The following is a 144,179-nucleotide window of genomic DNA, read 5'->3' on the forward strand; positions in this document are numbered from 1 at the left end:
TGACTCATTCATTCTATGTAAAAACAAACACGTTAATGTAATGTGACGTGTTTGTTGGTGTTTACATATAAATGTGCTTTTGTAAAATGTGCCATTTTTTTCATATGTAAAAAAAAGCCATTTGCAAAAGCCGAAAGTCAAGTTGTGATTAGACAACCGTCTGATATAACCGGGGTCAGAATGCATAGAACACTGCCATCTACTGGCGCCCAGATGCTCAGACCCTAACACATAATCCTTTGCGTGCCAGAGAGTTGCTGCGGTTTAACCAGCACAGAGAAAAAACACATGATGACAGTTGTAAATTAACATTATACAACCAAAATGTACATTTTTACTTCTTTTCATCAGCTGCAGCAAGAGGCTGCAGCAACTCTCTTGCACGCAAAGGATTATGGGATATCTCAATACTTAGGGCAAAACCTGTCATGAACACTGCTGGCCAGTAGATGGCAGTAGAGACCCTGAAAATGTGCTAAAACAAATATTCCAAATAAATAATCCCTGTCTGCTACGTTTAATCTGCGTGGAATTTAATGAACACAAACCAAATTTCAGACATCTTATATATATTACTCTGGAACAAAGAGGACAAACAGTGTAGGACAGTGGTGTCCAAACTATTCCAGAAAGGGCCGAGAGGGTGCAGATTTTCTTTGTAGCCACTGACTTCAGCAGGTGATTTCGCAGATTAACATCCCGTTGAGCAGGCGGGACAAGTTCATCAGTGAAATCACCTGCTGGAGTCAGTGGCTGCAAAGAAAATCTGCACCCTCTCGGCCCCTTCTGGAATAGTTTGGACACCACTGGTGTAGGACATAAGCAGGACGTTAAAGAGCAAACAGGAAGCGACTGCAGCTCAGTGATTCCAATTGAAAATAATGGAGAAGCAACCCGTGTTATGTGTCGACGCGGGTTGAGGAGCGGACCTGCGTCAGACAGAACCCAGCGCTAAAAATAGCCAGAAAGCGGTTCCAACAACAGAAACAATTTATTTTTCACCTGTGCATAATAATGTGTACAAAACTGAAACAACGTCCTTCTGGTGGAGTGACTGTTGGCACGCTCTTAAGCGCCCAAAAGGATAGAAGCCCGGCGTTCCTGGACCCACTACCATCAGACAAACACCCCCCAGGTGGACACGACAAACTGACTCTCTGTGAAGCAAAGAAGAGGTGAGGTAAGTCAGCAGTTACAACAATATCTTTCAAAAGACACACGCTATCAGCAACACATTCAGGTCTGTATTTTTTAACTTTATGCAAATGAGCAGCTTCTCACAACAAGTGGAGGATCACTTATCCTGCACGCCACAGCAGTGAGAAGCAAGCTGCACAATTCTCATCACAATTCCAGTATACTGCGTAACAAAACACCAAGTTACTATCAACAATTAGTCAAACACTTAATCACCTTTAATGTGTGCTGACAGCAAGTGTCCTCACCCTTCCTTGCTTCACGGGCTCGATGTGTCAAACCCAGGCGCGGTTCTCAGCGTCTCACAAACGGACATCACAAGGTCGAGTTCCCGGCAGTTCTGCTTGAATCACACATGACTTAAATGCAGAACGCCATCCAATTATCTGCTTCAGCTGAAAGTCTTTAAGGTTGCATGTGAGCACCATTCACAGGTGCTGCACATGATGTTGATGAGGGTGAGGACTCTTCAGCCAGCACCTTCTCCACAGACAAATCAGTTTCCATGCCACCTGAAGAGCAAAGAAAAGAAAAGAACACCAAAATATCCAGCCACACCCCCCAACACACAACAACCCGAGCTTCTTCTGGCATTTTTACATAAAACAAACACAATAACAACATCTATAGACCCAGAGAATATATTCACAAGAGTTTTAGGCACAATATACAAAGGGTTGTCTGTGTGGACCCAGATCAGAGTCTCTCAAATGCATTTCTCCTGTCATGAACTTTTACCCATAATGCACTGCCGAGACAGCATCTCCACACTAAAACCTTCAAAATTAGTGCAATACTTTAAAACTAAAATATACAGCTGATATTTTCACTTTATAAAACGTCAGACGTGACGTTAATTTAAATAACTTGTCCGAAATTAGTTTGGTTAAAATTTGAACCATAAGTTAAAACTGTATGCCTCTGGATGACTTGGGTGATATTGCCAACAAGTTAGTATGGTGTCAAGAGAAATTATCTTTTTTCTCTCTCACTTTCTTTCTTTTCTGTGACCAGTTCTCCTCTGACTTTAGAGGATAGAGCACTTTCTCCTAAAACCAGCTCTCCTCTGTCTGAAGAGAAAAGAACTGTATGTCTGCTACAAAACATTTAACAGGTAGGCACTAAAATCTTTGATATCAGACTTCACAAATGTTTTTAACTGTTAAAGCTCAATTCACTACACCTGCAAAAATATGTTAGCAGTCTAAAAATTATCGGACCAAAATTTATTGGAAGATAATTGGTCCGCTGATGGTTTTCAAAGCTATCTGAAAAGCTAATCCAATAATGAAAACATTATCTTCAATAATTAGCGGTTACAAGATTAGTGGAACTGTGCCCACCACTATACAGTTTCCCTCCATGAACTGCGGGTCATTTGAGCATGTTTTAGACTTCGTGTGTGAAGTTGGTCATATCTGCGGACTTTTCTACCAAACATATTTGATCCATGAGCGAAATGTAAATGGGGAGCACTGCAAAAACCTTTAAAAGACGGGAGAGGAAGGAGTGAACACGTAACAGTCTCAATCGTTAAAGCAAGTGGATGTAAGGCCCTGGGGAGGGTTTGCAGCCATGCAGAGGGCTGTGATTTAAAGCAGTTTTGTTCACCGCACCCAGGGACATGTGTGAAACCTAACACCATATTACAGTTCAGGCAGCAAGCAGCACTTTCTTAATAATCACCGGCCTTGACTTACGCCCTGCCTCATTTAGGTGCCGGGTCTGAACAGTTTGAAAAAATAAACACCTGTGCTTTTAATCATGGGAATACGGTACCCAATTTTCTCGAATTGGGGAGTGTCAGTGTTGAACTTCATTTCGTGCCTCTGTTACTGGGCACGTCCAGACTGATCAGTTCGGTACATGTGAGGGGTTTTTAATGAAAGTGCATTGCGATCAGACAGGACATTTTGCCCGATGTGAGCGAAAATGCTCTCACTCATCTTCAACCGCTTATCCGGGATCAGGTCATGGGGGCAACAGCTCTAGCACGGGACCCCAGACTTTATCTCTAAGGGAGACACCAGCCACCCTCCTAAGGAAGCCCATTTTGGCTGCTAGTACTCGTGATCTAGTTCTTTCGGTCATGACTCAACCCTCATGACCATAGCTGAGAGTAGGAACGAATATTGACCAGTAGATCGAGAGTTTCGCCTTTTGGCTCAGCTCCCTTTTCGTCACAACAGTACAGTGGAGCAAATGCAACAGCGCCCCTGCTGCACAGATTCTCTGGCCAAACTCATGCTCCATTGTCCTCTCACTCATGAACGAGACCTCGAGGTACTTGAACTCCTTCACTTGGGGCAAGACCTCATTCCCTACCCAGAGTAGGCAATCCATCAGTTTCCTGCTGCGAACCATGGCCTCAGATTTAGAGGTGCTGATCCTCATCCCAGCTGCTTCCCACTTGGCTGTGAACCGATCCAGTGAGTGTTGGAGGTCACAGGCTGATGAAGCCAACAGGACCACATCACAGGACCAACAGAACCAGCCCACCAAACTGGAAACCCTCCTCCCACTGACTACGCCTCGATATCCTGACCATGAATATCACAAACAGGATCAGTGAAATCCTGTTTGTTTGTGAGTAAAAATCCATTATACAAAATCCGGTATATACGTGTTTATTACATGAAAAACCATACAAAAGCATTGGGACTTTTGCTTTTGTCGGTGAGTATAAACAGTTAAGGCGAGTTTTTTTGTATTTTAATTTTCAGATAATTTTTAGATGTTGAAAAGGGCTTCGGACCCAGATCTCCAAATGCCCTGATGAATTGCTGCCTGTCATCAAAACACCAAGGACTGTTTGTCAAAGAGCTGTCAAATGGTTCTTTGACAAACAGACACATTGTGTTGTGTTTGACTCCTCTGATTCACTCCAGTTGGGACGCGAACTCATGATCTTCGGTACAGGAGGCGGGCGCTCTGTCCAAGTTGGCTAAAACCCGGGATCTGTCTGATTAGTCAGAGGATCCGTTGGCTGTTGGGGGAGTGAGGCCTATTGCCTTACCACATGCACAGGGACTCCTGCTTGCATCAATCGTTCGCATGCATGCATGCACATATGTCTGCTGTGGCAATGGCCACAGGAAATCTCTGTAGCCCTGTTACCATTGCAACCAGCAGTTGCTGTCCTGGAGGACAGCTGCCGTCTGCACATGCTGCAGCTGGATGTTGCAATCATCACTGACAGGGACGGGTTTACCGGAACACGTACCAAACACCTTATACTGGTACTTTGATAATACTCTGATTTAGTATAAACCCCTATCGACCTCTGTACATATAACTGATAAACGTTATTGGTCTTTTCCTGTGGTGGTTAGGGTTACTACTGCAAATCCAGTACAGACCCACATTGGGATTTGGCACACCAGATGCCCTTCCTGATGCAACTCCAGTTCTCCAGGGAGAAACGCACACCGTCCCTAGTCTTTACAAGAGGTGTGCCAGCGGAGTATTAATCAAGACAGACTGCTTCACCTCTGAGACCTGACGGGATCACTTGCAGACAGAGCAGAGGAGCTAAAAAAAAAAAAAAAAACGTCCAATTATCTCCCACTTAAGATTTCAGACCAGAATTACTTTGGCACTGAAATCCACCAAATGTTTGGGAGGATCGACGGACAGAGGCACAGACATGGCGATTCCTGTGAACTCCCGTTTTTGTTTGCAGACCTATAAAGAGGAAATCACAAATGTGATCAGTCAGTGACATTTGTCCCACTAAAGTGGGGTACGGTAAAAAAAAACTGCCAATTTTTCACACTCTCAGGACGAGTGTTTGTGCTACAGAGCAACACGACAGAGACCAGGTGATGAGAGTCTCGGCGGCCCACTATTCAGGGGATCTCTGAGCTTGTGGTTGAATCCAGACCAAAACCATGTTGTGCCAAAGAGGATCAGAAAAAGTTCAGTCGTGAGCTGTGAGCAATCATTTATTTCACAGAGTTGCTACTTCTGTTCTGGAACACCTGTTTGCTAAATCCTCACTCCTAGAACATTCCCACTAATCACTTTGAAATCCAAAGGAGAAGCATACATGCACCTCAGGGAAATGTACAGACAGTTTGAGTCGTGATTCTGCACCACCTTTTGAAACAGAAGCACTGAAACAGTTCTTTGGGTCCGTCAGTCCGGATCTTTGGTGTGAACGAAGTAGCTCAGAGATTCCACTAATCGTTCCTGCCGTTATCGACTGCAGAAGTTCAGAACCCAACTGGTTCTGGCAATGAAAACATGGAAGACCTGATCTCCTGACTGAAAAAGGCTCCAAAGTTGAGGTCTCTCGACATCAGCTCTGCCTCCACGTTGACCAGAGCCCACTTGTGATCCAGGATCTCCAGTGCCTCCCACTCACTCTGAAACACACAGGCCACAGAGTCAGGATCGGGTTTGACTTTGTCTGGTCTTCACTCTCTCTGTGAGTGAGTTTGCCCCAGTCAGCTCGCACTGACAATAACTCAACAACAACAAACACTGTCATCTCAAAACCCATTAAACCAAAAAACACCCACAAACTGACTTCAGGTAGGCTGTTTGTAACATCCCACAGACATGCCACCACCTGTTGGACAGTTAGTGGACGCTGGACAAATGACCAAAAATGAACAACAGCTGTGTGTGACCATGTGACCCACACAGATCATTTTTCTTGTCCTTAAACAACCCGATTCACTGTCGCTAATTGGACAGAATGTGCATGTGTCATGGTTTTGGAAGACTGAGGGTGGACAAATCTGGTTCTGACCGGGTGATGTCGCCCCAAGGCTTCTATTTAAGTAAGAGAACATTTTGGACACTTTACTTTTTCTTCTGTGTGTCTGAGACTGTGTGATCAGTAAATGCGTGGACCAAACGTACAGCTGAGGTCAGCGGTTTATCTGCACTCATGGGGGCCATTTTGGTCTTTTAATGATGTCTTTGAACTGTTCTTTTGTCAGGGTGGAATGATTGTACAGAAAACATCATTAATGACTAAAACACAAGAACTGGGTGCAAAGGTCTGAAGTTATTTTGAGTCTTCTATAAGGCACACCGAGTCAAATATATACAAACATTCACTTACAGCTTTTATTGTGTGGTGCTGAAGATTGTAAAATATCTTTCAATGTGAGAAAGCCTATTAACTCCTCATTAATCATCATGATTGACTCCAACTGGTACTTTCTCTTTGTCAGCATAAGAAGGACGTGTTTGACAGCACCTGCTGACTAACCGATACCCAGAACAATGGAAAAGTCCACGGAACTCAATGAAGATCTAAGAAGGAGAGCTGTGGATTTACACAAGTTGGGAAGGTCTTTTGGAGCCATTTCTAAAGAACTGCAGATTCCAAGATCAGTTCAAACAATTCCATGTAAGTACAAGTTAGCCGTATGTGTCACCACTTTGCCAAGGCCTAGAAGAAGACCCAAACTGTCACATTCAGATGAGAGGACATAGGCTGAAGATGTTCAGGAACAACCTTGGAATCATCTAGGCTCAGGCCTACCATGAACGGGACACTGCTGCTGCCCACTGTGAAGCAAGTTTTATATCGCCATGGACTGAGAGGGTGCCAACCAAGAAAGAAGTTCCTGCTCCAAAATCAAGACCTAACACAGACTGAAATTTTCAGCTGCTCACATGGTCAAGGTTTTATGGTCAGACGAGACAAAGCTTGTATGTCATTGAGAGTAAGGTATGTTTGGAGGTGAGGCTTTCAAACCTAAGGGCACTGCACCAGCTGTCAAGCACGGTGGTCGTACCATCATCTTCTGGGCTGGGCTTTAGTGCCAGTGGTCCTGGTGCACAAAGTGGATGAAATAATGAAGGAGGAGGATGACCTCCAAATTCTTCAACATCACCTCAAATCAGCAGGTCAAGTCAAATCGGGGAGTATGCACTGATGCTGCATCCACAACACCACGGAACCGTCTTGGGTCCTGGATAGCAACCACCAAGGCAGATATCCCACATGTCTAAAATGACCATCTGCTTGTCTGTCTGCCACAGCCAGGAGAAATGTGGACATCCCCTTGGCCTTCTCCAGCGACTGGAGTCCTGTAAACGCAGACACCTACGCGCTGAATCACTCATAGAGAAATGGGCAACATGGCCAAAATGTCAGAGCTGACGCTCCCTCACAATGCAAGTCATCGTCTTCATCATTATCTCTCTTAGCAACCGCTTGTTTGATACGAAGTCATTCCAGTGGTGCCCAAGGATCCTCCGAAGGGACCTAATACTAAAGACATTGAGTCGTCACCTCAGGTCACGGGTTAGGGTCCAAGTCTCACAACCATATAGCAAGACCGGCAGCACCAGGACCCTAAAGACTTGGACCATCGTTGGCCTGCAAAGATATGAGCGTCACCTAACACTTCTGTCCTGTGACCTCATGACTCCACAAGCTCTATCAAAGAACCTCTCAATCTCAAAGGCTGAGGGCAACAGCTAGATGGTTGAAACTTGGCCACACTTGGGTGTTCCAACAGGACAATGATCCCAAACACACATCGAAACTGAATGTGGGTTAGATAAAGCCGGCTAACATGAAATCTTCTCGAAGCCCCGAACTCAACCTGACTGAAAACTGGTGGACTACACTTAGAAAGCTGAGTCCGTGCCAACGAAACCAAACAATTTAAATGAACTCTACAAATTCTGCCAAGACGAGTGGACAAATATCAGCCAGAATGATGCTAGAAGTTTGCTGATGGTGACAAAAAGCGCCTGGCTGAGGTGCAGCTCGCTAAGGGACATTTAACCAAAGATTACTGGTTCTGTATGGACATATTTGAGCCTGTATGTGCAACTTTGACCCTGTGTGGATTAGAGAAGATCCAAAATAAATTCAAATGTGTGCAGAAAAGTTCTTGTTTTTTTTAAATGATTAATGATGTTTGCTGTACAATGACTCTACCCTGACAGAAGAACAGTTCAAGGACATCATTAAAAAACACGTTCACAGCTGTGATCTCTCTCAGTTGCTTCTTTGGTCTTTTTGAAGAAGCGAGTTTTATGTGACCAAGTTAGATGAGACATTTAATTTGTTCACTCGCAGGTCTAATGGGAGACGATCTGATGACATCAGATTAAAACATGTTCAACTTTTGGTAAGATTTGTTTCTTTTTAAAATATGACCTTTTTTTTTGCTCTGTAGGAATGAGATGATCATGTGACAAAATGATGAATAATCCTACCTTAAAAGCCTTGTTGGGGTCAGGGGGCATCGCCATGGCAGCACCCGTCAGCTGCTCCTGCATGATCCGCGAGTGGTCCGCTGCTGCATTAATGTTCACCACAAAGAAAACTGAACATTCCCTCTTGATTGTCACGAAAAAAACATCAGGCTTATATAGACAGAATTGAAGACAGAGGTCAAAGGTCAAGCACTTCATGTTGCAGGTTCATGTGGTCTTTGAGTGTGGAACTGACCGTTGTCCTGACCCAGTATGAGGCTGTACATGCTTCTCAGGCCGAACACATTCAGGAAGTACCAGGATGCTGAGCTCACCCTGAAACAGCCAATCAGAGCAGAGCGTGAATGAGACGCCAACCTCTGCAGAAACCATGCTGCCACCATAGACATTATATACGCCTCATGGCCTGCCACTCCCTATTGGAGCTGACGTATCAACCGACCGCCATCTTGGATGGGTCCCTGTTGCGCCTCCAGAGCATTCATTTGTACTGTGGAAGGTGTATCCCCAACTACAGTAATCCGTAACTCACCGAATTCTTACCTGATTTTCCCACGGTTTGGTTTGTTAGAAACAGCAGAGATTCAGTTATGATACAGGATGCTGTCACTCTTTAAAAATCCTCTTTAAATGCTCTTTAACAAAGACATGCTACGGCACATAGATAAATGTGTAAATTAATTTTATAATTTAGTAAAGAAATAAGTTTGGACTGTTCATTTGAATTTATTTCTCTCTCTCTCACACTCACACACACACACACACACACACACACACACACACACACACACACACACACACACACACACACACACACACACACACAGGACATCACTTTAATTTCCTCTGCTTCGCTCACCAGGTTTTGTTACAAGGATAAATCAAAGAGACGCGCACATCCAAGATGTGTAAAATGGTGTGCTGGATCAAGGTGAGAGAAATATTAAAGCAAAAATCAGCACAGCCTAAGCACTCCCATGCAAAAAAAACAAAAAAAAACAAAACAAAACAACAACAACAAAAAAACACTTTTATTAGACACCCCTAATAAAATATTTTCTTTTTTCCCCCATGGGAGCGATTAGGCTGCACAGATTTTTGCTTTAATATTTGTCACAAATATGAACTTTTTTTTTTTCAAGGCCAGGAAAAGAAAGTTCCAGGTCATTCCAGGGTCTTAAACTACCTTGTTGGGCTTTTGACTCGAGCTGGAGAGCTAAAAGCCTTGAAAAAGAACTGTGTTGCACAGCTTCTTGCGTGTGCTGAACTATTTAACTCCAGTGGAGTTAATTTTGTGATATGGTGCAGCCTTACTTTGTGAAATACAGACACCACTCAATTCCAAAGAATTATGAAACAAAAGCGCATAACAAGTGGATAGAAATGCGCATAAATGCACTCTTCCTTTTGCCGCATTAACGAAAATTCGCTTGTTGCGATGCTACTTGGTCGGAAACACAGAGAGAGTACCAGTTCCTGCTGTAACAACATTATGCATAAGTAGTGTTTGTTACCACGACATAATATTACAAATGGTAAAATAACCAAAATTATTGTTCAATTTTACTTGTGAAAGGTAATCCCACGCGATCTGGTTTCTATACTGCACTGGTTATTGCAACTGTAAGCAGCACAAAAAAAACAAAAAAAAAAACAACAAATCTGCTCACTCCATTGACTCTGGTGGACTCTGGTGTGAGCTTATTGTGAAGAGTCCCATCCAATATGGCGGCGACGCTGGATAACGTTGCAGCAAATTATGAGGCGTCTACGTATATAATGTCTACGCTATCACTGTGCGATGATCTTAAAGGTTTAAAACAGTTCTTTCATCATGTTTTTCATCCAGATTTCAATGTTTAGTGAAGAAATTGAACGAAATGGTTTTGGCTTCAATAAGATTATTATTTCAGGGGTTTTTCCTTTCTTTTACATTTTCAAGTGATTGAAATTTAATGTTCAGCATCTTTAACGTTGCACAATTCTGGATTTTACAGGTATCCTGATTTAAGTAGAATTTATGACTGACACAGCTTGTTTAACTCCTCTGTGACATATATAACAGAAACTAGAGTCCCTTTTTTCAGAGAGTAGCGACATGACGATCCAAGAAAATAAAAATTTTAAAAAAAGGTCACGACTCGTGGTGCCATCTTGGGGCCAAAATAGCATTTGCTGTTAACCAATCTGCAAGTTAATCCACCTATTTTATTTATTTATTCACTGAAAATGCCTGGTGGTTGTGCATTTGGAGGCACAAATAGACACAAGGGCTTCAAGATGTACAGATTCAGATCCGAACAGAAGAAAAATTTGGGAAAATAAAAGTCAGCGTGAGATGGAAACGACTTCATTGTCAAATTTAGTGTTCAGTTCCATGTGCAGTAAAACTCACCTAAACCGTCATCAAACAAACCGGATATTCGCAGCCACCAGACAAAAAAAAAGTCCCAAAGTTTTTGTATTGTTTTCCATGTTATAAACACCTAAAAAAGGATTCTGCATAACGGATTTTTCGCTCACATCAGATAAAATGTCCTGTCCGATCACAATGTATTTCCATTAAAAACTCAGAGCAGAGGTAATTTCAGTGCTGACACTCACAGATATGAGTAAAGTGGGACCAGAGTCATTTCCGTGATTAAAAGCCTGACTGTTTTTTTTTTTCAAACTCGTGATTTGACACTTTTCTGCTTTCACTCTTTCCTCTCATATATTAATAGTTTTTGCAGTGAGCACGCTGATTACATTTCGGGATCACATACATTTGGCAGAAAAGTCCACAAATTTCAAACAAGCAGTTAGAAAAAGAGGAAATTGTACAGCTTACCTTTGAATTGGAGGTGATGACTGTAGAAAGAAAAGCTTGTTGAGGATCAAATTAATCCTGAATAGGGATGGGTATCGAGAGCAAGTTCTTTTTGAGAATCGTTACGAAATGATTCGATCCACCGACATCAATTGCCTTTTTGTTAATTTCCTTATCGGCCCTTCAGAGCGGGCGTTGTTTCTGAGGGTGTTTGTCGGGAAAATAATAATTTACACTGACTGCAGACCCTGCAGCAGGTCTGTAATCAACTGCTTCTGTAACGGCTCCGCTTTGAAGCTTGAACCAACGAAGCAGTGCTCTGACCCGCTGGTTCGTTGGTTCATTGCTTCGCTGCTTCGCCACTTTTCAGAAGCGTCAAGTCCACTTCTTAACCCCTTTCAAAGCCATTTAAAGATGTCAATCATGAGTTACTTTTGTGTGGATTAAAGTCACAAACTGGGACTGTTGTCTTGTTGCAGACAAGAAATGAGAATCATCCCCATTCCGTTCGCACAGCTCCAAACACTACATGGCTCTCTGCCGAGTCAAGTTAGAGTCCGGCTGGAATTAATAACTTCAAAGCAAATTGCCATTTTAAGTCAAATGACACCTCTTTCCAAATGTTGTAATACAAACAACAAACTACAATCGACCAAAACCTTTGTTTCCTCCCAAAATGAGAACGTCTTGCGTTCTTTATGAATTACATTGATGCTGACGTGCAGCAAGTGGTGGGCACAGTTCCACTAATCTGCTAAGCGCTTATTGAAGCTAGCATTTTTGTTTGCAGATTGGGTTTTCAGCTAACTCTGAAAACTATCAGCGGACCAATTAGCTTCCGCTAAATTTAGTTCTGATAACTTTCAGTCTGTAAACATTTTTTTTTTTTGCTGGCATAGAGATAAAGCTGAATGGTCAGAAACATCTGTAAAAACTAAAATCCTACATGTTAATTCCTGTTGTGTGCTCTGCAATAAACAGACCACTGTGAGAACCTCAGTCCTCCCCCAGTAGGAGTGGGTGGATCAGCTGCGAGCTGCTATTGCAAAGAAGAAAAAAAAAGTCATTTACTTTCAACATTCAACTTACAGAGTGGGTAGAAGTCATGAAGCGCAAAGCACCATGGTTTCATTTAAAACCAACTCATTCCAGACAGTTTAGCAAAAATAATGGCAACTCTGTCATTTTGACAAAGTGAAACTATCAGCTATATGTTTTAGTTTTAAAGTAATGCATGAATTCTGAAAGCTTGACGTTAAACAGTAATGTGCCAAAAGGCATTATGGGAAAATTCAAATGACCTGCTCTCATCACTTCCTCCTCCCCCCTCTGTAACTTGTGTGTTGGTTTTTACAATGCGTGTGATCGGTGATCCACTTATATTGAGATGTTCTGAATATGTTGGTCTGTTTACACTCCCATCCAATAGATTAGGGGTGGCCAAGTTCGGTCCTCGAGAGCCACATTCCTGACACTCTTAGTTGTCTCCCTGCTCCAACACACCTGAATCCAATCTGCTCCAACACACCTGAATCCAATGAAAGACTCATTAAAAGTCTGCTAATGAGTCTTTCATTGGATTCAGGTGTGTTGGAGCAGGGAGACAACTAAGAGTGTCAGGAATGTGGCTCTCGAGGACCGAACTTGGCCACCCCTAATCTATTGGATGGGAGTGTAAACAGACCAACATATTCAGAACATCTCAATATAAGTGGATCACCGATCACACGCATTGTAAAAACCAACACACAAGTTACAGTAACTTTACTGGGGGTGTCAAAATTGGCACAGTGTATCATTTTAAAGTACCACAATTTGCCCCACTGAGATATCCCATAATTCCTTGTGCACCAGAGAGTTGATGCAGTCAAAATAATGCTGATAAACTACATGACAATTGCAAATGAACATTATACAACCAAAATGTCATTTTTCTGCCTTTCACACCATTTTTAAGAGACTGCTGCATGAGACCCTGAAAATCTGCTAAAACAAATATTCCAAATATTCCGTGTCTGCTACGTTTAACCTGCGTGGAAATTTTTTTAATCAGTCAATTATGACCACAAAACTGGAAAAAAGTTTATCATCTCCTGTACGCCAAAATCGCCTGCATTATTTATTTATTTTATAATCACCAATTATGTGTTCTGAACTCTGCCAAAAAATATTGTCACTGTTGTCAGACTGAAGGTTTTCCTCCAAGGTTTTGTCTCCCTCATTGTGGTCTAAATAAGGCTCAAAACCATCAGTCTGTGTCCCCACAGCGTCTTCAGAAACACCTTCAGACTGGACTTAAAAAAAACAAAAAGAAGCTCCACACTCAAAAAAAAAAAAAAAAAAATCTTCTGAAAACCGCTTGACCTCTGTCGTCTGTACAATTGATTTGGGATTGAATCAGCAGGTCCTGTTCTGGTGATGACATAGCAACAATATGGCCGTGGCTGAGGGCTGAAATAGAGCGCAAGCTTCAGACACCTGTTCTTTATCCTTCACCTGCACACTTATCGACTTTTATTGTTCAGGATGTTTTAAAATATCAACATTTCATTATTTATAGTGATTATGTGTACACACTTTAATGTCTGAAAGGAAATGCTGTTGACATAAACTACAGATTTTGTTTATTTCTATTTCTGTCCAGAGATCAAGGATCCAGTGACCAATTTCATATTTACTTTAAGACTCAATAAAATACTGTAGAAATAGAAAACCTGTAAAGCCTACTTTTAGTACACAGAAAATTCACAAGAGGTATTGATAAGGGAATCGATAAAGAATTGGATTGATAAACGCAATTGATAATGGCATCGATATCGATAAAGTCTTATCACTACCCATCCCTAATCTGGAATAAAGCATAATCCAGTGACGAACTTTAAAACTGTTACGAATGTCACTGCATGACACCGAGTTAAAGAGCAGCAGAAGTATAAATCAGGGTTTAAATGAATTAAATCATCATAAATTGTAAATTCATGTAAATTTGATATCTTAACTATTTTTATATTTGTTTTGATAGCACCTGTACCTGGATGTGTTGCTGTATGTGATTAACTGATTTAAAAAAAAATTGAAAACATAAAAGGTTCATTCAGTAGTTCAGCACAATTGGCCCCAAAATGGTGCCATGTTCTCAGTTGTTGCTACACTCTCAATAAAGGGACTCTAATAGAAACAACCATTCCCCTCAGATGCTCTAATTTTACCTCAGATTATTAAACGCTGTAGTTTCATATCAGAGTTAAGTTTGTTCAGTGTCACAAAACATTTGAGCTGGTTGGATTTAAAGAAGGTTCTTGTATGGTCTCAGTTCAGTTCAGCCCCCCCACCGACTTTAATCTGAATGAAGACATCTATGACACCAGCCAGTCAGGATATAAGTGGGTGTGGTTTTGTGTTTTACCAGGATGCGTCCAGTGACAGCAGGTCCACGCCACGCTGCAGCATTGGTTTGAACCTCAGTGTGAGAGGAAACGGAACCTTTGCTGCAAAAACATCAATGAGCTCCATCATGCTAAAGTCGTACAAACTGGTATTATTAGGGCCCAAGTAGGACAAAGTCCTGCGAGGACCCTATCGTAATCATGCTGTTTATTATTATTTATTATTATTAGGGCTCATAATGTCGTGGTGAAATGTCGACAGGTAATTTTTTACATTTTTGGCCATTTCCACCACTTACATTTGAAGGAACTCATCCTAGGGATTTCATACAATTGTCTTCAAATTTGGTACACATCATCATGACCCCATGCTGATCAAAAGCTATCAAAAGAATTTCTGTAGGTCAAAAGGCGTGACTGCTAGGGTTCGTCAAACTTTGGTGAGCGTTTTGGAGCATGCCGTTTCACTTCTAACAGCTGCCATGCCCACATACTTCATTGTAGATCCTTCAAACCTGCTGGACATGATGAGGGCTCCACCCTGAACATCGCCATATATTTACATCCCACCTAACTCATAGCGCCCCCCGGTGGTAACAGGAAATGTCCTATTTATACTTGAACAGGTACCGATGTCACATAGTTAAACTCGTCAACTTCATTCCACTTCTAAAACATGCAGAACAAGTTGGTGAACATACGTGATGATCACCGTGAAGCCATGAGTAATGGCGTCTGTGTGGCCGCAGGCTGAATATCAATCCTTCGCCATGAAATTACGTTCTTCCTTTTGACGGCTTTAATTTTGTCATATCATCATGAAAATTGATACACAGCTCAAGCACAACAACCTGTTACAATTCATAGGGGTGTCACCCATGGGCGGGCAAAATGCCTCTATAGCACCCCCCTGTAGCTTTCAAAAACCCCTCCCCATAGGGTTTTTTTTTGGAGTAGGGAGATGAAAATTGGTACACATGTATAACTTGCATAGACGTAAATAAACATCTCTTGCACCATTGGTCTATTCCAAACAGGAAGTCGGCCACTTTGAAATTTCATGCCATTTTTGCATGATTTCCACATGTTATATTTGAATGAACTCCTCCTAGGGATTTTGTCCAATGCACTTCAAATTTCTTTCAGATCATCCAGAGACTATACTGATCAAAAGTTATCAGAAGCATTTTTCTATGTCGAAGGGTGTGGCCTCTGTGATGCCGCCATTTTGACCCTTCGCCATGGAACATCAAGTCATGATAACGCCTTCATGCTTTGCCTGATTGACTTGAAACTTCACGTGTGATGAGGGTTGGCCTCTGAACACACCTGGCCCCTCTGTTTGTGCTCTGAGCGCCCCCTAGTGGATGACCAACCAAAATGTCATAACTCCTTGATACCTTGTCTGATTTGCTTGAAACTTGAACTGTGTGATGAGTGTCTGCCTCGTACACAGCTGCCCCCTCTGGTTGTGCTCTGAGCGCCCCCTAGTGGATGACCCATCAACATGTCATAACTCCTTCATGCATTGTCTGATTTGCTTCAAACTTGAACTGGGTGATGGATGAGGTCTGGCCCTTGAACAGAAATCGTGCTGGCCCAGGGAGGCGGTGGCACAGACACGAGGGCCCATATATGACTGGTTGCAGTCCTAGTTATTATTATTATTATGATGATGATGATTATTGTATGGTCCTGTATATTATCCATCCGATGCTAATACAACAATGATTTGATGTGCCTTCAAAAACAGATGATTTCTACACATGGACGATGATGCAAATACTGGTTCTGTTGGGTCTGGGTTGGTGCCCTCTACCTGTCTGCTGGAGGAACTGAAGGTTTTTAAGAAAGAAAGCAGTTGGTCATGTTTTCTTATTTACTAATGTGTGAGAAAGTTGAGTCTGACTTGGATAGAGTTTAATGTGCTTAGGAGTCTTAGAGAAAGAAGACAACAAGAAAAAAAAAACAACTCACTGATGACAAATCCAGAGAATGCCCAGTTAATCCATCCACCAATCAGAATCATAGGCAGCACATTGGTCAGGTTTCCTTTCATCATGTCCATCACCATGCTCGTGTCTGAACATAAACACAGTCATTCATTCATTCATCCAACATGTTCACATTGATCTTATCAAAGGTGCAGAATGTTTTCAAAGGACTAGAAATGCCCAAAATCCAAGTCTCAGCCAGGACCCAGATGATTTAAAATCTATTTAAATTGGACCTGGACACCTCAGTCAGCTCAGGATTGCCATATTTGTGTCCCAACAGTGCTGTGAGTGAATCACAGAGAAAACTGGAACATCAGAGTGTGGAAATCCCATCTGGAGACAAAGGACAGGAAGGAGGAATGGCCAGAAAACCATTCGCAGCAGGGAGCATGCAGACAAAAAGACACACAATGCTGTAGAACGCAACATCACAGTACCGTGTGGAAGCACAGAGCATCCAGAAAGTTTTCACATCACTTCACTTTTTACACTTTTTTTTTAAGTTACAGCCTTATTCCAAAATGTATGAAATTCATTTTTCCTGGTTTCCTCCATACATGACACCAAAGAGTTCAATCTTTGTCTCATCAGACAAAAGAATTTTGTTTCTCCTGGTCTGAGAGTCCTTCAGGTGCCTTCTGTCAAACTCCAGGCGGGCTGCCATGCGTGTTTTACTAAGGAGTAGCTTCTGTATGGCCACTCTACCATAAAGGCCTGATTGGTAGATTGCTGCAGAGATGGTTGTCCTTATGGAAGGTTCTCCTCTCTCCACAGAGGAATGCAGGAACTCTGACAATTTACCAGGGGTAAATTCAGCTGCTCTGACATGCACTGTCAACTGTGGGACCTTATATGTAGACAGGTGTATGTCTTACCAAATCATGTCCAATCAACTGAATTTACCCCAGGTGGATTCCAATTAAGCTGTAGAAACATCTCAAGGATGATCAGTGGAAACAGGAGGCACCTGAGCTCAATTTTGAGCTTCAGGTAACAGGCTGTGAATACTTATGTACATGTGATTTCTTAGTTTTGTTTATATATATATATATATATATATATATATATATATATATATATATACACGAGGTCTGTGAGAAAAGTATCAGACCTTTTTATTTTTTTCAAAAACAATATGGATTTGATTCATATGTTTTTACGTCAGCCAAGCTTGAACCTTCGTGCGCATGCGTGAGTTTTTCCACGCCTGTCGGTTGCGTCAATCGCCTGTGGGCAGGCTTTGAGTGAGCAATGCTCCACCCCTCTCGTCGTCGTTTCATTGCGAGGAAATGGCGGAATGATTTGGGCTTTTTTCCCCATCAGAATTTTTTCAGAAACGGTTAGAGACAGGCAGCTGGAAACCATTCGAAAAATTTATCTGGCTTTCGGTGAAAATCTTACGGGCTTACATATATATATATATATATATATATATATATATATATATATATATATATATATATATACATACATACATACATATATACATACATATATATATATATATACACACACACACACAGTAGTGTTCAGAATAATAGTTGTGCTATGTGACTAAAAAGATTAATCCAGGTTTTGAGTATATTTCTTATTGTTACATGGGAAACAAGGTATCAGTAGATTCAGTAGATTCTCACAAATCCAACAAGACCAAGCATTCATGATATGCACACTCTTAAGGCTATGAAATTGGGCTATTGCTAAAAAAAAGTAGAAAAGGGGGTGTTCACAATAATAGTAGCATCTACTGTTGACGCTATAAACTCAAAACTATTATATTCAAACTGCTTTTTTAGCAATCCTGTGAATCACTAAACTAGTATTTCATTGTATAACCAGTTTTTCATGATTTCTTCACATCTGCAAGGCATTAATTTTGTTGGTTTGGAACCAAGATTTTGCTTGTTTACTAGTGTGCTTGGGGTCATTGTCTTGTTGTTACACCCATTTCAAGGGCATGTCCTCTTCAGCATACGAGGTCTGTTAGAAAAGTATCCGACCTTTTTATTTTTTGCAAAAACTATATGGATTTGAATCATGTGCACTTGCATCAGCCAAGCTTGAACCTTTGTGCGCATGCGTGAGTTTTTTCACGCCTGTCAGTTACGTCATTCGCCTGTGAGCACGCCTTGTGGGAGGAGTGGTCCAGCCTCCTCGTCAGATTTTCATTGTCAGGAAAATGACAGAGTGACTGCCGCTTTGCTGCATGAAAATTTTTTCAGAAACTGTGTGAGACAGTCAGGTGGAAACCATTCGGAAAATTCAGATGGCTTTCGGTGAAGATTCAATAGGCATCACACAGACAGCATAAGGCAACATGACCTCTTCACGTATTTTGACATATCCAAACTGATCCATAATACCTGGTATGCGATATACAGGCCCAACACCATAGTAGGAGAAACATGCCCATATCATGATGCTTGCACCACCATGCTTCACTGTCTTCACTGTGAACTGTGGCTTGAATTCAGAGTTTGGGGGTCGTCTCACAAACTGTCTGCGGCCCTTGGACCCAAAAATAACAATTTTACTCTCATCAGTCCACAAAATATTCCTCCATTTCTCTTTAGGCCAGTTGATGTGTTCTTTGGCAAACTGTAACCTCTTCTGCACGTCTTTTATTTAACAGAGAGACTTTGCGGGGGATTCTTGCAAATAAATTAGCTTCACACAGGCGTCTTCTAACTGTCACAGCACTTACAGGTAACTCCAGACTGTCTTTGATCATCCTGGAGCTGATCAATGGGTGAGCCTTTGCCATTCTGGTTATTCTTCTATCCATTTTGATGGTTGTTTTCCGTTTTCTTCCACGTGTCTCTGTTTTTTTGTCCATTTTAAAGCATTGGAGATCATTGTAGAAGGACAGCCTATACTTTTTTGCACCTGCATATAAGTTTTCCCCTCTCCAATCAACTTTTTAATCAAACTACGCTGTTCTTCTGAACAATGTCTTGAACGTCCCATTTTCCTCAAGCTTTCAAAGACAAAAGCATGTTCAACATGTGCTGGCTTCATCCTTAAATAGGGGACACCTGATTCACACCTGTTTGTTCCACAAAACTGACGAACTCACTGACTGAATGCCACACTACTATTATTGTGAACACCCCTTTCTACTTTTTTTTTTTTTACTAATAGCCCAATTTCATAGCCTTAAGAGTGTGCATATCATGAATGCTTGGTCTTGTTGGATTTGTGGGAATCTACTGGTACCTTGTTTCCCATGTAACAATAAGAAATATACTCAAAACCTGGATTAATCTCTTTAGTCACATTGCACTACTATTATTCTGAACACTACTGTGTGTGTGTATATATATATATATATATGCAAAAATAAAAAAAAAGCTTTTCACATAGTCATTATGGGGTGTTGTGTGTAGAATAGAATGTAGAAAAAAAAATCCATTTTGGAATAAATCCCCTTGCACACCAGGCCAATGTAGAGTGGCGTAATGCGGCGTACAGACTGCAAAGAGCTTATGCAGCCCTATGTGGCAATACACTCTTAGATATATCTATGTTTATTTGTTATAATTTATGCTTTACTATGTCAAGTATTTGGTATGCTCTTCTAAGCCTGTATATCCCACTGATGGGAAATTTCACTTTTTATTTGTGAGATACTGACAAGCCAAAATGAGGCGGGTGGTAGGGGGTTAAATGGTTATATATATACATATTTTGAGTTGTAGTTATCTGTTTGAGTATGTATGTCCAATGGTCTGAACTGGTTTTATCTGATCAGCACGTCCAAACAAAGGCGTTAGGTTCCACCAGCTATCGAATAACTGTGGGCTGAAGACAAGGGATGGGGTTTTTCCTCTGTCTACGCGTGCCAATAAGGTTAGGTGTAGGAATAGGTGGCTTTGTTCAGGGTCCCCAGAGATGGAAACCCTGGGTGGGTTCCATCTCTGGTGACCCAGGCCTGTTTTCAACATGACTCTGAATCAATTCAAACTGAGAAATAGTTTGACTTTGTACGGGACAGGATTACAATAAGAACTGGGTAGAATTAACAATGCTGAGCGACACAAAGGGGGCCGCGAAATGGTAGCAAAAAATTAAACACGTTTAATTTTTTTGCAAGAAATGGTCTATGCTACACTCCGCTACTGTACACCATGCTCCCACAATTGTATGCTACCCTACGCCGAGTCTGGTGAAAAATTCTTTTAGGTTTTTTATCAGTACGCACCTGCATTGCTAGATTTTATTCATCCTGCTGAACTTTGCTGGTAGTTAAGTTTCAAAACCACAGAAGAGGCAGGCCAAAGCTTCCCTCCCTGCGCGCAACATACGTAGTCATTCCTGCATAATAAATATACAGCGCAATGCAATGCTACGCAGGCACGGTGTGAAAGGGGCTTAAAGCTGTAACATAAAATGTGGAAAAAATTAAGCAATGTGAATACTTTCTGGATGCACTGTAACATTTACACTGCATCACTGGAAGAATAAGTTCATAGTTCTGCTTCCTACATGATTATTTCAATAACAAGCAAGATACTTATATCTGCTTAATGCCCAGAATGTTCTCCATCAAGCAGTATCCTTCCCTTTCCGTACACTGACACCAACACCAGACAAGGTTTTATGTCCCCTCTGTGAAGAAATCTGGCGTCTCCTCTTGGCACCAACAACGCACAGTGACTTGCACCTCTGCATCATCAAACACCATCCCTTGAGGGTTCTTTTAGTGTGGGCCAAATGAAAAAGTCGGAGGGCTCGAGATCTGGACTCTACAGTGGGTGTGGTTAAGATCTGAACCGCTGCAACACATCCTCTTAACTCGTGTGGACGAGCGTCATCAGGCTGAACGAACCTCCATCAAGTGTGTGCATCTTTTGTAAAGTGTCCTGTACACAGGTGTCTCAGTGTTCACCACCCTATAGTTGGTTGGTTGTCTCCCTGGGTGGTTGCTATCCAGTGTAGTGGATATGGTGACATGCTACAGACCTAAACTCTGGATACTTACAGAGTGGAACTGATGATGCTGCAACTTCAAGTCACCTCTAATTTCTCAGTGTAAGTTAGTCCCTTCGGGTGCTCCCTTGCTTGCACTCGGGGTCGCCACAGCAGATCTGAGGTGGATCTGCTGGATCACTGGATGCCCTTGCTGAAGCAACTCCACATTACATGGAGAAATTTGGCAGGAGTGGGATTTGAACCGGGAACCTTCCGCACTCAAACTAAACACACTATCCACTTGGCCACCACCAAGTGTAGTCACATGATATTCCTACAGTCTTTGACACTGGATTGAATTCAGATGTTCAACAGGACCCTTTCTGTCTCCTTCCTTAGTTTTCATGTGTAGCTCCTGAATGCCTTTTGTTGAGCTTTCGTCACGTCTCTCACCACCTCACGCCATATCTCCTCCTATTCCAAATGTTTTTCCACCAACCTCTTTCTCCTTATACTGTCCTGTACTTCCTCATTCCACTACCAAGTCTCCTCGTCCTCCTTCCTCTGTCCATATGTCACACTCGGCACCTTCCTGGCTGCCTCCATCACTTCTGCATTTACTTCAACAATCGACATCATTTAAACTTCATCAAGTCCCTTTCTAACATTCACACTGTCCCACCTGTTATTGGGTTCTTGGGGGTGACCTTCCTCTTGACCTTCTTGAAGAATCCATTCTCTACATTGTTGAAATAGTGTTTCCTCACTGCGAAGGACTGAAACAGTGAAAACAATAAGACACCACAACAGAAACCTTAAAAAGTGGTGTGACCGTCTTCTCACATAGATGTGGTGGTGATAGATTTTCTGTTGGAGCTTTTTGCTTCATTATCAAATAGTTCTGCATGTTCCTTAAGAATACTATCAATTTAAAAGCTGCTACCTGTTTTCCGTCAGACCTCTTTCTCGAACAAACCGACTTTCACTAGGATGGGCATCGAAAACCAGTTCCTATTTAGAATCGATAAGAAATTATTTGATCTACTGACATCAATAGCCTTTTTGCTTAATGATTCCCTTATCGGTCCTTCAGGATGTGCATCAGGAAAATGATTATTTCTCTACGTTAACTGCAGACCCACAGGTTCTGCAGCTTAAAGTAACGAAGCAGCGCTATGACCCGCTGCTTCACTGATTCTCTGCTTCGCTGATTTTCAAAGCGGCAGGTCCACAGTTTCTTTATTAACCCCCCTCAAAGCCGTTAAAGATGTCAATCGTGAGTCACCTTTGTGCTGATTAAAGCCACTAACTGGGACTCTTGTCTTGTTGCAGGCAAGAAATGAGAATCGTCCTCCGTTCCGTTCCTGTTTTGTGGGACTGCCTGCACAGCTCCAAACACTGCGTGGCTCTCTGCCAAGTATATTTCCATCTAAATAAATAACTTCAAAGCAAATTGCAGTTTTAAATCAAATGACACCTCTTTCCAAACATTGTCACACAGACAACAAACTACAACTGACCAAAACGGTTTTTTTTTTTGTCTCCCAAAATGAGACATCCTCTATTCTTTAAGAATTAAAGCCCAGTCACATGGCACTTACAAAGGGCAATGAAGCCCTGACGAAACAAGAAATCTGGACTTTCGTTGGCATCGTTTAACCTTCACGCACCTTCGTTCCTGCAGCTGGTGCTTCGTCAGGATTTTTAAACTGTTGAAAAATTTGAACGAAGGACAACGAAAACCTCAATTCGTCCGTGTTTCGTTTTGCTGTCGTTTTTGACTTTTTTAATCGTTTGTTTAGTTTTTGTAACGTATTGTTTAATTTGACTTCGATCGACCGGCTGAATGTTTTCACACAGTGCAGAAGCCGGTTTGTGAGTGCTGAGGCTACTGCTGCATTCATGGACCGTTGGAAATTACAGAACAAACTCAGCCTGCTTGCTTGGATTTTTTTTTTTTTATCTGGGTGGGGAGTCAGGTTCAATGGGCTCAGGCACCTTATATATGGAAGAATTAATCTTTTGTGTGGATACATTAATTATTTTGCCACAAGCAACTGCTGAATTTGAAACAACAAAAAAGTTGTGTATTTTCTGACGGTACCTGAATGCAGTGGTAGCGAGAGGAGCAGCTCCTGTGTGCACTTATTATTTTTATTAAAAATAACAATATGAATGTAGGAATGATAATCTAGCCCTCATGTACATGTGGCAACAGGTAGATAATTAAAATGATTATAAAAAGAGCTGTTCTGGAAAGAAGAATTCACGTTGTGGGTCAGCTGCAGCTGGTGGAATAACAGCACATGTGAGTCAATGCGCGCGTTCACACGGACTGATCAATTTACTGCTCTGATATATTCAATCATCTTTACACTTATATTTATTCCTGGTTTGACAGTTTTCTGTTATAATCATATATATGGCTTAGTAACGTAATACAGTGATACAGCAGTGACCACGGCACACCAGAGGTTTTTTTTTTTTAAATTGGAGCTACATGCAGCAGACAGTGTGGGTTCTGATGATGAAAGAAATGATCCCTCTTTTGTTCTGGACGAGGAACCAGAGCAGGTGGTCCACCGACGTGCGCACATATCTCCACAGCTTCTGTTTGCAGTTTCTCCAGACCTCAGGCGCTATGAGCTCTGTCCCAGCACTGACTCCTGGAACTAAGAGATGCAGACCACCACTGCTCCAGCTGTGGCTCCAGGCGTGTTTCATTTAAAAGCGTCGAGATCGGTAGCTTCGGTTTTGTAATTTTCTATTTCGGCCCTTTACGCTCCGTTTCGCAGGCTATTCTGTGATAAAGCTCCTTCGTCCACCTTTTCTCAACGAATTGTGATTTTTTTTTTACTTTTTCCCCTTCATTCAGGAATCGTCGTGTGCCGTGTGACTGGGCCATTACATTGATGGTGATGTGCAGCACGGCCGGCTGCAAGAGTCAGATACATTTGTCTCATTAATGTCTGAAAGGAAATGCTTTTGACAAAAACTATAGATTTTGTTTATTTCTATTTATTTCTAGAGATGAAGGATCCAGTGACCAATTTCATATGTATTTACTTTAAGACTCAATAAATGTTGACATAGAAAACATCACAAACATCATTTAAAAGCAGAATAAAATGAAATAAGATTAGAACACAATAAAAAATTTAAAACATAAATACACTCAACAAAAATATAAACGCAACACTTTTGGTTTTGCTCCCATTTTGTATGAGATGAACTCAAAGATCTAAACCTTTTTCCACATACACAATATCACCATTTCCCTCAAATATTGTTCACAAACCAGTCGAAATCTATGATAGTGAGCACTTCACCTTTGCTGAGATAATCCATCCCACCTCACAGGTGTGCCATACCAAGATGCTGATTAGACACCATGATTAGTGCACAGGTGTGCCTTAGACTGCCCACAATAAAAGGCCACTCTGAAAGGTGCAGTTTTGTTTTATTGGGGGGGGATACCAGTCAGTATCTGGTGTGACCACCATCTGCCTCATGCAGTGCAACACATCTCCTTCGCATCATCCGTGAAGAGAACACCTCTCCAACGTGCCAAACGCCAGCAATGTGAGCATTTGCCACTCAAGTCGGTTATGACGACGAACTGGAGCCAGGTCGAGACCCCGATGAGGACGACGAGCATGCAGATGAGCTTCCCTGAGATGGTTTCTGACAGTTTGTGCAGAAATTCTTTGGTTATGCAAACCGATTGTTTCAGCAGCTGTCCGAGTGGCTGGTCTCAGATGATCTTGGAGATGAACATGCTGGATGTGGAGGTCCTGGGCTGGTGTGGTTACACGTGGTCTGTGGTTGTGAGGCTGGTTGGATGTACTGCCAAATTCTCTGAAAACCCTTTGGAGACGGCTTATGGTAGAGAAATGAACATTCAATACACGAGCAACAGCTCTGGTTGACATTCCTGCTGTCAGCATGCCAACTGCATGCTCCCTCAAATCTTGCGACATCTGTGGCATTGTGCTGTGTGATAAAACTGCACCTTTCAGAGTGGCCTTTTATTGTGGGCAGTCCTAAGGCACACCTGTGCCACTAATCATGGTGTCTAATCAGCATCTTGATATGGCACACTTGTGAAGTGGGATGGATTATCTCAGCAAAGGAGAAGTGCTCACTATACAGATTTCGACTGGTTTGTGAACAATATTTGAGGGAAATGTAATATTGGTGTATGGTGGAAAAAGTTTTAGATCTTGAGTTCTTTCATACAAAATGGGAGCAAAACCCAAAAGTGTTGCGTTTATATTTTTGTTGAGTGAAATAGGGAATCGATAAAGAATCAGCTTGATAATGGCATGAATAAAATCTTATTAATACCCATCCCTACTCCTCAGCGATCGGACTGATCCGCACTCTTCTATTTAATACAAGGTTGTATCATCTCTTTTCTTTTTAGTTACCTGTGCATTACTTCTGTTAGTCTTAAGTGCAAGAGTGACAGATTTTAACTCAATTTACTGCTGTGAAAAATCCTAGGAGTGGCCAGATTCTCCTTAGCGCTTAGCAGCACTAGCTGTTGCTACTTGTTTAATTCTTTTCTTAGTGCACTACACTTTAAAATAACTTGTGCAATGTTGTCAGAAAGGGTGGCCCTCTTAGAGAGCCATGTCCATAAGCAAGAGCAGATTCTAGTTCAGTGAAGTTAGACATCACAGGCACTTCAAATGAGCTTAGTGTTGGGGTGGGTAGGGCGCTGTTAGCATTAGCTTAGCTCCACCAGCTAAAGACATGGCTTTCAGACTGTTTTTAGGCTGAAGAAATCCCATAAGGCTTGGTGCCACAACCGTCTATCAGCCTTAGCTATGCCAATTTATAGCCCTCTGAGGCCACAGATAACTTCTACCACATATCTCCAGGCCAGAATACCGTGCGTTCGTGATAGGGATTCTATTACCTGCAAGTTAGATTACAGATGCCAGCCAATATTAAATGTATTCCTGGGGGCCAGGGCACACCGACATTGCCTCTCACCTTAGGGTGCTGACTATGCACAAGGACAGACAGACAAGGAACACATCACTAGTTATGCCCACAGTTATCCATGTCAGTTCCTTCGATTTTAGGATGAGACAATCAGTTATCACCAAAAATGGACAGAGAGAGGACTTGGACCTTGCCAGAAAGACATGTCAGCAACAATTAATAGTCTCTGGTTCCCACCACTCTCTGGGAAATGACGAGGGAGTAACAGGCTGAATAGTGACCGGGACAGTTTTTACAGACAGCAAGGTTTTAGTTTAATTGATAACTGACCCTTTTCCTGGGGTTGCATAGTTTGCTGAGGCCAGATGGCCTTCACCCTACTGGGAAGGCACAGCCATTCTTATCTGTGAACACAGATAGAAACTCTGCAGGGAGGGTAACATTAGGACTCTACAGCAGGCCATGGAGCATGTGATTAAAGAACCTGCAGGGCCTATGATTAATGTGGCTGTGGGGTCCATTAGCTTAGCATGGAAATTAGCGTAGAAAATCCATTATAGTGACAATGTAGTCTATGTGCCAGGGAAATAATTTTTCAAGATGAGACTGTGGCCTGTTTCCACAGATGTACATATAAAAAGCATAAAGGGATGTGTTTTGCAAATTGAGCTCCTGTTACTACACTGGATACCACTAAACTTGAGGGTGCCCTACTGGCTGTTTCCTGCAATGTAAAATATTCAGTGTCTGCTAATTCAGCCCGTGTGGCACTTCAGAAACCCAAACCTAATCTAAGGCATTTTACATATATTACAGTGGAAACCGTTCCAGAATAAAAACAGTCAAAATGGCAACCTTAGTGAGGTCCATAGTTTGGGTCCTCATTAACTCATTGAGTGCCAGCCATTTTCAAAGTTCAGCACATCCCAGTGCCAGGATTTTTCAGCATTTGAGTGTTTTTTTCAAGACCCATAGAAAATTGAGTTCTATGTCCATGTCAACAACAAACATACCAAAGAAACTTCAGACTTTCCTTTATCATCAAAAAAAAACGTTTGTTTGTACCTCTTTCCATTCTTTAGTAATTGTCTGCAGAACATGGGTGGGTATCACTAAAAATGCTGATTTCTGACAAAAAACTGAGAAAATTGGCTTTTTGAGACGAGCAACATTTCAAGCAGAAAATGTCTGATTATTATTGTTTTTGCATCAGTGACATCTTAAACTTTATGAAATGTGATCCTATTGTATAATGCACCAAAAAAAAAAAAAAAAAAAACACTTTTATTAGACACCCCTAATAAAATATTTTCTTTTTTCCCCCATGGGAGCGATTAGGCTGCACAGATTTTGCTTTAATATTTGTCACAAATATGAACTTTTTTTTTTCAAGGCCAGGAAAAGAAAGTTCCAGGTCATTCCAGGGTCTTAAACTACCTTGTTGGGCTTTTGACTCGAGCTGGAGAGCTAAAAGCCTTGAAAAGAACTGTGTTGCACAGCTTCTTGCGTGTGCTGAACTATTTAACTCCAGTGGAGTTAATTTTGTGATATGGTGCAGCCTTACTTTGTGAAATACAGACACCACTCAATTCCAAAGAATTATGAAACAAAAGCGCATAACAAGTGGATAGAAATGCGCATAAATGCACTCTTCCTTTTGCCGCATTAACGAAAATTCGCTTGTTGCGATGCTACTTGGTCGGAAACACAGAGAGAGTACCAGTTCCTGCTGTAACAACATTATGCATAAGTAGTGTTTGTTACCACGATAATATTACAAATGGTAAAATAACCAAAACTATTGTTCAAATTTACTTGTGAAAGGTAATCCTACGCGATCTGGTTTCTATACTGCACTGGTTATTGCAACTGTAAGCAGCACAAAAAAAACAAAAAAAAAAACAACAAATCTGCTCACTCCATTGACTCTGGTGGACTCTGGTGTGAGCTTATTGTGAAGAGTCCCATCCAATATGGCGGCGACGCTGGATAACGTTGCAGCAAATTATGAGGCGTCTACGTATATAATGTCTACGCTATCACTGTGCGATGATCTTAAAGGTTTAAAACAGTTCTTTCATCATGTTTTTCATCCAGATTTCAATGTTTAGTGAAGAAATTGAACGAAATGGTTTTGGCTTCAATAAGATTATTATTTCAGGGGTTTTTCCTTTCTTTTACATTTTCAAGTGATTGAAATTTAATGTTCAGCATCTTTAACGTTGCACAATTCTGGATTTTACAGGTATCCTGATTTAAGTAGAATTTATGACTGACACAGCTTGTTTAACTCCTCTGTGACATATAACAGAAACTAGAGTCCCTTTTTTCAGAGAGTAGCGACATGACGATCCAAGAAAATAAAATTTTAAAAAAAGGTCACGACTCGTGGTGCCATCTTGGGGCCAAAATAGCATTTGCTGTTAACCAATCTGCAAGTTAATCCACCTATTTTATTTATTTATTCACTGAAAATGCCTGGTGGTTGTGCATTTGGAGGCACAAATAGACACAAGGGCTTCAAGATGTACAGATTCAGATCCGAACAGAAGAAAAATTTGGGAAAATAAAAGTCAGCGTGAGATGGAAACGACTTCATTGTCAAATTTAGTGTTCAGTTCCATGTGCAGTAAAACTCACCTAAACCGTCATCAAACAAACCGGATATTCGCAGCCACCAGACAAAAAAAAAGTCCCAAAGTTTTTGTATTGTTTTCCATGTTATAAACACCTAAAAAAGGATTCTGCATAACGGATTTTTCGCTCACATCAGATAAAATGTCCTGTCCGATCACAATGTATTTCCATTAAAAACTCAGAGCAGAGGTAATTTCAGTGCTGACACTCACAGATATGAGTAAAGTGGGACCAGAGTCATTTCCGTGATTAAAAGCCTGACTGTTTTTTTTTTTCAAACTCGTGATTTGACACTTTTCTGCTTTCACTCTTTCCTCTCATATATTAATAGTTTTTGCAGTGAGCACGCTGATTACATTTCGGGATCACATACATTTGGCAGAAAAGTCCACAAATTTCAAACAAGCAGTTAGAAAAAAGGAAATTGTACAGCTTACCTTTGAATTGGAGGTGATGACTGTAGAAAGAAAAGCTTGTTGAGGATCAAATTAATCCTGAATAGGGATGGGTATCGAGAGCAAGTTCTTTTTGAGAATCGTTACGAAATGATTCGATCCACCGACATCAATTGCCTTTTTGTTAATTTCCTTATCGGCCCTTCAGAGCGGGCGTTGTTTCTGAGGGTGTTTGTCGGGAATAATAATTTACACTGACTGCAGACCCTGCAGCAGGTCTGTAATCAACTGCTTCTGTAACGGCTCCGCTTTGAAGCTTGAACCAACGAAGCAGTGCTCTGACCCTGGTTCGTTGGTTCATTGCTTCGCTGCTTCGCCACTTTTCAGAAGCGTCAAGTCCACTTCTTAACCCCTTTCAAAGCCATTTAAAGATGTCAATCATGAGTTACTTTTGTGTGGATTAAAGTCACAAACTGGGACTGTTGTCTTGTTGCAGACAAGAAATGAGAATCATCCCCATTCCGTTCGCACAGCTCCAAACACTACATGGCTCTCTGCCGAGTCAAGTTAGAGTCCGGCTGGAATTAATAACTTCAAAGCAAATTGCCATTTTAAGTCAAATGACACCTCTTTCCAAATGTTGTAATACAAACAACAACTACAATCGACCAAAACCTTTGTTTCCTCCCAAAATGAGAACGTCTTGCGTTCTTTATGAATTACATTGATGCTGACGTGCAGCAAGTGGTGGGCACAGTTCCACTAATCTGCTAAGCGCTTATTGAAGCTAGCATTTTTGTTTGCAGATTGGGTTTTCAGCTAACTCTGAAAACTATCAGCGGACCAATTAGCTTCCGCTAAATTTAGTTCTGATAACTTTCAGTCTGTAAACATTTTTTTTTTTTGCTGGCATAGAGATAAAGCTGAATGGTCAGAAACATCTGTAAAAACTAAAATCCTACATGTTAATTCCTGTTGTGTGCTCTGCAATAAACAGACCACTGTGAGAACCTCAGTCCTCCCCCAGTAGGAGTGGGTGGATCAGCTGCGAGCTGCTATTGCAAAGAAGAAAAAAAAGTCATTTACTTTCAACATTCAACTTACAGAGTGGGTAGAAGTCATGAAGCGCAAAGCACCATGGTTTCATTTAAAACCAACTCATTCCAGACAGTTTAGCAAAAATAATGGCAACTCTGTCATTTTGACAAAGTGAAACTATCAGCTATATGTTTTAGTTTTAAAGTAATGCATGAATTCTGAAAGCTTGACGTTAAACAGTAATGTGCCAAAAGGCATTATGGGAAAATTCAAATGACCTGCTCTCATCACTTCCTCCTCCCCCCTCTGTAACTTGTGTGTTGGTTTTTACAATGCGTGTGATCGGTGATCCACTTATATTGAGATGTTCTGAATATGTTGGTCTGTTTACACTCCCATCCAATAGATTAGGGGTGGCCAAGTTCGGTCCTCGAGAGCCACATTCCTGACACTCTTAGTTGTCTCCCTGCTCCAACACACCTGAATCCAATCTGCTCCAACACACCTGAATCCAATGAAAGACTCATTAAAAGTCTGCTAATGAGTCTTTCATTGGATTCAGGTGTGTTGGAGCAGGGAGACAACTAAGAGTGTCAGGAATGTGGCTCTCGAGGACCGAACTTGGCCACCCCTAATCTATTGGATGGGAGTGTAAACAGACCAACATATTCAGAACATCTCAATATAAGTGGATCACCGATCACACGCATTGTAAAAACCACACACAAGTTACAGTAACTTTACTGGGGGTGTCAAAATTGGCACAGTGTATCATTTTAAAGTACCACAATTTGCCCCACTGAGATATCCCATAATTCCTTGTGCACCAGAGAGTTGATGCAGTCAAAAATAATGCTGATAAACTACATGACAATTGCAAATGAACATTATAACAACCAAAAATGTCCTTTTTTCTGCCTTTCACACCATTTTAAGAGACTGCTGCATGAGACCCTGAAAATCTGCTAAAACAAATATTCCAAATATTCCGTGTCTGCTACGTTTAACCTGCGTGGAAATTTTTTAATCAGTCATTATGACCACAAAACTGGAAAAAAGGTTATCATCTCCTGTACCCAAAATCGCCTGCATTATTTATTTATTTATAATCACCAATTATGTGTTCTGAACTCGGCCAAAAAATATTGTCACTGTTGTCAGACTGAAGGGTTTCCTCCAAGTTTTGTCTCCCTCATTGTGGTCTAAATAAGGGCTCAAACACCATCAGTCTGTGTCCCCACAGCGCTTCAAAACACCTTCAGACTGGACTTAAAAAAAACAAAAAGAAGCTCACACTCAAAAAAAAAAAAAAAAAAAAAATCTTCTGAAAAACCGCTTGACCTCTGTCGTCCTGTACATTGATTTGGGATTGAATCAGCAGGTCCTGTTTCTGGGTGATGAATAGCAACAATATGGCCGTGGCTGAGGGCTGAAAATAGAGCGCAAGCTTCAGACACCTGTTCTTATCCTTCACCCTGCACACTTATCGACTTTTATTGTTCCGTGATGTTTTAAAATATCAACATTTCATTATTTATAGTGATTATGTGTACACACTTAATGTCTGAAAGAATGCTGGTTGACATAAACGACAGATTTTGTTTATTTCTATTTCTGTCCAGAGGATCAAGGATCCAGTGACCAATTTCATATTTACTTTAGACTCAATAAAATACTGTAGAAATAGAAAACCTGTAAAGCCTACTTTAGTACACAGAAAATTCACAAGAGGTATTGATAAGTGGATCGATAAGAATTGGATTGATAAACGCATTGATAATGGCATCGATATCGATATAAGTCCTTATCACTACCCATCCTAATCTGGAATAAAGCATAATCCAGTGACGAACTTTAAAACTGTTACAGAATGTCACTTGCGCATGACACCGAGTTAAAGAGCACAGAAGTATAAATCAGGGTTTAAATGAATTAAATCATCATAAATTGTAAATTCATGAAATTTGATATCTTAACTATTTTATATTTGTTTTGATAGCACCTGTACCTGGATGTGTGCTGTATGTGATTAACTGATTTAAAAAAAAAATTGAAAACATAAAGGTTCATTCAGTAGTTCAGCACAATTGGCCCCAAAATGGTGCCATGTTCTCAGTTGTTGCTACACTCTCAATAAAGGGACTCTAATAGAAACAACCATTCCCTCAGATGCTCTAATTTTACCTCAGATTATTAAACGCTGTAGTTTCATATCAGAGTTAAGTTTGTTCAGGTCACAAAACATTTGAGCTGGTTGGATTTAAAGAAGGTTCTTGTATGGTCTCAGTTCAGTTCAGCCCCCCCACCGCTTTAATCTGAATGAAGACATCTATGACACCACCAGTCAGGATATAATGGGGTTGGTTTTGTGTTTTAACCAGATGCGTCCATGACAGCAGGTCCACGCCCCGCTGCAGCATTGGTTTGAACCTCAGTGTGAGAGGAAACGGAACCTTTGCTGCAAAAACATCAATGAGCTCCATCATGCTAAAGTCGTACAAACTGGTATTATTAGGGCCCAAGTAGGACAAAGTCCTGCGAGGACCCTATCGTATCATGCTGTTATTATTAGTTATTATTATTAGGGCTCATAATGTCGTGGTGAAATGTCGACAGGTAATTTTTTACATTTTGGGCCATTTCCACCACTTACATTTGAAGGAACTCATCCTAGGGATTTCATACAATTGTCTTCAAATTTGGTACACATCATCATGACCCCATGCTGATCAAAGCTATCAAAAGAATTTCTGTAGGTCAAAGGCGTGACTGCTAGGGTTCGTCAAACTTTGGTGAGCGTTTTGGGAGCATGCCGTTTCACTTCTAACAGCTGCCATGCCCACATACTTCATTGTAGATCCTTCAAACCTGCTGGACATGATGAGGGCTCCACCCTGAACATCGCCATATATTTACATCCCACCTACTCATAGCGCCCCCCGGTGGTAACAGGAAATGTCCTATTTATACTTGAACAGGTACCGATGTCACATAGTTAAACTCGTCACACTTCATTCCACTTCTAAAACATGCAGAACAAGTTGGTGAACATACGTGATGATCACCGTGAAGCCATGAGTAATGGCGTCTGTGTGGCCGCAGGCTGAATATCAATCCTTCGCCATGAAATTACGTTCTTCCTTTTGACGGCTTTAATTTTGTCATATCATCATGAAAATTGATACACAGCTCAAGCACAACAACCTGTTACAATTCATAGGGGTGTCACCCATGGGCGGGCAAAATGCCTCTATAGCACCCCCCTGTAGCTTTCAAAAACCCCTCCCCATAGGGTTTTTTTTTTGGAGTAGGGAGATGAAAATTGGTACACATGTATAACTTGCATAGACGTAAATAAACATCTCTTGCACCATTGGTCTATTCCAAACAGGAAGTCGGCCACTTTGAAATTTCATGCCATTTTTGCATGATTTCCACATGTTATATGTGAATGAACTCCTCCTAGGGATTTTGTCCAATGCACTTCAAATTTCTTTCAGATCATCCAGAGACTATACTGATCAAAAGTTATCAGAAGCATTTTTCTATGTCGAAGGGTGTGGCCTCTGTGATGCCGCCATTTTGACCCTTCGCCATGGAACATCAAGTCATGATAACGCCTTCATGCTTTGCCTGATTGACTTGAAACTTCACGTGTGATGAGGGTTGGCCTCTGAACACACCTGGCCCCTCTGTTTGTCCTCTGAGCGCCCCCTAGTGGATGACCAACCAAAATGTCATAACTCCTTGATACCTTGTCTGATTTGCTTGAAACTTGAACTGTGTGATGAGTGTCTGCCTCGTACACAGCTGCCCCCTCTGGTTGTGCTCTGAGCGCCCCCTAGTGGATGACCCATCAACATGTCATAACTCCTTCATGCATTGTCTGATTTGCTTCAAACTTGAACTGGGTGATGGATGAGGTCTGGCCCTTGAACAGAAATCGTGCTGGCCCAGGGAGGCGGTGGCACAGACACGAGGGCCCATATATGACTGGTTGCAGTCCTAGTTATTATTATTATTATGATGATGATGATTATTGTATGGTCCTGTATATTATCCATCCGATGCTAATACAACAATGATTTGATGTGCCTTCAAAACAGATGATTTCTACACATGGACGATGATGCAAATACTGGTTCTGTTGGGTCTGGGTTGGTGCCCTCTACCTGTCTGCTGGAGGAACTGAAGGTTTTTAAGAAAGAAAGCAGTTGGTCATGTTTTCTTATTTACTAATGTGTGAGAAAGTTGAGTCTGACTTGGATAGAGTTTAATGTGCTTAGGAGTCTTAGAGAAAGAAGACAACAAGAAAAAAAAAACAACTCACTGATGACAAATCCAGAGAATGCCCAGTTAATCCATCCACCAATCAGAATCATAGGCAGCACATTGGTCAGGTTTCCTTTCATCATGTCCATCACCATGCTCGTGTCTGAACATAAACACAGTCATTCATTCATTCATCCAACATGTTCACATTGATCTTATCAAAGGTGCAGAATGTTTTCAAAGGACTAGAAATGCCCAAATCCAAGTCTCAGCCAGGACCCAGATGATTTAAAATCTATTTAAATTGGACCTGGACACCTCAGTCAGCTCAGGATTGCCATATTTGTGTCCCAACAGTGCTGTGAGTGAATCACAGAGAAAACTGGAACATCAGAGTGTGGAAATCCCATCTGGAGACAAAGGACAGGAAGGAGGAATGGCCAGAAAACCATTCGCAGCAGGGAGCATGCAGACAAAAGACACACAATGCTGTAGAACGCAACATCACAGTACCGTGTGGAAGCACAGAGCATCCAGAAAGTTTTCACATCACTTCACTTTTTACACTTTTTTTTAAGTTACAGCCTTATTCCAAAATGTATGAAATTCATTTTTCCTGGTTTCCTCCATACATGACACCAAAGAGTTCAATCTTTGTCTCATCAGACAAAAGAATTTTGTTTCTCCTGGTCTGAGAGTCCTTCAGGTGCCTTCTGTCAAACTCCAGGCGGGCTGCCATGCGTGTTTTACTAAGGAGTAGCTTCTGTATGGCCACTCTACCATAAAGGCCTGATTGGTAGATTGCTGCAGAGATGGTTGTCCTTATGGAAGGTTCTCCTCTCTCCACAGAGGAATGCAGGAACTCTGACAATTTACCAGGGGTAAATTCAGCTGCTCTGACATGCACTGTCAACTGTGGGACCTTATATGTAGACAGGTGTATGTCTTACCAAATCATGTCCAATCAACTGAATTTACCCCAGGTGGATTCCAATTAAGCTGTAGAAACATCTCAAGGATGATCAGTGGAAACAGGAGGCACCTGAGCTCAATTTTGAGCTTCAGGTAACAGGCTGTGAATACTTATGTACATGTGATTTCTTAGTTTTGTTTATATATATATATATATATATATATATATATATATATATATATATATATACACGAGGTCTGTGAGAAAAGTATCAGACCTTTTTATTTTTTTCAAAAACAATATGGATTTGATTCATATGTTTTACGTCAGCCAAGCTTGAACCTTCGTGCGCATGCGTGAGTTTTTCCACGCCTGTCGGTTGCGTCAATCGCCTGTGGGCAGGCTTTGAGTGAGCAATGCTCCACCCCTCTCGTCGTCGTTTCATTGCGAGGAAATGGCGGAATGATTTGGGCTTTTTTCCCCATCAGAATTTTTTCAGAAACGGTTAGAGACAGGCAGCTGGAAACCATTCGAAAAATTTATCTGGCTTTCGGTGAAAATTTTACGGGCTTACATATATATATATATATATATATATATATATATATATATACATACATATATACATACATATATATATATATACACACACACACACAGTAGTGTTCAGAATAATAGTTGTGCTATGTGACTAAAAAGATTAATCCAGGTTTTGAGTATATTTCTTATTGTTACATGGGAAACAAGGTATCAGTAGATTCAGTAGATTCTCACAAATCCAACAAGACCAAGCATTCATGATATGCACACTCTTAAGGCTATGAAATTGGGCTATTGCTAAAAAAAAAGTAGAAAAGGGGGTGTTCACAATAATAGTAGCATCTACTGTTGACGCTATAAACTCAAAACTATTATATTCAAACTGCTTTTTTAGCAATCCTGTGAATCACTAAACTAGTATTTCATTGTATAACCAGTTTTTCATGATTTCTTCACATCTGCAAGGCATTAATTTTGTTGGTTTGGAACCAAGATTTTGCTTGTTTACTAGTGTGCTTGGGGTCATTGTCTTGTTGTTACACCCATTTCAAGGGCATGTCCTCTTCAGCATACGAGGTCTGTTAGAAAAGTATCCGACCTTTTTATTTTTTGCAAAAACTATATGGATTTGAATCATGTGCACTTGCATCAGCCAAGCTTGAACCTTTGTGCGCATGCGTGAGTTTTTTCACGCCTGTCAGTTACGTCATTCGCCTGTGAGCACGCCTTGTGGGAGGAGTGGTCCAGCCTCCTCGTCAGATTTTCATTGTCAGGAAAATGACAGAGTGACTGCCGCTTTGCTGCATGAAAATTTTTTCAGAAACTGTGTGAGACAGTCAGGTGGAAACCATTCGGAAAATTCAGATGGCTTTCGGTGAAGATTCAATAGGCATCACACAGACAGCATAAGGCAACATGACCTCTTCACGTATTTTGACATATCCAAACTGATCCATAATACCTGGTATGCGATATACAGGCCCAACACCATAGTAGGAGAAACATGCCCATATCATGATGCTTGCACCACCATGCTTCACTGTCTTCACTGTGAACTGTGGCTTGAATTCAGAGTTTGGGGGTCGTCTCACAAACTGTCTGCGGCCCTTGGACCCAAAAATAACAATTTTACTCTCATCAGTCCACAAAATATTCCTCCATTTCTCTTTAGGCCAGTTGATGTGTTCTTTGGCAAACTGTAACCTCTTCTGCACGTCTTTTATTTAACAGAGAGACTTTGCGGGGGATTCTTGCAAATAAATTAGCTTCACACAGGCGTCTTCTAACTGTCACAGCACTTACAGGTAACTCCAGACTGTCTTTGATCATCCTGGAGCTGATCAATGGGTGAGCCTTTGCCATTCTGGTTATTCTTCTATCCATTTTGATGGTTGTTTTCCGTTTTCTTCCACGTGTCTCTGTTTTTTTGTCCATTTTAAAGCATTGGAGATCATTGTAGAAGGACAGCCTATACTTTTTTGCACCTGCATATAAGTTTTCCCCTCTCCAATCAACTTTTTAATCAAACTACGCTGTTCTTCTGAACAATGTCTTGAACGTCCCATTTTCCTCAAGCTTTCAAAGACAAAAGCATGTTCAACATGTGCTGGCTTCATCCTTAAATAGGGGACACCTGATTCACACCTGTTTGTTCCACAAAACTGACAAACTCACTGACTGAATGCCACACTACTATTATTGTGAACACCCCTTTCTACTTTTTTTTTTTTACTAATAGCCCAATTTCATAGCCTTAAGAGTGTGCATATCATGAATGCTTGGTCTTGTTGGATTTGTGGGAATCTACTGGTACCTTGTTTCCCATGTAACAATAAGAAATATACTCAAAACCTGGATTAATCTCTTTAGTCACATTGCACTACTATTATTCTGAACACTACTGTGTGTGTGTATATATATATATATATATATGCAAAAATAAAAAAAAAGCTTTTCACATAGTCATTATGGGGTGTTGTGTGTAGAATAGAATGTAGAAAAAAAAAATCCATTTTGGAATAAATCCCCTTGCACACCAGGCCAATGTAGAGTGGCGTAATGCGGCGTACAGACTGCAAAGAGCTTATGCAGCCCTATGTGGCAATACACTCTTAGATATATCTATGTTTATTTGTTATAATTTATGCTTTACTATGTCAAGTATTTGGTATGCTCTTCTAAGCCTGTATATCCCACTGATGGGAAATTTCACTTTTTATTTGTGAGATACTGACAAGCCAAAATGAGGCGGGTGGTAGGGGGTTAAATGGTTATATATATACATATTTTGAGTTGTAGTTATCTGTTTGAGTATGTATGTCCAATGGTCTGAACTGGTTTTATCTGATCAGCACGTCCAAACAAAGGCGTTAGGTTCCACCAGCTATCGAATAACTGTGGGCTGAAGACAAGGGATGGGGTTTTTCCTCTGTCTACGCGTGCCAATAAGGTTAGGTGTAGGAATAGGTGGCTTTGTTCAGGGTCCCCAGAGATGGAAACCCTGGGTGGGTTCCATCTCTGGTGACCCAGGCCTGTTTTCAACATGACTCTGAATCAATTCAAACTGAGAAATAGTTTGACTTTGTACGGGACAGGATTACAATAAGAACTGGGTAGAATTAACAATGCTGAGCGACACAAAGGGGGCCGCGAAATGGTAGCAAAAAATTAAACACGTTTAATTTTTTTGCAAGAAATGGTCTATGCTACACTCCGCTACTGTACACCATGCTCCCACAATTGTATGCTACCCTACGCCGAGTCTGGTGAAAAATTCTTTTAGGTTTTTTATCAGTACGCACCTGCATTGCTAGATTTTATTCATCCTGCTGAACTTTGCTGGTAGTTAAGTTTCAAAACCACAGAAGAGGCAGGCCAAAGCTTCCCTCCCTGCGCGCAACATACGTAGTCATTCCTGCATAATAAATATACAGCGCAATGCAATGCTACGCAGGCACGGTGTGAAAGGGGCTTAAAGCTGTAACATAAAATGTGGAAAAAATTAAGCAATGTGAATACTTTCTGGATGCACTGTAACATTTACACTGCATCACTGGAAGAATAAGTTCATAGTTCTGCTTCCTACATGATTATTTCAATAACAAGCAAGATACTTATATCTGCTTAATGCCCAGAATGTTCTCCATCAAGCAGTATCCTTCCCTTTCCGTACACTGACACCAACACCAGACAAGGTTTTATGTCCCCTCTGTGAAGAAATCTGGCGTCTCCTCTTGGCACCAACAACGCACAGTGACTTGCACCTCTGCATCATCAAACACCATCCCTTGAGGGTTCTTTAGTGTGGGCCAAATGAAAAAGTCGGAGGGCTCGAGATCTGGACTCTACAGTGGGTGTGGTTAAGATCTGAACCGCTGCAACACATCCTCTTAACTCGTGTGGACGAGCGTCATCAGGCTGAACGAACCTCCATCAAGTGTGTGCATCTTTTGTAAAGTGTCCTGTACACAGGTGTCTCAGTGTTCACCACCCTATAGTTGGTTGGTTGTCTCCCTGGGTGGTTGCTATCCAGTGTAGTGGATATGGTGACATGCTACAGACCTAAACTCTGGATACTTTACAGAGTGGAACTGATGATGCTGCAACTTCAAGTCACCTCTAATTTCTCAGTGTAAGTTAGTCCCTTCGGGTGCTCCCTTGCTTGCACTCGGGGTCGCCACAGCAGATCTGAGGTGGATCTGCTGGATCACTGGATGCCCTTGCTGAAGCAACTCCACATTACATGGAGAAATTTGGCAGGAGTGGGATTTGAACCGGGAACCTTCCGCACTCAAACTAAACACACTATCCACTTGGCCACCACCAAGTGTAGTCACATGATATTCCTACAGTCTTTGACACTAGATTGAATTCAGATGTTCAACAGGACCCTTTCTGTCTCCTTCCTTAGTTTTCATGTGTAGCTCCTGAATGCCTTTTGTTGAGCTTTCGTCACGTCTCTCACCACCTCACGCCATATCTCCTCCTATTCCAAATGTTTTTCCACCAACCTCTTTCTCCTTATACTGTCCTGTACTTCCTCATTCCACTACCAAGTCTCCTCGTCCTCCTTCCTCTGTCCATATGTCACACTCGGCACCTTCCTGGCTGCCTCCATCACTTCTGCATTTACTTCAACAATCGACATCATTTAAACTTCATCAAGTCCCTTTCTAACATTCACACTGTCCCACCTGTTATTGGGTTCTTGGGGGTGACCTTCCTCTTGACCTTCTTGAAGAATCCATTCTCTACATTGTTGAAATAGTGTTTCCTCACTGCGAAGGACTGAAACAGTGAAAACAATAAGACACCACAACAGAAACCTTAAAAAGTGGTGTGACCGTCTTCTCACATAGATGTGGTGGTGATAGATTTTCTGTTGGAGCTTTTTGCTTCATTATCAAATAGTTCTGCATGTTCCTTAAGAATACTATCAATTTAAAAGCTGCTACCTGTTTTCCGTCAGACCTCTTTCTCGAACAAACCGACTTTTCACTAGGGATGGGCATCGAAAACCAGTTCCTATTTAGAATCGATAAGAAATTATTTGATCTACTGACATCAATAGCCTTTTTGCTTAATGATTCCCTTATCGGTCCTTCAGGATGTGCATCAGGAAAATGATTATTTCTCTACGTTAACTGCAGACCCACAGGTTCTGCAGCTTAAAGTAACGAAGCAGCGCTATGACCCGCTGCTTCACTGATTCTCTGCTTCGCTGATTTTCAAAGCGGCAGGTCCACAGTTTCTTTATTAACCCCCCTCAAAGCCGTTTAAAGATGTCAATCGTGAGTCACCTTTGTGCTGATTAAAGCCACTAACTGGGACTCTTGTCTTGTTGCAGGCAAGAAATGAGAATCGTCCTCCGTTCCGTTCCTGTTTTGTGGGACTGCCTGCACAGCTCCAAACACTACGTGGCTCTCTGCCAAGTATATTTCCATCTAAATAAATAACTTCAAAGCAAATTGCAGTTTTAAATCAAATGACACCTCTTTCCAAACATTGTCACACAGACAACAAACTACAACTGACCAAAACGGTTTTTTTTTTTGTCTCCCAAAATGAGACATCCTCTATTCTTTAAGAATTAAAGCCCAGTCACATGGCACTTAACAAAGGGCAATGAAGCCCTGACGAAACAAGAAATCTGGACTTTCGTTGGCATCGTTTAACCTTCACGCACCTTCGTTCCTGCAGCTGGTGCTTCGTCAGGATTTTTAAACTGTTGAAAAATTTGAACGAAGGACAACGAAAACCTCAATTCGTCCGTGTTTCGTTTTGCTGTCGTTTTTGACTTTTTTAATCGTTTGTTTAGTTTTTGTAACGTTATTGTTTAATTTGACTTCGATCGACCGGCTGAATGTTTTCACACAGTGCAGAAGCCGGTTTGTGAGTGCTGAGGCTACTGCTGCATTCATGTACCGTTGGAAATTACAGAACAAACTCAGCCTGCTTGCTTGGATTTTTTTTTTTTTATCTGGGTGGGGAGTCAGGTTCAATGGGCTCAGGCACCTTATATATGGAAGAATTAATCTTTTGTGTGGATACAATTAATTATTTTGCCACAAGCAACTGCTGAATTTGAAACAACAAAAAAGTTGTGTATTTTCTGACGGTACCTGAATGCAGTGGTAGCGAGAGGAGCAGCTCCTGTGTGCACTTATTATTTTTATTAAAAATAACAATATGAATGTAGGAATGATAATCTAGCCCTCATGTACATGTGGCAACAGGTAGATAATTAAAATGATTATAAAAAGAGCTGTTCTGGAAAGAAGAATTCACGTTGTGGGTCAGCTGCAGCTGGTGGAATAACAGCACATGTGAGTCAATGCGCGCGTTCACACGGACTGATCAATTTACTGCTCTGATATATTCAATCATCTTTACACTTATATTTATTCCCTGGTTTGACAGTTTTCTGTTATAAATCAATATATATGGCTTAGTAACGTAATACAGTGATACAGCAGTGACCACGGCACACCAGAGGTTTTTTTTTTTTTAAATTGGAGCTACATGCAGCAGACAGTGTGGGTTCTGATGATGAAAGAAATGATCCCTCTTTTGTTCTGGACGAGGAACCAGAGCAGGTGGTCCACCGACGTGCGCACATATCTCCACAGCTTCTGTTTGCAGTTTCTCCAGGACTCAGGCGCTATGAGCTCTGTCCCAGCACTGAGTCCTGGAACTAAGAGATGCAGACACACACTGCTCCAGCTGTGGCTCCAGGCGTGTTTCATTTAAAGCGTCGAGATCGTTAGCTTCGGTTTTGTTAATTTTCTATTTCGGCCCTTTTACGCTCCTGTTTCGCAGGCTATTCTGTGATAAAGCTCTTTCGTCCACCTTTTCTCAACGAATTGTGATTTTTTTTTACTTTTTCCCTTCATTCAGGAATCGTCGTGTGCCGTGTGACTGGGCCATTACATTGATGGTGATGTGCAGCACGGCCGGCTGCAAGAGTCAGATACATTTGTCTCATTAATGTCTGAAAGGAAATGCTTTTGACAAAAACTATAGATTTTGTTTATTTCTATTTATTTCTAGAGATGAAGGATCCAGTGACCAATTTCATATGTATTTACTTTAAGACTCAATAAAATGTTGACATAGAAAACATCACAAACATCATTTAAAAGCAGAATAAAATGAAATAAGATTAGAACACAATAAAAAATTTAAAACATAAATACACTCAACAAAAATATAAACGCAACACTTTTGGTTTTGCTCCCATTTTGTATGAGATGAACTCAAAGATCTAAACCTTTTTCCACATACACAATATCACCATATCCCTCAAATATTGTTCACAAACCAGTCGAAATCTGTGATAGTGAGCACTTCACCTTTGCTGAGATAATCCATCCCACCTCACAGGTGTGCCATACCAAGATGCTGATTAGACACCATGATTAGTGCACAGGTGTGCCTTAGACTGCCCACAATAAAAGGCCACTCTGAAAGGTGCAGTTTTGTTTTATTGGGGGGGATACCAGTCAGTATCTGGTGTGACCACCATCTGCCTCATGCAGTGCAACACATCTCCTTCGCATCATCCGTGAAGAGAACACCTCTCCAACGTGCCAAACGCCAGCAAATGTGAGCATTTGCCCACTCAAGTCGGTTATGACGACGAACTGGAGCCAGGTCGAGACCCCGATGAGGACGACGAGCATGCAGATGAGCTTCCCTGAGATGGTTTCTGACAGTTTGTGCAGAAATTCTTTGGTTATGCAAACCGATTGTTTCAGCAGCTGTCCGAGTGGCTGGTCTCAGATGATCTTGGAGATGAACATGCTGGATGTGGAGGTCCTGGGCTGGTGTGGTTACACGTGGTCTGTGGTTGTGAGGCTGGTTGGATGTACTGCCAAATTCTCTGAAAACCCTTTGGAGACGGCTTATGGTAGAGAAATGAACATTCAATACACGAGCAACAGCTCTGGTTGACATTCCTGCTGTCAGCATGCCAACTGCATGCTCCCTCAAATCTTGCGACATCTGTGGCATTGTGCTGTGTGATAAAACTGCACCTTTCAGAGTGGCCTTTTATTGTGGGCAGTCTAAGGCACACCTGTGCACTAATCATGGTGTCTAATCAGCATCTTGATATGGCACACTTGTGAAGTGGGATGGATTATCTCAGCAAAGGAGAAGTGCTCACTATCACAGATTTCGACTGGTTTGTGAACAATATTTGAGGGAAATGGTAATATTGTGTATGTGGAAAAAGTTTTAGATCTTTGAGTTCATTTCATACAAAATGGGAGCAAAACCAAAAGTGTTGCGTTTATATTTTTGTTGAGTGTAATAAGGGAATCGATAAAGAATCAGCTTGATAATGGCATGAATAAAATCTTATTAATACCCATCCCTACTCCTCAGCGATCGGACTGATCCGCACTCTTCTATTTAATACAAGGTTGTAATCATCTCTTTTCTTTTAGTTACCTGTGCATTACTTCTGTTAGTCTTAAGTGCAAGAGTGACAGATTTTAACTCAATTTACTGCTGTGAAAATCCTAGGAGTGGCCAGATTCTCCTTAGCGCTTAGCATGCACTAGCTGTTGCTACTTGTTTATTCTTTTCTTAGTGCACTACACTTTAAAATAACTTGTGCAATGTTGTCAGAAAGGGTGGCCCTCTTAGAGAGCCATGTCCATAAGCAAGAGCAGATTCTTAGTTCAGTGAAGTTAGACATCACAGGCACTTCAAATGAGCTTAGTGTTGGGGTGGGTAGGGCGCTCGTTAGCATTAGCTTAGCTCCACCAGCTAAAGACATGGCTTTCAGACTGTTTTTAGGCTGAAGAAATCCCATAAGGCTTGGTGCCACAACCGTCTATCAGCCTTAGCTATGCCAATTTATAGCCCTCTGAGGCCACAGATAACTTCTACCACTATCTCCAGGCCAGAATACCGTGCGTTCGTGATAGGGGATTCTATTACCTGCAAAGTTAGATTACAGATGCCAGCCAATATTAAATGTATTCCTGGGGCCAGGGCACCCGACATTGCCTCTCACCTTAGGGTGCTGACTATGCACAAGGACAGACAGACAAAGGAACACATCACTAGTTATGCCCACAGTTATCCATGTCAGTTCCTTCGATTTTAGGATGAGACAATCAGTTATCACAAAAATGGACAGAGAGAGGACTTGTGACCTTGCCAGAAAGACATGTCAGCATCAATTAATAGTCTCTGGTTCCCACCACTCTCTGGGAAATGACGAGGAGTTAACAGGCTGAATAGGTGACCGGGACAGTTTTACAGACAGCAAGGTTTTAGTTTAATTGATAACTGACCCTTTTTCTGGGGTTGCCATAGTTTGCTGATGCCAGATGGCCTTCACCCTACTGGGGAAGGCACAGCCATTCTTATCTGTGAACACAGATAGAACTCTGCAGGGAGGGTAACATTAGGACTCTACAGCAGGCCATGGAGCAGGTGATTAAAGAACCTGCAGGGCCTATGATTAATGTGGCTGTGGGGTCCATTAGCTTAGCATGGAAATTAGCGTAGAAAATCCATTATAGTGACAATGTAGTCTATGTGCCAGGGAAATAAATTTTTCAAGATGAGACTGTGGCCTGTTTCCACAGATGTACATATAAAAAGCATAAAGGGATGTGTTTTGCAAATTTAGCTCCTGTTACTACACTGGATAACACTAAAATTGAGGGTGCCCTACTGGCTGTTCCTGCAATGTAAAATATTCAGTGTCTGCTAATTCAGCCCGTGTGGCACTTCAGAAACCCAAACCTAATCTAAGGCATTTTACATATATTACAGTGGAACCGTTCCAGAATAAAAACAGTCAAAATGGCAACCTTAGTGAGGTCCATAGTTTGGGTCTCATTAACTCATTGAGTGCCAGCCATTTTCAAAGTTCAGCACATCCCAGTGCCAGGATTTTTCAGCATTTGAGTGTTTTTTCAAGACCCATAGAAAATTGAGTTCTATGTCCATGTCAACAACAAACATACCAAAAGAAACTTCAGACTTTCCTTTATCATCAGAAAAAAAATGTTTGTTTGTACCTCTTTCCATTCTTTAGTAATTGTCTGCAGAACATGGGTGGGTATCACTAAAAATGCTGATTTCTGACAAAAAACTGAGAAAATTGGCTTTTTGAGACGAGCAACATTTCAAGCAGAAAATGTCTGATTATAATTGTTTTTGCATCAGTGACATCTTAAACTTTATGAAATGTGATCCTATTGTATAATGCACCAAAAAAAAAAAAAAAAAAACGCCAGGGCGGACTCCGTTTGTCTCGTCTCTCGGCGGCGCGTCTTTTCCCTCTGGCTCGCGCGTATCGGACCTTTTTATTTTTTTTCAAAAACCTGATGGATTTGAATCACGTGTGCTTGCATGAGCCTGTCGATTGCGTCATTTAGGGCTGCAACAAACGATTATTTGGGTAATCGATTAATTTGATGGGGTTTCGATATGATTAATCGGATTAGCGGGGAATTTTAAAAAAAATGTGCCAGGGAAACAATTTTTCTCTCCTTCCATCACTTTATTTAACAGTAAGTCTCTTCGGCTGCTCCCTTGTTTGCACTCGGGGTCACCACAGCAAATCCAAGGTGGATCTGCATGTTGAATTGGCACAGGTTTTACGCCGGATGCCCTTCCTGACGCAACTCCACATTACATGGAGAAATGTGGTGGGGGTGGGATTTGAAGCCGGAACCTTCTGCACTGAAACCAAGCGCATTAACCACTTGGCCACCACCCCCTTCATCACTTTATTTAACAACAGAACATTATTTGAAAACTTAAAATACTTGAAAATCAACAAATTGTCAAATGTCCCTTGGGTGTTGAAATATAAAATAATAAAGAATAAAACAGTTTATAATAAAGAACAAAAATAATTATTTCAAATGGCATTGCTTTATGAAAGTGCTGAGTTGCCATAAAACAACATTGAAACATATAAATGTTATAAAATACGTATGTTGAAAAAAGAGGTATTTTATTGCTGCAAATGAGCAATTAGCATAACCAGTTAACCATAAAACCTAAATCAAAAACTGTAGCCTGACTCATTATATGTGCAACATTCTCTGTATAACTTGTAAACTACAACCCCTGGCAATAATTATGGAATCACTGGCCTCGGAGGATGTTCATTCAGTTTAATTTTGTAGAAAAAAAGCAGATCACAGGCATGACACAAAACTAAAGTAATTTCAAATGGCAACTTTCTGGCTTTAAGAAACACTATAAGAAATCAAGAAAAAAAAATTGTGGCAGTCAGTAAGTTACTTTTTTAGACCAAGCAGAGGGAAAAAAATATCTCTCCCTCTCTCTCCCTCTCTTTCTCTCTCTCCCTCTCCTCTCTCTTTTTCTCTTTCTCCCTCTCTCCCTCTCCTCTCTCTCTTTTTCTCTTTCTCCCTCTCTCCCTCTCTTTTTCTCTTTCTCCCTCTCTCCCTCTCTTTTTCTCTTTCTCCCTCTCCTCCCTCTCTTTTTCTTTCTCCCTCTCTCCCTCTCCTCTCTCTCTTTTTCTCTTTCTCCCTCTCTCTCCCTCTCCTCTCTCTCTTTCTCCCTCTCTCCCTCTCTTTTCTCTTTCTCCCTCTCTCTCCCTCTCTTTTTCTCTTTCTCCCTCTCTCCCTCTCTTTTTCCTCTCTCTCCCTCTCCTCCCTCTCTTTTTCTCTCTCTCCCTCTCCTCTCTCTCCCTCTCCTCTCTCTCTCTCTCTCTCCTCTCCCTCTCCTCTCTCTCCCTCCTCTCTCTCTTTTTCCTCTCTCTCCCTCTCCCTTTCTCTCCCTCTCCTCTCTCTCTTTTCTCTCTCTCTCTCTCCCTCTCCTCTCTCTTTTTTCTCTTTCTCCCTCTCTCTTTTTCCCTCTCTCCCTCTCTTTCTCTCTCTCCCTCTCCTCTCTCTCTTTTTCTCTTTCTCCCTCTCTTTCTCTCTCTCCCTCTCCCTCTCTGTCTTTCTCTCACACACACCGTATTTGAGCAAACTTTGGAAACATGAAGACTTTCAACAGTAAAATAAAGCCTATAAATGAATTTCTGGAGCTATACATCTAGAAGGAGCTCGTTTTATGTGAAGACTTTGACGGAGTTTTTTTCCGCTGCAGCGTCTGCGGGTGGGGCACTTCTGCACAAACAGTCTGGCTGAATTTTTAAAAACTACCTGAGAGCACGGCAGAGTGTGACGGCGCTGTCAGAACACTGATGGCGCGGCGTCGTTGTTCCACTGTCTGGGAAGAACTTGGTGTTATCATGTTTTCCAACTGTCCGCTGCGTGGAGTGTGGCAGGAAAAACTGAAGACGCTTTCTCGTGAGGTGCGAGAAGGATTTGAACGTTTTAAACCAAGAAAAAAAAAAAAAAACGCCACTTGTCCGGTCGGACAACGATTTAGAGCTATTACCTGTCCGATCACATTTTACACTTGTCCCGGACAATCGGACAGGCGTTAATGTCGATGGTAGGACTTTGACAGCATTAATAAAAAACTGTCGGTGCTGTTACTGTTCTTTTTCTTTTTCTCTCCCTCTCTGCCCCTCACCTTGCTGCTCTGGGAGACGCGCAGACAGCCTGAGCCTCCCGTGCCATGCGAGGTCCGACTTGCAAATGTTCCAGTTAACAAACGTCTTTGCGTTGTTTAACGTAAAGTGCTCCCGCACTTTTAAAGTCTTAACTTTCTTTCGTCTACTTGCATCTGCCATATTCTAACTGTGTAGTTCTACGAAACAGCGTCTGATCTGCTCTGTGCACTGGTCGCTACTGGCGCCATAATCGCTCGACACAACGCATTGATGACGCAATGTGTTGCCAACGCCTGTTGAAATCGATTTTATCGATTCGTTGTTGCAGCCCTAGCGTCATTTGCTTGTAAGCAGCCTTTGTGTGAGGTGTGTGTTGTACGCTCTGCGTTTTTTCATTCCAAGGAAAAAGACGGAACGACTGCAGCAGCGCGAAACTGGGCGACAGCGAGGTGGAAACCATTCGGATTAGGAGCGGTACAACCGTAAAACGTCCGCACAACGGTAGAGAGTGAGCCACGCTCCGGTCCACACTCACACTGCGACCACCCACAGAATGGGTTCCCTTGTGATTACAACTCTAATTTTTTTACACAATCTAGATCAGCTGATTACCCGACTCCCCCATAAAAAAAACGTAATTGGCGCGATAACGCGTCTTTGGCACTGAGCGTTACTATCTGAAAAGACGCGTTTCAGCGTCAATGACACTCAATGAGTTAATGTAAGACACCATGACAAAACGAGGCAGAGAAAATATCACCGGGCCCAGGGGAAGCCCGAGGCCCCCATCTGGAGCCAGGCCTGAATAGAGGACATGGCAATGGGCGCTTGGTGGCTGGGCTTGCCACAGAGCCTGGTTGGGCAAAGCCTGAAAAGGCAACCTCGACCTTCCATCTCCACTCTGTGGACTCAATCACCCGTAGGGGCAACCGCTGGTGTCAGGTGTGCTGTCCCATGGGTGGCAGTGAAAGTTGAGGGCCTCGCAGGACCAGACCCGGGCAACAGGGGCTGGGGGTGTGGACCATCACCTTGCTGTCGGGAAGGAGCCGGAGCTTGTGCAAGAGGTGGAGCGATACCAGTTAGATCTGGTGGACCTCGCCTCCACGCATAGCCTCGGCTCTGGAACCACTCTCCTTGATAGGAGTTGGACCTTATTCTTCTCTGGAGTTGCCAGGGTGTGAGGCACCAGGTAGGTATGGGGATACTCACAAGTCCCCGGCTGAGTGCCACTATGTTGGAGTTTACCCCGGTAGATGACAGGGTCGCCTCCCTGCGTCTTGGGGGGGGGGGGGGGGGGAGAAGCTGTGGCCTGAAGGTCTTAGGTGCTTAAAGGGGTTGCAACCGTTGAACACTGGTGAACACCGGTGGTTGGGGAAGCCGTCTGAATGAAGGAGGAGTCGTTCCGGGATATGTTATCATGGAGGACTCCAGAGGAAGTTGCAAGGTACTGACAAGCCCAAAGAGTGGCAGCCTCTGCTGTGGGGGAGGCAAAGCAGTGGGTGTGGGAGGAGTTCTGAGTAACCATGGAGAAGGACCTTCGGTTGGCACCAAGGTGCTTCTGGCGGACTGTGAGGTACCTCAGGAGGGGAAATGGAGAGCCATCCAAGCTGTCCAGAGATTGTGTGCCAATTACAGGGATATCACACTACTCAGCCTTCCTGGTAAAGTCTACTCCAGGGTGCTGGAAAGGAGGGTTCGGTCGATAGTTGAACATCTGATTGAAGAGGAACAATGTGGGGTCCGTCCTGGTCGTGGAACAACCGACCAGCTCTTCCCTCACACAGGGATCCTGGAGGGTGCCTGGGAGTATGCCCATCCAGGCTAGTCAGTTTTGTGTACTTGGAGAAGGCGTATGATCGGGTACCCCGGGAGATATATATATATATAGCCTGGCAGAAGTTTAGTTTTTTTTGGCCATTTTTCAGAGAATATGAATGATAACACAAAACTTTTTTCACTCATGGTTAGTGGTTGGGTGAAACCATTTATTGTCAAACAACTGTGTTTACTCTTTTGAAATCATAATGACAACACAAACTAGTCTTTTGTGGTGGCTGTGGATGGGGTTCTCTGATGGTAAAGCTGCCACTGAATATGTCTTGGACTTTACTAACATTAATTACAAAGAAATACAAACAATATGGCACTTTATGGTAAATCTGAATGGAGTAGACAGTTCTCAAAAACCAAGTGACTGTGCAAGAAGGACAAGAGTGAGGAAAGCCACCAAGACACCCAGACAACCCAGGAGAAGTTATGGGCTTATGTGGCTGTGATTGGAGCAATTGTGCACAGTGCAAGCTTTGCATTTTGCATCACTGTACTTGCAGAACTATCTACTCCATGCAGATTTGCCATAGAGTGCCATACTGTTTGTATTTCTTTGTAATTGATGAAAGTCCGAAACATATTGAGTGGCAGCTTTACCATCAGAGAGCCTCGTCCACAACTACCACAAAAGACTCCAAGCTGTCACTGATGTTAAAGGGGGCAATACATAGTGTTAAGAAAAGGAGTATGTAAACTTTTGATCAGGGTCATTTGGGTAGTTTGTGTTGTCATTATGATTTCAAAAGAGTAAACAGTTGTCTGCCAATAAATGGCATCAACCAACCACTAACCATGAGTGAAAAAAAGATTTTTGTGTTGTCATTCATATTCTCTTTAAAATGGCCAAAAAAAAAAACCAAAAACAAAAAAAACCCCTAAACTTCTGCCAGGGTATGTCCAAAAAGTAACGGACCTTTTTATTTTTTTTCAAAAACTATATGGATTTGAATCACGTGCGCTTGCATCAGCCAAGCTTGAACCTTCATGCGCATACGTGAGTTTTTCACGCCTGTCGGTTGCGTCATTCGCCTGTGGGCAGGCTTTGAGTGAGCACTGGTCCACCCCCCTCTTCGGATTTTTATTGTCATGGAAATGGCTGAGCAACTGCCGCTTTGCTCCATGAAATTTTTTTCAGAAACTGTTAGAGACAGCCAGTTGGAAACCATTCGAAAGATTCAGATGGATTTCGGTGAAGATTCTGTCGGCGTCACATGGATTAAGGAGTGTTAAAACCTTTTTAAAGACGGCCCACAGCGGCGGGGGGCGCGCGCGGCGCACCGAGCGGCCATCGACAGGCTGGAACGACCAGATCATTTCTAAACTGAACGCTGCGTTGATCCGGGACATCGTGTCACTACCATAGAAATGGCAAGAGAGCTGAACATAGCACTTTTGCGGCACATTCCACTGTTACAGGAGATTTTGTAATGAAAGACGTGCGGAGGATTTCGCATGTCGGCACAGAGCCACTCATTGCCCGCAACAAAAAAAAACATCTCCGTGTTGGAAACCATTCAGAAGATTCAGACGGCTTTCGATGGCTTTTCAGTCGAGTGAGTATCCGAGAAATTATGTAACAGCTGGACATGCCACAACATGTCCTGTGGTGTTCCAGCCTGTCGATGGCTGCTCGGTGCGCCGCGCGCCCTCCGCCGCTGTGGGCCATCTTTAAAGAGGTTTTAACACTCCTTAATCCATGTGACGCCGACAGAATCTTCACCGAAATCCATCTGAATCTTTCGAATGGTTTCCAACTGGCTGTCTCTTTAGAGTGTCTGAAAAAAATTTCATGGAGCAAAGCGGCAGTCGCTCTGCCATTTCCCTGACAATAAAAATCAGACGAGGGGGTGGACCAGTGCTCACTCAAAGTCTGCCCACAGGCGAATGACGCAACCGACAGGTGTGAAAAAAACTCACGCATGCGCACGAAGGTTCAAGCTTGGCTGATGCAATCACACGTGATTCAAATCCACATAGTTTTTGAAAAAAATAAAAAGGTCCGTTACTTTTTGGACAGACCTTGTATATATATATATATATATACACACACACACAAAAAACCCCAATTCCAATGAAGTTGGGACGTTGTGTGAAATCTAAATAAAAACAGAATACAATGATTTGCAAATCCTCTTCAACCTAATTGAATACACCACAAAGACAAGATATTTAATGTTCAAACTGATAAACTTTTTTGTTTTTGTGCAAATATTTTCTCATTTTGAAATCAATGCCTGCAACATGTTTCAAAAAAGTTGGGAAAGCCATCAAACTACTGAAGAATGGCAAGGCAGCAGGGCGAGACAACATCCCTGCAGAAGCATTCAAGGTAGACCTGGAAACAACCATTGAGATGCTTTACCCACTTTTCGTGAAGATCTGGTAAGAAGAAGAACCAACAGACTGGAAGGAGGGCTACCTCATCAAACTACCTAAGAAAGGAAACCTCAGCAACTGCGCAAACTACAGAGGAATAATGCTGTCAGTGCCAGGAAAGGTCTTCAACAGGATCCTGCTGGAGAGAATGAAAGGTACAGTTGACCTCTTCTCCAAGACCAGCAGGCCGGCTTCCGCCAAAACAGATTATGCATTGACCAGATTGCCATCTTGCGCATCATCGTTGAGCAGTCTTTAGAGTGGAATTCATCACTGCACATCAACTTCATAGACTATGAGAAGGCATTTGACAGCATTGACCGCAAAACCGTCTGGAAGCTCCTACGCCATTATGCAGTGCTAACGAAACTGGTCACCTTGATCAAAAACTCCTATGAAGGAATGACTTGGTCCATGGTGGGCAGCTCACAGACAGCTTTGGGGAGACTGACTAGACTGCCTCCTGTTGCCTTTTCTCTGCCTCCTCGTGATCGATTACACCATGAAGAGGTCAATGGCACAAAGAAGAAATGGAATAAATGGACACTATGGGATCAGCTTGAAGACCTGGACTTCTCTGATGACCTAGCCATGCTTTCCCACAGCCACCAACAGATGCAGGACAAGATAACAGAGCTATCTCTTCACAAGGGCAAGCCCAAGATCCTCAAGATCAACACAAAAAGTGAGGACCCAGTCACACCGCATGGAAGCGAGCTGGAGGAAGTGGAGGCCTTTACATATCTGGGTAGCTGATATTGACTGGAATCCATGTGACCGTCAACTTTAACAAGATTCCCAGTACCTGCACTGGCCACACAGCACCACAGCATCATGGAGCCACCTCCAAATTTTATTGTAGGTAGCAAGTGTTTTTCTTGGAATGCTGTGTTCTTTTTCAGTCATGCATACCGCCCCTTGTTATGTCCAAATAACTCAATTGTATTTCATCATACCACAGCACCTTAGTCCAAAATGAAGCTGGCTTGTCCAAATGTGTTTTAGCATACATCAAGTGAATCTGTTTGTGGCATGTACACAGACAAGGCTTCCTCTGCATTACAGCATCATAAAGCATGGAAAGTGCAAAGTGCTCTGTATAGTTGAACGATGAACAGAGACACTATCTGCAGCAAGATCATGTTGTAGGTCTTTGGAGCAGGTCTGTGGGTTGACTGTGACTGTTCTCACCATCCTTCGCTTCAGCTTATCTGAGATTTTTCTTGGCCTGCCACTTTGGGCCTTAACTAGTACTGTGCCTGCAGTCTTCCATTTCCTCACTATGTTCCTCACAGTGGAAACTAACATCTGAAATCTGAGATAGCTTTTTGTATCCTTCCCCTAAACCATGATGTTGAACAATCTTTGTTTTCAGATCATTTGAGAGTTGTTTCAAGGCTCCCATGTTGCCACTCATTAGAAGAGATGCAAAGAGAGGAAACATTTGCAAATGGCCACCTTAAATACCCTTTCTCATGATTGGATTCACCTGTGTAAGGAGGTCAAGGGTCAATAAGCTTACCAAACCAATTTTGTGTTCCAATAATTAGTGCTAAATGTATTCAAATCAATAAAATGACAAGGGTGCCCAAATTTATGCACCTGCCTAATTTTGTTTAAATAATTATTGCACACTTTCTGTAAATAGTAGAAAATTCATTTCACTTCTCAAATATCTGTGTTCGTCTGCTATATGAAATCATGAAGATTATCAGGGGTGCCCAAATGTTTGCATACAACTGTATGAGGAAAAGTTTAACTCGCACGGATGACCCCGCTGCACCATCCCTCCAAATGTTTTCTCAACAGATTCACACTGATCTCAGAAATGACCCAGAAACCCCCAAAAAAGTCAGACATATGCGGATCCACGGAAAATTCTCATCCCTGATCTAATCACCGTGTCACATCGATTGCTAAACTTGAAGATTGGCCGTCTGTTATGTTCAATGGTTTTCATGGGCATAACGGCCTTGTGCGTGCCATTACCAAGAGATGGCTCTGATGTGCGAGTTTTGTTTACTTCTGGGTTGGTCATTATCATGAACTATCCAGGCTTTGTTTCGTTAACTGGCTTTATTAACATTTACTGACACATACAAACTGCAGAATGATGTGCTTAGCACTTAGCCTAGCAGTTTCACTCTTCAGTTTCTTCTTCTACACTTCTGTCAAGACTTCTTGTGCACACAATGCTGCTCTGCATAACAGCAATGCCCGGTGGCTACTGTGAGAACTGTCACAAACACATCATGACAATTGTCGTCTACTTCAACCATGGCCAAAAGCGGAGGCAGCTCTCATTTTGGAGGAATAAAAGTGACGTGGTGGTGCTCTTGAGTATTCCATCAAGTGGTGGTAAATGATAGCCATTTTGTCAACTAAAATAAAATTGGCCTCCTCTCTACCAGGCTAAAAACTTTAGTCGGGTAACCCAAAACTTTAGCTGATTAAGTGCTTTATGCGACTACTAACATCAACAAAAATTAGCCAACTAAGTGAGTTTATTCAACAAAACAAGATCAGAGTGCTTTATGAAACTACTGCTTTATGCTCTACAATGAGTCCTCAGATTCACCCAGTCACACATCGGCTCACACACCTTAGCAAGTGGCCGACTTCTGGACTGTTCAAGGGAACTAGCTTATTGACCTCCAGACCTCCGACCTCCAGAGTGTGACATCTGAATTTGGTGCTCAAGGCAGTCCATCAGTAGCCATGTCTGGAAGTTGTGGCTGTCAGCACACAGCTGGTGAGCGTGTGTTAGGATGCCATGCTGCAGCCTGAATTTGATGAGAGGTCTCTCTCTCTCTGTGCTCTCAGTGGGAGTGGCTCAATATCTGTAGCAGATCTACCTTAGTGTCTCAGCCCACCTTGGCCACACTGTCCCATCTTACTGTGCAGCACTCACTAGCTCCATAACATTAGTCCCTGTGCCTCAGCAAAAAAACAACTCTACTTTATAGATGGCACATTCCATAACCAGTTCTCACATCAAACCCTGGTTCCTCGTTTCCCACGGCTGAGTGCTTTTGAGTTCTGACCTTGGTTTCGACTTGGTTACATCATAACATTAAGCTCTAGAGGAGGCGATCTTTAGGTACCTCTCCATTTGAATACAATTCAGAGGGCTGCAATTCGATTATAAAATGATTATCAATGCATCTTATTTTCAATCCATTCTTTAACAGTTCAGCCGTTTTTCAATGATTATGAATTCTAAAACCCAGGGTGGCTGTTGACCCTTTAGCCCACCTGCTAAAACCACCACTGTAAGTGTGGGCTCATGTAGACTGACTCTTGTTTGAATTGTTACCACTCAAACAAAAAGAGGTCAGACTCACATCTGCAGCTTCCTCCTGCCTTTATGTACACCTTGTCGTGATGCACATGTACACTGGCTGTGCTGCACTCGTCCAACTTGTGTCAGATAAACTCCAACAGGAACGTGCACTGTGATAATGGTGACACTTTGTGTCGATTTGCTGACATTCTGACATCCAGAAATCAGGACACATGACAGCTCATTCTGTGGGTGCATATTTTCCTTTAAATTACACTTCAGTTTCAGCTGCTCAAACGCGCGCTCCACTAAATGAAACAAGCAGTGGAGACCATTTTTGCTTTTCATCAGAGATACTCAGCACATATTCTCTTTGGAGTCTTTCAGTGGCCTTCATGAAACATAATGAGTCTGTTTTCAGACGAGCTGCTAACGTGCTGATGGAGGGTGAAGATAAAAGCGGATAGCAAACCAGTGTTCAGTCATGTAAATGTTTATTTATGAAGAAGCTGTAACAAAGCCGTATGGCAAATGTGCTGACATAAAAATTACATCACCATTTCAGTAAAGTGAGAAACAGGTTTACATGAGGAACATGAAACATTCCAATTAGCTGCAGCCAGCAGCTACGTCCCACCCCCCACAATTAATTTTGGAAAACCGATTTGTGACATTTGTCAACAACTTCAGAATTGTCCACTTTGTGATGCAATGAAAAATCGATTTTTCCACCCACACCTCTATTCAGCACGGCCACATAAAAGGACAACTGGAAGAGCAACAACACACAAACACAATCCAAAAGCAATGTGACACACTGAAGGTGAAGGTGAGAGTGTTACCTGTCGGGGGAGATACTTCCCGTTCTCTCGAAGGACACGGCTTCGCATGAGCACCTGGCTGAACACAAGACAGTATGGACAGTCAGTGAGAAATCAGGGCGCATACAGCCGATTACATAAGGGCAAAATGAACCTTTATCAGTTTGCTGATGGACATTCTACACGTCTGACAGATCAGTGATCATGTTAACACCAGTTACTGACACAAACTATCCATATGCAAAGAACCCGCCTCCTATCGCTTTAGCTCGTTGACAGCAGGAACCCATACTTGTTTATGTAGGCACGGCCAGCTGGGAGGAGACCCGGGGAAGACCCAGGACTAGGTGGAGAGATTATATCTCCACACTGGCCTGGAAACGCCTCGGGATCCCCCAGTCAGAGGTGATTAATGTGGCCTGAGAAAGGGAAGTTTGGGGTCCCCTGCTGGAGCTGTTGCCCCCGTGACCCGGTTTCAGATAAGCGGTTGAAGATGAGTGAGTGAGAGAGTTATTTAGGTTTTTACAGGATGGACTCAGATGAAGCCCACCCCAAAGAAGAAGAAGCTACAGATCCTGGCTCCAAAATTGAGCCCAAAATCAAGTCCATGTTAAAACCATAGACTGTATCTGTTCTGGACAAAGCCCACGTGACATCACTTGTCGATTTTCTGACCAGACCCAGAACAGCTGATATGAAGCCTGTATTTGGGTGTTGCCATTTCAAATGAACCTGTATTTAACCAGATTAGTCCCATTGATCTTGAGATTAGGGTTGTCACGATTAGGAATTTCTGGAGACGATTAATTGTCAGGCAAATAATTGCGATTGACGGTTATATTGTCTATTTTTTCTTTTTTTCCCTTCTTTATATTCTACTATCATAGTATGATTACACAACTCTGGAAGAACGTTTGGCTTTTGTGAGTGGAGAAACTGGGAATAGTGCAACATTTTTATTTTTATCTTCATTTTACATACAGTCCCAACTTTTTATGATTTGTGGTTATTTCTGTTGAATTTCTGAAATTACAGAACTGCTATAAAGAACAGTGTGAACATTTTATTGTGTTTTAAAAATTTGTGGAGCAAACACCAAACTCTTATAAAGAAGGAAAAACACCTGGACATGTTCAGGAAAACTGATATAAACTTAACAGAACAATGCAGGCTGATTACACTACCCATGTTTTTTTGTATAAATAAATCAGAATACAATAAGAGGCAACTCACTTTGAAATAATTAAAACATATAGCTGCAGCTTAATAACTTTGAAAAACAACAGAAATCAACAGCTTGTATTTTTATTTTGACTCCAGTTCATTTTAGTGTGATGAAGTCATCCTTTTTTCCCTCATCAGTCACGTTTTGTGCTTGAACACTACATTAAGCTCAAGATTGAACAAATACATACCTTTGGAAAATAAACAGCTGTTAAAGTTCAGCTTTTTGTGATCTGTGCCTCTGCACAGCTTCTCACAGCAGGGTTTTTTCTTTTAAACCCGTATGTGTAATTTTTGCTCAGTTCATTTATATATTCTCATTTTTAAGGATGTTTTAGGATATTTGACTGTTTATTTCATCTGGTGATCTCATAAATTCAGTATACGACGCGCACATGGTGTGAACAGGTCGGTGCCATCACAACCACACGTGTAGACAAAGTACAGAGAGTAAAGGCAGCCCCAAGGTTTGTTTGTTTTTTTTTACATGTTCACTCGGGTTAAAATCCTCTCTCTCTGCTCCGCACTCGCTGTCTTAAGTGTCTTAACTGTCTTAAATGGTTCACAGCAGAACGTAACGTCTCGTGCCTCCGTTCAGGAATCTCACTCCCTCCCTCACAGTCCGTAGCGAGTTGACTCCGCGCACGCAGGCACATACACACAGTTCCTTCAGTAAACTACCCATTTTAAAGGACTTTGAATAAGACGGCCACTGTTTTAATCGGCCGTCTTATTTAAAATTTGAACCTCCAAATGACGGCAGGACGGCTGCCTAAAACTATGAATTGAGAGGAGGACTTAAATAAAATAAATGGCTCGTCAACTACTAAATTAGTTGTTAATGATTTCAATCGTCAACGTAGTTGTGAATAGTCGACTAGTCCTGGCAGCCCTACTTAAAACCGAAATGCATCCACAGCGGTGCCGTGCTACGTGGCTTTGGAACCAGAACCTCCTCACGCTCCGTGTTATTATCCAAGCCTCGCTAACCATCCGACCAAGACGAGAGGAAACAGAGTGAGTCAGGCAGCGAGGCTGCGTGTGGCTGCTGCTGCACGATGACGTCAGATTCGGAGTCGTTTTATGCAACTTTGTGGATAAAATAAGTAATTCACGGTAATCGCGATTATGGAAAATATTCGCGAATATGAAAAATAATCGCAATTGGCGAATATTGTAATAATTGTGACTGCCCTACTTGAGATCTCTTTTGCAGGGGAGATCTGGACAATTCTAAAGTTTCCAAATAACCTAACTTGCCTGTCTTTAAATGTGGGAGGAAACCGGAGTACCCGGAGGAAACCCACAAAAACACGGGAGAACATTCAAACACAGAAAGGCCACAGGTGGGAATCGAGCCCATGACCTTCTTGCTGTGAGACAACAGCACTAACCACTAATCCACCGTGCTTTCTAAGACACTGTGCTGCCATGTTGGCAGCAGTGGCAGCACTGACTTTGGCTACGTTACGACAAACCCATAAATGGACAAAGGGGTGCTGAGCCATCTAAGTTAACAGCCTAACCTAGGTTTGGGTGTTTATTACACTTATATTTTTGGGGACTGTGCAGAGGTCCTAAGGCTGTCATTTGGTGTGGACATTAGAAGTTTTGAGCCTCTTCAGTAAAATTAACAATAGTAAAAAATAGCTTTAGTTTTACAATGATAAGTACTAGAAGGAAATCTGATGTACAGACAGTTGAGAATTTAGTGATTTTTAAGGTGATGTGGTCCACATCACCATACATGTGTGTTGAGTTTACATTCACTGTTCAACACTAAGTAATGGCAGCAATGCGCGCACACCACTTTCTTTATGACTGATTAGACAGTGTCCCTCCCAGTGACACGGTTCAATGGTAAAAGCAAGTGTGACTGCAAAAACTTCTATTGTGAAAGTCACAGCATCACTGCTTCTACCTTGACAGCATTTGCTGACATTTGGCTACAATCTACAGTTTGTGGAAAAATGATCAGGAATGAACCACTGATCATGTTTCAGTAAGGACCTAAGCCCAATAAAAACTTTTCTTCTTTGACCCATTACCCCATCCCATCCATGAGAAAGTGTGTCTCACCTGTCTGACAACTGCTGTAGATCAACCTTTTTGTCACTGTGGACCAGTTGGCTGACATAGTGACGGATGATCCCAACAAAGAAGGTGACAAAGACAATGGGCAGCACCACCCACATCCGGATACTGGAGTCCAACAGGAGCTCTGGGCTGGCCATCGCTCTGTCTTTACAGGCACTGACCACAGCAGAGGCCGCTCTGAAATGAGAATTCACATTTTATCTTGACCAAGTTCCTGAGTTAAAAAAAAAGGACTTTGGCAGATTGTCCAGACAGAGGGTGGAGCTGGAAAGGATGTACAGCAGGTTAGTGATAAAGGATGCTGATGACAATGTGCTGACAAACAAGGACAGTGTGTTCAGGCTCCAAATGCTTTGCAAAAGTCAACAGTCTGTGAAGAAGCACTGCTGTTATTTAGGGGTGCGTTATATGAGTGCGCACAGCAGTAGAATGTGGGCGTGAAGCCAGACTGTTCCAGCCACTGGACAGCATGCAGCTGGTTCTGAATCCTATGAAGAATAAGGTGATTAAGCATTTGGGTTTGAGATCAGAGGATCATCAGTTCAAACCCCAGCCAGACAGGAAAAAAAAAAAAAAAAAAAAATCACTAAGGCTCCTTGCGCGAGGCTCTTAATGCCCAAGTTGGTCCCAGTGTGTCATGAGCGCCTTGCGGGGCAATGGAGTGTGTGTGTGTACAAATGGGTGAATGTGAGGCATTAGTGTAAAGTGCTTTGAGCTTCTGATTCAGATGGAAAAGCATAATATTAATGCAGTCCATTCACCATTTTTAAGCCTTGTAAGGGCCTTCCATGGCACGGAGAGCTGTGTGACACCCCAACAGCGGTGACTGATTTGAAGTGGATGTGCACTTACAACTGGCTTGGAAAACCTGTGACCAATTCTCGATGTATGGGGTGATCAGTGGATTTCCTCTATGTTCTGGGTTTAAAAGCTGGCTACTGCCAAGTCAAAGTATTTTTCTGATAACTTTACTTACATATCAGGGCTCCAGGTCCTCTGCTTGGTGTTAAAAAGTAAGTCCAGAATCAAATTCTATACCTAAAACTGAAATAAAAACAGCAGTACAGTGGCTTAGTCATGGGATCGCTTCCAGGCTGGTCCTTTCTGTGTGAAGTTTGCATGGTCTCCCCGTGTTTCCATGGGTTCCCTCCGTGGGCTACAGCTTCCTCCCACATCCAAAGACATGCAGGTTAGATGAACTAGTGACTCTGAATTAAGTGATTTTGTGAATGTGTCTGTCTATTTGTGGCCCTGGAAGTCATGGTGGCCTTCAGGACCAACATGAACCCAGCACCTTCCATCGTCCTGGGTACACAACTGTGTTGGGCAGGTCATATGGTCCATATGACAGATGGAGGCCTGCCAAAGGATGTCCTGTACGGGCAACTGTCTGCAGGTCAGCACAGAAATGGGGGCAGAGAATGTGGTCCAAGGATGTGCTACACATCAACGTAAAGAAGACTGCCTTAACAACTAACATCTGAGAAAATATGGCACAAAACCAGAACGTACAGAAAAATGCAGCTGACAGGGGTGTGGTCTGAGCAGAGGCTGACTGGGACTCAGTGGTGGGCACAGTTACGCTAATCAGCTAACTGCTAATTAGCGAACCTAACTTTTTCATTGGGGGATTAGCTTTTCAGCTAACTTTGAAAACCATCAGCGGACCAATTAGCTTCTGCTAAATTTAGTTCCGCTAACTTTAAGTCCAATAACATTTTATTTTTTGCTGGCATAGTGAGTAAAGTTTAATGGTCAAAAACATCTGTAAACCCCAAAATCAAACATTAGTTCCTGTCATCTGTTTCGCAACGGTCAGGCCACTGTGAGGAGCTCAGCCCTCCCCCACCAGAAGTGGGCGGGGCAGCTGCCACCTGCTGCTGATGCAAAAAGTGTAATTTCCTTTTAACATACTACAACACTGACAGTGGCACAAGAGATCAAACGCAAAGCACTTTTCACTCATGGTCACAACTAGGGCTGCGGCTATCGATTATTTTAGTAATCGAGTATTCTGATTATTCTGGCGATTATTCAAGTTAATCAGATAAAAAGTACTTTTGCATTTTTAAACATCAATAGTCCAGGGCTCTCCTTAAGTAATGTCTTGACATTTTGCTGAAATGGTGATGGGATGTGGCTTTCTGTCCCCCCAAATTTAACCATTTTTGAGATTTTTTTTTTAAGGTTGATGGACTGGGTCCCTGTGTGATTTTTTTTAAAATCCCTCTTTCTCTGCGATTCAGCAGATGCATTTCAGCTGGAGGTTGAATCCAGGTTGTCAATTTTCCCATGATGAGGAGGATTCAGAGAATGAGTTTGCCGGTGTCCCTTCATCAGATGAAAACCAAGAAATGCAACAATCGTCATTCACACAGGGGACATGGACATCTAAAGACGGTAAAATAAAATGGTCAACATCACCACACCAAAGTCGAGGCACATTGTCATCTTCTAATGTCATCAAAATGACTCCTGGTCCGACAAGATTTGCTGGAGCAAGAATTGATGATATTGAATCAGCATTTCAGCTCTTCATATCCCCACCCATAGAGAAGATAATCCTTGACATGATGAACTTGGAGGGGAGGCATGTTTTTCAAGAGAAATGGAAGCCATTGGATCCAACTGACTTGCATGCTTACATTGGAATTCTGCTGTTAGCTGGAGTATACAGGTCAAAAGGTGAAGCAACTGCAAGGTTATGGAATGAAGAGAATGGAAGATCCATCTTCCGAGCAACAATATCTTTGGAGACATTTCACATGATCTCTTGTGTGATCCGATTTGACAACCGTGACACCAGAGCTGGTCAACGAGAGAGAGAGACAAGCTTGCACTGATCAGAGATGTCTGGGATAAATGGGTCAAAATCTTGCCTTTATTGTATCATCCTGGCCCCAATGTCACTGTCGATGAGCACCTCGTTCCGATCAGAGGATGCTGTCCTTTCCGATAGTATATGCCAAAGAAGCCTGCAAAATATGGCATCAAAATATGGGCAGCCTGTGATGCAAAATCCAGTTATGATGGAACCTGCAAATATATACTGGAAAGCCACCTGGAGGAGCACCTGAGAAAAATCAGGGAATGCGTGTGGTATTAGAGATGACTGAAGGGCTACAAGGTCATAACATAACATGTGACAACTTCTTTACCTCCTACTGTCTTGGAGATGAACTTCAGAACAGAAAGCTGACTATGTTGGGAACAGTCAGAAAAAATAAGCCAGAACTTCCTTGTGAGATTGTGAAGATGCAAGGAAGACCTCTGTATTCCTCAAAAGAAATAGGCAAAGCACTAGTCACTCCCAAGATCCAGAACTGGCCTAGGCCAGCTCGGTCCCCAGCAGCTGCAGCTTTCATCGCAAAAGTCCAGGGAAAGGCATCTGACCAACCCACAATGGATCCTTTGGATACAGGTGCAAAGAAACGCAAAAGATGCCAAGTCTGTTCCTATCAAGATGACAATAAAACTCAGAAGCCCCTGCAGTGCTTAAACTCAAAACTAGCTTATCAGTAGCTGACAGTATGCCGAACCAATACTAAAAGCTAGTGGTTAGCGGTAACTTCCGTTAAATTTTTAAGGGTTTATTGGTTTAGTTTTATAAAAGTTAACTTTTTAGTTAGCGGACTTGCGATTATCGAAGCTAACTTTTCGGTTAGCTTTGCCCACCACTGCTGGGACTGAAAGCTTTACCCATCAAGTCCAATCCAGGGTGAACCCACAGAGCCCTGTATGAGAACGAGAGAGTGCAGTCCCAGTGCTGCCTACTAAACGTGAATGTCCCTTCATGGAGAGCGGCAGGACACCTCCTAACCAGGTAAAAAAAAACTGACAATGTGCCCGGATGTGAAATGTTTCATGTGCATTTTCAATGCAGATAGATGAATTATTATTGGTTCAAATAAAAATCAGCAGTGTTTTGTGGCATACTGACAAAAATAAACTGCATCTAATGCCCCAGACATTTTTTGTAGTTTATTTCTTTATACATTAGCATTTTATTTTAATTTGTCTACTGTACCTGGCATCCAGGTGTCCATTTATACCGACACCCAGTATGCATTCTCTATAATTTTTTTTCACTAAACAGCGGGAACGCCATGTGTTTCTAATGGCAACCATTTAGCTGATTCTGTCGCCAAAACAGCTCCTTTCATTGACCTTGATGTACTCAAATCACGTCAACATGACGCCTCACACAATGAAAAACATTCACGGTTGACAAAAGGTGCTCTCCTTCGTGATGATTTGTACACTTACCAGGACAAACCTATCCTGCCAAAATCCTTGTTTGATACCGCTGCTATGGTTACGCATGGACAGTGCCATGTGTCAACAGGAGGGATGGTATCACAAGTAAATCGTGTTTTTTCAACTTTTGGATTCAGTATTTATGCACAAACATACTGCAAGAAATGTTTGATCTGCATAAAAAACAACCCACAAGGCAACCTGAGACCAAAACGGGGCCGTTTTCCTACGCCTCAATACCCATTCCAGGTAGTACACATGGACTTCATTGAGCTGAATCAGAGTGGTCCATACAAATACTGCCTGGTTTTGATTGATGCATTCTCCAAATGGGTTGAAATTGTTCCTGCAAAACATGTAGATGCCCTGACAGTTGCAAAGGCACTAAAGTGATTATTCCTGCAGGAATACCTGAAAAAATTTACAGCGACAATGGAGCACACTTTGTCAACACCATGATACAACAACTGACACAAACATTGGGCATTCAGTTAAAACATCATTGTGCATATCACCCACAAAGTGCAGGACTCGTGGAACGAACTAATGGGACTATCAAGTTCAGGGTCAGGAAAACCATGGCCGAAACAAGATGACCCTGGCCTGAATGCCTGGACCTGGTAAAATTATATATGCACATCACACCCACACCACAAGGGCTGTCACCTTTTGAGATTTTGCATGGTAGACCTTATCGCCTCCCACTGTTTGGATCAGATTTACAAAAGGCAGATGACGAACTGACCTTAGCAGATTTTATGAAAAAGATACTTCAGGAAAAAGATGTGTTAAAAGCACAGTTACTGCCGACTGATTCTCTGTCTCCACAGGATGCCAAAACAGTGAAGCCAGGAGACTACGTGTTTATCAAGGTCATAAGAAGGAAAAACTGGTCCAACCCACGGTGGGAAGGCCCGTTCCAAGTGTTGCTGACCACACCAACAGCCGTGAAGATCACTGATCACTGAAAGACCGTCATGGATACATCTAAGTCACTGTAAGCTGCAGCGTGTGCCTATAACCAGAAACAAGTAAAGGGGAAGTCTGCCTACAAAGGGGATTCACCGTATAGTGGTGTCTCGTCTCAACGTCAGTGAAGCAGGGAGATCCTTACTTAGAGTGGCTTATAGGTGACGCTGTGGCCTAGCACCAATGGCTGATCCGCAGAATACGCTTAACCCACGTGCCAGGCGCCGTGGTTGTGGGCGACTCTGGCAGACAGTCTGGTGTGTTGTGATCTTAGCATGTTTTTGTCTGTGGGACACCTACTGTGGCAGATGTGGCAACGACCTCCCCCATCTGAAACTGATCTTGATGAATCAACCCCTGTTCAACCTGTCACCCGAAGAGAAAAACGATACATCAACCACCCTGACAAACCACAACACCCTTACCATACCAACATGTGGTGGCGCTACCTGATTTACACTTCACATCTAGTGAACCATACCAACTGTTATGTCTGTACACATATGCGTGTTTCCACCACACATAATGGTCTACATGCTACTCCAACGTCTCGAGTTAATACTGATTGTTTGATGGGCCTGTCAACCTACCCACGAAATTATTCTGTACCTCTGAACAAAACCACTGCGTCTCCCTTGGAGGGAAAGAACTGTACCGGTTCCGGTTTACCTCCTATGTTATCATGGCCCCAGGTGCAGTACCCCCTACTGATAACTGATTTAATGCCTTATCATAGGTTTGATTATTGCGTAACTGGGAATGGCTCAAACCTACTTCCACCTCACTAAGCAGATTTAACCTACACCTTCTGCGACTATATAAATCAAACAGCAAAAAACGAATGCAACAGAAATAAAACCTGTAAACAGGATAAGACCCAATGGAACAAGGCTCACCTCGTCAGGGACGCAGACTGTTTCTGGTGTAACACCACCCAGGCCCCTTATGTTAAAAGCTCTGTTACTGTGCAGCCATAGCGCCAACCCAGAAGGGCACTAGAGTCCTCACTGATTACTATTGGCTATGCGGGACCAACCTTTACGCTCACCTTCCTCTCAATTGGGGTGGAAGATGTGGAATGATTCATTTACATGAACCAGTACTACATATTCCTAAAGACCAATGGTCCAAAGCCACTGTCAAGTTCCGTGAACCACATAATGTTCGCGTTAAACGAGAACTGTCTGATACCAGCCATATTCCTAGTGATAAAAGAATATTAAATCAGGGATGGAGGTCACTATTTGGCATGCTTCCACATGTTGGGCTCAACCTCGTAGCTCTAGAAGTTGAGTTCACCTGCTGGAAGTTTTTGCAATTCATGAACTCCAGACTTGAGATGGCCAACGCAACCGCCGAGGAAATTAGGGCCCTGCGACTGATGGTACTACAAAACCATATGGTTCTTGATCAGCTGACCGCACCCTCCGGTGGAGTGTGTGCTTTGGTGGGCACAGCGTGCTGCACCTTTATCCCGGACAACACAGCTGATGGAGGTGCCATCACCCGAGCCCTACAAGAGATGACAGAGGTCTGTGACTCTGTCCAAGCACAATTTCATCACCTAGCTGGAGCTTCTGGTCATGGTTTACATCAGGAAGTTGGTGGTAACTTCTACTACGAGCGTTGACCCCTCTATTGATCATTGTTGCAGTTTTTGCACTCTTATTTTGCTGCATAGTGCCTTGCCTCCGTTCCATGATTGTAAAATTAGTCTCCAACGCCTTTGTCCAATGTAATGTCATACAGCGAGACCTCCATCGAGAAACTACCCATTTCCAATCATTGTCAACCGATGATTTTGAGCAGGAACCAGAATATAATGTCCGCCAATCGCCATATGCTGATGCCCAGCCGTATCAACCACCTGATTACGAGGTCAATATTCCTGAGGTTCTGACACCGCCCTGTAAACAATAAAAGACACCATATAATGATTTTAAATCTTTATCATTGGTTCACTGTCATTTTGTCTTTCTGTTTTTGGTTACTATATTTCCTCTCCGCATTCGTCTATGACAGGGGTGGGAAATCATGTGCCATGAAGGGCCAAAGCACTGCAGGTTTTCCTTGCTACCAGTCACCTCAGCAGGTGATTTCATTAATGATCAGGTGTTTCAGCAGGTAATTTCAAGACGACCAGGTGTTTATGTTCAAGGTAGAAGCTCATCAGCAACCCACCTGCTGAGGTGATTGGTTGCAAGGAAAACCTGCAGTGTCTCGGCCCTCGTTGCCCACCCCTGGTCTATGATGTTACAACTGAAAATGTTCTTAACAAGTGGTTGTGATTAATGTATTGGATGTGGTTGAGATGTAATAAACGATAAACAGGAGGGATAAATATGTTAGATAAAATGTACTGTACAAACAGGATTCATTTATTATCTTATTATTACATCTGCTCTTTTAAATTCTGCAAGCTGTTTCTCTCAGATATTCCCAGATAGATAGCACAGCCAAGTCAGCCTGTTTACAGTTTGACATTTAGCAAGATTCAGCAAAATCGCTCACTCTGTACCTAAGATTAGAATGATTCAGTTGTCACTCTGTACCTAAGATTGGAATGATTCAGTTGTTTGCAAACATATCTGCACATGACTAATAGCACATGTTGGACTCATGTAGCCACTCTTATCTTTGTTTTCTTTACACAATAAAAGGGCCTCGCGAGGATGACAGTTAGAGAACTGCACGAAGCTGCCAGCCTCTGCTGTGTCTCTCCTTTGCAAAGCTCACTAAAGACATCTCAACTCTCTGTCTGAGTTCTTTCTGGTATGTCTAGGCGAGGTCAAACCTGACAGAACACACAAGGAAAAAAGCAAGCGCTTCAGGTTTTTTTTTGTTTTTTTTTTTAAATTGGAGCAAGACGGAGCACGCAGCGCATCATCAGAGACTGAACCAGACAGTGAGGATTCTGATGATGAAGGAGATGATCCCTCTGTTGTTCTGGACGAGCATCCAGAGCAGATGGATCCACCGATGTGCACACAGATTTCCACAGTGGGTCGGATTACGCACTTCTGTTTGCAGTTTCTCCAGGACTCAGGCGCTACAGAGCTCCATCCCAGTGCCGAGTCCTGGAATGCAGAGCAGGATGCAGACACACACTGCTCCAGCAGTAGCTCCAGCCACGTTTTGTTTAAAGCGTCGAGACAACGTTACCTTCAGTTTCATTTTGTTCCTCATTCGTTCCTTTTACGCTCTTGATTCACAGGCAGTTCGGTGATGAGAAAACTCAAAAGCTCATTCGTCCACCTTTTCTCAATGATTTGTGTCTTTTTTACTTTTTCCCTTCGTTCAGGAATCGTCATAAGTCGTGTGACTGGCCCTTTACACTGACACCCACACATTCTGAAATATTAGCGCTGAAAGTTACACAGATCCGATCGGTTCCAGCTGCAATAAATCACCAGTTCAGCTCACTGCTGAGACATTCAGCTGCAGCTGCTGTGTTCAGTGCAGTGCAGCCTATCAATTCATTACAATATATTTATTATAAATAATTAACTTTGACAGGATTCCAAATGAGTTCTCCACTGTGCGATGCAGAGGAGACAACTGCAGCTGTAATTTCTGACTGTATGAGCAAATGGCTTCATCAGCCAATAGTTCTGAGAGCAAATGTGAAACTATGTTAAACTGTTAAAAGAAAATATTTTTTGTTAATGGCATGATACGTTAGTTTCAATAACTTTGTGTTTTCATAGTGTTTTTTATGGAGTGATACATATTTTAAACTAATGTATCACTCCATAAAAAAAGTTTTACTTTCTTTTATGGAGTGACACGTTAATTTAAAGACTGAAGCACAAACAAGTCAGAATCCAGACAAAAGCTTCAATTGTTAAATTATCTGCACTTTGTAAGCAAGCTGGAGAAATTTCTGAGATTGTTCCAACATCTCTCCAATAGCGCAAAGCTTGGCATTTTGAAACACATAAAACAACCCAACCACTCACTTATGGTGTCAAGTTGTTTCATAATTTAGACATCAAAAGCACCTATGGACATAATTTTAACAAGCTCTAAGAAACTTCAACATGCTCAACACAGCAGTAGCATAAAGCATCGCAATCTGCAGAATAAGGACACATTTATTTATCGGTACATTTTACCCAGAATGCATAGCATTGGCGCAACTTGAAGTGGTGACCAGTGATGGTTCACCTTTGGTGCATGCGCATTGGTATGTTAATCGTATGCTAATCGTGTGAATGACGTAGTGGATACTGACTTTCTGATTGGCAGATAATTTACATACCACCAGAAGTATGAATAATATTCTGGCTGCCGGTGTCACAGACCGAACGGCTCCCCCTAAAACTCGGCCCCCCTGCCTTCACTGTGCATGCGTCATCAGCAGCGGTTCACCGATTATCACCTCGTTTCTGCTTCAAACTGCCTCCAGTCATCATCTGTCTCAGTGATAGATATCTGAAGCTTTTGTACAACAATAATTTCCACATAAATTCAGCATTATTTCATAATGACAGACGGAGGACGCGATCAGAGCACAGCAGCAGCACGAGCTACTAGCTGCTGCGTTCACTGCGCCTCTGTCTTTTTAAAACGTCAGTAGTGACTCACCGAATATCACCTCGTTTCTGCTTAACACTGACTTTAGAATGATTTAAGAGGTTTTACTTTGTCATCTTATGGCTAATAATCCCATTATTCCCTTTGATCGCTTTGGGTGAAGAGACTCAGACTCAAAGACTCAGACTCAGAGAGTCCATCAGAGGAGCTGCTGTGGTCCCAAATGATGCATGCGCAGTGAAGGCAGGGTGGACAAACTTTTTTGGGGGGGAGAGGGGGAGCATTCGGTCTGTGACACCAGGACACGTCTCGAGTTGTCATATGGGTTGCCACGAACTTTACACCGAGCACCCTCTGGTGGCCATTTTTGGCCAATGAAACATCGCTGAGCTCACTACAAATACATGTAATTTGGTCACTTTTCAAAGGGGTCAGACTCGTCAATAAAGTCGATTTAATGTATAATGGTTCATTTCAGGTCAGCTTGGTGTATAAATGTCATCGTTCCAGGCAGTGAGAGCTGTCAACTGGCTGTTAGAGGCAAAACAAAACCATCTGATTTCAAGAGACAATCAATGCAGCCCCGAGCTTGTTTTCATTGGGCGGCCAGTCGCAGAGGTACAAATTCTCACCTTCGAATTGGCCACTTAGCCAGAAGTGACGTGACTCCGCGGCAACCCATAGGGCCACAAATTTACTAGATATGGTCGAGCTGTACAAAAGGCCTGCCCCTAGCGGAACGCAGCCCCACCATGTTGAAATTATGTGCGGAAGAGGCAAAACAGGCGGTAAAGCCAGAACCAAGGCGAAGACTCGCTCCTCCCATGCTGGACTGCAGTTTCCAGTCAGCCACGTGTCCACTGTCTTCTGGGGGGGCTGTGTGGCCACTGAGATCTACAAGCTGGCCGGCGGCGCTGCTCAGGACAGTGGGAAGACTCGTATCATTCCCCGTCACCTGCAGCTGGCTGTCTGCAATGATGAGGAGCTCATGAGCGGCGTTGCCGGCCAGTTCGGGGATCTCAGTGGTCGGGTGCTTGAGCGTGGCCGCCGTGTAGGCTCCGGCACCCACGCGCTCCGCATGGTTGTCCTTCCTCAGCAGGCGGTGGCCATGATCGGCTGGGGGCTGCAGTCCAGCACGGGATGATTTTGTTCTAATCCTTCGCTGTCAAAGCACAGAGAGAGAAAAAAAGAGAATTCAGCCAGAGAGTTGACTGATGACATGACTTTTCTGTTGACAGCAGCCCCACTGTATGTTCCATTCGCAGCCTTATAGGGAGAAAGGATCAACAGTTATGATAAATCTGACTTCAGAAATCGAATCTACATATCTGAATTGGCCTAAGCACAACTTTTCACATCTTAAATGTAAATAACGGAGGAGGAATTGGCCAGCGAATCGGCAGTGATTACAAGCACAGAGCATGCATTTTCCACTGACAGCGCGAGACCGCTGCAGCGCTTCAACCTTTCAAGATGGGCAGCTCAGTGCTCCAGGTCACGTGACCAAAATACCTGTCTATAAGCCTTTTCACACACATGCTCACTTCTGGGTGTAACGCGCGAGGTCAAAGAGCAAGAGGTGTAAACTGCAGTCTCGAGCCATCATGACTGACTGACGAGAATGACAGCGACTTTGATTATTTTTCCCGCTGGAGTGTTGATTCCTTGAAAGACTTTTGTGAAAACGTGGTATTGGGTGTTCAAGGAAGAAAAACTGAAGCTTATGCTGCACACAAACAAAGAATCAGCTGATCAATGTTTCACCTTGCAAACCTCTATAAATCTTGTGCACTACATTCGTATTTCCGAGTGTGTGAAATAAATTATTCGTAAAGAAAATAATAAAATTAATCATGGATCTGGTTGGTGAATGGCAACTGAATGGTGTCTTCAGTAAATAATCATGAAGTAGCTAACTGGTCCACTTCCTTGCATGTTCTGTGTCATTTATTAGGCTTATAAGCACATGTGCCTGTGATTTGGATCAATGAATAATGAACACAGGTGGGATAAAACGCACTGATTTGTATCACAACAGAGCAAGGTGACAGATTACGCTGCCCTTTGAAAAGATGCAGATGGCAAATCATTCTCCGACCCGATATCCGAACTCAAGTCTGGCTGGCTGGATGATAAGAGCGGCATGACTCGGTGGCACTGCCGCACAATTCGTTGGGCCAATGGGACCTGCTGGAGGCTGCACTATGTGCTGCTGGACGCTGCGTTATATAAAATTATTATTTCGTAGTGGACTAATCATTTGTGCTCAGAGATTGGCTAATAAAACCATCTCTAATAAATAAACCGGAAGCACAGAGGAATTTTCGCCAGCAGCTTTTCTTGTGCGCTTCTTGGGGCAGAGAAAGCATTTGGGATAATCTCAAAGGTAATTATTTTGAATATTTATATTGTAATGGCTTTGATAAAGCAGTTGCATTTTCACTCCTTCTTATAAGCATCTGTAAAATTATGTTTATTATGGATTTAGACAGTTGTTTGACTGACGCTGCACTGACCGACTGAGTGGCCGTTTACGTTTTTGCACCTCTCGACCTTTGAACCAACCTGGACATGCATGCGCATTCCCAGAGTGTGAAAAGGCTTATTATGGGATGTCTATGCATAGGGCTCTGTGGGTGAACCCCACCTCTCGTCCTCTGACAGCTGGGATAGGCTCCAGCCCCATGAAATGAAAAAGAAGAAGAAAAACACTTCCGCAGCCATGGCGTCATGTTCTATTTTTAGGTCAACGCGTCAACTTGCAATAAAAACAAATCAATCAGCTGCTTACTTGGATACATATTTCAATATTTATAATAATCAGACACGCGCACTTTGATCACTGTTACGTTATGCTGCGTTTACACATAACGACAACAAGTCACGAATGCCACAAAGTACACATTCTTGGCCGCTGATCACGAATGTGATGATTCGGGGCGGAGGCGTCAAGTGTCCTGAGGAACTGCTGCAACCTGTTACCACACGTTACGATTAATGGCACGTGTTGCTGGAGAATTATCAGGAACCATTACGCATGGTCAAGAATAGTGTTCCGCGTGGTTGCGCGCTATTTCGCTTAACAGCGCATCGTTAAGTTCTGTCACGTTGTGAACGAGGTGAATTGTCTCCCCATATTTATCCAATCGAATTCAGATCGCTCCAGTTTTTCAGAAGAACTTTGAGACTGCATGCATATTTGGGCTCTGTGCCATGGAGTGGCACAGAGAGGAGGAGGAGGAGGAGGACAGAGCCAGATGTGTGGCTTCATGCGGCTCTTGTCTCCAGCATTTTCCCAAACATCACGCACATGCAGCAGGTGGAACACCTGCAGGAGCGCGCTGAAGACCACTGAAATTAGACTTTTAGCCGACTTGGTGTCAGCAATCAAACTGAATGCGGTGCAGCAGGGTTTAATTGTGCGTGCGCTTCTTCCTCCGCCGGCCTGGAGGAGGTGCAGAGATGTTTGGCTGCACATGAGTCTCCTCTCGCTCCTCTGGCTCAGACTCGTTCTCCCGCTCATCGGTTACAACAGCAGGTGGAACACCTGCAGGAGCGTCCTGAGGACCGACATTTCGAGCCAAGTTTCATTGTGCGCACGTGACAGAAAACTGATCCGTCGTGGCGTGCAGTGAAATGTGACGCCGCGTTACAAGTCGTGTCAAAACTTGACAGTTTCCGTGTCACTTCGTAATAACGCGTGACAGTTTGGGCTCCAAGAACCATCACATGAACCACTACGAACGTTGTCACGTTCTATTAAGGATCACTACTCATCAAGACGGATCAATACGCTCAGTTGCGACCTCCACGTGAGACGAAATGAGGGTGGTGTGTGACATTCGTGGAAATTTTTTTGACAGGCAAAAACATGCTCCACGAATATCAAGAATATCACGCACCAACACGCACTAAACCTATTCAGATGCGTTTAGTCACATTAAGAATGTCAGGAATGTGTCACGAATGACAGAAAAATTACATTCGTAACGCGTCTTGGTTATGTGTAAACGCAGCTTAAATAGGAACCTCGCATCATGACTTTGATTTAACCGAAACAGGTGAATTCTATTAAAAGGACAAAGTTATGCAGCTTCATGAATGTGGCGTTTATAGTCCAACAACTTCTTAACTTCGTAACTTGACAAACGTTAATAAGTCAAACAACTTGTGCAGGGCACGTAAAATTAAAGCGGACAAGTTCATGTGTGAAAACAGTTTAACTTGGAACTGCAAAACCCGACACCGGAACAGCTAGCATTAGCATTAGCACCGCTTTCAGGGAAACTTTAACGACTGTCGAGACCGTTTGACGGCCAGCTTCAATCAGAGACCAAGAAAACTGATGGATATGAAGAACACTCACCAGATAATCTCATCCAAAATAAATAAATAAATAAATATAAAAAAAACTTTCCCCCTTTCTTCTTCTGACATTTGAAAGGCAGTTTGATGGTACGCTCTCGCCACCTACTGGACTGGGGTGTGGGAATGTAACGCTCACCCTCAGCAACCCGACCCGTTCCCAAAATATCAAATCAAATCAAAATCAAATTTATTAATTTATATAGCGCCAATTCACGACAAAATCGTCTCAAGGCGCTTCACACAACATAAAACAACAAAAAAAAAAAATTCAAAATTTAAAACAATAAAAAGACAAGCATAAAAGAATACAAGAATAAAAACACATCATGACACTAATGATAAAACAGGGACAACAAATGAGTCTTTAAACATGACTTGAAAGTCTCCACAGTATCAGACTGCCGAATGTGTGCCGGGAGATCGTTCCACAGAGCTGGGGCACGGTAGGAGAAAGCTCTGTGACCGGCAGATTTTTTATTCACCCTGGGAACACACAGATGTCCTGCACCCTGAGAACGCAGGGCCCAAGCTGGTACATAGGGGATTAGGGGCTTACCAGGTCAGCCAGATAAGGAGGTGCAAGTCCATGAACAATTTTATAAACTAATAACAGTACTTTAAAATCTGATCTTGCAGCAACTGGAAGACAGTGCAGGGACGCCAAAACGGGCATGATTTGGTCAAACTTTCTGCTTTGTGTCAAAAGTCTGGCAGCAGCGTTTTGAACCAGTTGAAGACCCCTAATCCTGGACTGCGGTAAGCCAGAAAATAGAGCATTACAATAGTCCAATCTAAAAGAGACAAACCCTTACCAAAAAGTAGTACATACAAGTATGTTTCAAGTATACTTCCAGTTTACTTTTTATATACTTATCAGTACTATTTTTTGGTAAGGGAATGCATGAATCAAAGTCTCAGCATCAGCCGTAGACAGGATGGGACGAATCTTCGCTATATTTCGCAAATGGAAGAAAGCACCCTCGTAATGTCTCTAATGTGGAGATCAAAGGACAACGTAGGATCAAAAATTACTCCAAGGTTCCTCACTTTATCCGTATGATGTATAACACACGAATCTAAGATAAGTGCTAGCTGATCAACTTGATGCCGATACCTCGCTGGACCAAGAACCATAACTTCAGTCTTAGAATATGGTGTCAGATCAGTGCTAAAACAACTCTCACGTAAAAGAATGTGTTTGGGCGTATTATACAAAAAAGCTCACTCTATGGTAGACAAAGGCACAAACCGGAAATGGCACAAAAAAATCTCCCCAGTGGAGAAAAAGCCATAAACCGGACAACATTGTCGTAAAAAGCCGCAAAAAGCCACAAACTGATGGTAGACGAAGCTGCAAACCGGAAATGGCACGAAGTGATTTGATCCACTGGAGGATTTAAGAAAATTAGCCAGATTTCTAGAAATGAGAGCTGCTCCATCCAAAGTGGGATGGATGCCGTCTCTCCTAACAAGACCAGGTTTTCCCCAGAAGCTTTGCCAATTATCTATGAAGCCCACCTCATTTTTTGGACACCACTCAGACAGCCAGCAATTCAAGGAGAACATGCGGCTAAACATGTCACTCCCGGTCTGATTGGGGAGGGGCCCAGAGAAAACTACAGAGTCCGACATTGTTTTTGCAAAGTTACACACCGATTTAATGTTAATTTTAGTGACCTCCGATTGGCGTAACCGGGTGTCATTACTGCCGACGTGAATTACAATCTTACCAAATTTACGCTTAGCCTTAACCAGCAGTTTCAAATTTCCTTCAATGTCGCCTGCTCTGACCCCCGGAAGACAATTGACTATGGTTGCTGGTGTCGCTAACTTCACATTTCTCAAAACAGAGTCGCCAATAACCAGAGTTTGATCCTCGGCGGGTGTGTCGTCGAGTGGGGAAAAACGGTTAGAGATGTGAACGGGTTGGCGGTGTACACGGGGCTTCTGTTTAGGGCTACGCTTCCTCCTCACAGTCACCCAGTCGGCCTGCTTTCCCGGCTGCTCGGGATCTGCCAGGGGGGAACTAACGGCGGCTAAGCTACCTTGGTCTGCACCAACTACAGGGGCCTGGCTAGCTGTAGAATTTTCCACGGTGCGGAGCCGAGTCTCCAATTCGCCCAGCCTGGCCTCCAAAGCTACGAATAAGCTACACTTATTACAAGTACCGTTACTGCTAAAGGAGGCCGAGGAATAACTAAACATTTCACACCCAGAGCAGAAAAGTGCGGGAGAGACAGGAGAAGCCGCCATGCTAAATCGGCTAAGAGCTAGTAGCTACGCTAAGCTAGCGGATTCCTAAAAACACGCAAAGTGAATAATGTGTAAATAATTTAGAGGTGATTCAGCAGAAGGAGTGCTTTAGTTAAGGCACGTAAAGATTACACTGGGAAACAAATCGTAATCTAGATAACTAGATCAATCTAACTGCGCAGATTAAACAGCTAACAGATACAGAAAAACACCGCTGTGCTCCGGAACAGGAAGTGATACAAAACTGCAGTGAGAGCCAACCACCAGACCTTAAATCCTCCAAACCGTGACTATCCAGGGTTGGGACCAGGAAGCAGAGTTGTAGTCTTACACACCTCTCTGCAGCTTCTCTCCCCCTGCCATCCCCTCATTACCCCATCCCCGTAGAGACGGTGCCTGCTCCCAGACTACCAATAACCAGCAAAAATCTATTTAAGCATAAAAATTCAAAAAGAAAAAATAATATAGCACCTTCAACTGCACCACAGACTAAAACAGTTAAATGTGGTCTATTAAACATTAGGTCTCTCTCTTCTAAGTCCCTGTTGGTAAATGATATAATAATTGATCAACATATTGATTTATTCTGCCTAACAGAAACCTGGTTACAGCAGGATGAATATGTTAGTTTAAATGAGTCAACACCCCCGAGTCACACTAACTGTCAGAATGCTCGTAGCACGGGCCGGGGCGGTGGATTAGCAGCAATCTTCCATTCCAGCTTATTAATTAATCAAAAACCCAGACAGAGCTTTAATTCATTTGAAAGCTTGTCTCTTAGTCTTGTCCATCCAAATTGGAAGTCCCAAAAACCAGTTTTATTTGTTATTATCTATCGTCCACCTGGTCGTTACTGTGAGTTTCTCTGTGAATTTTCAGACCTTTTGTCTGACTTAGTGCTTAGCTCAGATAAGATAATTATAGTGGGCGATTTTAACATCCACACAGATGCTGAGAATGACAGCCTCAACACTGCATTTAATCTATTATTAGACTCTATTGGCTTTGCTCAAAAAGTAAATGAGTCCACCCACCACTTTAATCATATCTTAGATCTTGTTCTGACTTATGGTATGGAAATAGAAGACTTAACAGTATTCCCTGAAAACTCCCTTCTGTCTGATCATTTTTAATAACATTTACATTTACTCTGATGGACTACCCAGCAGTAGGGAATAAGTTTCATTACACTAGAAGTCTTTCAGAAAGCGCTGTAACTAGGTTTAAGGATATGATTCCTTCTTTATGTTCTCTAATGCCATATAACAACACAGTGCAGAGTAGCTACCTAAACTCTGTAAGGGAGATAGAGTATCTCGTCAATAGTTTTACATCCTCATTGAAGACAGCTTTGGATGCTGTAGCTCCTCTGAAAAAGAGAGCTTTAAATCAGAAGTGTCTGACTCCATGGTATAACTCTCAAACTCGTAGCTTAAAGCAGATAACCCGTAAGTTGGAGAGGAAATGGCGTCTCACTAATTTAGAAGATCTTCACTTAGCCTGGAAAAAGAGTCTGTTGCTCTATAAAAAAGCCCTCCGTAAAGCTAGGACATCTTTCTACTCATCACTAATTGAAGAAAATAAGAACAACCCCAGGTTTCTTTTCAGCACTGTAGCCAGGCTGACAAAGAGTCAGAGCTCTATTGAGCTGAGTATTCCATTAACTTTAACTAGTAATGAGTTCATGACTTTCTTTGCTAACAAAATTTTAACTATTAGAGAAAAAATTACTCATAACCATCCCAAAGACGTATCGTTATCTTTGGCTGCTTTCAGTGATGCCGGTATTTGGTTAGACTCTTTCTCTCCGATTGTTCTGTCTGAGTTATTTTCATTAGTTACTTCATCCAAACCATCAACATGTTTATTAGACCCCATTCCTACCAGGCTGCTCAAGGAAGCCCTACCATTATTTAATGCTTCGATCTTAAATATGATCAATCTATCTTTGTTAGTTGGCTATGTACCACAGGCTTTTAAGGTGGCAGTAATTAAACCATTACTTAAAAAGCCATCACTTGACCCAGTTATCTTAGCTAATTATAGGCCAATCTCCAACCTTCCTTTTCTCTCAAAAATTCTTGAAAGGGTAGTTGTAAAACAGCTAACTGATCATCTGCAGAGGAATGGTCTATTTGAAGAGTTTCAGTCAGGTTTTAGAATTCATCATAGTACAGAAACAGCATTAGTGAAGGTTACAAATGATCTTCTTATGGCCTCGGACAGTGGACTCATCTCTGTGCTTGTTCTGTTAGACCTCAGTGCTGCTTTTGATACTGTTGACCATAAAATTTTATTACAGAGATTAGAGCATGCCATAGGTATTAAAGGCACTGCGCTGCGGTGGTTTGAATCATATTTGTCTAATAGATTACAATTTGTTCATGTAAATGGGGAATCTTCTTCACAGACTAAAGTTAATTATGGAGTTCCACAAGGTTCTGTGCTAGGACCAATTTTATTCACTTTATATATGCTTCCCTTAGGCAGTATTATTAGACGGTATTGCTTAAATTTTCATTGTTACGCAGATGATACCCAGCTTTATCTATCCATGAAGCCAGACAACACACACCAATTAGCTAAACTGCAGGATTGTCTTACAGACATAAAGACATGGATGACCTCTAATTTCCTGCTTTTAAACTCAGATAAAACTGAAGTTATTGTACTTGGCCCCACAAATCTTAGAAACATGGTGTCTAACCAGATCCTTACTGTGGATGGCATTACCCTGACCTCTAGTAATACTGTGAGAAATCTTGGAGTCATTTTTGATCAGGATATGTCATTCAAAGCGCATATTAAACAAATATGTAGGACTGCTTTTTTGCATTTACGCAATATCTCTAAAATCAGAAAGGTCTTGTCTCAGAGTGATGCTGAAAAACTAATTCATGCATTTATTTCCTCTAGGCTGGACTATTGTAATTCATTATTATCAGGTTGTCCTAAAAGTTCCCTAAAAGCCTTCAGTTAATTCAAAATGCTGCAGCTAGAGTACTGACGGGGACTAGAAGGAGAGAGCATATCTCACCCATATTGGCCTCTCTTCATTGGCTTCCTGTTAATTCTAGAATAGAATTTAAAATTCTTCTTCTTACTTATAAGGTTTTGAATAATCAGGTCCCATCTTATCTTAGGGACCTCGTAGTACCATATCACCCCAATAGAGCGCTTCGCTCTCAGACTGCAGGCTTACTTGTAGTTCCTAGGGTTTGTAAGAGTAGAATGGGAGGCAGAGCCTTCAGCTTTCAGGCTCCTCTCCTGTGGAACCAGCTCCCAATTCAGATCAGGGAGACAGACACCCTCTCTACTTTTAAGATTAGGCTTAAAACTTTCCTTTTTGCTAAAGCTTATAGTTAGGGCTGGATCAGGTGACCCTGAACCATCCCTTAGTTATGCTGCTATAGACGTAGACTGCTGGGGGGTTCCCATGATGCACTGTTTCTTTCTCTTTTTGCTCTGTATGCACCACTCTGCATTTAATCATTAGTGATCGATCTCTGCTCCCCTCCACAGCATGTCTTTTTCCTGGTTCTCTCCCTCAGCCCCAACCAGTCCCAGCAGAAGACTGCCCCTCCCTGAGCCTGGTTCTGCTGGAGGTTTCTTCCTGTTAAAAGGGAGTTTTTCCTTCCCACTGTAGCCAAGTGCTTGCTCACAGGGGGTCGTTTTGACCGTTGGGGTTTTACATAATTATTGTATGGCCTTGCCTTACAATATAAAGCGCCTTGGGGCAACTGTTTGTTGTGATTTGGCGCTATATAAAAAAAATTGATTGATTGATTGATTGATCCACTGACATCAATAGCCTTTTTGCTTAACAATTCCCTTATCGGTACCTCAGAGCAGCCGTTGTTTTTGAGGGTGTTTGTCGGGAAAATGGTCATGTCTTTACGTTGACTGCAGACCCTGCAGCAGGTCTGTAATCAACCGCTTCTGCAGTGGCTTGAACCAATGAAGCAGTGCTCCAACCCACAGCTTCGTTGGTTCATTGCTTCGCTGCTTTTCAGAAGCAGCAAGTCCGCTTCTTAACCCCTTTCAAAGCAGTATAAAATGTTAACCATGAGTCTCTTTTGTGCGTATTAAAGTCACTAACTGGGACTCTTGTCTTGTTGCGAGCATGAAACGAGAATCATCCACCGTACCGTTCACACAGCTCCAAACGCTGCACGGCTCTCTGCTGAGTCAAGTTAGAGTCCGGTCGGAATTAATAACTCTAAAGCACATCGCTGTTTTAAATCAAATGACACCTCTTTCCAAATGTTGTAATACAAACAATAAACTACAATCAACTAAAACATGTTTTTCCTCCCAAAATGAGATGTCCTGTATTCTTTATGAATGACATTGATGCTGATGGGCAGCCGGCTGAGCTCAGCTCAGAGATATGGAGTGACATTCAGGCCATTAATGTCTGAAAGGAAATGCTTTTGACAAAAACTACAGATTATTTCTATTAATGTCCAGAGATCAAGGATCCAGTGACCAATTTATTTACTTTAAGACTCAATAAAATGTTGTTGACATAGAAAACCTGTAAAGCCTACTTATAGTACACAGAAAATTCACAGGAGTTATTGATAAGGGACTCAATAAGGAATGTGATCAATAAGTGGAATCAATAACGGCATTGATATCAATCAAATCGTATCGATACCCATCCCTAGACCTAAATGACATGGTGAGATGCTGAAGAGCTTTGCTTGTTCATATACATAGACATATACAATTACGGTTAGGGTTAGCACCCAGAGGAAAATGCTCCTCGAGCGGCACCATTTTGGTGTCGTGTCATGCAATGACGTGTGTGACAGTTTTAAAGTTCTCCGTCTCTGGATTCTGCTTTATTCTGGACTTATTGGACCCTCAATAAGCTTTTCTTTCTACAATCATTACCTCCAAATCAAAGGTAAGATGTACATTTGCCTCTTTTTTTCTGACTTCATGCTATAAAGTTGTGGACTTTTCTGATCCATTTGTAATCAGCGTGCGCTCTGCAAAAACTATTATAATACGAGGTCTGTGAGAAAAGTATCCAACCTTTTTATTTTATGCAAAAAATATATGGATTTGATTCATATGTTTTTATGTCAGCCAAGCTTGAACCTTCGTGCGCATGCGTGAGTTTTTTCACACCTGTCGGTTGCGTCATTCGCCTGTGGGCAGGCTTTGAGTGAGCACTGGTCCACCCCTCTCGTCGTTGTTTCATTGTGAGGAAATGGTGGAATGATTTGGGCTTTGTTCCATCAGAATTTTTTCAGAAACTGTTAGAGACAGGCAGCTGGAAACCATTCGGAAAATTCACATGGCTTTCGGTGAAAATTTTATGGGCTTCACAGAGATTAAGGAGCATTACTACCGCTTTAAGGACGGCCCACAATGGTGCACGGCGCACTGCGCTCTGAGTCGCGATCGACAGGCTGAAACTGTTGTGTGTTGGGGGGTGTGGCTGGATAGTTTGGTGTTCTTTTCTTTTCTTTGCTCTCCAGGTGGCATGAGAACTGATTTGTCTGTGGAGAAGGTGCTGGCTGAAGAATCCTTCACCCTCATCAACATCATGTGCAGCACCTGTGAATGGTGCTCACATGCAACCTTAAAGACTTTCAGCTGAAGCAGATAATTGGATGGCGTTCTGCATTTAAGTCATGTGTGATTCAAGCAGAACTGCCGGGAACTCGACCTTGTGATGTTCGTTTGTGAGACGCTGAGGACCGCGCCTGGGTTTGACACATCGAGCCCGTGAAGCAAGGAAGGGTGAGGACACATGCTGTCAGCACACATCAAAGGTGATTAAGTGTTTGACTAATTGTTGATAGTAACTTGGTATTGTGTTACGCAGTATACTTGAATTTGAGATGAGAATTGTGCAGCCTGCTTCTCACTGCTGTGGCGTGCGGACGAGTGATCCTCCACCTGTTGTGAGAAGCTGCTCATTTGCATAAAGTTAAAAATACAGACCTGAATGTGTTGCTGATAGTGTGTGTCTTTTGAAGGATATTAGTTGTAACTGCTGACTTACCTCACCTCTTCTATGCTTCGCAGAGAGTCGGTTTGTCGTGTCCACCTGGGGGGTGTTTGGCGGTGGTAGTGGGTCCAGGAGCGCCGGGCTTCGATCCTTTCGGGCGCTGGAGAGCGTGCCAGCCTTCACTCCACCAGAAGGACGCTATTTTGTTTTTTTTACACTTTGTTGTGCACCAGCGGGTGAAATAAATCAATTGTTTTTGTTATTGGAACCGCCTTCTGGTTATTTTTAGCGATGGGTTCTGTCTGACGCAGGTCCGCTCCTCAACCCGCGTCGACACATAACAGAAACAACCATTTCATTTCTAAACGCCCCGCTCTCCACAATTTCTCTTATACTCACTCGACTGGTAAGCCACTGAAAGCCGAGATAGGCATGTCCCAACTTGTCCTCTGACACTCCAAAACGGAGGCATTCTTTGTCTCGCTCCATCAGCGGCTCCGTCATGATGCGCGAAACCTCCACGCGGCTTTCCATGACAAAATCTCTTGTTAAAAGTGAAATCTGCTGGAAAATGGCTGATGTCCAGCTCTTGTGATAACCAGAGAAATTGCACACGATGGTCCCAGATCGACACAGCCATCCTTTTAGAAATGAAATGGTCGTTTCAGCCTGTCGATCGCGGCTCGGTGCGCGGTGCGCCATTGTAGGCCATCCTTAAAGCGGTAGTAACACTCCTTAATCTCTGTGAAGCCCATAAAATTTTCACCGAAAGTCATGTGAATTTTCCGAATGGTTTCCAGCTGCCTGTCTCTAACAGTTTCTGAAAAAAGTTGATGGAACAAAGCCCAAATCATTCCGCCATTACCTCGCAATGAAAAAACGACGAGAGGGGTGGACCAGTGCTCACTCAAAGCCTGCCCACAGGCGAATGACGCAACCGACAGGCGTGAAAAAACTCACGCATGCGCACGAAGGTTCAAGCTTGGCTGACGTAAAAACATATGAATCAAATCCATATATTTTCTGCATAAAATAAAAAGGTTGGATACTTTTCTCACAGACCTCATATAATGGCAGATGGAGTGAAAGCAGAAAAGTGTGTTTGATTTAACAGTTGCACGTGTCAGGCTGCGGATCCAAGACTGAACACGGTGTGAAAAAAAAAAACAATCGGACTTTTAAACATGTAAATGACTCCGCTCCCATATGTGAGGGGTTTAATGGAAATACATTGTGATCAGATGGGACATTTCATCTGATGTGAGTGAAAAATCCGTTATATACAGTGTTTATTACTTGGAAAACAATACAAAAAGACTATTTTTTGTCCAGCAACTGTGAATATCTGCTTTATACGATGGCGGTTTAGGTGAGTTTTACTGTACATGGGACTGAACAATAAATTTACCATTCAAAGCTTTGATGATGAAGTCGCTTCCATCCCACACGGCTGACTTTATTTTCCCAAATTTTTCTTCTGTTGGGACCTGAAGGGAATCTACATCTTGAAGCCCTTGTTGTGTCTATTTGTGCCTTCAAATGCACAACAGCCCCTCATTTTCTGTGAATAAATAAATAAAATAGCTGATTTACATGCAGACACATTAACAGCCAACACTATTTTGAACCAAAGATGGCACCACGAGTCACGTGACCAATTTTTTTCGACTTGTGATGTCGCCACCCCGCCTTCTCACACCTGATACCTGCTCTCTCGTTTGGGGGGTGGGGGGGGTTTTGGCACTATGGGGGAGGGAAGAAGGGATTGGTACTAGCTCTGCTGTGATTGGCCATTGCAAGATTTGATTGACATCCCTCCTCTAAGACACAAGTCAGTCTGCTGAAACCACTGATCTGTATATAACCCTGGATCACTCATTGGCCAGCGTTTTTGAAAGCAAACCGGCCGCCATATTACCACTCCGATGTTCCGCTCCTGAATACTCTTTTGTATTGATCTTTAATCAGGTGCATGCAATTTTATTCTTTGTGATTTTGTAAAAAATGCCTTCATGTGCAGCTATAAAGTGCACAAACTGCCAGTTCAGAGGCTGTGGACGAACATTTCACCTGTGAGTATGATTTAAATGGGAAGTAATGAATAATAATTTGATGAGTTCTATCCCTTATTCCAGCATATAGACAATAATAATAATAATACGCGGCTTGTGTGTAGCCACGTGTTGAGTTTTGTGTTGTACGAACTATTTTCACACATTTATTAGGTCTACTTATGCATAGTTTTGGATCTTTAGGCATTGCTGCTACGAGCTTTATTACTTATATTAGGCTGAAGCTCATAGAGCTGTGTGTAATAAATGTCACTGCAAGGAAAACTAACTGTCCTGTAGATAGTTAAGTGGTGTTTTATTCTTTTAGTGCTACTATTAACTATTATCTGTCTCAGCAACACATATCTGAAGGTTTTGTACAACAATCATTTCCACATAAATTCAGCATTATTTCATCATAAATTACAAAAAGTTCTAAAAATCACCTGATACTCTGCAGCCAAACTGATCAAAGGGAATAATGTAATTATAAACCATCAGATGACAAAGTAAAATGTCTTAATTCACTTGCAAACCATTACACCACCACCTCCTTGAAGGAGACAAGACATCTCCTTCTTGTCAGGTCTTCAGTAAGAAAAGTAGCTACAGTGAGAACAATTATTCTGAATAAGGAGTGTTACTACAGCTTTAAGGACGGCTTTAAGGACGCTCGGTGTGCCGCGCTCCGTGCCGCCATCGAGAGGCACAAACCACCGGATCATTTCTAAATGGATGGCTCTGTGGATCTGAGACCGTCGTGTGCACTTTCTCTGGTTATCACAAGAGCTGGTCATCAGCCATTTTCCGGCAGATTTCACTTTTAACAAGAGATTTTGTCATGGAAAGCCGCATGGAGGCTTTGTGCGTCACAACCGATTCGCTGATCGACCAAGACAAAGAACGCCTCCATTTCGGAGTGTTAAAGGACAAGTTGGGACATGCCTATCTCAGCTTTCAATGCTTACCAGTCCAGTGAGTATCAGAGAAATTGTGGAGAGCTGGGCATGTCCCAACTTGTCCTTTAACACGCTGAAACGGAGGCGTTCTTTGTCTCGGTCAGTGAATCGGTCGTGACGCACGAAGCCTCCACGCGGCTTTCCATGACAAAATTTTCACCGAAAGCCAGATAAATTTTTCAAATGGTTTCCAGCTCCATGTCTCTAACAGTTTCTGAAAAAAGTCTGATGGAAAAAAAGCCCTAATCATTCAGCCATTTCCTGACAATGAAAATCCAACGAGGGGGCTGGACCACTCCTTCCACAAGGCGTGCTCACAGGTGAATGACGTAACCGACAGGCATGGAAAAACTCACGCATGTGCATGAGGGTTCAAGCTTGGCTGACGTAAAAACATATGAATCAAATCCATATAGTTTCTGAAAAAATAAAAAGGACCGTTACTTTATGGACAGACCTCGTATAACCCCAGGTAATAATCAGCAAATCAGGAACAGGTGTGCATGGAAAGCACCAGAACCAGGGCATGGCCAGAGAGAGGGAAACACCCATCACCAAGAACCAACAGACAGACAAGAGAAACAGAGGCAGACAGACCCAAGCAGAAAAACCCAGCAAGAGAATAAATAAACCAAAACCAAGGAAATGCAAAAACAGCTAACAGTACACAAGAACAAAACAAAACAGAAAACCAAACAAAACTCAAACCTTGACAGTAAACCCCCCCACGGCCAACCACGGACAACCCAGGCACAGCAGGATGGGTGACATGAAACTCAAGGATCAAGGCAGGCTCAAGGATGAAGCGGGAGGGAATCCATGACCACTCCTCGGGCCCATAACCCTCCCAGCCGACCAGATATTGAACCCCATGACCACAGCGGTGAGAGTCCAGGAGCTGCCACACTGTGAATACCAGGGTATTCACCTTCCCCACCTTCCACACCAGACTGGTGTGGAAGGTGGGGTGAATATGTAGTGACCTAGGGAGACAGAGACGAACAGAAATTGGATTAATAATCTTGGATACCGGGAATAGACGGAAACCTGGGAGCCAATTTTCTGGACAGTCCTTTCAACTGGAGGTGGTGGGTGGAGAGCCAGTCTTTCTGGCCGGGCTCATACACCAGTGCAGAAGAACTTTTCCGCTCCACAGCTAACTTGCTGTTAGCTGCAGTCTGCAGCTAATAGCAGTTGGCATGTGGAAAGCCACATGTTTTGACCAATGGCATAAGACAGTGCTGGAGAACATTTGTGATCGGCTGTGGCTTTGTAGGTCATGGAAGAGCAAACTAGCGCCCCCTTCGGACCCACTCCCAGGTTCGCCGGCACCGCATGATAAGACCTAGAGCAGCGGGTACAGAAGTGCGTGAGACAGCAGAAGAGAATAACGATGGTTGGTGACCATAAACCATGTGGAACGGAGAGAAGCTGGTGGAGGTGGTGGGTAAGCTATTCAATTTCAATTTCAATTCAATTTTCTGGGCAGTCCTTTCAACTGGAGGTGGCGGGTGGAGAGCCAGACTTTCTGGCCAGGCTCGTACGCTGGCGCAGAAGACCTTTTCTGGTCTGCAGCTAACTTGTAGGCTTAGAATAAGAGCAAATTTATAGAAAAATGTTTTTCCCTTTTTACTGTAACTTTACAACGTTACTTTCAAGCCTTGAACTTTTTCTAAGTTCCCAAAGATGTTTAATCCGGTCCCACCAGTTTTTGAGGACACTAGAGTACCATTTCTAACAAACAGCTAAACCTTCATCTGTGGGTCAAGCAAACCAAGAAAAACCTGCAGAACTACTGACAAACCAAGCTGAAACCACGTCTGGTGTCACCAGGGAAAACCAGCGGTTCAACTCCAGAACCGCTGGTTGCCAGGGCTCCAGGTCCTGTTGTTGAGGCTTTGCAGAAGTGTCACTGGGTGGATGCTCATAAGCCAACAACTTTAGCTGGACCGATAAAAATGCGGGGTTCATGAGTGGTACGGATATGTGGTGGGACTAGGAAGCTGGTCACCAGCACTTGCGCTCAGCATTTTGCTGGCCAGGCCATTCTCTTGGAACTGCCAGAATTAGGTCTTCCAGCTGGTTTGCTCACCTCTCCTTGTTTGGTACGCATTGATAGAGGTATGGCCTCCGTTCATTCGGCTCAGGGACAGTGTTTTGCGGGTGTGATTTTACAGCAGCTGTGTCAGTTGTATGGGGTGAGTAAGTCCCGAACCACAGCATACCATCCTGCTGGGAATGGTCAAAGCGAGCGGTTCAACCAAACCCTAAACATCCTCCTTAGGACTCTTCCATTGTCTAGGAAACAGAATTGGGCTGCTTGTCTCCCTCAGGTGCTCTTTTCATATAACACCACGCCTCATCAAAGTACTGGGGAGTCTCCCTTTTCCTTGATGTTCAGGCGAGAGCCTAACCTGCCAGTTGACTTTGCCCTGGGACAAGTGCCTGACCCCCTTCCTGGGACAGTGCAGAACTGGGTTATTGAGCATTGTTCATAGCTCAGTGTGGCATTTACTGCTGCCCGTGTGAAATTGGGGGTGAATGCTGGCCGTAGCAAGGAGAGGCATGATCATCCGGTCAGGGAGGCCCCTTTGCAGGTTGGGCAGGTGGTATATCTTTGAGACCATAGCTATAGGGAGCTAAAATTCAGGATGTTTGGCACCCTGGCTTGTTCCAAGTTTTGAAGGCCCCCCATTAAGGACAGCCAAGTGTACACCATTGTGCCGATTTCTAATTTGCATGCACCTCGTCATGTCCGGGACACAATTAAAGCTTGGGTTGAGTCTGGTCCTGGGATTGATGCTAATCCCCAAAGAGTTGAACCAGTTTCTTCTGAGCATTTAGATAGGTCTTCTAGGGATTATATCAAGCCTTACTGGGAGAACAGGCTGACACAAATGCACGATGCAGGATAACAGCTCAGTAAAGTTACGACGCTTACTTGATTTGTAAGCTGGGGTTGGTACACAGAGAGGCAGTCCAAAAAGAGCAACACTAACAAGAACATCAGGCTTAGGCATGGTCGAAGTACACAGGCAGGTAGTCAAAAACATGATGAGGCAATCACAGCAAGGCAAAACACAAAAAACTGAGCTGGAAAGAGGCACCAGGCACATCAATCTGGTGAGGGACAAGAGCAAACTGTGAGGCTTATAAAGCACCCAGGTGATGAGCTGCAAATCAAGAACAGGTGTGAGGTGAAACTTCCAGAACCGGGGTGTGGCCAGGCAGAGAGGAATGCCCACCACCAAGAACCCAGAGAGAGAGACAAGAAAGAGCAGGCCAGAGAAAATCCAAGCAGAAAGACAGAGCAAGAGAACAGACCAATAAAAAATACAAACCAAATAAGAATAAAACAGAACACATACCCAAAGGGCCGACCCCCAACGGCCCAGGAGCAGAAGCGTGAGAAGCATGGAATTCACAAATGAGACCGGAGTCCAAAACAAACTGGGAAGGAATACAGGACTGCTCCTTGGGGCCATAACCTTCTCAATCCACCAAATACTGGAAACCTCGACCCTGCCGCCGACAAGCCAGGAGGCACCGCACAGTCAAAACGGGTCCCCCATCCACGAAGAGGGTGCACAGTGGAGGACTGGCAGGTGGGCACAAAGGGCAGGATTGTACTGGTTTCAGATGGCTGACATGGAAGGTAGGGTGACTCAAAGGCGGAAGGCGGAGACAAACAGAGACAGGATTAATGATCTTGGATATAGGGAACAGGCCAATGAACCTGGGAGCCATCTTCTGAGGCACTCCTCGTACAGACAGGTGCCGTGTGGACAGCCAAACAACGTTGACCCAGTGTGTAGGAAGGTGCCGCCGACCATCTGTGATCTGCAGCCTTCTTGTAGGCCTCAGACGTCCGTGAGCTCTCCGGGCCTGCTCTGAGATTCACCAACACCGCAATATGAGTCCGAGGGCCAAAGGTACTGGTGAATGTAAGTCTGTGGAGGAAAACAGAGGTGGTTGATGACCAAACACTACATGAAAAGGGGAGAAACCAGAAGCAGATGTAAGTAAACTGTTCTGAGCAAGTTCAGTCCATGGAAGCTGGGCGCACCAGGAGGCAAGATACTGGGAGGCAGCGTGTCGACGATTTATGCATGGCACAAACAGAATAGGCATTTACATCCTCTTTAACATCTGACAACATTTGTGGCCCTGTGTTAGCACATACAGGGGTCTTTGGATGCCCAGGTGACAAGCATAACGGCTATCATTTCCAGGGGGCATGAAAGCTAGTACAATTTAAGGCGGAGGGACCTGGTGAGAGAGGACAACATTAGGTTAGACTCAGCTCCAAAATCAATAAAAACAGGACAGGTCAGCATTGTATAATCTGAAGTAAACTTAGTTGATAAAACATTCTGTGAGGAGGGAGCAATTGAGCTTTGACACACCCGCACTACCGATCTCGGCCGCACTGGGGCATCCCTTACAGGACAGAAAGTGATCACATGACCAGACTGTCTACAGTAATAACATAGTCCTTCCACACGCCATTGCTCTAGCTCCTCAACAGCACCAGGGGAGGCGGGGATCCCCTAATGACTGAAGGCGGATGAATGGTCAGATGAGGAGATGACCTGTGGAGCAGAATGGTGGTTATCCCAGCATGGGCGGCCAGCCAGGCTACGATCGGTACAGATAGCCAGCGCAAGGAGGTCATCAAGGTCTTCAGGCAGATCTACCGGGATGAGCTGACTCTGGATGTTGTTATTCAGACCCTGGAAAAACACGTCTTGGAGTGCCGCAGGATTCCATTCACTCTTCGTGGCCAATATGCAAAAGTCTGTGGCATAGTCGGCCACCCGGCAGTTACCTGGGTTCTTTGTTCCAGGGGTTTGCATGCGACCGGTTCAAGATCCAGGCACTCAGATAACTCTACATCAGTGTAACAACTCTTTACAATACAACATATAAAATTTGATGTCCGTTTCCTGTCCAATTCTTTTTGGAGATCTCACTGTGATAAAAGAACCTAACAAAACAAAACACAAAAACAACCGTGTAGCCGAGCTAGCACACGCTAACTGCTAACAAAATGCTAACCACTCCTAAGATTCACAACAGGAGAAATTTAGTTAAATAAGATTCACAATAGATGCACTTAGCAGCTGGTCTGCTCTGTGTCAGCCTGATCCCATCAGATCTCAGAAGCTAAGCAGAGCAGGATCTGGTTAGTACTTGGATGGGAGACCTCTTTGGAACACCAGCGGCTGTGTGTGTTTCTCCAGGTAAAACTGGAGTTGCATCAGGAAGGGCATCCGGCGTAAAACTTGTGCCAATTACCAATGCGCATCTGGCTGTATCCGCTGTGGCGACCCGGAACAAAACCGGGAGCAGCCGAATGCACAACAACAATAGATGCACTTAAAAATAAAAGAAGTGTTAAACAGAAATAGAAGAAACGAATACAACTGTGTAGTGATTCAAAGAGCGTCTTTCAGCATGCAGTCTATCAGAAACAAGTTGCCAGATCTGTGAACCTGTGTCAGCAGCACCATCAAAACACTACATAGGTAGGTAGAGAGTAGGTCACACTCTTGTCGTCTGTCTTGTGTGTATTTTATGAGGTCTGTTCCACCCTGTGTCCTCACCTGGCAGTCTGGTTTTGTTCTCCTGTTTTGTCTTCGTTCTCTCCACCCGGTCTCTTGTGTCTCACATCCACTGTCCATTCTGCTTGTATTCTCCTGTCTCATGCATCTTTGTATTTTCTGTTATGTAATATCAGTATGCATTTTGTTTCTTTTCCAACATGCTTGGTTTCTTTGATTATTCTATGTTGAGTGTCTCTGTGTTCTCATCAGGTTTGCATTTACTTCCTGGGCCCAGTCACACGGCAGACGGTGATAGCTGAATAAAGGAAAAAAAAGCCACAAAGTCCCAAATCATCGAGAAAAGGTGGACGAATGAGCCTGTACTTCTCCCATCACTGAAAAGCCCGTGAGTCCAGAGTGCATAAAGGAATGAAACAAAACCGAAACTAGCAAAAGAAAAATGAAACATTCATGATGACATGACTTGGCAGTGGGTATGAGACTGAGCACCAGCCTGTGATCATGTCTGCAGCCAGCCTGTGCTGTCCGCAGCACCTGCAGGTACAGGATCTAGTTGTCTTTACAACAGGTTTGTCTTCACAATAACAACGTGTGCGCACATGCATGTTCCAGCCATTTGCGGCTGGAACGTGCGTAAATAGTTAAAGTAGTTGATAAAACATTTTTGCCACTAATGCTAATGTATGACAATGTTTTGTTAGTTTTCTACAGGGTTTTGCTTTGTTTATTCTCTTGTTGGGATTTTTCTGCTTGGGTCTATCTGTCTCTGTTTCTCTTGTCTCTCTCTTGGTTCTTGGTGATGGGTGTTTCCCCCTCTCTCTCTGGCCACACCGTGCTTCTGGTGCTTTCCATGCGCACCTGTTCCTGATTTACTGATTACCACCTGGGATTTTATAAGCTCACTGGGTGGATTTGTCTCTCGCCAGTTTGTCGTGCCTTGTGCCTTCATTCCAGCTCTGTACCCGCGTTCTTGTTCCTGCTTGCCTCATAGTGTATACCTGACCTCCTGCCTGTTGCCTTGACCATGCCATATTGCCTGATGATTTCTGTACTGTTATTTTTGTTTGACTGCCTACTCATGTACCAACCACTGCTATCCACTTCAGTAAATCCTTCTAAAAATCAGAGCTGTCTGTTGGAGCTGAGCATTTGTGTCCTACCATTCCTGACCATCCTGCCTGTCAGCTCTGTGCGGCCATAGACGAAGTGCCCCACCTAAAGCAACAAACCAATTTGGACAGAGCCCTCCATATCCCACAAATGGAGTATCCCTCTCCACCAAAAAGAAAAAAAGAAAAAAAAAATCCTGAGAGGGGTAAAAAAGTAGAGATCCCCTTACAGTTTTTTTTTTTTTTTTTTGGTAAAGAGTCCACTTCTGCCATCTATTTTCATACAAAACTTCTTTCAATCCCAGCACATAAGTCATTCTTTCCATTGTTCCCATTTCCTTTATGTCAAACCATTTCTCTTGAGTTGGAGATTCAGGTTTGTACCAACTTTGCGTGATGGCTTTCCTGGCCGCTGTAAGTAGTATCTTCACCATGTAGTGATCCTCCACTTGCACTACTGGTGTAATACAATCTAAATATAAAGTAGTACCTGCATAAGGAATAGCATGTCCAAGCACCTTACACATAACAGCATGTATATTTTTCCAAAATGGTTTTAATTTTTCACAACTTCAAAATATACGAGGTCTGTCCAAAAAGTAACGGACCTTTTTATTTTTTTCAAAAACTATATAGATTTGAATCAGGTGTGATTGCATCAGCCAAGCTTGAACCTTCGTGCGCATGCGTGAGTTTTTTCACGCCTGTCGGTTGCGTCATTCACCTGTGGGCAGGCTTTGAGTGAGCACTGGTCCACCCCCCTCTTCGGATTTTCATTGTCAGGGAAATGTCCGCCGACAGCGGCTGAGAGCGCGCCGCGTTCCGAGCAGTGATCGACAGGCTGAAACGACCAGATCATTTTCAGACTGAACGCTGTTTTGATCCAGGATGTCGTCTGACTACCACAGAAATGGCAGAAGACGTGGACATCAAGACTTTTTCGGCACATTCCACTGTTACAGGAGTTTTTGTCATGGAAAGAGGAGTGGAGGAATGTGCCACCGTGCCCGAATGGCGCGGAACAAAACCACAGGAATTTGCGCGTCGGGACGGAGCCGCATGGTGCAAAGCAACGCCGTGATGAAGCCTCACAGGACATGTTCTGGCATGTCCAGCTAATCCACAATTTCTCGGATAGTCACACGACTGAAAAGCCACCGAAAGCCATCTGAAAGCCATCCTGTGAGACCAACACGGAGGTGGTTTTGTGCCGCGCCATTCGCGGTACGGTGGTGCATTCCTCCGCTCCTCTTTCCATGACAAAAACTCCTGTAACAGCGGAATGTGCTGAAAAAGTCTTGATGTCCACGTCTTCTGCCATTTCTGTGGTAGTCAGACGACGTCCTGGATCAACACAGCGTTCAGTTTAGAAATGATCTGGTTGTTTCAGGCTGTCGATCGCCACTCGGAACGCGGCGCGCTCTCAGCCGCTGTGGGCGGTCTTTAAACCGGCTGTAACACTCCTCAATCTGTGTGATCCCCATAAAATCGTCCCTGAAAGCCATCTGAATTTAGCGAATGGTGTCCACCTGGCTGTCTCTCACAGTTTCTGGAAAAATTAGATGCAGCAAAGCTCCAAATCATTCAGACATTTCCCTGACAATAAAAATCCGACGAGGGGGGTGGAGCAGTGCTCACTCAAAGCCTGCTCACAGGCTAATGATGCAACCGACAGGCGTGAAAAAACTCACGCATGCGTACGAAGGTTCAAGCTTGGCTGATGCAATCACACGTGATTCAAATCCATATAGTTTTTGAAAAAAAAAAATAAAAAGGTCCGTTACTTTTTGGACAGACCTCGTATGAGTACGGTGAGCATTCAAAAAGCCACATTGTCTCCAACAGAATTGCAATGGTAGTGATTTTTTACTTTGACTCTTAGGTGTAATAAAAAAACTGAACACATTTTTCCAATTGAACAATCACCATTGATTTGAACCAGTAGAAGTATGTTGAAGTAAACACATATCATACCATTCCTCTGTAGATATTTCCACATTTAATTCACCTTCCCATTTTGATTTCACATATAACATTGAGCTATGTTTACTTTCCATAAGAGTCTCATAAAACCTAGATATTTTTTTTTATTACATTTACGATTAGGTTTGTATGCAATCAGCATAACTTTCAGTACTGGATTCTATTCTTGTATATATTCACCATCTTTACTTCCTTATTATAATAGTCCCTAAACTGTATATATCTAAATAAGTCTTTATTTTGAAAATTAAACTTATCTTTTAGCTTTTGAAAACTTAGCAGTTCCCCATTATCTAGTACTGTGCCAATTGCTGTAATAAACTGTGTATCGAAAGCTATCCATCTAAGCACTTTCTGGTCTTCCCTTAATTTAAATTGCCTTATAAAATTAAACCACACTTGTTGCATCACGGAAGTTACTGAATCCATCTTACCTTTAATAGAAGGTGGACTCCCCTTTTCTCCTAAAATTGACCCACTTGGAACAACGAGGGAGCTACGCAAGAATGCTCTTTGTGGATTTCAGCTCAGCGTTTAACACCATCCTTCCACAACGTCTGGTGTCCAAGCTAGCAGACCTTGGACTCCCTCCACTCACCTGCGGCTGGATATTGGACTTTTTGACAGATCGATCTATCTATCTATCTATCTATCTATCTATCTATCTATCTATCTATCTATCTATCTATCTATCTATCTATCTATCTATCTATCTATCTATCTATCTATCTATCTATCTATCTATCTATCTATCTATCTATCTATCTATCTATCTATCTATCTATCTATCTATCTATCTATCTATCTATCTATCTATCTATCTATCTATCTATCTATCTATCTATCTATCTATCTATCTATCTATCTATCTATCTATCTATCTATCTATCTATCTATCTATCTATCTATCTATCTATCTATCTATCTATCTATCTATCTATCTATCTATCTATCTATCTATCTATCTATCTAATTTCCTGCTTTTAAATTCAGATAAAACTGAAGTTATTGTACTTGGCCCCACAAATCTTAGAAACATGGTGTCTAACCAGATCCTTACTCTGGATGGCATTACCCTGACCTCTAGTAATACTGTGAGAAATCTTGGAGTCATTTTTGATCAGGATATGTCCTTCAATGCGCATATTAAGCAAATATGTAGAACTGCTTTTTTGCATTTGCACAATATCTCTAAAATTAGAAAGGTCTTGTCTCAGAGTGATGCTGAAAAGCTAATTCATGCACTTATTTCTTCTAGGCTGGACTACTGTAATTCATTATTATCAGGTTGTCCTAAAAGTTCCCTGAAAAGCCTTCAGTTAATTCAAAATGCTGCAGCTAGAGTACTGACAGGGACTAGAAGGAGAGAGCATATTTCACCCATATTGGCTTCTTATTCTTATTATTATTGAGGATTTATTTCATTCATTTAAAAGAAAAACAGAAAAGCAAAATTAACAAAACATTACAAACCACTGAACGAAAAGGAGCAGTTTGGAAGAACAAGTCTTATATATTCTGCCCCTTTTTTACAATACAATCCTGCAAAGCATCATCAATCGACGTCATTGCATTTCTATGACTTTGTCACATGCCACCGACTTATTTCCTAATTTTAACCATTATTTAAAAGACTACATCCCTAATAGATTACATTTTAAACTTCAAACATTGTAAACATTATTAACAGATAAAAAGTTTTGACTTATTTCATAGTTTTCATACTTACGAAATACATAAAGTTTAATATGTTTTTTAAATAATTTAAGCGACCTTGATTCTTTGATTTCTTTGTTGAGGTTGTTCCATAATTTTACACCATTCACTGCAATACTCCGTTCCTTTATCTTGGTTCTGAATCTTGTTTTTTTAAAGACTTCTATGCCCTTCAAATTATAACTACTTACTCTTTTTTCAAACATATTTTGAATGTTTATTGGTAAGGTATTGTTATTCGCTTGGTACATTATTTGTAGTAATTTCAAATCAACTAAATCATGAAATTTAAGTACCCTATACTTAATGAACAATGGATTAGATGGATCTCTAAATCGACTGTTGCCAATCACTTTTAAAGCTCTTTTCTGCAAAATAAATAAAGGTTGTGTATAAGCTGTACATGTTGATCCCCAGATTTCTACACAATAAGTCAAATATGGAACAATCAATGAATTGTACAATGTTAATAATCCATAACTATTTAATGAATATTTAACTTTATGCAAAACAGCAATGGCTTTCGCTGTCTTTCCTTTTATGTAATTTATGTGTGACTTCCATGTAAAATCCTCATCAATCATAACTCCTAAAAATGTCGTTTCTTTTACCCTTTAAATGTCCATTCCATCTATTTTTAATGACATATCATTTTTTTTAACTGTCATTAAACAATATGAAATTTGTTTTATTAAGATTAAGTGACAATCTGTTTATATCAAACCAATATTTCACTTTTTCCAACTCTGTATTTATCACTTGTGCTACTTCCTGTATATCTGATCCAGAGTAAAATAATGTTGTATCGTCAGCAAATAAAATGCTACCAAGTACATTAGATATATTCACAAAATCATTGATATACAAAATAAACAGTTTGGGTCCAAGTACCGACGCTTGTGGTACTCCACACATAATATTACACAATTCTGATTTAGTATTATTTATTTGAACAAGCTGTTGTATGGCTGGGGGGGCCTGGCTGCCTTTTGTTTCTGTCTTCTGTGCTGTCTTTTGTTTTTCCTTCCAGGTGGCGCGCGTTTAGGACTGAGTGGCTGTGTGGCTGAGTCATCAGGACCTCACCCTGATCACCTGAGGCTGATCAAGTGCAGCTCGTCAGGACTCACAGCTGTGGTGCATCTACATGGATTGGAGCATGGTGGCATTTAAGTCTGGAGTACACAGTGTGTATTTGCCAGAGACTCAACCTTGTGACCAGACAGGTGAGATCGTCGTCTCTAGAGCCATCTCATCATCAGTGGATGCAGAGACTGTACCAGGTTTGACACCATGGTCTGGGAAATAGGAGGGGGTGAGGTCTCACGCTCGTCAGCACACATCCTGAGGTACGTTAGGTTTTGTGACTAACATTTGTACAGTCAGTATATGTGGTGTCCTTCACACCTTATTGTATTGAGCTGTTATGTTAGTCGTTTAATCAGCTTCCACTGCAGTTTGAGTATGTGAACAGGGTGTTCCATGCCTGCAGGGTGGGAAGCTGATTAGTGATTAAGCCAGGAAGTGTTTGTTGTTTATGTACACCTTTGAGCGGTCTCTCTGTGTGTGGAGTGTGGACTCACATGATGGTTTCTTCTTTCACAGACTCGGTTTGTCGCGGCTACCTGGGGGGTGTCGGCGGGGTCCTTGGGTCCGAACTGTTTCTGGCTCCGGACCGTTAGTGCTGCTGGGAGCACACCGGCATTCCACCACGCCAGACCGCGCACTTATTTGTTTGTATTATCACCTCACTGTTATGTTATTAAAGTCAGTTATCCTTTGTACCGTGCTCTGCTTATTTTATACTGGGTCCTTCAAACGCTGGTCGGTTCTCCGGGCTGCGTCCGACACATAACACAAACTGTTTTCTATTTTCTAAGTAGCTTTTTATGTGCAATCCCTCTTATTCCATATTGTTGTAACTTGTGAAGCAATCTTGAATGATCGATAACATCAAAAGCTTTTTTCAAGTCAATAAAAACACTTACCATATAATCCTTATTATCTATTGTTGTTGATATTTTCTCTGTTAATTCCATAATTGCCATAGCTGTCGAATGTTTTGTTCTAAATCCATACTGAGCATTATTTAAAATATGATGTTTCTCAATGAATTTATCCAACCTTGTCACAAAAACCTTTTCCATAATTTTAGAAAACTGTGGAAGCAATGACACTGGCCTGTAATTTGAAATGTTATGTTTGTCTCCATTTTTATATAATGGGACTACCTTGGCAATTTTCATTTCGTCTGGGAAAATTCCTGTTGACAGTGTTATATGGCTGGGGGGGCCTGGCTGCCTTTTTGTTTCTGTCCTTTGTTTCTCCTTCCAGGTGGCTTGCATTTGGGACTGAGTGGCTGTGTTGCTGAGGTTATCAGGACCTCACCCTGATCACCTGCGGCTCGTCAGGACTCACAGCTGAGGTGCATCTATATGGATTGGAACATGGTGGCATTTAAGACTGGAGTATACAGTGTTTATTTGCCAGAGACTCGACCTTGTGACCAGACGGGTGAGATCGTCGTCTCGGGAGCCATCTCACCATCAGTGGATGCAGAGAACGTCCAGGGTTTGATGCACGGTCTGTGAAAGAGGAGGGGGTGAGGTCTCACGCTCGTCAGCACACTTCCTGAGGTACGTTAGATTTTGTGACTAACATTTATACAGTCAGTAAATGTGGTGTCCCTCACACCTTTTTATATTGAGCTGTATGTTAGTCATGTATCGGCTTCCACTGCAGTGGAGTTTTGTGAACTGGATGTTCCATGCCTGCAGGTTGGGAAGCTGATTAGTAATCAAGCCAGGAAGTGTTTGCTGTTTGTACACCTTTAAGTGTTCTCTCTGTGTGTAGAGTGTGGATTCACATAATGGTTCCTTCTTTCACAGACTCGGTTTGTTGCGGCCACCTGGGGGGTGTCGGTGGGGTCCTTGGGTCCGAACAGCTTCTGGCTCCGGACCGTTAGCGCTGCTGGGAGCGCACCACGCCAGACCGCACTTTCTGTTATTTTGTATCACTGTTATGTATTAAATTCAGTTAGCCTTTGTACCGTGCTCTGCTTATTTCATACTGGGTCCTTCAAACGCTGGTCGGTTCTCCGAGCTGCGTCCGACACATAACAGTAGTCTCTGGCCAAACATCATGGACCCAGCGGTAGCAGAGACGGTAACGCGCCGGGAAGGCAGCAGCAGACGTTCAGTAGTTATCCGGATCAGTTGCGGGTGCTCTCCGCCCGGATGGTGCGTGTTTGAGACCCATTACTGAATACTGATTTGTGCTCTCTTGCAGCCGTGTTCCTGTGTTTGTGCCTTATCCGTGGGTCGTGGTGGAGTGTGACTGGCGACGGCTTCGCGTCACGCTCCGACCGGATAAGAGGTTTAAACGGGAGCTGCAAGAGTGTGTCTGTAATGGGTGCACGCGCACGGCGGAGCTCTGTGGCACGGGTCGCTGAGCTTCCTGTGTTATAGTTGTAGCCCCGTTTCCCCGGATAAAGATAACTACTGCGTCTGTTGTATCAGCTCCGGCGTTATTTAGTTTAATCACATTTTTGGTTGTGTGTTGCTCACAGCTGCGCACAGAAAAGCAGCTCGTTTGTTTTCTCTGTCACCAAAGGGGTTTTTTTGTTTTTAGCACTCTGGCTCCCTCTGTTGGTGACTGAGTCACATTACCGTCAAGCTCTTAAGTTGGAACAGGTGTGTTCCATTTGTTTGAGCTTGACGGTATAAATCACTTATTTGTTTTGTGTTAGATCATTTTGTGTGGGTGTTTTTTGAGTTGGTTTTTGTGTGGGATTTTATTTTTTGTTTTTCACTATTTAGTGTCTGGGGTCGTGTCCCTGCAGTTCTGTTTAAGAAAAAAAAAAAAAAAAAAAAAAAGAAACACAAAAAAAAAAAGGACCCACGCAACTGTATGTTAGTCTGTTAGTCTTTCTTTTTATTTCTTTCAGTTTCACCTCCCAGGGTTTGATGGGACGGTCCCCTGGGGGGTCATGGGGGGGTAATTGGGTTGTTTATTTTTTTCTCTTTTTTTTGTTTTGTTTTTTGTTGTTCCCTCTCTTCTCTGAATCCAGCCAGGTGAGCCGTGGTGTCGGCGTTGCTGGAGTGGTGCAGTTTGGTTATGCTGGGCGTTTCCCAGGTAACCTCTGCACCTGGGGGCGGGGGGGGGGGGGGGTGTTTTCTTTTTGTTCCCTCTCTTCTCCTCTGACTCCAGCCGGGTGAGCCGTAGTGTCGGCGTTGCTGGAGCGGTGCAGGTTGGTTATGCTGGGCGTTTCCCGGGTAACCTCTGCACCTGGGGGGGGGGGGGGGGGTGTTTTCTTTTTGTTCCCTCTCTTCTCCTCTGACTCCAGCCAGCTGAGCCGTGGTGTCGGCGTTGCTGGAGTGGTGCAGTTTGGTTATGCTGGGCGTTTCCCAGGTAACCTCTGCACCTGGGGGGGGGGGGGTTTCTTTTTGTTCCCTCTCTTCTCCTCTGACTCCAGCTGGGTGAGCCGTAGTGTCGGCGTTGCTGGAGTGGTGCAGTTTGGTTATGCTGGGCGTTTCCCAGGTAACCTCTGCACCTGGGGGGGGGGGGGTGTTTTTCTCCTTTTGTTTTTCCCCCCAATTTCCGCCCTCAGGGTTTGACTGTGGTGTCCTCTGGGGGGGAAAGGGCTGTGGGTCCATCTAGCCATAGTCGGCCGAGGCTGGGTCCGTTGGTCATGAGGGGAGGCGTCTCCTGGGGTTGACGAGTGGTCCTCTGGGAGGCGCTGGGAGTCCCCGTGGGTGACGTTGGATCCCAGAGGGACCTCGGCTGTGGTTATTACTCCTGGAGCTGGCGGGAAGTCCTCTGGGGGGTGTTGGTCCCTACATGTCGTTTGGGGGGGGGGGGGGGGGGAGTGTTTTAGCACTTTTATTTGTAAGCTTAAGTTTGGGGTTTTTCTTTTCTCCTCTTCCCGGGGTTTGATGGGACGGTCCCCTGGGGAGGGGGGATGTTTTGGTTGTTTGTGTTTGTCTTTTTTGTTTTATGACTAAAGACCGAACATGGTTGGATAAAGGCTGACTGCACAGGTTTAAGAACTCCTGGCCACACCTGTGCTAAGGGACTGACTGAAACAAAGGCAAGGATGCAGCCAGAGGAGAGGACATCAACCATTCTGTTGGAAGACGAATGCAGATGCGGTTTCCAGCCATGGTCCCTGGAGGGGGGTGTTTCTCCTGGGCCAGGTTTGTGTGGTCGCCGGGAGGCTTTCCGTGAGGGTGGGGTACTGTTATATGGCTGGGGGGTCCTGGCTGCCTTTTTGTTTCTGTCCTTTGTTTCTCCTTCCAGGTGGCTTGCATTTGGGACTGAGTGGCTGTGTTGCTGAGGTTATCAGGACCTCACCCTGATCACCTGCGGCTCGTCAGGACTCACAGCTGAGGTGCATCTATATGGATTGGAACATGGTGGCATTTAAGACTGGAGTATACAGTGTTTATTTGCCAGAGACTCGACCTTGTGACCAGACAGGTGAGATCATCGTCTCGGGAGCCATCTCATCATCAGTGGATGCAGAGAACGTCCAGGTTTGATGCACGGTCTGTGAAAGAGGAGGGGGTGAGGTCTCACGCTCGTCAGCACACTTCCTGAGGTACGTTAGATTTTGTGACTAACATTTATACAGTCAGTAAATGTGGTGTCCCTCACATCTTTTTATATTGAGCTGTATGTTAGTCATGTATCGGCTTCCACTGCAGTGGAGTTTTGTGAACTGGATGTTCCATGCCTGCAGGTTGGGAAGCTGATTAGTAATCAAGCCAGGAAGTGTTTGCTGTTTGTACACCTTTAAGTGTTCTCTCTGTGTGTAGAGTGTGGATTCACATAATGGTTCCTTCTTTCACAGACTCGGTTTGTTGCGGCCACCTGGGGGGTGTCGGCGGGGTCCTTGAGTCCGAACAGCTTCTGGCTCCGGACCGTTAGCGCTGCTGGGAGCGCACCACGCCAGACCGCACTTTCTGTTATTTTGTATCACTGTTATGTATTAAATTCAGTTAGCCTTTGTACCGTGCTCTGCTTATTTCATACTGGGTCCTTCAAATGCTGGTCGGTTCTCCGAGCTGCGTCCGACACATAACAGACAGAGACAGATTACAAATGTAAGTGAATGGTTCAATAACAGTTTCTATTATACTTTTTACAGTCATCATGTCTAAATCTTCATAGTCAGTTGATCTTTTGCTTACACAGTTTTTTACATTATTAATTATTTCATCTTTTTCCACATTGTCAAGGAAAATACTATTAACTGTGTTTACAATTGTATTTAATTTATCTTCTACTATTGGTTTATTTCCCACCTTTGAGAAATAATAATTAAACTCATTTACAACTTCTTTTATATCATTTATCTCTTTATTTTCCTTGACAAGGTAATTCGGAAAAGTTGATTTCACTCCGTCACTTTCCATCACACTTTTTATAATTCCCCATGTTGCCCTCATATTATCTTTACTCTTATTCAGTTGTTCACTATAATAATCTTTTTTTGTTTCCTAATTATTGTCAATAGTTTATTTTTATATTTTTTGTATCTGTGTTCTGTTTCCTTTGTTTGCATTTTTAAAAAGCACTTATATAAATTGTTTTTCTTTACACAAGCGTTTTTTATTCCCTTGGTCAGCCATGGTTTATTTACTCTTTTCTTATTAGTTTGTATTAATTTACAATTTTTATTATATGATTTCATAAGTATTTTCATGAATGAACTAACTATATGCTACATTAACGTCACTGACATAAACGTCTTCCCAATTTTGATTTTTAAGATCATAATTTAATGCCTCTAAGGCTTTTAATGACTTATCTCTTTTAAAGTTTATAACAGATTTTTTTGTACCTATTTTTATATTTAAATATTGAAAAAACTGGTAAATGATCACTGAGATCTGTCATCAATATCCCATTCTTAATAATTTCATCTATTTGTGAATATATTGTCAATTACAGTTGCACTTTGCGATGTAATTCTGGTTGGTTTTGTTATCAAAGGGAATAAACCCAAGCTATTCATTGAATTCACAAAATCACTTACTCTTTGGCAACTGGAGCTTTCCACATTAACATTAAAGTCTCCACACATAAAGAGCGTTTTGTTTTTGATTTGATGGAATAATTCTATTATTTTATCTATAAATTTCACAACACAAGAGTCTGGTGCTCTGTATACACAACTGATTAGAATATTTTTAGATGTTTCATGTACAGTTTCCACTGTCACAATTTCTATGACATCATCTATAATTGTCATTTCTTCTACAATTTTACATGTCAGATCTGTTTTTATGTACAAAGCAATACCTCCACCTTTTTTTTCTCTTCTATTTACAAAATATAATTCATATCCCTCCATTTGAACATCAGCCATGAGGTCATTTTTAAGCCAAGATTCTGTGATTGCAACAATGCTGAATCTATTTTTAAACTGGTTTAAATAATCTTTTATTTTTTACATTTTATAGTACAAGCTTCGAATGTTTATATGTATGAGTGACAGGGTATCTTCAGTAATTTTTTCACTATTTAACTGTTTTTCTGTATAATACTCACAACCAATTGTAGTCAAGTCAAATATACTTTCATCAATATTGGTGTCTATGTCATATATTTTATCATCTGTTTCCATGTTTAATCTGATGTTTTGGTCATACTACCAACTGACGTCATAGTCATTTGTCTATTCAGGTCTGTACTTTGTAAGGTCCTCCATGTCTCTGATTTGTATACCCTTTGTTCCTTCTTTCACTCTAATCCAAACCCTACAGTTCCAGACCCATGTAGCAACAATATGTTTCTGTTTTTTTAATAGTCTTGCTTCCCTGGCAATATCTGCATTTTTTTTCGTTAGATGCTCAATTATATATACATTTGTTCCTTTCAGATTCTTTGCCTGTCTTAATAATTCATTTTTGTATTTTCTGCTTATAAATCGCATTATTATATTTGGTAGTTTATTTTTACTGTCTTTGGATGGAATTGTGTGACAGTCTGAAATAGTGTCTTGATGTATGACAACACCTTTTTGATTTAAAAAATTTGTAACTTGGTGTTCTAATGTTTGTAATTCTTCAGGTGGTGCATTCTCCCCACTGGCTCCACCAGAATCCACCACCCTTGCATACGACCGATGTTTTGTTTCCAAACCAGTTATTATAACATCATCTTTTCTAGTATATTGTTCAAGTTCATCCACCCGTTGCTCAAGTTTCTTAATAATCTTGTCCTTTTCTTTAACAAGATTTTGGAGCTCCTTAATCTCCTTCATCAACTTGTCTAAATTGGACGTCTTTTGAAATACGATTCAATGAGGTCTTTATCTCCTCCAAGTCTTCCTCCAATTTCTCTGTCTTCCTGGTTGGTGCCATGTTAACTCCTGTAGCTCAGTACAGGCCACTATTAATTGAAAAGCAATTCCCACTCGTGGTCTCCACCACCTCCACCACCACAAATCTGGTCGCCACACACCAACCTTCCCCGATGTTGATCCCAGATATAGCCGCTACCAGCCTCGGTCGTAGATGCCGTCAGCCTCGGTCGCAGCCGCCGCAGTCTCAGATGTCACCGCACTAGCCCCGGATGTAGCCTCCGCTAGCTTTGGATGTAGCCGTCTCCAGCCTCGGATGCAACCGATGCCGTGGGCCTGGATGGATCACCTCCTCCGCTGACGCCGCTGGCCTAGATGGTTCGCCTTCTCCACCGATGCCGCTGGCCTGGATGGGTCGCCTCCTGCGCCAACACCGCGGGCCTGGATGGTTCCCTGGACCAATCTCGTGGGCCTGGATGGTTCCCTCCGCCGACGCCGCGGACCTGGATGGTTCCCTCCGCTGATGCCGCGAGCCTGGATGGTTCCCTCCGCCAATCTCGCGGGCCTGGATGGTTCCCTCCGCTGATGCCGCGGACCTGGATGGTTCCCTCCGCCGATGCCGCGAGCCTGGATGGTTCACCTCCGCTAACGCCGCGGCCTGGATGGCACGTCTCCGCCAACGCCTCAGGCCTGGATGGTTCCCTCCGCTGATTTCGCGGGCCTGGATGGTTCGCTCGCGCCGACGCCGCGGACCTGGGTGGTTCCCTCCGCTGATGCCGCGAGCCTGGATGGTTCACCTCCGCTAACCTCCTGGATGGTATGCCGCCGGCCTGGGTAGGTTGCCGTTTCTCCTCATTGAATAAATTTGTTATTAGAAAATAAAAAAACTTGTGTAGTTCATGCAGTTTCTCTTTATAAATAAATTTGCTGAAGATCTAAGGGTTTAACCCTCTGGGGCCAACACCGTTGTATACGACAGCTGAGACCAAGCTTTTCTAAATTATAAATAACTTTTTAATGATATGAGAAAGAAACTTATTTTTTTATTTTTATTTTGCTGAAAAGTTAACTCCGCAGACTTTCGAGCCACCGTCCACCATCTTTGTACTCCTTATAGAAGCTTTGTGATGACGTGAGCAATGTGAGTGTCCAATCGAAATTGGTTCACCGTCGCATGGTTTTCCCAAATCCAATTATAGGGCAGATTCACCTCACGTGACACACCAAAGATTGTTTTTAGGAGTGATGTGTTACTAGTTTATTATAGTTTGTTGTGTGTTTTGAATAAATGTGTGTGGAAAATAATTTCCGCTTTACTTTTTCCTTTCTTATTTCTGATTGTAAACCTTTATTACACTTATAAAACACAACTATAGCATATATATTTTGAAAGTACAGGTTGTCCTGAAAAAAAAGACACATAAAACTTGATTGTGGGATGCAGGGAGAGCTGTTAACAGCAATAATAAAACATTTATGCCAGGCGAACTGTCTATGTTCGGGTCTCACTCTTCTCTTTTTCCTGTGCCGCCGCACCGCGCTGGCTGCGTCGCGACGCGCTGACACGTCCGCACGTCTTTCATTAAAAAAATCTCCTTTAACAGTGGAATATCCGGATAAAATGCTGAAACCGACTTCTTCTGAAACTTCTCTGTTCTCTCACGACGTCCTGGATCAATAGAGCCTGAAATGTGGAGGTTTTCAGCTTGGCTCAAGCATGTCTGACGTAAAAACATATGAATGAAATCCATATAGTTTTTGAAAAAAATAAAAAGGACCTATACTTTATTGACAGCCCTCGTAGATACATAGATTATTTTGTCTAGCTCTTAATTCCAAGTCATTTAATGTAGGGGATTAAAGACGTGTGAGACAATAGCCTCCAAATCAATTAGTTTCTTTGGAAACAGCTTCACTGTTTCTTCACAGCCTTTGCGGTCAATTCACACAAAAAGAAGTGAGAGCGCAACAAGACACCTGTTTCCATCAACATGAACAAATTTAATCAGTATTTCCACTTTTTCTCTTCAAAAACAAAATAATATATTCATATGTACAGATTTAAAATATTGTCTCTGCTCTACAGTTTAAAGACAAATGTTAACCATCATTCTATTTGTTTCATTTACACATAAATCAAGCAGTTATTGTCATTGAACAACACTATGTACATTCATGTGTAGAATACAAGAACCACATGCAGCGTTTTCATCTCACATTTACTTCAGATTAATTTTTTTTACCCATCAAAACAAACAAAAAAGCTTGAAGTCAGTCTGCAAAAAAAAAAAAAAAAAAAAATTATATTGTAAGACTCAACCACTAGTTCCATGTAAAATCATATATTTAAGTTGACAGGACTGCACAGACCAGTGACCTACTGCAGAGACCAGTGACCTGCTGCACAGACCAGTGACCTGCTGCACAAACCAGTGACCTGCTGCACAGACCAGTGACCTGCAGCAGAGACCAGTGACCTGCTGCACAAACCAGTGACCTGCTGCAGAGACCACAGACCTGCTGCACAGACCAGTGACCTGCTGCACAAACCAGTGAACTGCAGCAGAGACCAGTGACCTGCTGCAGACAACACAGACCTGCTGCAGAGACCAGTGACCTGCTGCAGAGACCAGTGACCTCTGCAGAGACCACAGACCTGCTGCACAGACCAGTGACCTGCTGCACAGACCAGTGACCTGCTGCACAAACCAGTGACCTGCTGCAGAGACCACAGACCTGCTGCACAGACCAGTATCCTGCTGCACAAACCAGTGACCTGCTGCAGAGACCACAGACCTGCTGCACAGAGCAGTATCCTGCTGCACAAACCAGTGACCTGATGCAGAGACCACAGACCTGCTGCACAGACCAGTGACCTGCTGCACAAACCAGTGACCTGCAGCAGAGACCAGTGACCTGCTGCAGAGAACACAGACCTGCTGCAGAGACCAGTGACCTGCTGCAGAGACCACAGACCTGCTCCAGAGACCACAGATATGCTGCAGAGAACACAGACCTGATCTAGAAACCACAGACCTGCTCCAGAGACCACAGCCATGCTGCAGAGAACACAGACCTGCTCCAGAGACCATAGACCTGCTCCAGAGATCACAGACCTACTGCAGAGACCAGTGACCTGCTGCAGAGACCACAGACCTACTCCAGAGAAACAGACCTGCTGCAGAGATCACAGACCTGCTGCAGACTCTGGACACTTGGTTGTTGTGATTAATTGTGATTAATTGAGCGAAAAGGTCCACTGCTTTGGCTTTATGCAATGCAATTGAAGAGATTAATAAACAAGTGGACCAAAGGGAATTAGTAATAGGTCTATTTGTTGACTTAAAAAAGGCTTTTGATACAATCAATCATAACATATTATTTAAAAAGTTGGAACTTTATGGGATTAGAGGAGTGGCTCTGAAATGGATTAAAAGTTATTTGCAAAACCGGAAGCAGTTTGTTAAAATCGGGGACTGCAGTTCTACATATCTGGACATTGTTTGTGGGGTTCCCCAGGGCTCTGTGCTGGGACCTAAATTATTTATTTTATATATTAATGATGTATGTAAAGTTTCCAGTATGTTTAAAGCAGTTCTCTTTGCTGATGACACAAACCTGTTTTGTTCTGGAGAGAATTTGCAGCAATTTTGATTTGAGAGTTGAAATGATAAAGCTGAAGAGTTGGTTTGATATGAACAAATTGTCATTAAATTGGTCAAAAACCAAAATGATGTTATTTGGAAATTATAAATTGGATGTACAAATACAGTTAAATATACTGGGGGTAAATCTAGATTGTGTCAAGGAAAATAAGTTTTTAGGTGTGATTATTGATGATAAAATTAACTGAAAAGCTCTTATTCATCATATTCAAAAGAAAGTTTCTAAAAATATTGCAATATTGAATAAAGAAAAGTACATTTTAGATGGTAAATCTCTACATATTTTGTATTGTACATTGATTGCACCTTATTTGACATAGTGTGCGGAAGTTTGGAGTAATAACTATAAAACTACATTACAATCATTATTCATCCTTCAAAAAAGAGCTTTAAGAATAATTCATAATTCAGGGTTTCGGGATCATACCAATCCGTTATTTATTAAATTAAAGATATTAAAACTTTATGATATGATTACATTTAAGACTATTCAGCTGATGCATAAAGCAAGAAATAAACAATTACCTCTCAGAATTCAAGAATATTTTACACTGAGAGAAGGAATATATCATTTAAGGGGTATGTTTTATTTTAAAAATGCGGGCGCTAGGACGACTAGGAGGTGCTTCTGTGTCTCCATTTGTGGCCCAAAAAAATGGAATAATTTACCAGAGAAACTTAAGCAATGTCCAGATATTAACCGGTTCAAACATTTATACAAACAAATGGTATTTGGTAGATATGTATTAGATTAAGAGGGTTGAGTTGTGTTATATGTAGAGGCTGTTGTACTGGAACCTTTGTTTTTTTTTTTCTTTCTTTCTTTTTTTGTGAGTTGTCTGGAGAATTATTTGACTTCTTTTATCTGTAACTAGGTGCTGCTGTGTTCAGATTGTGTTGGGTATAAATGTCTATGTACAGGCATATATGCCTGATGATTTTATACAGGAGGGTAGGCATGGATAAGCGTTGCTTCTGCCTACACCTTTAGGCACCATGTATTTGATTTATTTTCTTATATCTATTTTTGTTTTGACTTTTCTGTTATGAGTTTGGTCATATGAGTAAATTTCTGTTATGCTTGGGTGTCTAATAAATTATTATTATTATGATGATGATGATGATGATGATTATTATAAATTATTATTAATTGTGTTAGTGATTTTTATTTGTGGTTGAAATACAGATTGTACAAACATGCACAAGTTGAGAAGAATAAAAACCTTTTGGTTACTGGTCTCATGCTGTTGATGAAGGTTTTGAGTCATCCAGGGAGGAGATACATAGAATTTCACAGCAACTGGACATGGACTGTTCCAGACATTTTGCTCTTCATCCAAATTTCTTCAGGTTTAAGTAAGATGGGTGGAACACATCTCAAAGACTAACCAGATGTCCAGCTGCTGAAAATGTCTCCATCACTTGAACCTTTCTGCAGCTAATTCACTTGCATTTAGTTTTTTGTTGGGCTGAAGACTTTGGCTTTAAAATGGGAAAAGATTGAGTGAGGTAGTCTGGATCAAAATCCTGTCAGCAGTGAGGCTGTGGATCTGTGTTGGACAACCAAAAGCTTATTTTGTTTATCAGGAAAAAGCCCTCAAGAAAAAGTCAGAATTCAGAATGTTATTGAAGATGCTGTTGTTGATAATAATGTGGATACTGCTGATGTTGCTCTTGTTCTGTTGTTGGTGGTTTGATGTTGATAATATTGATGACAATGTTGATGATGGTATTGTTGTTGATGATGTTGCTCTCGTTGATGACAATGATGTTGTTGCTGATGATGTTGATAATGTTGCTCTTGTTGATGATGATGTTGACATTGTTGATGATGACAATGATGTTGATGATGTTGATGATGCTGCTGCTTTCATTGATGACAATGATGTTGTTGATGATGATGATTATGTTGATGATGTTGCTCTTGTTGTTGATGATGATGTTGTTGATGATGGTGTTGCTCTTGTGGTTGACGATGTTGATGAGGATGATGTTGCTCTTGTTGTTGATGATGATGATGTTGGTCTTGTTGACAATGATGTTATGATGATGTTGTTGACAATGTTGATGATGATGATGTTGCTCTTGTTGATGATGTTGTTGACAATGATGATGATGTTGGTCTTGTTTTTGAAGATGGTGATGTTGGTGATGACGATGTTGCTCTTATTGTTGATGATGTTGCTCTTGTTGTTGATGATGATGTTGTTGCTGATGGTGTTGTTGTGATGATGTTGTTGTTGACGTTACTCTTGTTGACGATGTTGTTGATGATGATGATGTTGCTCTTGTTGTTGATGATGATGTTGTTGCTGATGGTGTTGTTGTGATGATGTTGTTGTTGACGTTACTCTTGTTGACGATGTTGTTGATGATGATGATGTTGCTCTTGTTGTTGATGATGATGTTGTTGCTGATGGTGTTGTTGTGATGATGTTGTTGTTGACGTTACTCTTACTGATGTTGCTCTTGTTGTTGATGATGACACTGTTGTTGTTCATGATGATGCTGCTCTTGTTGACAATGATGGTGATGGTGTTGCAATTGTTCTTGAAGATGGTGATGTTAGTGATGATGATATTGCTCTTGTTGATGATGATGTTGCTGATGTTACTCTTGTTGACGATGTTGTTGATGATGATGATAATGTTGCTCTTGTTGTTGATGATGTTGTTGATGTTACTCTTGTTGACGATGTTGTTGATGATGTTAACAATGTTGTTGTTGTTGATGATGTTATTGTTGACAATGTTTTTGTTGATATTCTTGACAATGATGATGATGATGTTGATGACGATGATGTTATTTTTGGTGATGATATTGTTGATGACAATGTTGTTCATGAAGATGCTCTTGTTGTTGATGATGTTGTTTGATGTTGTTCTTGTTCTTGATGATGATGTTGCTCTTGTTCTTGAAGATGGTGATCTTGTTGGTGATGACGATGTTGTTGCTGATGTTGCTCTTCTTGTTGATGATAATGTTGTTGCTGACAGTGTTGTTGTTGACGAAGTTGTTGTTGACATTACTACTGTTGTTGACAATGTTGATGATGATGTTGCTCTTGTTGTTGTTGATGATGTTGTTGGTAACAGTGTTGTTGCTGACAATGATGTTATTGTTGACATTGATGTTGCTCTTGTTGTTGATGATAACAATGTTGTTCATGATGATGTAGCTCTTGTTGACAATGTTGTTGTTGTTGACAATGATGGTGCTGATGTTGCTCTTGTTCTTGAAGATGGTGATGTTGTTGGTGATGTTGATATTGCTCTTGTTGTTGATGATGATGTTGTTGTTGCTGATGATGTTGATGTTACTCTTGTTGATGATGTTGTTATTGATGATGATGTTGTTGATGACAATGTTGTTGATGATGATGTTGACGATGTTGATGTTGTTGTTATTGACGATGTTGATGATGATGTTGTTGATGATGATGTTGCTCTTTTTGTTGATGACGATGTTGTTGTTGATGATGTTGCTGTTGTTGTTGATGATGATGATGCTGCTCTTGTTGATGATGTTGATGATGATGTTGCTCTTGTTGATGTTGTTGATCATGCTGCTGTTGATGATGTTGCTGTTTTTGTTGATGACGTTGTTGATGATGCTGCTGTTGTTGATGATGATATTGCGCTTGTTGATAATGTTGATGATGATGCTACTGCTGTCATTGTTGATTATTTAATATATTGTTGTATTGTTATTGTTGTAATGTATTTTTCGTACATTATTGTATTTCTGCTATAATAGAGTCTCACAGGTATGGTGCTTACACTGTTATCTCCTTTTAAGTGCCAGCAAGACTGCATGGGGTCACTGCGTTCTTGCTAAAATCTTCCTATCTCCATCAGAAGGGACACTGTGTTCTTGTTGACATCTAGAATCACTTTATCTACATTTATTTTGTTAAAATTGGCAGCACGTCTAGACATTTATCTAAGGGCCCTGTCCCACTGGGAAGAGGATTAATTGCGCATGAATTGAGTATACAAATTGCGGGCATTCGTTGTCGTCCGCAACAAAAATGGCCAAAAATGACAAATGTCCCAGTATGAATTACGGATATATTAATAATATATAGTGAATATATGATGAACAATCACGGTTATATAATGCATGTAGTGAGGAAACTGATCCAACACATTGAGATTATCATGGCAGTATTACGGGTGTATTATGAATGCATCGCGCACGTGTTGCGCGTGCACAGCATCTGCATTGCGGTCATAAAAGAAGCGCACTTGGGCCGTTGGCATCACTATTCACACCAACAATACAGCCTCTGGAGCAACTGCTGGACTTGGACAAGGACACGTTGATCACAGAGTTTTGTCATGCGAGGGTTAACTGTTCATGAGTTTGGGGAGCAGGAGGGGGTAAGCCACTCCGGGTGTGAGATGGTGTTTTTTTTTTTTTTTGAGTGTCACAGAAAGCAGACTTCAGCGTGAGTTGTGGTTGAACACCAACTCTTCCTTTTGTTGGTGTTAAATAAAAGTCCTGGATTGCAGCAGCTAGTACGTCTTTGTGGATTTACACAGCCGGACCGGCACTGACTGGCAGGTATGTCGCTTTCTGCCACATATAGTACTTTGGGTTTACGTGACGTGTTTGTTATGCATTCACAGATTGTCCGCAAATCAGCTGCAAAGCAGATGTAATAAAAACACTTTATTCGTGGCCAATTTGTATGCATTCGCTACAACATATTTTAGTTTGTGATGTGGACATGATAGGCACACAATATATCTGTTTTATACACTGTCCCAGTCCGCTGCCAAGCCACAAATCCCCATCAGTTGTGGATATCAGCGGTTAACGGTAGATATACAGCGCATAGAGTGAGTATGTACTGTGTATGAATTGAGTATATATGGAGTATGTAAGGTGGATATTATCCGCATCCAGATTTCAAAAATCCTGGCTGCGGACATGCGTGCCTCTGCGGATGATCACGGGCGTGTTCGGATGACGGCCGACTCATACAGGCAAGTTACATGGATATTGCGGATGTTTGGCGAATATGGGCCAATTTTGTGCATAATCCATACGCAAGTCCTCCTAAACGCCAGTTGGACAGGGCCCTAAGCTCCATCTTCTCAGGAGATCACAGCGCTCATGTGTGTCCCAGTTTGAACCAGTTAGTGACATGGCTGAACCTCAAAACACCACTTTACATCACACACTAACCACACGACATTGGAGGACCGTCTCTCAGTCACTGTGAGCCAACAGACATCCGGGTCCACCCATCATAATGAGAGCAGTCTCCACTGTCTATAAATCATGACTGTCATCTGTGTTCAGGGTCCTTTTTCTGACCAAGTTCACGTTCCATCCGTGAAGGATCCAGATCTGTTGAACTTCACCCGAAACTAAATAAATTCAATTTTTTTGTACTGACAGAGTTTCTTTTTTACTATTCAGCACCTGGTCTTGGCCAAACATGAGGCATACACCTTATTTTTCAGCTAGAACAAAGTCTAGAGCCGTCCTATTTTGGTAAGATATCAATGAAGAGGCTGTTAGTTGTTCCTGTAGTCCAGTCAGCATCTGTGGTCAGATTATTCAATCTTTGCATACTGAAATGGATATAATTTAATTCTACAATTTGATCCAACACTTTATATTCATCAGGCAGCCCCCCCAGTTCTCTAATGACATAAATATAGGTGGGAGTACCGGCATCTATCTCTAATGCAGCTCATTTAGATGTGGGCAGTACACTAACAGTTGTCCTTATCCATTGATGATTTTTGGAATGCTGAATAAAATCTTTATCTGTCATCTGCTTCTCATTTATTATCTTGAAAAAACAAAATTTTTGCAAGATGTGCTACTCAGCGCTGACTCATTCTGTCAGTAGCTGGGGTGTACTGTCAGTACTGAAAGTTATCAGTTTAGCTTTTATCTGTAACTTCTGCAAAAAATTTTTTAAGGGATTTATCGATTTAGCTTCATAAAAGTTAACTTTTCAGTTAGCGGATCAATGGTTATCGAAGCTAAATTTTTGGTTAGCTGTGCCCACCACTGGTCACAACATCCCCCCCCCCCCCACCACCACCACCAGCTTCTTGCCTATGTTCTGTCTTTTGTCTCTGAAGCCAGCTGTTAGCTGTCCACTTAAAATAAACTTGGAAAACTATCCTTTGGCTGTTTTCGGTTGTATGGACTAATGTCGCTTAAATCACTGCAGTTCCATAATGCATCTCAAAGGGAACTCTTAAATTTGTGACTTCCCACGGTTTCGAGCAAGTGTTGGTGGAGGCTAGGCTAGGTTAACAGCCCATGTGGTGCCACCAAGTTTTAATCTTTAGCGTGTGGTGAGTTTAGAAAATTGGCAAGTGAACTCATCGTTTCTATCTGTTAGTCTGTATTTGTTTGATCTGCGTCAATTCATGCCAGTGAATTTATTTGTTTCTTTTGTTTTAAAGTTTTGTTTAAAAGCGTTTTAGCAGTTAACAGTACTTTAGCTTGGTCTTGTAGATCTGTGTGGCAAAAGCCCTTCACTTTATTAAGCTATAAATGATGGAGCCGCACATTCAATTCAGGAAAGACGGATGCTCACAGCAAAAATTTACTTTGAATTAAACCAGAAGCTGATGTTTTAGAAAGCTGCAAGGCTAATTCTTATCACAGCATATTTTTCAAAATAAATGTCTGGATGAGGTAGTCCAGTTTTTCCAAACACACACATTAAACATATAAAAATGTATGTTAAAAAGAAACAATTTGCAAGTCCAAACTTGGCGGTCCGTTGTGGCAAACATTTCACATATAATATCTAACATAGGTTTGTGCTCAGAGCACAACAGAATTAATAAGAGCTTCATTATTCCATTCATTCAATACAAAAAAATAAAAATAAATAAATAAATAAAAGATGCAGCCTCCCACTCTGAAGGAGTTTTGCTCAAACAGTACATGAGGGAGTCGTCGTGGGGTGGGGAGTTAAGAGTTTTGGATTCATCTTCCCTGTTTCCATGGCTTCCCCTTTTTTCTCTCTTTTTTTTTTAGATAAATAATCAACTTATAATGATCTTTTTTGCTTTTCCACATTTAATTTCAACTACATACATTACATAATATTTTCTAGGGAAAATGACATATTTTTGACAATTTCACATTGATAAATATTTTAAACTGGAGCCTCCTGTGCAGGGGCCTGTGCACCCCTATGGCTTTTGGTTCATTATGGGTCATTATGCCATTCAGATTGTTGGGCATCCTGATTGGGCAGGGCAAGCTATTCAGGACCAGGCTGGGGTGTCGTCAAGGGAGGAAGGTATTAGTTGTATCCATATTGTGGAACCCCACCTCCTGTCAGGTTGGCAAAATATCTGTAAGGGCACTGATTAAACCAATGTCCCAACTGTCCACAATGAAAATATGCGCCACTTGTAAAATAGCTCCTCCCCGTCAAATCCCCTCTTCCAGCCGAGCGCCTTGTATGGCCTGTGTTGGAGCCCTTTCTCAGTCTGTGATCCCATCCTCCCTGTGGATTACCTAGCCACGAAGGAGGGTTTGGGTATGGCTCAAGGAATGGGGCCCCAAACTCGGGTGAGATCTGATCTGTTGATTCTTTCACTTTCTTAGCACTCTTGGCGTTTTGTTTTGTCTCATTAGCGTCTTTTACGCTGTCCTTATTCCTTTCACCAGTTCTTCCTCAGACATGGACATGTCATTCCAGTCCTTTGAAAAATATCCTTTCTCTTGCATTTTCCAACCTATTTCCAAATGTCCTCCTCTCAACACATGCCTCAGTCTTTGGCACTTTCTGTAAGTAGTTTGTTAAAGTCATCAGTATCACCGATCCTAACAAACCGGTTTTACAGTCCTTCCACACAAACATGTCCATCATGGTGAGACAGACGGCAGAAAATTAATACACAGTTAGGTCAGCGTGAGAATGGAACAATTCCCATATGTTGGACTTTAATTGTGAGGCTTCTACACAGAGGGGCTGTCCATCTGCGCGCACAATTACAAAGGCTTACACAGTCCACCATATGTTTTATTTCTCACACTTACTTTCTGTCTTAAAGGCTCCCTAAAAGTCCTACTGACCTATGCCTATATCCAATGCCCGACCCCAGCTTCCCCACAGGACTCTGGCAATCAAGGAATTCTCCTCCAGCCTTTGCTGTCAGATACACAGTTTTGACAGTTTTAGTAGGACTCCGTTACAGGAAAACCACCCATATTTGTATGAAAAATAACAAACTAACCTAGCATTCTCATCTAAGGACTTATTTGCTTTTTAAGGTTGCCTTTACACTGGAATCCCGTTAGTCCCCCGACTGAGGGCGGTTCCCTGCCAGGTTCAGATGGACTGTTGTCTTAACGAAGCAACGACTCCCCCACCAGCTTCAATGGCACTGTGCACCTTCCTCGTGAGCAACAGCTTCTTCAGGTGGCTTCAGTCCTAATAACTGGTCTCAGGTTTAAAAAAAAAAAAAAAAAAAAAAAAAAAAAAAAAAAAAAAAAAAAAAAAATATAATATATATATATATATATATATATATATATATATATATATATATATATATATATATTATTTTTTTTTTTTATGTAAAATATTAACCAAACACTTGACATTTCACCCACATCAAATGTCAGTTTTGCACAATCATTAACTTTACATGAAATTTGGTTTTAAAATTACATTTACATTTTAAATTAAAATTTAAATTCTAAGTAAAATGATCAAAATCTTTTGAGTAATTTACTGGAAAGTATTCAATTTATTTCTTTCCCAAACAACACAAATGTGCAAAATACTTCCATATTGTAATACTCCAGGGCCCATATCGTCAGTGCATCTCAAAGAGCTCCTAACTTAGCCTAAAATATCCTGGCAAGGACTTCCAGCCTAAGAGACACCCAAGAGCAGATCTGAACAAGGAGGAGACAGAAACTCCTTTCTATATAAGGAGGCGGAGGCGCTGTTACTAGGTATGATGCAGTCCTCTAAGAACTGTGATTGGTTGTCACGGAAAGGGGAGGAGAAGTAATAAAAACAAATGCGCTTGCACTCCTAGTTATGAATGGACAGTGAAATTAACTGATCATATAACCTGAACTGCATTAAGGCATATAATTGTGAAAATACAACCCCAATTCCAATGAAGTTGGAACGTTGTGTAAAATGTAAATAAAAGCAGAATACAATGATTTGAAAATCCTCTTCAACCTATATTCAATTGAATACACCACAAAGACAAGATATTTAATGTTCAAACTGATAGCCTTTGTTTTTGTGCCCATATTTGCTCATTTTGAAATGGATGCCTGCAACACGTTTCAAAAAAGCTGGGACAGTGGCAATGAAAGACTGGGAAAGTTGATGAATGCTCAAAGAACACTTGTTTGGAACATTCCACAGGTGAACAGGTTAATTGGAAACAGGTGAGTGTCATGATTGGGTATAAAAGGAGCATCCCCAAAAGACTCAGCCATTCACAAGCAAAGATGGGGCAAGGATCACCACTTTGTGAACAGCTGCATGAAAAAAATAGTCCAGCAGTTTAAGAACAATGTTTCTCAACGTTCATTTGGAAGGAATTTAGGGTTTCCATCATCTACAGTCCATAATATAATCAGAAGATTCAGAGAATCTGGAGAAATTTCTACACATAAGTGGCAAGACCGAAAACCAACATTGAATGCCCGTGACTTTCGATCCCTCAGGCGGCACTGTATTAAAAACCTACATCATTGTGTAAAGGATCTTACTGCGTGGGCTCACGAACACTTCAGAAAACGATTGTCACTTAATACAGTTCATCACTATATCTACAAGTGCAAGTTAAAACTAGGGTTGAGCCGGATACTCGTTTCAGACGAGTATCCAGTATGGATGAAGCATTTTTGACAAGCACAAACATGATATGAGTAAAATTCGTCAATATCTGTGCTCATGCTGAAGGAAAATCCTCATTGGTTAACTGACTGTCTTCACGTGCTGTGATTGGCCAGTCACACACAGCACCCACCCCTCCCTATACAGACACGTCTCTGGAGCCTCTCGCACACACACAGACAGGGACTGATCTCTCTCTGTGCTTGGCTTAACTCTACCTCATGTTGCTCTCTCAATACTCCTTAAGAGTTTTTCAGCTTGCCTCTTTTTTGGTTTGTATGATATTTAAAGTAACTTGGTGAGCCAAGTAGCCTATATTAACATTTTTATTGAATATGGTTGCATGCAGCATCTGACACTTTCTCACTGCTGTTCATAAAAATAAACTGGTCAGTCGAACAACCTCTCTCTCTCCCCCTCTCACACACACACACACACACACACACACACACACACACACACACACACACACACACACACACACACACACACACACACACACACACACACACACACACACACACACACACACACACATACCTTAATCAATATTGTTTAAGTTTGTGTGGAAAAAAATGCCAAGAACGTTAGGTAGTAAAAAATAAATAATTGAAAAAAAAAAAAAAAACACAGTTTGATCATAAAATTAAAAAAAGAAAAATAAAGTTGTGTTGAGTATGACAACTCATGTTCATGAATACTTAGCACAGTGGTCCCTCGCTATAATGCGGTTCACCTTTTGCAGCCTCGCAGTTTCGCGGATTTTTTTAGTCCAATTTTGCATGCTTTTTTTTTTTTTTAACAGCGCATTGTGTTCTCCATCCTCATCAAGCAGGCCGGTTGCGGCACCGCGAAGGGAGAGTACGCGCATTGTGTTCTGCGTGTCTGTTTATAAGAATCTTCTCGCCCAGAAGAAAAAAGAGGGACAACAACTACCCATAACTGTGTTCTTCACTCGGAAAAGACACCTGCACTGAGGTGTGACCACTAGGCCAGTAGGTGTCACTGTGGAAAAAGGCGCGACAGCGGTGCGGTGCCAGGATGAAGAGGCGCGATCTGAGGAACTGTGAAATACTGGTCAGTCACTATTAATAATTTCTTATGTGTCCAACCTCGTAGGTTGATCATTAAAATTAAATTTGTTAGTTCTAAAAGCCATCATAATTATTTGTAGGAAAACGTTCTATTTTTATTTCTCAAAAAAATGTTTGGGCCTGAAAACAGGTTGGTCTTATTTTTCTACTAAGGTTTGAACTTTGAGAGTGTTTACACAGGAGAGAAAAGTGAGAAAATGTTAATGCCTGTTTGAGAAAAGTGTATAAAGTGTGTAGTGAGGGGTTTTACAGCCTTAAAACATCTATAATAATTGTAAAAAATAACGCTGACTACTTTGTGGATTTCGCTTATTGCAGGCTATTTTTAGAATGTAACTCCCGCGACAAACAAGGGACCACTGTACTTCATAATTTCCTATTACTTTAAGCCCCACTCATTTCTGGTTAAACCACACTCACATCCAGTTTAGGCCACGCCCACTATGAGTACAGATACAGGAAACAGATAATTTAGATGGTTGAACAGATACAGACAGTGTTGTACTCGCTCATCCCTAGTTAAAACTCTACCATGCAAAGCAAAATCCATACATCAACAACATCCAGAAATGCCGTCGCCTTTTCTTGGCCCGAGCTCATTTGAAATGGACAGACACAAAGGGAAAAGTGTGCTGTGGTCTGGTGAGTCCACATTTCAAATTGTTTTTGAAAATCATGGACATTGTGTCCTCTGGACAAAAGAGGAAAAAGACCATCCGGATTGTTACCAGTGCAAAGTTCAAAAGCCAGCATCTGTGATGGTATGGGGGTGTGTTAGTGCCCATGACATGGGCAACTTACACATCTGTGATGGCACCAACAATGTTGAAAGGTACATCCAGGTTTTGGAGCAACACATGCTGCCATCAAAGCAACATCTTTTTCAGGGACGTCCCTGCTTATTTCAGCAAGACAATGCCAAGCCAGAACAGCGGGGCTTCGTAGTAAAAGAGTGCGGGTACTAGACTGGCCTGCCTGCATTCCAGACCTGTCGACCATTGAAAATGTGTGGCGCATTATGAAGCGCAAAATGCGACAACAGAGACCCCGGACTATTGAACAACTGAAGTCATACATCAAGCAAGAATGGGAAAGAATTCCACCTACAAAGCTTCTACAATTAGTGTCCTCAGTTCCCAAACGCTTATTGAGTGTTGTTAGATGGAAAGGTGATGTAACACAGTAGTAAACATACCACTGTTCCAGCTTTTTTGAAACGCATTGCAGGCATCCATTTCAAAATGAGCAAATATTTGCACAAAAACAATAAAGTTTAGCAGTTTGAACATTAAATATCTTGTCTTTGTGGTGTATTCAATTGAATATAGGTTGAAGAGGATTTACAAATCATTGTATTCTGTTTTTATTTACATTTTACACAACGTCCCAACTTCATTGGATTGGGGTTGTAAGTTAATGTCATGATGATGAAACTCAGCAAAATTAAATGAACTGTTACACAGCTTGAAAATGTTTGAACATATGTCATTCACATGCTGATTATCTGGATATTAAAAGCATGAGTTGATTTAGTAAGTTCACTGTAAGTACATAATATAATTGTAAATATGTTAAAAATACATGGATGACACAAGAAAGTGAAAACACTTATTTCCATTGTGGTCCATATAAGAATCAAATGACAAAATAGAAGTAATAATAAAAGAAAATAATATTAATAACACCAATAATAATATGTAAAATGTTGAGCGTGTGATGTAAAATGGTGTTTTGAGTTTTAGATATGTCACTAACTGGTTAAAACTGGGACATGCGAGATCCCCATGACCCCTTGAGCAGATGGAGCCTTGATAAATGTGCAGACTTGCTAGCAATTTAACAAAATAAATGTAGATAAAGTGGTTTTTAGACCTCAACAAGAACACAGCGTCCCTTCTCAGAGAGATCGGATGGTTTTAGCAAGAACACAGTGTGCCTTCTGATGGAGATACGATGGTTTAGCAAGAACACAGTAACCCCGTGCAGACTTGCTGGCACTTATAAGGAGATAAGAACGGTGCAAGCACCGTACCTGTGACACTATTTTAGCAGAAATACAACAATGTATTAAATGTATTGGAATCAATGATATATAATTGACTGATTGATGGTATGTTCTCCAAGGAAACAGGTGATTTACAGAAAAACATAATTTTAGATTTTTCTGCATTCAAGACTAGTTTGAATTTCTCCAGACGGTTCTGCACCACATCAAAAGCGGACTGCAAAAATTCAAATGCCTGTGTCTCTGAGTTTGAGCAGCAATAGATTACAGTGTCATCAGCATAAAGATGGTAGAAGGCATTTGATGGGTTTGTACACAGGTCAGTAGTATAAAGTGTGAGCAAGATTGGTCCCAAGACTGAGCCTTAGGGCCCTGTCCCACTGGGGAGAGGATTAATTGAGCATGAATTGAGTATACAAATTACGGTCGTTGTCATCCGCAACAAAAATGGCCAAAAATGACAAATGTCCCAGTATGAATTATGGATATATTAATAATATATAGCGAATATATGATGAACAATCACGGTTGTATAATGCATGTAGTGAGGAAATGGATCCGACGCATTGCGATTATCACGGCAGTATTACAGGTGTATTATGAATGCATCGCGCACATGTTGCGTGTGCATGGCATCTGCATTGTGGTCATAAAAGAAGCGCACTCGCTCCTTTCGGCATCACTATTCACACCAACAATACAGCCTCTGGAGCAATAGCTGGACTTGAACAAGTTGACTGGAGTAAAGAAGCAGTGAACAGGGTGAGTGGTGACGTCAGCAGATCGCATCAGAGCGCAGCTCGTCTGAACGATTATAACAAGAAGTTAAATCTGTTATAAACATAGGAATAAATAGTGTAACAGCTGCAGACAAGAAGGAAAAACACACAACTGTTTTATCAAGCCTTGAGAATAATTACCTTTGTAGACGGCTCAAAATGCTTTCTGCAGCTGGAGCCGTTAGCAAAGGCCCAGCTGCAGCTTCCTCTGATTCAGGAGGTGATTAGAGCCGTTTTCAACAAGCAGTTTGCACAATAAAATTATTAATCCGCCACAAAATAATTATGTTATATAGGCAGCGTCCATCACACAGCGCATGGCAGCCGGTAGAACAAAGAACGGCGTCCAGCTGTGAACACAGCGCATCTTATTTGCATCCTCCGCAAATCAGATGCAAAGCAGATGTAATAAAAACGCTTTATTTGTGGCCAATCTGTATGCAGTCACTACAATTTATTTAAGTTCGTGATGTGGACATGATGGGCACGCAAAATATCTGTTTTACACACTGTCCCAGTCCGCTGCCAAGCCGCAAATCCCTGTCAGTTGCGGATATCAGCAGATGACGGCGAATATACAGCGCATAGATTGAGTATGTATTGAGTATGTAAGGCGGATGTCATCCGGAGAAACGTGCCTCTGCAGATAATTGTGGACGTGTGCGGGTGTCAGCCGATTCATACAAGCATATTTCACGCATATTGTGGATGTTAAGCAAATATGAGCCAATTTTGTGCACAATCCATACGCAAATCCTCCTATACACCAGTGGGACAGGGCCCTTAAGGAACAGCTTTTGTTACCTCAAGGAAGGCAGAGTTAACCCCAGCCACCTGAACACACTGAGTCCTGCGAGCCAGATAGTCAGCAAACTAAGAGACTGCATGTGTAGAGACACCGTGTTTGGACAGAATTTCTAACAGCAGACTGTGATCCACAGTATCAAATGCCTTCAAGAGATCAGGAAATAGTGCAACACAAAAAGTTTTAGAATCCAATGCCTCAAATACATCATTTAAGACTTTTAGGACAGCAGTTGCGGTGTTGTGTTGCTTCCTAAAACCAGACTGGAAAGGGTTTAAAATGTTATTTGATTCTAGGAAGTCCTTCAATTGATCACAGACCAACTTTTTGAATAATTTTGCCAAAATGCATAATTTTGAAAAAGGTCTGTAACTGTTCACATTTGAAGGTTCACCTCCTTTTAGTAGTGCAACAACCATGGCAGATTTCCAGACTTTTGGAAGTTTGTTTGTGGTTAGGCTCAAATTAATGATGGCAGTTAAAGGACCAGCAATCAGATCTGCAGCCGATTTTAGGAAAAAATGAATCCAAGCCATCAGGACCAGGTGATTTTTTTTTTGGAATCCAGCATCTTCAATGAACTACACACCTCAGAGGCACACAGGTTTGAATTGAAATGGACAATCAATCAGAGGACATTTTACTCCAGCAGGTTCACTATTTAAAGCAGTATTTTTAGGATCAAGTTGAGGGAATCGAACAGATGTCCTGCTTTAATGAAATATTCATTAAAGTAATCTAACATAGCACGTCTATCAGTCAGATTTGTAGAATCTTTGACCAGGAAATTGGGCGGAGACATAGGAGACACAGGAGACATAGGAGACATAGCGCCAATTTTTGGTGATTTTGGATGAAAAAAAAAATTGGCTTTTGCCTTCTTAATTAAGAAGGTGCATTTGTTACGGAGCTGATGGAATGCTATCCAGTGAACTTCTGTTTTATTTTTCTGTGCCTTGGACTAGGCATGGTCCCTTTGTTTAAAAAGGTTTCCAATTTCAGAAGAAAACCAATGATTGTCCCACCACTTAATTCTGAATTCACATGGGGGGTGGGGGAGCTGTAACAGCCCCTGACTGTGAGGGACGGTCCCTGCTGGAATTCAAGTTTCAGTCCCAGAAGTTCAAATTGTTTGATAATTGAAACAGAGGAGAGGAGAGTCACATTAAACCTGTTCTTTACAAGCACTGCCAGTGATAAGAGGGCCAGCTGATCTCAATGCCTCCGGCGATGTCAGCTAAAAAAAACAGCTAGCTACACCAGTAGCTGTTGTAGTTGTTATTGATGATGATGTTGCTCTTGTTGATGATGTTGTTGTTGATAATGTTGTTGCTCTTGTTGAAGATGATATTGCTGATAATGTTGTTGTTGTTGATGATGATGTTGCTGATAATGTTGTTGTTGATGATGATGTTGCTCTTATTGATGATGCTGTTGTTGATGTTGCTGTTGTTGCTAATGTTGTTGCTCTTGTTGAAGATGATATTGCTGATAATGTTGTTGTTGTTGATGATGATGTTGCTGATAATGTTGTTGTTGATGACGATGTTGCTCTTATTGATGTTGCTGTTGTTGATGATGCTGTTGTTGATGTTGCTGTTGTTGATAATGTTGTTGATGGTGATGTTGCTGTTGATAATGCTGTTGATGATGTTGCTATTGTTGATAATGTTGTTGTTGATGTTGCTGTTGTTGATAATGCTGTTGATGATGTTGCTATTGTTGATAATGTTGTTGTTGATGATGCTGTTGTTGATGTTGCTGTTGTTGATGATGCTGTTGTTGATGTTGCTATTGTTGATAATGTTGTTGTTGATGATGATGTTATTGATAATGTTGTTGCTGATGATAATGTTGCTCTTGTTGATGATGATGTTGATAATGTTGTTGTTGTTGATGATGATGTTCTTGATAATGTTGTTATTGTTAATGTAAACAGATAAACAGATGGTGGGGCAGTTTTCCCATTATTGTACATCTTCAAACACACTGTGTTTTGCTGTCAATATACTATTAATTATTAATTATTATTATTATTATTATATTATTATTATTATTATTTTAGCAAATGCATAAATCATCCAAATCTGAAATAAGTATTTCACACTCCATAGTGTGTAACAAAGCTATTAATTACAGACCAGCCCAAAGAGCACATTGTGTTAGCAGACGCTTGACATACAGCAATATTGATTCATATTAGCAACATGAAAAAGCTTGAACGATTCCTCATGCTGAAGACAACAGGGCACCCAGGATGGTACCCTGAGGATCTCCATCCATCCTTTGGGATTCAGAGCATAAGTGCCAAGAACATGGAGCTAAATTAAAAGCTACTTTAAAATGAACAATCACAAAGAGGAACCACATGGTTTTTGTAAGATGCTCCCCAGTTATAATTGTCCGGCGCGTTGAGGGCTGTGATGACTGGGTCCGTTTGAACCCTCATGTCCACATTTATTGGAGCTGCATGACATCTTTTTTATTTCTTAATTTTTTTTAGTGCAGCCGTCCACCCTCCAGTAAATGCTGCAAACTGAAACTCTTTTTCATTTTGTGTCAGTAAAACAAAAAGGTTCCTGGTTGTTGTCATCCATGTAGATGTTGGCCATGTAGCTCCTGAACCAGTGCCACAGTTTCATTGTTTTCTGCTCTGGATCATCCAGCTGATGTCCACTCTGATGGAGAATGTTTGCTGCTGAAAAACTGATGCATTGTCCATCAAACATTGGCCAGTAGTTCCTGTACCACTTCCTGGAAAACTAAAAAATAAAATGTGCTTCAGGAACTACTTGAGGAACACTGCATTTTTGGTATAAAATAATGAAAATGTTTGTAGTATCTGAAATAGTTTTTGCAAGAGGTTAATATATTGGTATGAAGACCCTAAAATGTTTGGCCAACCTGAAGAACCCAAAAGAACCATTTCATCGTTCACATTTATTTAAGCAGTGGTGAATATATGCTGCTGGCTCCAGTGAAGCAGAACACACTGTACAATTAATATCTACAGACAGACTCTTCAACTCAACTCACCAACCCAAGACTTTGACCCAGTCACAGCCTGCATCCTAGCCTGGCACAGAGGAGGGCAATGTGTGGGGAGGTGGAGAACTAAAGCTCACAGAGGCCCGAAGGTCCTCAGTTCAACTCCCCATCAGATCGGAAAATAAATAAAGAAATAAAATCACCAAAATGCTCTTCAGCAAGGTCCTTGCTGACATCAGTGTGTGTGTGTGTGTGTGTGTGTGTGTGAGGCATCATTGGAAGGGCCCGGTCCCACTGGGGAGAGGATTAATTGCGCATGAATTGAGTCAGTGGTGGGCACACTTCCGATAATCTGATAACAGATAATTATTGAAGATAATGTTTTCATTATCGGATTATCTTTTTAGATAACTTTAAAAACCATTATCGGACTAATTATCTTCCAATAAATTGTTGTCCGATAACTTTTAGACCGACAACGTAGTAAACCAAGCTTAACAGCGACGAACATTTTTAAAATTTAAAATCAGTTGAGACCTACCTGTTAAAAGTTTTCTAAGAGAGCTGCTTTCAGGAAACCACTCTATCCTCTGCATGCAAAGGAGAACAGGTCACAAAAAAAAAACAAAAAACATTTCTTTAACACCATAGTGATACACTGGCAATATCACCCAAGTCATCCAGAGGCATACATTTTTAACATATGGTTCAAATTTTAACCAAACTAATTTTGGACAAGTTATTTAAAATTACTGTCATGTCTGAAGTTTTATAAAGTGAAAATATCAGATAAATGTTTTAGTTTTAAAGTAATGCGCTAATTTTTAAGGTTTTGTGAGCACATGCTGTGCCCAGCAGTGCATTATGGGTAGGATAGGGTAATCTCAGTACGTTCACGACAGGACAAATGCATTTCAGACACTCTGTTCAGGCTCCACGGACAACAGCATTAAACTCTAGTGCCTAAAACTCTTGTGAATATATTCTCTGGGTTTATAGACGTTATTGTATATGCGTATGTTAAATTCCACTCATCTTAAATGTAGCAGACACCGATTATCTGGAATTTTGTTTTGACAGGTTTTCAAGGCCTCTACTGCCATCTACTGGCCAGTAGTGTTCATGGCAGTATTCGCCCTAAGTACTAAGCATCTGGGCACCAGTAGATGGCAGTGTTCTATTTATTTTGACCCCGGTTATATCAGATGGTTGTCAAATCAACTTTTTGGCTTTGCAAATGGCTTTTTTTTTTTTTTTTTTTTTACAAATTAAGTTTAAAAACAAAACAACAACAACAACAACAAAAAAAAAACATTACAAGACAGCTCTGCGGTGTTTGCACATGCACAGTGCAAGCGGTTGGACGCTTGTTGCTCTTCAGCAGCAGGAAACCCTCACGACAGCCGACCAGAATAATGTCAAACAGGTTTGATTTTCATTCAACCATATGATCGGCGATCAGGAGGTGGTCGTGAGATGTTGAACGCAGCTTGTTACTCCATGTACACTACACAATGCAGGACACGCGATTAACCTGAAACTCGGTCCAAAAAATTCCTGCACGAATGAAAAATCATCTGAAAAAAGGCCAAAACTTGCACAGTGTAAAGCCAACATTTATGTGTCAAGACAATATTGAGTGCACGTTTTACAACATCATAAAACGTACGCACGGCACTAATAAAACGTGCGCACATTCTCTCCACATGCAAAACATTTTGCGATGACACTTCCAGGGCTCCATAAAAATGCCTGATTTTACTAATAAAAAAAGGAATATTTTATAAAAGCACATTTATCTGTAAACACCAACACACGACACACGTCACATTAACGTGTTGGTTTACATAATGAATGACTTAATCAATCAGTGTTTAGCAGAGGCACTTTTACCCAGAATCCTTTGGAATCTGTCTGTGTTTGTTACAAAACCTCAGAATTAGTTTGGGGAGCGGGAGGGGGGAAGCTGCTCGGGGTTGTGAGACGGTGTTCTGTGCGTGAGCCATGAAACTCTTCCTTTTGTTGGTGTTAAATAAAAGTCCTGAAGGGGAACCAAGGTCCACGGCTGATGTCTCTGCAGCTGGGGATTTACAGTATGTTGTTGGATGGCAGCAGCTATTATGTCGTACGTCTCCACAGCTTGACTTGCACTGACTGGCAGGTATGTCGACTTCTGCCACATATAGTACTTTGGGTTTACGTGACGTGTTTGTTATGAATTCGCAGATTGTCCGCAATTCAGATGCAAAGCAGACGTAATACAAATGCTTTATCCATGACCAATCTGTATACATTCGCTGCAACTTATTTTAGTCCGTGATGTGGACATGATAAGCACACTATATATCCGTTTTACACACTGTACCAGTCCGCTGCCAAGCCGCAAATCCCCATCAGTTGCGGATATCAGCAAATAATGGCAGATATACAGCGCATAGCTTGAGTATGTATGGAGTATGTAAGGCGGATGTCATCCGCAACCAAAGTTTTGTGCAGCTCAAAAATCCTGGCAACGGACAAACGTGCCTCTGCAGATAATTGCGGACATGTGCGGATGTCGGCCAACTCATACAAGCATGTTTCACGGATATTGCCGCTGTTTAGCGAATATGAGCCAATTTTGTGTGCAATCCATACGCAAATTTTCCTAAACACCAGTGGGACCGGGCCTTAAAACACTTTCAGAACCCTCATCAGATGGAAAAGTGAGCTAGGAATGCATTTTATTTCTCATTTATAAAATTTAGTTGTTGAATATTTTTTCCTTTACGATGAACTTGAGGCCTTTGAGACATCAGCAAATTCTCGAGGAAGAGGGTTCAGTGGAGACTTCACATGGGTTTACACCTGCAGGCTGGTCCAGGGTCATGTCGGTTTAGATCTCTGAGGTTTGGCCACAAGGTGTGACTGCTAATGTTCTGACCAACATTTCTGGAGAACATTTCTTATGTTTATCCTACAGCCAACTGGCACTGTTTTTCACCTTTTTTGATCCCATCAGAGGAGTTTCACTCATCCTTAAACACACACACAAACACACACACGTACACGCACACACACACACACACCCATATGCACACACACATGCACGCCCACATGCACACACACACACATGCATGCACACACGTGCACACACACAAAACACACATGCACACAAACACACCCACACACACATACGCGCGCACACACAAACACACACGCACGCACACAAACAAACACATGCACTCACACACACGCACACATACAAGCACCCAAACACACACACATGCACGGACACACACGCACACAAACACACACACGCATGCACACACAGATGTACGCACACAGACACAAACACACACACGCACACACATACACACACAAACACGCACACTCGCATACACACGCACACACACACACACACACACATGCATGCACGCACACACACACACAAACACGCGCACACGCACAAACATGCACACACAACACACAGACACGCACGCGCACACATGTACGCACACACAAACACACACGCACACATGCATGCACACATAAACACACACACATGCACGCACGCACACACACATGTATGCACACAGACACAAACGCACACGCATGCACGCACGCACACAAACACACGCACACATGCACGCACACACACACATGCACGCACGCGAACACACACATGTACACACACATGCACACACACATGAGCACACACATACATGCACACACATGCACGCCCGCGAACACACACATGCACACACACTCGCACGCACACACACAAACACACACATGCACACGCACGCATGCACGCACACACACACACACACACACAAACACACCCATGCACACATGCGCACACATGTATGCACACACACACGCACACACATGCATGCATGCACGCACACACGCATGCACGCACGTACACAGACACACGCACACACCCACAAGCACACACAAACACGCATGCACGCACTCACGCACACACATGCACGCACGCGAACACACACACATACACGTGCACACATGCACACACTCATGCACACATATGCACACACACATGCGCACACACACACACACACACATAAACACACATGCATACACACACACACACGCACCCACACATGCACCCATGCACTCACATACACACACATATGCACCCACGCACACACATACACACACACACACACATACACAAACACACGCACGTGTGCACACACAACACACACATGCACACACACATGAACATATGCACACACACATGCACATACACACACAAATACACATGCACGCATGCACACATGCATGCACACAAACACACACACATACACACACACACGAACACATGCGCACACATGTATGCACACAGACACAAACACACACACACAAGCACACACAGCACGCACACAGACACACGCACACATGCATGCACATGCACGCACGCGAACACACACATGCACACAAACACACACATACGCGCACACATGCACGCACTCATGCACACATGCATGCACGCGAACACACACACACACACACGCACGCACGCACGCACACACACACACACACACACACACACACACACACACACACATACACACCTTTTCTCAACTGCATGATTTTGGACTGTGGTAGGAACCAGTCCGCACACAGAAAACCCAAACTGAAGCCAAGACTTCCTTCTTGTATGTCACTGAACCACGACAACAAAAGTACAGCGCCCCCTGCTGAACCATTGGAGCACTCACAACAAAAATAAAAGTCAACAAAAGCATCTGTCATGTTCCTGTTATGGTGTCTTATTTGAAATTGTCTGAAACATTATCATCTGTGACTAAACTTCACAGATCATCTTCTCATGGCCAAACACATTTTCGCTCATATGTTTAAACAGTTGATGTTCGTGAAGCGCTAAGGTGAATTAGACTTATTATTTATACTTTGTGGTAACATCTGGTCTAAATACCAACAAAAGTGCCTCTTGTGCCAAAAAGAATGTTTGTGCAAGGTTCGAGTTATTTGGGCAAAAGTGATGGACTTTGTGAGACTTTGTAAAAACTGGACCATCCTTTTAAGCGAGCTCATACTTACAGTTAGCACTGAGTGTTAGCATTCAGGCACTGAACTGCTATGCTAACTTTTAGATACAATACGACTGTCCGAGAGTCCAAAGGTCACCTGAGGAGGGCAGAAAGTCTTGTTTAGTCAGACTCTGATGATCCAGACTTTTCTACCTGCCAGAAAACTGGATGTGGAAGTAACACAAAGTAACTTCCTTCTTCCCATTCGATGTACTTTCCTTCTCACCAAGTGACCATTTTGATATGGCTGCGTTTCCTCACTCTCACTCCCTTTCATTAGCGCCCCCTGATAGATGCTTGCAGGGCGTTGGACTCCTGTCCTCAGTTTTTGCCTTCTCACACCACTGTGCTGATGCGACTGACGGGCTTTGACTTTGGGCCAACCGCTTGCCCTGAAACTCCTCCCGATGGTCCAGGCAGTGGTGAGAGAGGGGTGGACAAAGGAGGGGGCAGGGGGGAGTGTGGAGGTGGAGGTGGGATTGAGGAAAAGGGCGGGTATTGGGGTGTGTATGGAGTCTGGGTGAGGAGGCGGGCTGATGGTGTTTGAGGCGGCTGTGCAGAGAAGATGAAGTGGGTGGCGGGTGAGGCAGAGGGTGAGGGGCTGAGAGGTGAGTGTGTGTGTGTGACATGCTTTTGAGAATGTGTGTGAGAGTGAGGCTGGGGCTGTGAGTGTGAGATGGTCAGTGGGAGCTTGGCACCGCCACCTGCTCTTCCCACTGTTGGATGTGAATGACAGGGTCTGTTTGGAGTGGTGGGGGAGATGGGTGAGTGTGGGGACAGCGGCGGGGGCGTGGTGAAGCTGGCGGCCATGCTGTAGCGTGGCTGCTGGCTGGGTGCATGCTGCACCCTCTGATGCTGCTGGATCAGGAAGGGCATGCAACTGGACGGGCTTGGCTGGTGTGGAAGGGAGACCCTGTGTGAGAGCATGTGGTGCTGGGGGATGTTCTGCATGTGGTAGCGGTGATGGTGGTGGTATGGTGGGGGAGGTGTCTGCTGCTGCCCAGTAGCAGTCACTCCGAGTCCCCCACTGTGACAAAACTGAGCATGCACCTCTCCTGAGCTGCCCCCACCTCCAACTCTGCCCAAGTCTAACTGGCTGAGGTTGGCCAAAGGAGAGGGGCATGGGGATGGGTGGGAGACAGGTGGTGCAGGTGCAGGGTAGTTTGGGGGTGAAGAGATCAACAAGGGGCTTGGTGGACCCTGTGGAGAAGGTGATGTCATCATTAGAGGACCAGGAACCTTGCTTCTGCGACTCCCAAAAAAATTTCCTAGCTTGCCACCTCCAGTTAGCGCTGACCCATCTGCCATCTCTCCACCTCGCCCAGTCCCATCCCTGCTCGCAAGTGTGGAAGTGGTGACCCCACCTTGACTGTGACAAAGCCCTGGCCCACCCCCCATCCCTGTTCCTGGACTCTGAGTCTGGTGGTGCGGCCAGTAGCCTGCTGGAGATCCCATCATGGTGCTGTAGGGGAGACTTCTGGCCAGAAGTGGGTGCTGATGGTGAGGCCCGGGGTTGCTGATGATGGAGCCCTGCGATAAGGTAGAGCTCGGTCATGAGTTTATAGTAAAGTGTCTTTGTTTCAAACACATTTGACACTTTGTGTAGTTTCCTCCATCACAATGACCAATCACATTCTCATTCTCATTGATTCATTGAGCACGGCACCTCAAAGTACAATACCCGAGGAAGGTCTAGACCAGGGGTATGAATGAACGAGATGATTGTTCATTCATATAGCACCAAATCACAACAAAGTTGCCTCAAGGCGCTTCACACAAGTAAGGTCTAATGTTACCAACCCCCAGAGCAAGAACACAGGCGACAGTGGTAAGGAAAAACTCCCTCTGATAAAGAAACCTCAAGCACATCAGACTCAGAGGGGCGACCCTCTGCTTGGTCCATCCTACTGACACAATAGACAATACAGGAAATTATACAGGAAATTTTGGGAGATTTTGGGAGTCCATCTGGTGCACAAGACAGGAGGCACCTGGTGGAGTGGCTGATTGCAAAGAAAACCTGCACCCTCTCTCCTCTTTCTTGAATGAGTTGAATACCCCTGGTCTAGACCCTACCCAGCCCATGAGCAAGGAAAATGACATGCACTAAGCTCCGCCCACCACACTTACTTCAATGGTACTGTCCAATGAGCCCACACTGTTCCTGCGTCCTCGTTTCCCTGTAACCGGGTCAGAGAGAGACACACATCAGACAAATAAATTAAATAAATAAGCTTCAGGCGCTCATCTCATCAGACTGTACAAGGTTAGCTCATGTTTCACACTGGAGTCAGAATGGCCACGATGGCCTCCAGCAACAGTTGGCAAGTATCACCATGATTTCCTGCTGGTGAGTGAAGGTGAAGCATCCCTGAAAAGTCCTTCACCACATTCTAACCAAGCATGACTTCAGGCACTGACTGAGGACTTTAAAGTCCACTGAAACAACAGGGTGGAAATCTTCAGAGAACAAGTGGACTAGATAATGTCCATGTGATCCAGGTCACAGATTACTGAGGGCCCTTAGTGACTGGACCAAGTCAATGGGATGTCCACATCACACCAGGCTGAGCCATATGAAAACCTGGATCAGAAAAACAATAAAAAAAAAAAACCCCACAGTGAGTCTTTTGTTTCCTTTGACTTGTGTTTCACTGTAATACAGGAAAGACACACACATCCAAGATGTATAAAAAGGCATGCTGGATCAACAAAAAATGATCAATACCAGAAAATCCACACAACCAGAGCACGCCCATGCAAAAAGCTTTATTAGTACAAAAAGTGACGTGATGTTTCGGGCAGCTGCCCTTCTTCAGACATGGTGAGTGGCAAAGCACACCTGTATATGTAGTGAAACTAATTATAAATTGCCCTCACCTGACAACCAATCCGATGAAAACTGAAAACATCTTGTGGTTATCTTAATTAGAACACTACAATACAAACATCAAGTGTAAACCATCATATAGTATGACAATGTTTCTAGATCATACATAAGTACTAATTAAAGCAATGCAATCAAGCACCACAGCCAACAATACCACAACAGTAATAGTTATATATATATATATATATATATATATATATATATATGTTCTCCACTCAGACTGCAATAGCCAATCACAGATTAGCCTTTCTGTCCATCATTTACCTGTGTTTTGGCATGCTTGGTGCCAGAAAGTTATGTTGGATCCAAAAGGATCCAAAAAGGCTAGGACCAAAAGTTATATTGGATCGGTTCCCACTGACCAATAGCGTTAGCGCTTACTGCCAACAGCTAGCCAATCAGACCGCGGCATACGAAGGTCAGGAACTAGCTGACAGACGCTGGTTGAAAAAATGGCAACAAACAGGGAGGTGATAGTCTAGTGGTTAAGGTGTTGGGCTTGAGTCCAGAAGATCATGGGTTCAAATCCCCGCCTGACTGGAAAATCACTAAGGGCCCTTGGGCAAGGCCTTTAATCCCCTATTGCTCCCGGTGTGTCGTGAGCGCCTTGTATGGCAGCACCCTGATATCGGGGTGAATGTGAGGCATAATTGTAAAGCGCTTTGAGCGTCTGATGCAGATGGAAAAGTGCTATATAAATGCAGTCCATTTACCATTTACATGTCAACAACAGCAGAAAATCGTCTGCCAGCGAGGTTTGCTGAGTTCACAGAGGAGGAACCGGTGGAAATATTGAACTCCAAGGATGCCAAAAACACTAAGAAGGTAGACACGCATGCTACTGACATTTTAGAAGCATTCATATGCTGTTCACAACAAAATAAATTGATCTAATTTACTTGACTCTTTGTTGTTTGCTTAATTTGGGAGGGGGGATGGAGAATATAACAACTGATAGATGGCAAGTCATCCAACATAGAGAAATATTGGATGAAGAAAAGTTATATTGGACTCGGCTACACCTCGTCCAATATAACTTTTCGCTGCATCCCTGTATTGACTATCTCTATCACGGACTTAATGATGTCACTGTAAAGAATCGTTATCCTCTGCCACTGATAGCCACCGGTTTTGAGCTACTAGAGGGCCCCACAATCTTTACAAAGCTCGACCTCCACAATGCATACCATTTAGTGCAGATCAGACAGGGAGATGAATGGAAGATGGCATTCAATGCTCCCACCGGACACTACGAGTATCTATTCAGGCCTTTCAGCTTAACTAATGCACCTGCCATATTACAAAACCCGATCAACGACGTCCTACATGAGCTTTTGAATAAGTTTGATTATATTCTTTCTGCTGAAAGCATTGTACGAGATCATCGGCTTGTAATTGATAATCAGAATCTGAGCTGCAGATACGACGTATACGATTAAATTGTGAGATAGGTAAACTTTTCTTTAGAGATAACTGGATGGAAAGATTTTCCATGCAAGATGGAGTTCCAATCGGTGCTCTTCCTATATAGGGTGGAACCCAGTTTGTTACCTTGTCTGACTGTCTAAAGACTGTCTAAAAAGTTCAGGTTTTGTGCATCACACACCATAGTAAATTTCAGATTACAGTTATCATTAATAAAATTATGAAATTCTACAAGAGATGTTTCTGTACCATGCCCATTTTTGTCTCTTTGAACATGACACTGTTTTTAATTCTGATCGAAATCCTCATTTACATCAGATCTCACATTGGAAGAGACATATAGATGACATTTCTTTGTGTGGCATGGTACAGAAAGCTATTGCAAAATATTTCTTTTTTTCATTTGTAAAAAAAAAAAAAAAAAAAAAAAAAAATATATATATATATATATATATATATATATATATATATATATATATATATATATATATATATATACACGAGGGCTGTCCGTAAAGTATAGGTCCTTTTTATTTTTTTCAAAAACTATATGGATTTCATTCATATGTTTTTACGTCAGACATGCTTGAACCCTCGTGCGCATGCGTGAGTTTTTCCACGCCTGTCGGTGACGTCATTCGCCTGTGAGCACTCCTTGTGGGAGGAGTCGTCCAGCCCCTCGTCGGAATTCCTTTGTCTGAGAAGTTGCTGAGAGACTGGCGCGTTGTTTGATCAAAATTTTTTCTAAACCTGTGAGACACATCGAAGTGGACACGGTTCTAAAAATTAAGCTGGTTTTCAGTGAAAATTTTAACAGCTGATGAGAGATTTTGAGGTGATTCTGTCGCTTTAAGGACTTTTCACGGTGCGAGACGGATCTGCGCGTCGGGACGCAGCCGACGCGGTGCAGCAGCACAGGAAAAACACCTCCGTGTTGATAACCATTTGTAAAATCCAGGCGGCTTTTGATGGCTTTCAGTGGAGTGACTATATGAGAAATTGTTTAACAGGCAGGACATGTTCCAACTTGTCCTTAAGGCTTTCAACAGAGGTGTTTTTCCTGTGCCGCCGCACCGCGTCGGCTGCGTCCCGACGCGCGGATCCGTCCGCACGTCTTTCATTAAAAAAATCTCCTTTAACAGTGGAATATCCGGATAAAATGCTGAAACCAACTTCTTCTGAAACTTCTCTGTTCTCTCACGATGTCCTGGATCAATAGAGCCTGAAATGTGGAGGTTTTCAGCTTGAACAGGCTGATGACGCCGCCTGAGAGCGCTGCGCGACGTCTCGCACCGTGAAAAGTCCTTAAAGCGACAGAGTCACCTCAAAATCTCTCATCAGCCGTTAAAATTTTCACTGAAAACCAGCTTAATTTTTCGAACCGTGTCCACTTCGATGTGTCTCACAGGTTTAGAAAAAATTTTGATCAAACAACGCGCCAGTCTCTCAGCAACTTCTCAGACAAAGGAATTCCGACGAGGGGCTGGACGACTCCTCCCACAAGGAGTGCTCACAGGCGAATGACGTCACCGACAGGCGTGGAAAAACTCACGCATGCGCACGAGGGTTCAAGCATGTCTGACGTAAAAACATATGAATGAAATCCATATAGTTTTTGAAAAAAATAAAAAGGACTGTAACTTTGACAGCCCTCGTATGTATATATATATATATATATATATATATATATATATATATATAATACAGGCATTTGCAAAACTGAAAGGTCTGTTAAGTTGTGATTCAGGTCGACAACGTGTGATATAAAATGTGTCTGTGGGTCAAAATGCATAGCACACTGCCATCTACTGGTACCCGGTTATATCACACGGTTGTCGACCTGAATCACAACTTAAAAGCCCAATTCCAATGAAGTTGGGACATTGTGTAAAATGTGAGTAAAAACAATACAATGATTTACAAATCCTCTTCAACCTATATTCAATTGAATACACCACAAAGACAAGATATTTAATGTTCAAACTGATAAACTTTATTGTTTTTGTGCACATATTTGCTCATTTTGAAATGGATGCCTGCAACACATTTCAAAAAAGCTGGGACAGTGGTATGTGTTACATCATCACTGTGTTACATCACCTTTCCTTCTAACAACACTCAATAAGCGTTTGGGAACTGAGGACACTAACTGTTTAACGTCCATGATTTCCAAAAACAATTTGAAATGAGGACTCAGACCACAGCACACTTTTCCAGTTTGCGTCTGTCCATTTCAAATAAGCTCGGGCCCAGAGAAGACGGCAGCGTTTCTGGATGCTGTTGATGTATGGCTTTCACTTTGCATTGTAGAGTTTTAACTTGCACTTGTAGATGTAGCGACGAACTGTGTTAACCGAAAAGGGTTTTCAAGTGTTCCTGAGCTTTACACAATGATGTCGGTTTTTAATTCAATGTCGCCTGAGGGACTGAAGGTCACTGGCATTCAGTGTTGGTTTTTGGCCTTGCTGCTTATGTGTAGTTCTCCAGATTCTCTGAATCATCTGATTATATTATGGACTGTAGAAGATGGAATCCCCAAATTCCTTACAATTGAACCTTGAGAAACATTGTTCTTAAACTGTGGGACTATTTTTTTTTTATGCAGTTGTTCAAAAAGTGGTGATCCACACCCCATCTTTGCTTGTGGATGGCTGAGCCTTTTGGGGATGCTCCTTTTATACCCAATCATAACACTCACCTGTTTCCAATTAGGTGTTCTTTGAGCATTCATCAACTTTCCCAGTCTTTTGTTGCTCTGTCCCAACTTTTTTGAAATGTGATGCAGGCATCCATTTCAAAATGAGCAAATACACAAAAAAACAAAGTTTATCAATTTGAACATTAAATATTTTGTCTTTGTGGTGTATTAAATTGAATATAGGTCGAAGAGGACTTGCAAATAATTATATTATGTTTTTATTTATATTTTACACAACGTCCCAACTTCATTGGAACTGGGGTTGTAACAGACTTTTTGGTTTTGCAAATGCCTTTTTTAACAAATGAAAAAAAGACATTTTACTAAAGCATATTTTTTTGTAAACACCAACACGCATGTTACATTCACTTGTGTTAGCTTTTACATAGAATTAATTACCAATCAGTATGAACGGAGGTTCAGTGCACCCATAATCCCTTTGGGCATCTGTGTGTTAATGTTCAAATCTTCATAATTAGTGCATTATTTTAAAATTAACATATATGTGTTATATTTTCACTTTGTACATTTTAAGAGTTTACATTAATATAGTTATTCTATCTGGATTAATTTGATTTATAAATCAAAGCCATAAGTCAAACCTGCTTTCCTTTTCAAGACGTCTGCCTCATGGCTGGACCACTGTATGTTGTCAAGGTAAATGATACTTCCCTACAGCAGTGGGCAGGGCGCACAAAGACAAAAGTGCTGACTCATCTGCTGTGTTTGGGTTTGTGATCGCCTTTGATTCTATCAGAAGCGGAGTGTACCAGAGACAATACTGAAAGTTATTGGTTAGCTGTAGCTTCCGATAATTTTTGTTGGTCTTTTATGGGTTTTGCATTATAAAAGATAACTTTTCAGTTAGCTGATTAGTGGTTACTGAAGCTAACTGTTTGGTTAGCTGTGCCCACCCCTGCTGGTAATAATGTGTAATTGATGCCCGATGACCTGACAGTCTGTGTTGGAAATGAGGAAACAAATAGATTTTGTTTTGTCTGTTAACATATTTCATTCCTGTTATGAAGAGCAGACAAAATGAGAATTAACATCCTCCTTGTCAGGGCAGGCGGATGCCCGACAACCGTAGCGGCTGGACCCGCAATGCAGACTCCCAAACAAGACTTTGGTGGAAAAGAAATCTTCATCTTTTTTCCAGGCTTAGGTTCAGTGCACAGGCAATCAAGCAGCGGAACAGAGGTATAAACAGGATCAGGCATAAACACAGTCATGGTACAGCAGGGGTCAGAGGCACAAGCAAACTCAGTTGTCAGGGATGAGGCAAAAGGCGCGGTCGAGGAATACAGAGCACAAGATGGTACACGGCTAAACTAAACAGGACTGTGAACAAAATGCCGGAATGTGTGCAAAGAGCAACAACAAACGGGCGGGGAAGCGATGGCTGGGAGGTGTTTAAATAAGACAGGCGTTAACAAGGTGCACGTGAGGCACAATCTAGAAAGGGGTGTGGTCAGTGAACAAAGATTAAACACTGTGCAAGATGGGGAGGAAGAGAGTGCACAAAGTGAAGTGACGTAGGATACAAAGATGCGTGAGCAGGTGCCAAGTGTATGAGTGAAAGAAAATACAGAGCAGACAGAATTAAAGTGTGAGATAAAGACAATAGCAGGTGTAGTGCTGTGGAGTGGGAATATAAATACTTAAGCAAAACTAAACTGGGACGGACTAGGAAAACAAGGTGGTAAACAAGCTATAAGAAAAACAAACTACATGAAAACAGAAAGCAAAACCTGACATAAAGCATAACTGATAACACAAATGAGAAAAGCAAAATAAACAAGTGATAAACAAAAATCAGTAATTCAAACACAAACTGGCTGAACAAAACTAGAACGGAACTGGACAATGACTCAAGTATGAAAAGTAACAAAAACAAAGCAACAAAGCAAAAGTGCAACCCCAGTTCCAATGAAGTTAGGACATTGTGTAAAATGTAAATAAAAACAAAATACAATGATTTGCAAATCCTCTTCAACCTATATTCAATTGAATACACCACAAAGGCAAGATATTTAATGTTCAAACTGATAAAATTTATTGTTTTTTGCAAATATTTGCTCATTTTGAAATGGATGCCTGCAACACATTTCAAAAAAGCGGGGAGAGTGGTATGTTTACCACTGTTATATCACCTTTCCCTCTAACAACACACAGTAAGCGTTTGGGAACTGAGGACACTAATTGTTGAAATGAAGCTTTGTTGGTGGAATTCTTTCCCATTCTTGCTTGATGTACGACTTCAATTGTTCAACAGTCCGGGGTCTCTGTTGTTGTATTTTGCACTTCATAATGCGCCACACATTTTCAGTGGGCAACAGGTCTGGACTGCAGGCAGGCCAGTCTAGTACCTGCACTCTTTTACTATGAAGACACGCTGTTGTAACACGTGCAGAATTTGACTTGGCACTGTCTTGCTGAAATAAGCAGGGACGTCCCTGAAAAAAACGTTGCTTGGATGGCCGCATGTGTTGCTCCAAAACCTGGATGTACCTTTCAGCATTGATGGTGCCATCACAGATGTGTAAGTTGCCCATGCCATGGACACTAACACACCCCTATACCATCACATATGCTGGCTTTTGAACTTTGCGCTGGTAACAGTATGGATGGTGTTTTTCCTCTTTTGTCCGGAGGACACGACATCCATGATTTCCAAAAATAATTTGAAATGTGGACTCATCAGACCACAGCACACTTTCCCACATTGCATCTGTCCATTTCAAATGAGCTCAGGCCGAGAGAAGGCGGCGGCATTTCTGGATGTTGTTGATGTATGGCTTTCGCTTTGCAAGGTGGAGTTTTAACTTGCAGTGTTAGATGTAGCGACGAACTGTGTTAACTGACAATGGTTTTCTGAAGTGTTTCTGAGCCCACGTGGTAAGATCTTTTAAACAATGATGTCGGTTTTAATGCAGTGTCGCCTGAGGGATCGAAGGTCACTGGCATTCAATATTGGTTTTCAGCCTTGCCGCTTATGTGTAGAAAGTTCTCTAGATTCTCTGAATCTTCTGATTCTGTAGATGATGGAATCCCTAAATTCCTTGTAACTGAATGTTGAGAAACATTGTTCTTAAACTGTTGGACTATTTTTTCACGCAGTTGTTCACAAAGTGATTATCCTCGCCCTATCTTTGCTTGTGAACGACTGAGCCTTTTGGGGATGTTCCTTTTATACCCAATCATGACACTCACAATTAGTGTCCTCAGTTCCCAAATACCGACATCATTGTGTAAAGGCTCAGGAACACTTGAAAACCCTTTTCGGTTAACACAGTTCGTCGCTACATCTACAAGTGCAAGTTAAAACTCTACAATGCAAAGTGAAAGCCATACATCAACAGCATCCAGAAACGCTGCCGTCTTCTCTGGGCCCGAGCTCATTTGAAATGGACAGACGCAAACTGGAAAAGTGTGCTGTGGTCTAATGAGTCCACGTTTCAAATTGTTTTTGGAAATCATGGACGTTAAACAATTAGTGTCCTCAGTTCCCAAACGCTTATTGATTGTTGTTAGAAGGAAAGGTGATGAAACACAGTGGTAAACATACCACTGTCCCAGCTTTTTTGTAATGTGTTGCAGGCATCCATTTCAAAATTAGCAAATATTTGCACAAAACAATAAAGTTTATCAGTTTGAATATTAAATATCTTGTCTTTGTGGTGTATTCAATTGAATATAGGTTCAAGAGGATTTGCAAATCATTATATTCTGTTTTTATTTACATTTTACACAACGTCCCAACTTCATTGGAATTGGGGTTGTAGAACAGAGAATAAACACATGATGTAAACAAGCAACTAATACTTCAAAGCTGGGGCAGAAGGTGAGCCAAAGGGAGAGGCAAAATAAGGATTAAGGCCTAAACCAACATGACACTCCTGTTCCTTCATGTTCACGAACCCTGTCCATGGATGTAAACAAGGAATTAATGAAATGACATGAATGAATGCTCATGTCATGAACACATCAGCCGGCTCGTGTCTGTGTCCAGCTGTCCAGCATGCGGCACACTGAAGGACACCCCGTCACGTGGTGGACGTGACATTTGGATCACCAGCTGAGCATTCATATGATCAGATGGATATATTCACATGGGGCAGCCAAAGGTGATATGTGTTTTTATTTTTTACCATCTCAGGAGAGCATGCCAACACATGTGCATTGTGGTGGCGTGTTGTGTGGTGATGTTCTACATGGCACGATATGTGTTCTCCAGCAGTGAGTAACAATGACACAGCAGTGAGCTGCAGTGGCTTGCCGGCAACATGCCCACCTGTACAGACTGATCATATGAATGCTCAGCTGGCGATCCAAATGTCACATCCACCACGTAAGTTATAGTCCACATGACAGAAAGAAAGAGTGAAAAAATAAATAACTACATACATACAATAAAGGAAAAGGTGTGAACTCATTCATGTGTAATCACTTTGCTTATCATGCTTTGGACGAGGGGGCGTGTCAGCTGACCAGCAACTGAATGTCAGGTGGAACTATCAGAGTGAACATGACATGTTAAATTACAACAAAGAGAACAGAGAGAGGGAGGAAAAATAAATAAAATAATACAATAAATAAATACATATTTACATAACAAATACATAACTAAAATTAATAAACAGGGTAAAAATAAAATAAGGTAAAATAAATAATCAAAGAAAACATCTCTCACCCTCTGTCCCTTTTTTCTGTGATTATTTGGGTCACGGCCAAACACAGATACACACTGGAAGTGCGGACACGTGTACCAGGCTAATAAGAAGGAGGAGGTGTGCCATACCCACACACAGAGCAGATGCAAGGGAAACAGACAGACATAACAGTTCAGACACACACCCTCATACCATCACATGCTCACACATGCACTCTGCACCAAATACAACAGGAGGAAGACACATTCACACATCCGCGGGCCAAGGGGGTGTGCCCACACACTTGCACCTGACTGACTGATGCGGATGACAGTCCAAACACATAAGAGCCAAATCTAGACTCATGTCACATGAAAGACGGACATAACCTTGACACATGACAAACTAAAAGCATAGACAGAGACTAACAGGGCACACCCACAACAATACCCCTCCCCCAAGGGCTGGCTTCGACAGCCCAAAACAATTCCCCCCCCCCCCCAAAAATGACTCAAACATAACGCAGCACCATGACGCAGACTGGAAGAACTTATTCATCTACATCAGCTACATCTGGAGACAAGAGGGATAGAATTCCAAGAATTGTTGATAATGAAAAACTGGAATTGACAACATTTAAATACACGGATCCATAATTTACTGGACTTGGAGCATGACACAGATCCGGACAATAATTTTCTCTCAAACATCAATGACAGCTGTTGCTATTACACAGACGAACAGTTCAATCAGGCCATTAAAACAGATAATAAATGATCACTAATTCATTTCAAAGCAGAAATCTGTATGCAAACTTTAATAACATCAAGGAATATTTAAGTCAATTTAAAAAGCCATTCAATATAATTGCTATATCAGAAACGTGGATCAACGCAGATAAAGGAATGGATTTTGAACTGGATGAATATGAATTTAACTGTGTAAACAGAAAGAATAAGAGTGGAGGAGGAGTGGCTGTGTATGTGAATAAGAACATGGATTATAAAGTAGTAGAAAATATGACAGCTGTGATTGATAACTTATTAGAATGTATAACTATTGAAATATGTGAAGGAAAAAATAAAAATGTAATAGTCAGCTGTATATATAGAGCACCAGGGTCAAGTATTGAAGCATTCTGGATGGGAGAAATGTTCTCAAAAACCAATCAAAAAGTTGTCTTCAATTGTGGTGACTTAAATATTGATCTGCTTAATCCAAACAGGCATAAAATAACAGATGAATTTATCAATACAATGTACAGCATGAGTTTATATCCAAAAATCGCTAGGCCAAGTAGAATTACATCTTATTGTGCCACCTTAATCGATAATATATTCACCAGTGATAATGAAAACAAGACAGTGAGTGGATTACTAATCAATGACATCAGTGACCACTTACCAGTTTTCATTGTTTATAACAGAAACCACTGGAGGAATCAGCCAGAGGAAAAACTAAAATACAGGCGAGAGCGAACAGAGGTAAAGATGAATACACTGAAGTATGAATTACAGGTGCAAAACTGGGAAGAGGTATACAGTGAAGGTGATGTTGATAGAGCATATGGAGCTTTCTAAAAAATATTTACATCACTATATGAAAAAAAATTGTCCAATAAAACAATACGGTAGAAAACAAAAATTCAAAGATCGGCCATGGTTGACGAAAGGATTACAAAATGCATGTAAAAAGAAAAATAATCTATATAAAGAATTCATAAAACTAAGGACAAAGGAGGCAGAAAATCGATATAAGAAATATAAAAATAAGTTAACTAATATTATAAGGGTATGTAGGAAGGAATACTATAGTAAGATATTATATAATAACAAAAATAATATCAAAGGAATATGGGATATATTAAATAGCATTATTAAAAATGGTACAAAACAGCAGAGCTATCCTCAATATTTCATTGATAACAATATCAGAAAGGAAAATATGCATGAGGTGGTTAATGGCTTTAATAATTTTTTTGTAAATGTTGGACCTAACTTGGCAGAAAAAGATTCCTGATTCATTGTTATCTGAGGACTGGAATGATAATCTTATAGAGAGGAATCCCTGTTCAGTGTTCCTCACAGCAGTGGAAGAAAAAGAAATCATAGAAATTGCTAACAATTGCAAATACAAAACATCTACTCATTTAAATGAAATTGACATGATAGTTGTAAAACAGGTCATTGAAGGGATTTCAGAACCATTAACATATATTTGTAATTTGTCATTTCAAACCGGTAAATTTCCCAATGAAATGAAAATAGTTGTAAAAGTTGTACTGCTGTATAAGACCGGGGACAGACACCACTTCACAAATTATAGGCCTGTTTCT

At 42.2% G+C, this 144,179-nt stretch overlaps 2 protein-coding genes across 2 annotated transcripts in view; both read right to left on the reverse strand.

Moving 5' to 3' along the window:
• Positions 1-5,128: 5,128 nt before the first annotated feature.
• Positions 5,129-60,077, reverse strand: LOC117511954 (ER membrane protein complex subunit 3-like). The gene is made up of 8 exons (XM_034171889.1): positions 59,860-60,077; positions 56,578-56,635; positions 40,436-40,529; positions 34,848-34,952; positions 14,607-14,688; positions 8,627-8,706; positions 8,392-8,474; positions 5,129-5,564 (listed from the first exon to the last, which is right to left on the reverse strand). Exons 1-8 carry the CDS (start codon positions 60,012-60,014, stop codon positions 5,412-5,414), a joined length of 810 nt encoding a protein of 269 aa, XP_034027780.1. The 5' UTR covers positions 60,015-60,077; the 3' UTR covers positions 5,129-5,411.
• A 69,937-nt stretch (positions 60,078-130,014) lies between these two features.
• Positions 130,015-144,179, reverse strand: part of LOC117511426 (IQ motif and SEC7 domain-containing protein 2-like) — a 149,320-nt gene continuing 135,155 nt past the window's right edge. The window contains 2 exon segments of the mRNA XM_034171454.1: positions 130,015-131,709; positions 132,310-132,359. Of these exon segments, the coding sequence (XP_034027345.1) occupies positions 130,516-131,709; positions 132,310-132,359 (1,244 nt within the window). The 3' untranslated portion in view covers positions 130,015-130,515.

The sequence above is a fragment of the Thalassophryne amazonica genome, chromosome 6, assembly GCF_902500255.1.
Source record: "Thalassophryne amazonica chromosome 6, fThaAma1.1, whole genome shotgun sequence".
Taxonomy (NCBI): domain Eukaryota; kingdom Metazoa; phylum Chordata; class Actinopteri; order Batrachoidiformes; family Batrachoididae; genus Thalassophryne; species Thalassophryne amazonica.

Excerpts from the sequence above, each read along its gene's own strand:
- LOC117511954 (XM_034171889.1), bottom strand. The coding sequence starts at position 60,014 with ATGGCCAGCCCAGAGCTCCTGTTGGACTCCAGTATCCGGATGTGGGTG. Across the intron at positions 14,689-34,847 it reads ATTCTCTGGATTTGTCATCA|CAAAGGTTCCGTTTCCTCTC; the intron begins GTGAGTTGTTTT and ends ATGTTTTTGCAG. Across the intron at positions 8,707-14,606 it reads CTGTCACTGGACGCATCCTG|GGTGAGCTCAGCATCCTGGT; the intron begins GTAAAACACAAA and ends TGGCTGTTTCAG.